The sequence below is a fragment of the Denticeps clupeoides genome, chromosome 3 (genome assembly GCF_900700375.1).
Source record: "Denticeps clupeoides chromosome 3, fDenClu1.1, whole genome shotgun sequence".
Classification (NCBI taxonomy): domain Eukaryota; kingdom Metazoa; phylum Chordata; class Actinopteri; order Clupeiformes; family Denticipitidae; genus Denticeps; species Denticeps clupeoides.
This window is the reverse complement of record NC_041709.1, coordinates 13,942,209-14,086,387: the sequence shown is the minus strand read 5'-3', so window position 1 is coordinate 14,086,387 and position 144,179 is coordinate 13,942,209. Positions and strand designations below refer to the sequence as shown.

The 144,179-nt window shown below is 42.6% G+C and overlaps 3 protein-coding genes and 1 long non-coding RNA gene across 12 annotated transcripts in view; 3 read left to right on the top strand and 1 right to left on the bottom strand.

The window, feature by feature from the left end:
- The window catches only part of LOC114785402 (probable E3 ubiquitin-protein ligase HERC1), a 53,611-nt gene extending 2,936 nt beyond the window's left edge, over positions 1-50,675 (bottom strand). The window contains exons 1-76 of one of the 6 annotated variants that reach the window (XM_028971636.1): positions 50,349-50,675; positions 41,266-42,287; positions 39,836-39,931; positions 39,144-39,326; positions 38,573-38,884; positions 37,796-37,892; positions 37,549-37,692; positions 37,332-37,459; positions 36,956-37,100; positions 36,675-36,846; positions 36,271-36,405; positions 35,541-35,706; positions 35,173-35,298; positions 34,801-35,010; positions 34,454-34,606; positions 34,010-34,142; positions 33,492-33,683; positions 32,828-33,040; positions 31,866-32,045; positions 31,670-31,784; positions 31,274-31,400; positions 30,987-31,158; positions 29,447-29,735; positions 28,596-28,665; positions 28,466-28,514; positions 28,107-28,345; positions 26,377-26,574; positions 26,027-26,147; positions 25,574-25,814; positions 25,319-25,479; positions 25,031-25,186; positions 24,848-24,945; positions 23,980-24,078; positions 23,734-23,901; positions 23,132-23,371; positions 22,907-22,990; positions 22,558-22,777; positions 22,091-22,376; positions 20,633-21,402; positions 19,769-19,970; positions 19,458-19,510; positions 18,067-18,150; positions 17,479-17,686; positions 15,818-15,945; positions 15,528-15,736; positions 14,402-14,670; positions 14,216-14,265; positions 13,911-14,108; positions 13,104-13,278; positions 12,735-12,975; positions 12,121-12,337; positions 11,333-11,586; positions 10,551-10,678; positions 10,325-10,449; positions 9,315-9,530; positions 9,082-9,209; positions 8,665-8,864; positions 8,440-8,545; positions 8,049-8,180; positions 7,823-7,924; positions 7,474-7,647; positions 6,951-7,241; positions 6,689-6,754; positions 6,192-6,317; positions 5,916-6,054; positions 4,756-4,937; positions 4,463-4,618; positions 4,102-4,224; positions 3,911-4,013; positions 3,650-3,819; positions 2,819-2,957; positions 1,997-2,166; positions 1,623-1,792; positions 1,174-1,339; positions 910-986; positions 1-229 (exon numbers count right to left, since the gene is read on the bottom strand). The exon at positions 1-229 is cut by the window's left edge and continues 24 nt beyond it. In XM_028971636.1, coding sequence (XP_028827469.1) covers positions 1-229; positions 910-986; positions 1,174-1,339; positions 1,623-1,792; positions 1,997-2,166; positions 2,819-2,957; positions 3,650-3,819; positions 3,911-4,013; positions 4,102-4,224; positions 4,463-4,618; positions 4,756-4,937; positions 5,916-6,054; positions 6,192-6,317; positions 6,689-6,754; positions 6,951-7,241; positions 7,474-7,647; positions 7,823-7,924; positions 8,049-8,180; positions 8,440-8,545; positions 8,665-8,864; positions 9,082-9,209; positions 9,315-9,530; positions 10,325-10,449; positions 10,551-10,678; positions 11,333-11,586; positions 12,121-12,337; positions 12,735-12,975; positions 13,104-13,278; positions 13,911-14,108; positions 14,216-14,265; positions 14,402-14,670; positions 15,528-15,736; positions 15,818-15,945; positions 17,479-17,686; positions 18,067-18,150; positions 19,458-19,510; positions 19,769-19,970; positions 20,633-21,402; positions 22,091-22,376; positions 22,558-22,777; positions 22,907-22,990; positions 23,132-23,371; positions 23,734-23,901; positions 23,980-24,078; positions 24,848-24,945; positions 25,031-25,186; positions 25,319-25,479; positions 25,574-25,814; positions 26,027-26,147; positions 26,377-26,574; positions 28,107-28,345; positions 28,466-28,514; positions 28,596-28,665; positions 29,447-29,735; positions 30,987-31,158; positions 31,274-31,400; positions 31,670-31,784; positions 31,866-32,045; positions 32,828-33,040; positions 33,492-33,683; positions 34,010-34,142; positions 34,454-34,606; positions 34,801-35,010; positions 35,173-35,298; positions 35,541-35,706; positions 36,271-36,405; positions 36,675-36,846; positions 36,956-37,100; positions 37,332-37,459; positions 37,549-37,692; positions 37,796-37,892; positions 38,573-38,884; positions 39,144-39,326; positions 39,836-39,931; positions 41,266-42,252 — 13,581 coding nt within the window. In that variant the 5' untranslated portion in view covers positions 42,253-42,287; positions 50,349-50,675. Of the gene's footprint in view, positions 230-909; positions 987-1,173; positions 1,340-1,622; positions 1,793-1,996; positions 2,167-2,818; positions 2,958-3,649; positions 3,820-3,910; positions 4,014-4,101; positions 4,225-4,462; positions 4,619-4,755; positions 4,938-5,915; positions 6,055-6,191; positions 6,318-6,688; positions 6,755-6,950; positions 7,242-7,473; positions 7,648-7,822; positions 7,925-8,048; positions 8,181-8,439; positions 8,546-8,664; positions 8,865-9,081; positions 9,210-9,314; positions 9,531-10,324; positions 10,450-10,550; positions 10,679-11,332; positions 11,587-12,120; positions 12,338-12,734; positions 12,976-13,103; positions 13,279-13,910; positions 14,109-14,215; positions 14,266-14,401; positions 14,671-15,527; positions 15,737-15,796; positions 15,946-17,478; positions 17,687-18,066; positions 18,151-18,996; positions 19,155-19,457; positions 19,511-19,768; positions 19,971-20,632; positions 21,403-22,090; positions 22,377-22,557; positions 22,778-22,906; positions 22,991-23,131; positions 23,372-23,733; positions 23,902-23,979; positions 24,079-24,847; positions 24,946-25,030; positions 25,187-25,318; positions 25,480-25,573; positions 25,815-26,026; positions 26,148-26,376; positions 26,575-28,106; positions 28,346-28,465; positions 28,515-28,595; positions 28,666-29,446; positions 29,736-30,986; positions 31,159-31,273; positions 31,401-31,669; positions 31,785-31,865; positions 32,046-32,827; positions 33,041-33,491; positions 33,684-34,009; positions 34,143-34,453; positions 34,607-34,800; positions 35,011-35,172; positions 35,299-35,540; positions 35,707-36,270; positions 36,406-36,674; positions 36,847-36,955; positions 37,101-37,331; positions 37,460-37,548; positions 37,693-37,795; positions 37,893-38,572; positions 38,885-39,143; positions 39,327-39,835; positions 39,932-41,265; positions 42,288-50,348 lie in introns of all 6 variants that reach the window. The other 5 variants (XM_028971632.1, XM_028971630.1, XM_028971634.1 and 2 more) reach the window with 5 other exon arrangements.
- Positions 49,827-51,233, top strand: LOC114785403 (uncharacterized). Its single transcript, XR_003749058.1, has 2 exons — positions 49,827-49,982; positions 50,333-51,233. It is a non-coding gene; the product is annotated as an uncharacterized LOC114785403 (long non-coding RNA).
- A 703-nt stretch (positions 51,234-51,936) lies between these two features.
- Positions 51,937-53,704, top strand: esm1 (endothelial cell-specific molecule 1). The gene is made up of 3 exons (XM_028974348.1): positions 51,937-52,583; positions 52,877-53,023; positions 53,106-53,704. Exons 1-3 carry the CDS (start codon positions 52,274-52,276, stop codon positions 53,195-53,197), a joined length of 549 nt encoding a protein of 182 aa, XP_028830181.1. The 5' UTR covers positions 51,937-52,273; the 3' UTR covers positions 53,198-53,704.
- An 11,685-nt stretch (positions 53,705-65,389) lies between these two features.
- arhgap24 (Rho GTPase activating protein 24) lies at positions 65,390-142,111 on the top strand. 4 transcript variants are annotated; one of them, XM_028973304.1, is made up of 10 exons: positions 65,390-65,529; positions 77,110-77,316; positions 93,325-93,412; positions 130,002-130,124; positions 135,024-135,231; positions 136,450-136,582; positions 137,445-137,518; positions 137,644-137,765; positions 138,920-140,030; positions 140,928-142,111. In XM_028973304.1, exons 2-10 carry the CDS (start codon positions 77,137-77,139, stop codon positions 141,169-141,171), a joined length of 2,283 nt encoding a protein of 760 aa, XP_028829137.1. In that variant the 5' UTR covers positions 65,390-65,529; positions 77,110-77,136; the 3' UTR covers positions 141,172-142,111. The 4 variants fall into 4 exon arrangements, with proteins under 4 accessions (XP_028829137.1, XP_028829139.1, XP_028829138.1 ...); XM_028973306.1 differs by lacking the exons at positions 65,390-65,529; positions 77,110-77,316; positions 93,325-93,412 and adding an exon at positions 111,771-111,877; XM_028973305.1 differs by lacking the exons at positions 65,390-65,529; positions 77,110-77,316; positions 93,325-93,412 and adding an exon at positions 121,680-121,842.
- Positions 142,112-144,179: the final 2,068 nt, after the last annotated feature.

Below are 144,179 nucleotides of genomic sequence, written 5' to 3'. Positions count from 1 at the left end.
GCTGCTGTTGTCCAGGTGCAAGATGCCCTGCAGGGAGCGGAAGGTCAGCAGGTCAATCTCCTCCAGGTCGGCCACGCTCAGAGGGATGGTGCACAGCTGCTTCCACACCCACGGCGCCAGGTGCAGGTCAAGGGGCTTCTTGGTTCGAATCGCCACTGCCATCAGGATACCCAAGAATCGGAACTGGCCCAGGTGCTCTTCAGAAACTGCTGCAGGGTTCAGCAGAAATCTGCCGGAGGCAATATCGTTTATGTTCTTCAATCAAGACTGACAACTTTATCATTCAAGCCAGATCTGATATTAGAATAATCTCTGTCCAGTAAAGAATCTATATACAGGACAAAACAATCTTAGAGCAATGGTTATGTTAGAGCAATGGTTATGCACCAAAATTGTACACTGTTCATCTAAAAATGCAAGTGCACAATAAGTGAAAAAACACACACACACACACACACACACACACACACACACACACACACACACACACACACACACACACACACACACACACACACACACACACAGGTTAACTAGATTAGATTTTTCTGTTGAACATTTAACATTTATTTAAATGTATTAACATTCTAGTTAACATTTATTTAAATTTATTACTCTACCTTTTTGACTATTTTGCACACTATTGCCAAAAATCATAAGCAGCTTCATGAGAGGATGTTAGATGAGCAGACTGTCTTAAGGTGGTTATCAGAAATCAAGGGTGTGAAATGATTTTATCACAGCACAAAGCTTTGAGGAGTGTCATATAGTTGATATGACATGGCCCCGTTTGAATGATTTGATCAGTGCCAAGTTAAAATACAGTAGTCATAGACGTATGGTCAGCCACAGATTATATTTTCAAACTCAGTTAGATTTCATCTCAACAAAGAAGGAGAACCTGCTTACCTGTCAGTGTTGCTGCCTACATCGGCGGCGCTGTTCGGTGTGTGTATAAGCAGGTCCACAACCCCTGACTGCAGCTCCTGCACACACATCAAATAGGAGAACAGGATGAGAGAAGACAGAACATCACACACACAGCTGCTGTGGAGAGCCCAGCCCTGCTGGCCCATAAGAGCTGCAGGTCAGAGGACCTAAACACCTGGACATCGGCCAGCCAAAAAGTGGCTTGGTTGTTGATGTTACTGCGTGTGAGAAGGTAACACCCACCTGGCACATCTCGGTGATGGTGTCGTCAAACACGCCCCCGGCGTCGTCTGCGCCCTCCCCCACCAACTTCACCTTCCAGGCACGAGAGGGCAGCCGGAGCTCCGTGGGGTTTAGGCTCACCACCTGCTTGGCTATCTGGACAAATATGGGCTTGCTTGAGCGCCCCCTGTTTTAACAATTGGAAACGGACAATTGTCAGATCTTGTTTTTGTCAACACACAGATTCATTTTGAAGGGGTAACATGATGCAAAATTTTGTGGGTGCAGAAACAGTTCGTATTTCTGTTTCTTTACTAGAATTTTTAAAATTAAATTTAGAGTACTATTTCCCAACATATTATGAAGACTGCATGAACTAACAAATAACTAAAATCTAAAAGCATTCATTATTCAATTATCTCTTACAGTCTCAGTCCTCAAATGAAAGACAGACCCACTAACAATGTCACCTGGTTGATATTCTCTTGACCGTGATTTGAGGCCCGTAGGTTTTGCCCTGGGTCATGGTCCTGGCGATGGAGCGCACCAGAGGCAGGGTGTTGACTTTAGGGGACAAGAGGCCCCTCAGCTGGCCCTGAACTATAGCTGCAGTCCCTGAACTGTAACGCGAGCCAGAAACCTACAGCAACAGTGACAATGAGACCTGCAGTGTCTGCATAATCAATACGTACATGAATTATGTATACGAACACACACTTGATCAGTGCTAAATGATGTATATTCATTTAAGTGCCCATCTGTTTTGAGCTTCCTTACTAGCACAAACTTTTCACCAATGAAATAAGAATATTTAACATCAGAAGAAGTTTGGAGACCCAGTTACCTGGTTGCGGGGATCTAGGTTGAGGAGTCTCCAGGACTTATACATGAGGTCAGAGAAGTGGTACAGAACCCTGAGGCGAGTGCTGAGGATGTCGGGGCTGCAGTCTTTCAGGGCATTGTACTGAGGGGGTACAGAGAGGGGTAGACCCAACTGCAGACCACCAGGACCACCTGGTATAATGAACAATAACAATGTTATTTGTAATAAGAATTGTATTATAACAAATTAGCAGATTGCATGTGTAAGTAGGGCTGGGTAAAAAACTTTCTGGTAAAGTCCCACATCTGACAACCAAACAGATCTAAACTCAGTGCTGATTGGCTGTCTAATATATCACGATCTCAACCCATATATAGAAAAATCACATGCAGGGCTCCAGACTGTGACCAAAATTGTGAGTGCATTTCAGGTGAATGTGCAAGTTCATCAATTTTCATGAGCTGTAGTGCAGGCAATCACATCAGAATGATTTTTTATATGATTTGTCCGCGTAGCTTAAATACTTTAAACCGCACCAGGCTCAGAGAAACCGGCACCCTGAGTCCATGTCACATATACTGTATGCTGGGTACTGTTAGTCAGTGTAGTGTCCACCTGGACAGCTTTAACAAGTGTTTAGTTACATGATGCATTTTACACAACGTTCTCAAGAGCCACTTAATCTGTAATGTTCATTAGTCACAGACAAGACTCTGCAATTAAAGAACTCAATTCATGTTTTTTTCCCCCCATAAGAGGTTCATTCTGGATTTGAAATAAAAAAAATATATAAAATTATACACAGCTGTATATCTGAGGGCAAGTATATGCTTGTGTGTGTACCTGAGGTTTTGGCAGATGGGGGTGGTGTAGTCCAGGCCGCACTGTGGCATCGTCCTGCAGAGATCTGCCGAATATTCTTTGCCCGTCCAGCAGTGACTAGTACGGGCTCCTTCACTGGGTTGGCATGACCCAGGCCCAGCTACAGAAAAACAGAATCTATTAACACAACTATATATCAACTTGTGAAACACCCCACATTACCCATGATATCTGAGCTCTTCTGGCCTCAGACCTCTCTCATGTTTAAAAACACTTTTGGGGCAAAAACTTTTTGTCCCCAAAACTTTTGACAGCATTGACTGTATTAAACATTTATCACAGCACTTTCAACTGGGTAAGGTGGGACACGTGCAGCTACAGAGTCAGCACTGCCAGTAAGACATCATCAGTCAAGCAAGTCGCCTCAGCAAAATAAATCAATAAGGCACCACCCATACTGACGGATCACAGATAGGCACAGATAAACTTAATTTCCCACCACGGCACACTGAAGTTGACAGGAACAACAGGAGAAGGGAATGAGAATCCCAACCTCTTTTACTCACTTCATACCACTTGCTAATATTAGCTGCTCACTTATAAAATATACAAATTAACCCCAAGAAGTAAAGGATCCAAAACATCTATCTTTATTAATAATCTTGGATCTAATTGTAATACATTTTCAGCATTTTTTATGTTACATTTCACAACTGTGTTTATAATATAGTTAATTTAAAATGCAGTGATAAATATTTATTCATAATATGAATTATAGGGGGCATCCTGGCATTTTGATTGTATCACATTTTATTAAACAAAGGCCAGTGCGCATGTGCTCTGTGTGTGTACCTGGGCCTCACAGTTGCAGCCCCAGGCGTAAATGTCCCCTGTGGAGGAGAGAGCAAGGACATGCTCACAACCCACAGCAATGTCATCCACAAACACGCCCTCCAGCGCTGGCACCACCTGCGGCCGGTTGTGGTGCTTTAGCATGGAGTCAGGGAGGCCAATTAAACGCTCTGTCAGGGTAGAGGTTGCACAAATAAAGACAAGAAAAACAACTGCTTATTTAACACCTTAACTGTGTGCATGCAGAGTCTCCTTTCCTACCTTGGCCAAACGTGTAGACGTGGCCGTCCTTAGTCAAAGCAACTGAAAAGTGAGTGCCACATGCTACCTTCTTCACTCCCTTATTACACAGCAGCTCCACTTTCTGTAGATGGGAAGAGACTGATGGGTATTCTTGGACAGTGCATGTTCATGGTTCATGATTGTGTTTTATTTTGTAGATTGCACTTTACCTGAGGATAGCACTTCACAGTGCAAGGCCCAGTTCCTAATTTCCCATAGTCCCCATCTCCAAATGCCCAAACAGTCAGACCGTCAGAGGACAGAACCAGTGTGTGATTGATACCACAGGAGACCTGCAGCAAAACAGATTAACATCTCATGTGTTCTGTGGCAACCTGAGGGTCCTGACCCTTTTTTATTTATTTATTATATATATATATGATCTGGTCACCCCCCAGAAAGGATCTCATGTTTAAATGGAGAAAAATAAGAAACGATGGGAATTTCTCAGTTGGATTTCCAGTGTTCTGTATCCACCTGAATGGGGAGCAGAAAACATCCTGCATACTTAAAGAGCCTATGGTTCCTTACCTGTCCAATGTGGTAGCCTTCCAGTGCTGCTACTCTTTCAGGAAGCATCTTGTTTGATGTTGACCTTTGACCCAATCGGCCAGAATCTCCACTACCGAAGGTGTAGAGTTTCCCATCAGCAGTGACCACAGCAGAATGCTTAAACCCACAAGCCAGCTAGGAGGACCGGAACAGCAAATTTTCATATAGACGGCTTCACTAAATATATAGTATTACCAGAATTTGGAGACATTTATTCCAGCATATAATGATATGATATTGTCAAGAGTTTGTGTGTTTTCTGTGCACTGTACCTGCACTACCTCCTCTCCTTGCAAGGCCTCAATCTGTTTTGGCCTTCTCTGACGTTCACTGTTCCCATGGCCCAATTTCCCATAATCCCCATCACCCCAGCTGAATACTTCTCCTGTCTCTGTCAGGGCAAGTGAGTGGCCATCCGATCCATAAGAGGTCACTAGCTGTGTGACCACATAACCTGTTTGGAAAAACCACAAGAACATTCCATAACAGAACAACTAGTAGAAAAACAACTGCGAATAACAAGAAAATGACAAAATTATAAAATGCACATGCAATATCAGATGATTGGGAGACTTTTTAATCTACATTCTCTTTTGTATTGTATCAGTTGAGAAACCAGTTAATATTACCTGTCAACTACATATAAAATTTAGGTTTCCTTTAAGCAAGCACTGCCCTCCTTTACATCTTTCTGGCTGCACTCTTTTCTGCTCTCTGTGCAACATCTTTTTGTAAAGAGAAAATTCTACACTTCAGGACAGTATGTATTTATACTCTTCTTTGGATTGTGTTGGCATCATTCAAATGCAGTCATGGCTTTTTCTTCAGCAATGCTGTCAAAGAAATTACCATGAGCAGTTGGAATGTCGTTTTCGACACCTGTATATAATTGGGGGGCACATCACTGGACATCATGGCAATGCAGTTTGTCCACAATTTGTCAAAATCAAAGCCCAAAGCTGAACAGTATTTAAATCATGAGGGGTTTGAATATGGTCTGAATGTGATTGTATTAATTACAACTGTAATTAAACTGTCATTTAAGAAAGCAGCACTAGACCGCACTACCTGAATATAAATGTGCAAACAAGATGTCAGATGAGCAAGAAGAATAAATAAGGGGTACTACATTAATTAAAAGTCAAAATGAATATAAATTGGTGCCCATTTGAAAATACTGATGCCTTAAAAACAATAATGTGCAAATTGTGAATGGATATTTCGATACAAAAATGTCAAATATGTCACATCATATTATATAATCACTAGTACAGTTACATAAATTGATATTTTCAGCATTTCATTTCATGAAAGAGGGAAAAATGCACAGTCCTATTGGAATTTGGGCATTGTTTCTTTCAAATTGTAATCATAATTACATTTTTACATTTTTCATAAAAATAAATTACTTCCTTAGGATGTTCCTCCTAACCTTGTAAAGCAGATATGATTGTCGGGGTGTAGAGGTCATCTGAGTTGCCCTGTCCAAGTCTTCCATAACTGCCTTCTCCAAAGGCCAGCACTGTGCCATTCGTCTGGACCAAGAATGTACAGTTCTGCCCACATACAACCTGACGAAACACCCAGAAATCTGTAAACTTCAATGTTCAATGTCAACGTACCCCTCACAAAACCTAAACATGATTAAAGCAAGGTATGGCTGAGAGCCTCAGGGCTTTTTCTTTTTTTAAACAATGCACAAGAGTACCTGCTGTGTCTGACAGAGTGACGGGGCCAGAGTTGGCACAGTGAGGTTTGTACCCGCATCAGCCAGCTGACCATGACGCCCGTTACCCCAAAGATAGACTTCACTCTTTCCTCCCTGCTGCCAATCCTGGCAAAACACACAGAGAGACACACACAGACATGTATAAGAGAACTGCACATTGTAATATAAATACAGACATACAGATAAATACTGTATCAATATTGTCATGAATTGTAATTACTTTGTGAAATATTATTATACATCTCAGATCTTGATGAGGAAAAAACATGTATTAGTTTATGGTCTGCGGCTATTCATTTCAAGGCAATCATGAGGATGTCTATTGAACTGTTGTCTACACATGGAGAGCACGTCATTAATAATGTTAAGGACACTGAGCCTGGCCTTGGGTGAGTATTGGGATCCCAGGGCTTCACAAGACTGAGATGTATGATTGAGGTGGAGAGACACGGCTGTGGGTAAGAAACAGGTCTCACCTCGGGACGGGTGGTGGCCCATGACATGAGCTGTTCGTCCATCATGAAGCTCCACTTGCTGTTGTCCTGTGAAAAAGGGCATTCGTTTGATTAAATACAGCAGCACACAGCCCATCAATCAAAGCTCTAATTCAGACCTTTAATTTTACAGTTAACAAGATATTTTCTAATACTAATATTTTAAATATTTACTTTGGGAGGGGTTCTGTAATAGAGTGACTTTTCAAAATCTGTAGCCATTAATATGACTTGATGACCTCACCAGAGGCTTATTGAGCTCTGTGACGCCAGGCTGATGGAATTCAGGCACCATGAAGGACTCTGGGAAAGCATTGCCCTTGGCGAAAGCCTCTGCACACTTGACGGTGGTAGAGAAGGTGGCAAGCCAGCTCCACTCCAATGGGCAGTGCTGTGCCTCAGCATCAGCCCCAGCATGATGAGGGGGCACAGGCAATCGGCACAAGAGCTGGTCCAGGGAAAGCCCTACGGCCAGGGAGGCCAGACTCTGCAGGAAGGCACTATGCACCAGCTGGTCCCCAGCCATCACGTGACTCTGTGGGGATCAATAGCAGCATCCAGATTGTGATTAATCTGCCCTATCAAAGGATAGGCTGACCTCTGAGCACTCAGAAACCTGGCCTCTGTACTCACATGTAGTTATTTAACCGCTGGCTTAAAAAGAAGCTTAGTGTTTTTGGCTAATTTCCCAGAACAGTGGAAATGTCCATGGGCACATAGCACATTATAACCTAAACGCTGAGGCTGCAGGAGGTCAAAGCATTTACCCTTTCATAGTTGTATTGCTCCTGCAGCAGAACGGGCAGCCGCTCCAACAAGACAGCCATGCATGGTGCCCGGTTGAGACCCAGAATGCCCTGACCTCGGAGTACGGAGCGACAGGATGCCAGCACGTGGTTCTGTAAGATCCAGTCTTGGGTACAGCGAATAAGCAAAACATCCTATAAGGGAGGTAAAAACACTGTATGCATACATATGACAGGAATTTGAATACAACTATTGCAACTACATATCACATCACGAACTCAAGTCTCTCAATTCATCAATCTATATAAAATACAATACAATTGAACAATAGAAAATGTTGATGCAATGACAATGTTAAACATTCTATACCTTTGATCTTCCAGAGCAAGCAGCAACCCCTACATTTGGAATCCAAGTGGTACAAATCACTGAACCAAGTCCTGTTATGATGGTCTGAAGGACTGATCCATCCTAGACAATGACAGGGATGACAGGAAAGAGGAAAAAAAAACATTTACTATTCTATTAATTGCCATGTTCTGAAATTAATTTAAAAAAGTACATTGTATCCTGACAATCAATTGAAAATACTAACTCTGAGCGACCAGATGTTGAGAAGACCTCCGATGCCTCCTGACACAAGTGCAGTTCCACTTGGGCAAAAACACAACGTCTTCACTGCTGTAATATGGCCGCTCAGTCTGAACACACACTTAGCACTGCCTCGCTGAGGATCATAAACACATATACATATTTATTATTTCTATAAAGGGGAACATCTGGAAGATGATCTGCTGGAAGCTATTTTGGTAAAATATCATAATCACGTAAAATCAATCAGTGTACAGCCTGTACACTGGTTTTCTTTATTTTACTTAAATTAAATTAAGAGATACATTTGTTATACATCATCATAATCAAAATATGCAAATATTGAGATAACATTTATACAGACTATTCTACCAAAACTTCAAATGTGAACAGACCTTGCCCTTTTCCAGGCATGAGGACGAGCTCATGAAATTAGGCAATGATACACTGGTGCCCCCCTGTGGTACAGTCCACACATACAGGAGACCATTTTGACATCCTCTGCAGGGAGGGGAAAACATAAAACTGTACAACGCCAAAGTCCATTGTCAACTACAAATACCAAGCTAGTAAAAAAAATCCTACCAAAGTGAGTCAGCTAACTATTAACAACTACTCACACAGCCAGCATGAGGCATGGTTCTGGACCTTTTCCAGGCAGCGAGCACCACTCAGCTGTGCTGACCGTGCCCGTGTGGAAGAGTGAGTGGAGAGTGCACCATGTCCCACTGACACGGCCCCAAACTTTCACCACTTCTGAGCGGCCCCATGACAACAGCAGGTGTCCAGTGGGGTCCCACTTTAGCCCACAGATCCCCTCCTGAACAAGCATACAAAAGACAGGAGGATTTTATAAAACATATACTGATGAGTTACAATAAAACAAATACTAAGTGTTTGGGTGTGATTGGTATTAATAAGTCTCTTAGTGTTTGTGCATGAAGTGTGTGGCTGTGTACAATGTCAGCACCAGGCTCTGTGGGCAGTCCAAGTGGACAGAGCTGCAGAGTTCCAGCTCCCCACGCTGCCTCACTTACAGAGAAAGCAGAGAGAAGTACAGGCTGTTCTGTCTCATGGCTTTGAGCTGTGGCCAGCAGAATCTTGCCATCAGGGTAACCCACAGCGAAGGGCTTATCTACACTGTGCCAGGCGATACACTGTGGACCTGCGTCACAGAGAGGGAAAGACACACACAGGGACATCACACTAACCTCACATGAACTAAATGCTTCAAAAAGGTCAGATGGGAGATTTTGAGCTAACAACTCACTCTCTTTCCGGTGGCAGCGAGGCAGCTCTGTGCTCTGCACACGGAGGTCCTCTGAGACCTCCAGCCAGCAGAGGGAGCCATTCAGACGGCCCACCAGCATGCTCTCGGCAGGTATGACCTGATTTGCGGCTTCTTGGCTGGTAAATGGAGTGGGAGTCTGAGCCCAAGAGAGAGCTGTCACCCACGAGGGCTGTGCCTCCACATGCCCCTGGGACCCTTGAAGTCATACAATCACAGCACTTTCAGTATGGCAATACATATGCTAAATCAATAGGATAAAGTGAAATTCATACAAATCCCAAAGCAATTAACACTGAACCAATTGACAATTAACAACCAATATTGGCCATTGTGGGACAACTTCATATAGGCACATTGCTTAATACTTTAGCAAACCTTTGCCTCAGACAGCTTAACTATGCATAAAATTAACCATATATCAACAAAAGTGCTGCAAATTCCTCTTGGCTCAGTCTCATCTGAGGTGGAAAGCAGCACAAAGGAATCACCCACTCAGCCTGGGGTGAAAGTAGTACCACTTCAACAAAAAAAAACCTGGAGGGTGCAGCATTATGTGAGTATAAAAACATTTTACAAGATTAAACCAATAATGTATTTTATTTTACAGTCAATTTAGAATAAATTACAATTAATAACTTTTTTGGAGGGTAAACTATGGTACTAAATGCTAGACGCATCAAACCAGTTTCATAATCAGCTTGGCTGAATAAAGACTGTTCTACAAGCAAAAATTTAAATGTGGAGCAGCAAACCCCCAGGCCAAGTTTCACACTTTAAACAAGGTAAAAAAAAAAAAAAAAAAAAAAAGAACTGTGGCATCTAAAAAAAAAAAATCATACTGTGTGTAGGTCATTAAAGCACAAAGGACCTAGTAGGAATCATCTCGATTACTGAATTTGTAAACACCATGCAGACCCTATGTGTGTGTGGGTGTGTGTGTTTTAGCTCATCACGGTGGTGCAGTACAGCCGTGTGGTGGTGGGACTGACCGTTGACTGTCCATATGCTGATGAGTTTGTTCTGGGATGCAGCCAGCAACGTAGCCCCAGGGCTCCAGAACACAGAGGAAAGCAGGTGGGTTCCCACAGAGCCTTCCAGACCCTGAGTGTCCTCGCTGCATAAACAAACCACACCCATCACACTCTTACAAACTCAGCGTATTAAATGAATGTCAGGAATAATTTGCACTGAATCACTGTAGTCTTGCTGCCTCACCTGGGGCTAAAGGTAAGTGTGCACTGCAGGTCAGCAGCGGTCTGAGAGACCTCCCAAAGCCGGATGGTCCCATCCTGAGAGCCAGTGGCCAGTAAACCCAAAGCATTGTTCCAGTTGCAGCTTGTTACCTACCAACACAAAATAAGGTTGTCTCAGAAAATACCACATTTTTATTAGACTTGCATAATGTACATTTTTATCCATTGCTATCACCAAATGATAAGTCAGATGATTTTCATAATTATTTTCATAATTTCTTATATGATCAGCCTTTAAAAAAAATCAGTTAATAATAGTTTTATCATTATTGGTGACATTAGTGACAACATACATTAAATATATGTGAATATATATATATATATATATATATATATATATATATATATATATAGAGAGAGAGAGAGAGAGAGAGAGAGAGAGAGAGAGAGAGAGAGAGAGAGAGTTATAGTAATATACAACATACAAATATAGCCCTCAGGTGATTGTCATTGTGATAAACAGTACTGTGATAACAGCAGCTGTGATAACAGCACACAGTGTACACAACAAAATGTGTCCTCTGCATTTAACCTATCACCCTTATTGAGCAGTGGGCAGCCAAGAAAGGCACCCGAAGAGCAGTGTGTGGGGACGGTGCTTTTTCAGTGGCACCTTGGTGGCAACCTTCCAATTACAGGTTCATTTCCTTACCCCCTTTGCCACCACTGTCTCTTTTAATGATCACAGAAAGACAGTTGGACTGGGTCTCTTTGTGTGTGTGTATGTGTATGCATGCCTCCTACCCGGTTTTGGTGCCCCTCCAACTTCTTCAGCAAACACTTCCGGAGATCTCCAGACATGTCGCTGTAGGTCTGTGGACGGACAGGGTTGTCTCGCTCTGAGGCTGCCATAGCCTGTACCAGCTGCTGGGCTGCCCACTGTCGATGCTTGCTAGTTAATCTGGCTGAGAGGGCACATGCTGCCAAAGCATTGGCTAGCTCTAGAGGGCCTACACGGATCCCCAGCTGGGCAGAGGACAGAGCAGGGCTCCCACCATCTAGAAGTTACAGTGTAGTTAATCTTCACAACCTATGCACACATACAGTACATGCCATTTGGACACACCTTCTCATTCAATGTGTTTTCTTTATGAATGAACACATGTGGAGTTATGTACTTAACAAAAAGTGGAGACCTGGCCTCATCAGTCAACAGACCTGAACCCAATTGAGATGGTTTGGGGTGAGCTGGACTGCAGAGTGAAGGCAAAGGGGCCAACAAGTGCTAAACACCTTGGGGAACTCCTTCAAGACCATTGACTACCTCTTAAAGCTCATCGAGAGAATGCCAAGAGTGTTCAAAGCAGTAATCAGAGCAAATGGTGGCTAGTTTGTTTTCAGTTATTTAATTTTGTTAAGTACATAACTCCACATGTGTTCATTCATAGTTTTGATGCCTTCAGTGAGAATCCACCGATGTAAATGGTCATGAAAATAAAGAAAACACATTGAATGAGAGGGTGTGTCCAAACTTTTGGCCTGTACTGTACATATTACATAGTATAGAGGAAACTGATAATTTTTTTTTAAACCTTTAGACTCCGAGTCATTTCGTTCTGCGGTGTATCTGTAGCGAATGCCCTTCTCTGTCAGGAGAGAAACGAGACTCTGTGTGACGAGGAACGTTGGATGTGTGACCAATGTGGCATCTCTCTCCTTCAAGAATGGGGGGCAGAAGCTCAGACGTGCCCTCTGCTGGGGGTCACTGATGGCCCCGATGTTCAGGCCAGTGGCGGCTGCCATTAGATCCTGTGTGACAGAAATGCAAATGGTTTTTTTTTTTTAAATAAAAATACAGAAAAAGAAAATACCACACGCAAACCCATCCACATCGAGTACAGTGATTACTCATAGTACAGCTGTTATTACTGATCAGTAGCAAACTGTAATTTTTTGGCTGCAAACATAATCATCATGGGCTTGCAAAGCACCTCTGCCTTTGCCAAACCCAAAATGGTTTGACTTTGCCAGGAGCGCAACCAGGCTGAGTGAGATAACATTGTGATTACAAGGCAGGCCTGCAAGAACAGAAGAATTTAAATGTCCACGAACACAGGCAGATGGGTGCTATGCAGAAATGCAGTAAAGTGAGGTGAACAGTAAGATACAAAATGTGACTATAGAGCAAAGTCTGTGTGAAAGTTACCTGTGTGCAGATGTCCACCAGCTCCCTGTAGGCTGCAGCACTGTGGGAGACCAGACAGCCAATAGCAGAGCTGAGGAATGAAAGGAAGGAGGAGCTGTCATAGACAGTGCCACGCCCACACAACCCTTCTGGCTCCACACCAGTGTGGACACGTCCAGCCGCAGCCAGACACATGAGCCGGACCAAAATACGAATGTCAGCCAACCCCAAAGCTTCAAGCCCACATGACTGGCTGCACGTGCTAAATAAAAGAGACACACAGACAAACGATTGGTTTAAAATACAAACACAAATACAAAAAGTAAAATAAGAAGGCAAATATTATTTAGTCAACACTGTGTATGGGAAGACATGAAGACTTGACGTTACCTTGATGTGCTCTGAGACAGGGTCCTCATTACCATGCTGTAGGCCAACAAGATCTGGGCAGTGGCAGTCACCCTCTTCAGGGCCTGAAGCCTCTCCTGTGGCTCCCGTAGTGATGCAGCCTGCTCACCAAGACTCAGTGGAGCACCAGAGCCCTTCTGATCAGCACTCACCAAGCCTAGTGGACAAACGGACACAATAAGTCCATTCACCCATCAGCCCTGGTTTCCTAAATAAATGTATTTTGTAAGCATTCATTATCTGTCAACTAGGACTTTGCCCTAGATGCAAGAAGCTGACACTCCCAAAATGTCAAGTCAGTGGATGGTGAACTATACTGGCATTTAACCAAATGGATCTTTCAAAATTAAGTAGATAAAACCACTTTTTCAGAGTTTATTTATAAAAGAAAAGAACCTGTCACATATTCAGACCAGTACAGTTTTTAAATATATCATGTTGCACACTTTAGAAATAGTCCGGATTTTTAACCCTGCCACTGGCTTCTCACCAGTATTTACTCATGGACTTGTCGCAGCATTAAATGAAGCTTTCAAAAATATACCACTACTCTTGCACATAACCACAGTAAAACACTACTGTTTCCGCTAGTAACGTGGCCTATCACCATACATGCCATAATAAGTCAAACTGTGGCACATTTAATTAGCTGTTTGATTAGTTAATTTTTGCTGTTCTACAGTTCGATATAAGTGATTTGCAACATATTTCCCCCAACTAGATCCCATTATTTTCTGAATAACATTTATAATATTGCTATAGCACCATCATGAAGAATGAGAACCCTACCTTTGTAGAGCTGTGTCTTATCACTGCTGAGGGAGCTGCAGATGAGAGACCCCAGTGGGTCAGGCTCGCTGAATGGAATAGGGTCTGGCACAAGCTTCTTCTCACTTAGCCCTAGAGGCCTGAGGAGCAAGCCAAAATCTTCAAGCCCCGTGAGCCTGTCTGAGTCACAGTCATCTTGGTGCCCAAGCTCCCACTCATCTGAGCCAAAAGACATGAGACCAAAGAGTCAGCACCCATACAGATATCCTACTGTAATACACTCTGTATGAAAAATGGTAATTATGGTGGTCAAAAAAAGCACACACCTTCAGACGTGCTATCCAATCTGCCAATTAAATCTGAAGCCAGGCCTTTCCTGTAGCCAAACGGACAGAAGAAATAGTAAAAAACATATTGCACATGTTTCTTGCTAATGATGTGTAACATAAATACATTATTAAAAAAAGAAAACAGTCTAGAGGTAGAGTGAGATAAGAGACAGGTCAGCTGACCTGTCCTGTTTTGAGCTGAGCTCTCCGAGGTTGGCAGCCAGATATTTTTCCCTGCAAGAGCTGCACAGCAGATAATACGGACTGCCTGAGCCGCACTCCCCACCAAACCAGCCGTCCACGTAGGCCCCATTACTGCGATAACCTCTACGACCAGCACTCTGGCCACAACCAGGATGATGGCGCTTCATGTGGTTGTTGAACTGAAGGGTCAGTGTGTTACACAGCTCACACTCCACCATCTCATGAGGTTCTGGGTGCTCCTCTCCACTCTGTAAATAGACAAACACACACAAAGTTGTGCAAAGAACAATAATTATAAGTATTTTGAATGAAGGTAAGTAACCCAATACAAAGACTTACCACTGTTCATTTGTTAAGGTAACAAAATGGTCAAACATTGATTTACCTAAATTGTATACTGCAGAATTTCCTTATTTTCATTAAAGAAAAACAATATATGTATAGAGAAATACACAAAAGTCTCCACAGTTTTGTTATCCTATTGTTCTCTGAGCAGCAACATAATATTGTTTTCTATCCAGATTTTTGCTTATAGATCATTCATTTGATGCCAATTTTCTCTAGATGGCAACAGTTTCTCAAACCACATTAATTTATTGCCACATTCACTTTTTAATTATTATAATTTATGTATTTTACAATACATAATCCTTTCCTGAACAATTTCAGAATTACTGTTGGGAAGATTGTATGTGCAGTACTATAAAATATGGAAGAAAAACATTGTTATATATATATAAAAAAAAAAGACAATAAAATGTAATGTTATGCAGAGTATAGTACTTTATACAGTATATTCAAAATCCATAACTGCTTATCTCTAAGCAGTGACACTAAGCAGAGCCCATATTAGGACATTATTAGGTGCAGGGCAGTGTCACCGACACTCATACCTATGGACAATTTAGAGCTGCCAATTCACCTAACATACATGCCTTTGGATGGCAGAAGGAAACGGGACAGCCCAATGGAAGCCCATGGAGAGCATGCAAACTCCACACACAAAGCCAGAGTCTGGATTCGAACTTGCAAACTTGGAGGTGTGGCCATGACTAACTGCTGTGCGTACAGTACACAGAAATAATTTTTCAGGCAAGTGCAGTACCTCCACCATCCACAAGGTGTCTCTCTCTGAAGTAATGAATTCAGGTGTAAGCAGTTCCTCATATGGCTCCTCCTGGTAAGGGTCATCCATGTAGCCTAGCTCTGACTCCTCCTCCGCTGCAAATGGATGAGTTTCCGCTCGCTCTGTCCATTCGGTCACACCAACCTCCTGCCTGTACAGTGCCGGGACTGGATTGGGCGAAGGAGAATCTACAGGACAAGTTGTTCAATAACTTTCAAACATGCTTTTTTGAAATAAGTAAGATCTACCCTGCATGAGTGCATTTCTACCAGCTCTCCTGAAGGAAGTCCTTTGGCCCAGGCCAGACCGCTGGCGTCGAGCTGGGGGAGGTCTGTTCCGTGTCAGATGCACATCCAGGAAGTTCTCTCTTTCTACGAGGTCAAGGCCAGCCAGCATACTAAAATACACACACAAACACATACTTAGAACTTACATCCTATTGTTTTAAATTTGTTTTGTGTGGTTGGGTGGTAGAAGGACATGAGAAGGGGTTTGACATATGCAATACCAGTAGCCTGATACCAGGCAAACATATATAGGCGCTGATGCCTCAAACCTATAACATGTGTAGTTATATTTGACACTGAATTTTATCTAGTAAGCATATTGAAAAAAAAAACCTTTTGGCCAGAAACTGCAGCAACTGTTGGCAGTGTGAAGGTAAAATGTCAGTGGTTTTGGTTTGGAAGTGGGAGTTGAATTATGTCAAAATAGGCAGGCAAAGGTGCTTATTACTGTGACAAGGCACAGTAGGCATCGCTCCACTTTCTCTGCTCACACCGGCCGCCACAGTTGTTGAATACCATCTTGAGTATCAAGATTAAGAGCATGAATGATACAATGCTCCCTTGCCTTCCCTGCATCGCAGAAATTCAAGTGCAGGCCAGGTAATATAAGATAAGATAAGAAAACCTTTATTTATCCCGAGGGAAATTCTTTTGTCAACAACATGCTCAATGCAGTAGGAGGAACAAGAGGAAAAAATTATATTTACAAATAAATTGTACAATAGAGCAAATATCAAAAATAGCTTAAGGCTCAATAACAATAATGATACTACTATATCCAGTGAAATGCCCGAGATAGTTCTAAGTGACATAATGATTATGCCATGGGTAAAAGTAAGAGGGAGTAGCGGCAGCAGCGTGTGTAGGGGCGTAAAACAAGCATTCAAAGACATACAGGTGAGTGGAATTGCACATATGAGTGAAAAAAACATTTGTGTTTGAATAGCCCTGAAAAAATGACCTACAGAGCAAGGACGAGTTATACAATATGATAGCTCTAGGTAGGAAGGATTTCCTGTTGCGGTCGGTTCTGCATTTAGCGGCTATGAGTCTTTTGCTTCTTGTGCTCCGATGGGCCATCATGGAGGCATGCATGGGGTGAGAGGGATTGTCCATGATACCGAGAAGCTTTTTCAGCATTCTCCTCTCATACACTTTCGGTACTCACCCAGGGTGTGGTGCCAGCCCACCGCAGGGCACACACACCACACACACACCATTTGCTCACAATTAAGGCCAATTTCCTCACCAATCCACCATGTGTGTACGCATTTGAGAACCCAGAAGAGACCCGCACCAATCCCGTACGATCATCTCAATGCGCATTCCGTTATTTACAAAATGTTAACGTGAGCATATGGTACGCTAAAATGGTACGACAGGTATGCATGTGATTCATGAATCACATGTACTTATATTGATAAACGAGGGCCATGAAGAGCATACAAACACACACACACACACACACACACACACACACACACACACACACACACACAAACAAGGCCAGAGCCTGCATTCAAACTCATGACCTTGGAGGAGATGTCCATTCACCATAATTGTGACTGCTTTGTAAAAAAAAAAAGTATTTGGTGACTGCCTGAGCAAGAGTGAAAGAACCAGAATTGAGTGAGACAGCACACCTTTCGTTTGGCTCTCTGTTCTCCTGTAAGGAAAGGGGCGCTGGGGATTCGGGACACTGCACTGTCTCTGGACCCTCTGAGGATGGAGTATCAGTGGCCCCACCTCCAGATGGTCCCTCTCCTGTCTGTGGTTCATCAGAGAGTGGGTGCTCCAGCATCCAGCTTGCCAGAATCTCAATGGTGCGGGAATCCACATCACCAGTCACCCCTAAAGAACACATGACAACACTGTCAAATTCACTGAACAACAACTGTAAAAGCATTCATTCCCAGCCAAAAGAGAAAAAAAAAACACATCCTCTATGGAACAGTAAAGCTCACGCAAATTACATTAAGTGTGAAGGGAGTTGAAATGAAAAAGGCATCAGGCAAAGTAACAGGACAGGAACAGTGAGACTCTCTTAAACAAACATTCAGTCAGCTAAGACCTGACTTTATTCTTATGTTGGCAAGAGCCGACAGAAGCCTTCTCCAATATTACCTTTAGCATAAAAAAAATCCACCAACTTTAGAAAGGGGGGGAAACACACAAAAACACAAGGAACCCCGTGAAGGAATTAGTTAAAAACCCGTGACCGACTGGAGTACCTGCTGCCTCCATGGCTCTGTAGATATGCCTCACTGAGAAGCCCATTTCTAGTAACCGAACGGGGACAAACATTTGAGGGTGCTCTGGAGTTGCAAGGGAGAACAAACAAACAAATTATTAAAAACAGAAATGAAAATAATGCAAAAGCTGAACCCTATCGATCATGGAGTCGACTGAGTCACCAGTCAACTGAGGTGAACATGATGCCTCTTTCACCCTGAAACTCTCTGGTTTTTCTATTGTCTGGTTTAGCCTTAATATACATTGAACTGCAGTTTACTTAGTCTAGATGGTCTCATCAACTGTTCAATGACAAACACATTCACTTGCATCGATAAAACAGAAAAGGGTGAGGTCAATGACTTCATACAAGGGAGTGATGACACAAATCACAATGACACCATGCATAAATTAATTTAAACAGAAAAGAAAAAAAACAAAACAAATTGAAATGAAGAGCTCTGCCAACCACAAGCATTTCACGTCCAGTCCCATGCTAGCACCAACTGTTGTGCTGGTCTGTGTAAAACATAAGGTTTTAGAAGTGGTCTGCAAAACCCAGCATCTCACACAGTGCATTCTGGGCATCAGACACTTTTATGCAGGCACAAAAGAACTGCATATACTGTCAAAGAAATTGCAAATTGGATTTTTCTAAATTGCTGCAGTTTTTTCCAATTAATTAATTAATTAATTAATCAATCAATCAATTATTTATTTATTTATTTGTGATTGTTTAGGCCCGTGCTCTAAACTATTCAGCTCCAGCTAGTTCTGTGCTTAGTGCTGTGTGCACCCAGAAGAAAGTGTTTGTCCAGCTGGCTTTGACACACCAGATATCAGGAGGTCAATGGCTCAACTATGTTCTGTCTTGTAAATACCATCTGCAATGTTCTCTCTCGGCTTCTCTCTCTGCCTGTCTGTCTTACCCACGTGGGTCCGGGTCTGTCCGCAGGGCTCCAGGAAGCTGGTCTGCTGCTCTGTGAAAGCCTCACAGGAAGCAGAGCTGGCCAGGCTGAAGCCCGGGGGCAGCACTGGGTTGTGGACCAGCCCCGCCAGCGTGGGGAAGCGCGCTAACACCATCCGCCTGCAAAAAGCCGAAACACAGGGGCTGGGCTAGCACTCAGCACACAGATACACCGAGAGAGAGAGAGAGAGAGAGAGAGAGAGGAGAGATGGAAAAGGAGGCTGGAGGATGAGGAGCGTCTGAGAAAGTACTGAATTGAGTGTGAACAGGTATTTGGAAGGCTTAGTCAACGTATGCCTGTCTGCCAGTTCATCTTCAGGTCACCGATGATCAGATCTTGATGCCAGTGGTTAGACGGTAAGCCAGCCCAAGCTGTGGAGTTAGTGCTCACAAAAACAGGCATACACCCACTCACACACTCACCTGGCCTCTGACTAACATTTGAAGTCTCTGCTGCACTGTTCTCTGACAGGGATCTGGAGTAAGAACATCCCATGGATGTCAGGACTTTGCATAATACCCCAGTATGTTTCACTGTAGAAGTGTATGTGTGTGTGTGAGGACAGATTCTTAAAAACATTATTTTGTTAGCTTTGGCATTAACGTATCCATAATCATCCAACACAGACACAGCCCTGTAAAAACCTATAGTGGCTTTCACTTGACTTCATCAGTATCCTCTCAGTGTCTCAGAGAGGTACTGGGTCTCTGTTCATTTTTATTCTACTACTCACTGCAGGAGGTTGACTGGCAGGAAAGGGTTAAAATTCTCCAGGCCATCTGCCTGCAGTGCAGTCAGCAGAGATGCCGCCAGGTCATTGGTTGAGGAGGAAGCTGACTGGCCAAACACAGCGGTGCCCTCAGAGCCGTTGCTGTACAGAGAGATGGAGCTAGAAGACTTGGATACAGGCTGAGAAGAGGAATGCAGTCCAGAATCTAGAACACCAGGAGCAATACAATCACAAAAATGATCTTGGCTTATGACAACATTACTTTGCAATTAGTCTCATTTTTCTGCAAAAATCACACTAGGGCTGAGATTAAGAAAAAAAATCACTACCAAATTGTAGAAAAGTGTTGCTAGTTTAACCAAATTTTAGGGATGGGAATTACAGATTGTATTATTTTTTTTATTATCGTGACACATCGCATATGATGGCAAAATTTGTCCTTGCATTCAGCTGATCAAGGTGGGCCCAGGAAGCAGGGTTTAGGGACAATACTGTACATTCTCTCTCTCTCTCTCTCTCTCTCTCTCTCTCTCTCTCTCTCTCTCTCTCTCTCTCTCTCTCTCTCTCTATATATATATATATATAATTAATTTTAATTAATTAATATTCAATAAATGGTTTAGGTTTTTGCATCTTAGTGGTTTAGTTTTGTATTGGTGTCTAAGACCTGTATTGTTACATCAAATTAATGTCACAACCCCACTGAATATCTAAAGCTTCTGGCAAGCTATTACCAAATGTGGTAAATGAATATTCTCCAAAGATTTCCAAAATTGAATTGTAGCGACCATTCTGGCCAATTAACTACATCCATTCTCTTTTTTCTTACTAATAATGGTGCACTGCAGAACAGTCAAGTGGGCATACCTGTGGGGTTTCTGGAACTGCCGTCCTGAGGCAGTCTGTTGAGAGCCCCCTTGAAGATCATAATCTGTGCCCTCTCCAGGTCAGCCAGAGAGACAGGCTGTTTGATGGGGCAGGGTCGAACAGCCCATTTCACCATATTTCTCACAACAAACTGCAACACAGAGCGCAGCTCAGCCTCTTGCTCTCCCCCAGCACCATGGGGCTTTGAGGGATCAGGGCTGGTCACTGCGGCTCCAGCATCTGACTTCGGAACCAGTAGCAGGTCACTGAACCGGCCGCAACCCAAGATGACTGTGAGGGACTTAAGGGCACCTAGTAGGAGGTAGGAGACATGGACAGCACGGAGCTCCAGACAGAACAGATCAGGTCTGGGATGCAGGGGTGTGGCAGAAGGGACAGGAACTCCATCTTGCTCCTCTCCAGGAACTTTGAAGATTTTACGGTCTGGGCCACCACCCTGGAGGCCACCTCCAACAACCTCATTCTCATCTTCCTCTTTTTCAGTCAGTCCTGAAGCAGCTTCCTCATTCAGCATGGCTCGAGCAATATCGTCATCCAACCGTCGCTCCAGGTCACTGTGCTGGCTGCCTTCAGGAGCTCTCTTCCGCAAAGAATGAGGCTCCTGCTCTTCCAAGATCCCTGTGAGAAAGATGAGGTCCACCAGCACAGAAGGCCGAAGACCTTGGAAGAGTGAGATGTCCAGCTGAGGCACGTCGCATGGTTCCAGAGAAGAGAGAGGTGTGTCGCTGGGTGACCAAGAATTCAGGAAGCTTTCGATTAGTCGGTGGAATCAGAGGTTGGAGACATGAAACATGGAAGTGATGGGAATGAAAGTGGGAAAAAAAAGGTAAAAAAGAAAAAAAAAAAAAAAAGAAAAAGTCAAACAAGAAAAAACAAATGGAATGATAAGAAAGTGGAAATTGGAAAATTGTTAAAGCAGAAGTGAATTGGAGGATAGATACGCAGATGATGATGAAGATATGGACAAAAAAGGAACAAAACCAAAAAAGGATTCCAGACAGACATTTGCTGAACACTTTCCAGGGGATATTTTGCAGGTGCTAAATAAGTCATTGTGCATGGGCAATGCTCACAAATCTTTGATTCAATAAAATAATAATGCGCTGATAAACTGTATGCATGTTTGTTTTTGACATGAACATGGTCCTGAGATGTCCAGTTAAGGCCCCATTGCCAAAGTGTATTACAAATAAAGGAAATGAAGTGAAATTGAGGAGGAAGAGGCACAACTGGACTTAATGCTATTGCTTGTCAATGATCACTAAAGTCTCCTCCTTGAAACTTTGTTAATTAAAATTGTTTGGCCTATGAGATTCACTGAACATTCACATCAATTGGACTTCACTCCAAACTGTAAAACAAGGCATTATTTTTATATATAAATATATATATACATTCACACGTTTTACACAAAATAATCCTGTGCATTTGTTGTACCTGACAGTGAGGTCTGCCTCCTCCCACTGGAGCTTGGCCAGTGGACTTCCCTCCTTCAGCACTCCAAGCAGGGTGGCCCTGCGGCCACTAGGTTTGTGCCGACATGTGCCCCCAGCCCGCAGACCACTGTCCACCCCACCAATCAGAGCTAGCACTGGCCACACCTCCGAGCAAAGGGCACTCAGTTGGACATCAGACAAGCCAGAGGGGCTGGTCACCAGCTCCAGAGCCTTTGCCACAGGCCCTCCACTCTCCCCATCTTCCTCTGGTGCTTTTGTGCTTTGGCCTGTGCAAGAAAGGGAACATTTTGCAGTTGCTGAGAGACCCAATAGTCCCAATAATTTCTAAACTCATTCAACTCTAAGCAGACTGCCAAAAATCCATTCAACAGCGTAAAACTGGTCTGACTGCTACCTATGTGGAGATATAGTTTGTTAAAATGTCATTTAAGGTTAAAAGCTACAGACCTTGCCTAGAAGAGGACGTGTCTCTCATGAGAGGGCCAATCAACTCCAGACGGGCTTGCATGTGCTGGTTGATGTGAGGTGTCCAGACCTCACAACGATGCAGGCGCCTGAGCAGCTGTACAGTTGTCTCCAGGAGCACCGTGGCCCGTGGACTACAGAGAGGCTCCCCGGCCTGAAGGTCGTTGGGCATCCCCCGCATCTGCAAGTCACACAATGCTACCTGGAAGGTGAAAAAGAGTTTTATTTCATTATTTATTTATGCAATATGAATTGATATTGGAATTTATTTGATTGATGTTATTTTCTTTCTAACACTGAATGAGATCTGTTGCAAAAATCATACAAACACCTTTTCTCCAGGGTTGCTGCTGTAGAACAGTACACAGGGGTACAGTTCTGTGGCATCAACTCCTTCAAAGGCCAGTTTGGGTTCCTGTTAATCAGGTACAGAACATTGAAATATTCCAAATTAATGCATAATTGTATTTCACTTGTGTTCATATGAAGACCAAAATCGTATTGCATTTTGTTATGCAACAAATGCTAAATGGAACTGGCCATTTGCACTGAGAACCTTATTATTCTTGGCAAAGGAGATGGTCCGGGCCTCCATGTCTAGAATGCAGGTAATGGTGTCTCCTTGGGTGAAGGAGGGCAGTGCTCTTCCCAGCTCCCCACCATGATACAGGCTCCCACTATATGCCCTGTACAGCCACATGTCTGTGGTGGTGCGGTGGTTGTAATCCCGAATGGGCCAGCGGGACACTCCAATACATGTCCCTTCATTGCCCTTATTTTCTTTTGTGATGTAGAACTAGACAAGTGAAGTGAAAAGAATATAATATAAATAATATAATATAATAATGAGCATAATAATTATATTAAACCAGGTTTAGCGTCTCTACACTGGCTACCAGTTGATTTTAAAATTAAAATTTACTCTTTGTCTTTAAAGCACTAAATGGCTAAGCTTCTGCATATATTGCTAACTTACACCAAAAAAAAAAAAAACATCCTCTTGATGTTAATTTTATCCTCACCCATCATTTTATTCAGTGTATTATTTCTTATAATTACAGCACTTTGGAGAATAACTTTCTGTTTTTGAAAATTTGCTTTATAATTAAATGTATTATTATTATTATTATTATTATTATTATAATCTTCTAAATGTACCTTCCAAATGAAGCAGCCTGATGTGATAACGGTGGTAGCGAGGCCGTATCCTTTACCACCTGAGCCGTGGGACAGCACATTCCCACTCTCCAAAGAGCAGCAGATGAGTTTGTGGGGGTCAAAGGAGAAATCACCAATGGGAATGCACTCATCTTCACGGTCACTTTCCTAAAAACACAACAGGTATTTAGAATTCATTGTCCAGCTCAAAAAATCAGTTGCATAAGTAATAAAAATGGGATTCACCATTTTATTGCTTTCAGAAATTACTTCAAGATTTTTTTTTATTGCCAGAGGCTCCTCCCACATAAAAGCAGACAGAAGTCCAAACAACTGACTGACAATCTGAAAAATAAAATATTTTTATATTGTGAAGCATTAATATGCTCTCAACAGGGGGATATTTTTGAGGCACTATGTTCACTACTATCACATCAACTTATGCAGATAATCTACAGTACAGGCCAAAAGTTTGGACACACCTTCTCATTCAATGTGTTTTCTTTATTTTCATGACCATGTACATTGGTAGATTCTCACTGAAGGCATCAAAACTATGAATGAACACATGTGGAGTTATATACTTAACAAAAAGTGGAGACCTGGCCTCCACAGTCACCGGACCTGAACCCAATCAAGATGGTTTGGGGTGAGCTGGACCACAGAGTGAAGGAAAAGGGGCCAACAAGTGCTAAACACCTCTGGAAACTCCTTCAAGACTGTTGGAAAACCATTTCATGTGACGACCTCTTGAAGCTCATCGAGAGAATGCCAAGAGTGTACAAAACAGTGATCAGAGCAAAAGGTGGCTATTTTGAGGAAACTAGAATATAAAACTTGTTTTCAGTTATTTCACCTTTTTTTTGTTAAGTACATAACTTCACATGTGTTCATTCATAGTTTTGATGCCTTCAGTGAGAATCTGCCAATGTAAATGGTCATGAAAATAAAGAAAACACATTGAATGAGAAGGTGTGTCCAAACTTTTGGCCTGTACAGTATATGTATGTAGTGTTTTTTTGTGAGATGTTCAGTGGAGATCATGATTTTTCTGACATTTGTGAAGTTCTGACACCTCCCCCAATCCGATAAATAGATAGATTAGCAATCTGACCTGTTTAATATGAGTGGAGTCTGAGCAGGCTGGTAATATAGCTTCTAAAATGTGGAAAGCAAGCAGCTTTGTTCTGAGGTTATGGAAACGTGGAGTACCTGGAAGGAAGAGAAACAAATAAACCTATAATTACAGAATCCAGATAGTGACGGGTCTGAAATGACAATGGTCTGGTGACATTACCCGCAGTGCACTTATAGGAGATGATTGTCATAAGAGGGTCAATCCACTTGATGAAGGCAGAAACTCTCATTGTCACTCGTAGTGACAAAATCCGCCTGAGGAAAACTAGGAAGTCTGCCAGCTGGGACTCCACCACTCTGCTACTGTGTGTCACTTCTATATTAGTACAACCAACAATGTGTTATATATACACTATAAAAAATTTAAGATTTAACCAAGAATAATAAAATCATAAATAACTAAAAATAAAATGACAAGATTTACACTTTTTTTTGTTGCACCACTCACTTTCAGGATTTTGATTCTTTCCGCTGCTCTCTGACTTCTCAGCAGTGCTGTTCTCCAGCATCTCCTGCTGGTGGACAGTGTGAAGGAGTCCCTGAAGCTGCTCACACATCACATCCATCAGTGCTTGTGACACCTCCAGGGGCAGAACCTCCTCACATGAGCTAAACATAAAAATAAATAAATAAATAAACACATTCATACATGAGCATGGTACAGTAAAAAAAATGTAAACACATATCTAAAAAATTTTTTTACCTGGCCGCAATGGCCAGTATCTGCAGCAGACGAGCACTGGCCAGCTTCACTGCTCCGCTCAGCAGCGTGTGGTCCGAAACAGAGGCTGCCAGCCAGCGTTGGTTCATCAGCACACATGTGTTGTCTGTAAGGCTGGAGAGAATTTCCAGGATGCCACATCTGATAATCACCAGCAGGTCCACCGGCCGATAATGGAAGTTCAGGGCAAACACTGTCGCCAGTAAGAGGTGCTGGTAAGCTCCTAAGATTAAATAAAAACATTATAAACTACTAAATCCCTTAAAAATGTATATTTTTAACATAATATATACATACATAATATATACATACACACATAAATATATACACAAATACAAAATATGTGTGTTTTACCTGAATTTCTAAAATAATTTATTACAACATGACCCACCTTCATTTTTTTAACTACAATGGTAGACAATGTCCTAAACCCACCCGTCTGTTCTCTCTCCAGGGCCACCTTCTGACGAAGCACGCGCACCACCTGCTGGTACAAAGTGTGTGCTGCAGCCTGCAGCTCTCTCTGAGAACTCATCTGAGCTGACTGGGTCCCAGACTAGACACAACATGCAAAGACACACCCAAAAAATCAATAAATACTTGCATAAATAAAGTTCATTGGCATGCAATAAATCTAAAGTCTTTTGATCAGATATTAATAGCTGAACACATATTTCCTTCCACCGTTCACTACAATCTGTATGATCAAAAATATTGAATAAAAAAATATAAATACAGCATTAAATAATAAAAGCAGTAGAAGACACGTAAATAGGATGTCTTACAGAATAATGGTACAGTTTGTCCATGGGGCTGGCTAGGATGCCCACTGTCAGCGTGCCAAGGCAAAAGCATCCTGAGAGGAACTGCAGCTGCACCGACTGAAGGAGACCAGGGAAGCGTGGTGGTGGTGTTGAGCCACTGCTCTTCTCCTCCATCTCAGACAGAAAAGATGAGATCTGGCAAAGAGCCTCCAGTCGTACCTAAATATGAATGATGGCTACTTACTTAAGATGCCATGTGCTAGTAAATCACTCATTAGGACGCCTTATTTAAAAAAAAAAAAAAAAAAAAAGAAACACTGAAGGAAGTTTTCTGGCAATTTTTAATATCTGGATACCATATGCTTATGCAAAAGTTGAATATAGAAAAAAAAAAAAAAAGGCTGCAGGGAAAACTACAGAACACTTAAGCCACAGATTTATGTGCATTGTTTGAATGTAACATGCAGATAATGCATGATACATTTAAACAAATGTAATGAACATTGATGTATACTGATGCCATCTGCCATCAGATAATCAGAGGATTATGAGATTCGCTTTTGGTCGACTACAGGATAGTATGGACATTTGCTAGCATGGACATTTGCTGAACCCAGACAACATGGGAGACAAGGACACTGTCTCACTCGCAGCAATGGTGGATGTGCCAGAAGACTGGGGTAGAGGATGCCCCTTTCTGCAACGCGATCTCAACCCAGTGGGGCGCCCCGTGCTCCTAGGCCAGATCCACTCTGCACAAGCTACTCCGCAGGGTAGAAGAAAGAAGTAGTCGGCCATTTTGTTATCCCAGTGCCATCATGCCTGTCAGGCATAATGCACTTGGTGCAGCAAAGCTTTGAGGGCTTTTTCAGCTGGTATGTCTTGGTTCTGAAAAAGGGTGGTGGCATTCACCCAATATTATATCTGAGAGCACTAAAAAGGTGACTTTGCACCCCAATCTGACATTAACCACAATTAACCATCAGTTGCTCTTTAGTAGATCTTGTAGATTTAGTAGATTTCACCTTCCTTGCTTCTCCTCATCAGAGCATCATCGGCTCAATATGTTCTACTCTGTTACATGCCCTGCTACTGCTATACATGAACTGGACTGTTTAGGAAAAGTGATCAGCTCAGGGTAAGAGATTGTACCACTGGTTATGCTATAGCCCCCCTCGCTTTTGTGGGCGCGCTCCACCAGAGGGATGGTAGCATCCCAAGCACTGTTTAGAGATGTGTCTGTAGTGAAGCATGTTCCTCATCTAGCAAGAAAGCCTTGACACTTTCTCAAGGTTATGACAGCACCTTCTTTGGCACATGCAGTCCTGGTGTGTCTTAATAGGAGTGCATTTCCATGTGCACGTGCCATTGGTCATTCCAGGTTACCGGGTCAGCAGTCGGAGCGCTTTCTATATCCCATAGTCAAGCAAGATAACCAGGGTTACAACTGTAACATTTAGTAATAATTGTTTTCATTGTGTCTGATAAAAAAAAAATGGTGAAACTAAATAAATGTCTGAATTTGATAACTTTGATGCCTGAATTTGATGGGTTTCTGTACAAAAAATGAAGGAACAAAAAAAATGAATGACTCTTTTGGGCCATGATTAATAACTTTAGTTTCTATTTTTGCATCCTCAAAACAATTACCCAAAGGTGAAAAATGTAAACCTCCTTCTAAAATCTAACTTACAACACACTTTTTGTGACAGGACACAGACCTGAATATCAAGTGTCCACTAGTCAATTACCTCAACTCTTTGCTGCTGTTGTGCCATTGCCAGGGTGATAGCTTTGGGGTCAGCCTGACTGCCAGCATCCTTCTCCACCAATGCAGAAGTGTGCAGAAGGCTACCACACAGGAAGCGGAAGACGTGGCTGAGAATTGCGGAGCCAACGCCGTCCTGGCACAGCGTAGTGGTGGGGCTGATGCACTGGCGCAAGCGCTCCCATGCATCTCTCATGATGCCCAAGGAGCACAGGGGCAATCCTGCAACAATGAATTGTAAAATAACAGGACTAAAATAACTTAATTCCTTAATTTTTGCCACTGGCTAAAGCCACGTGTCTTTCCCCCCATGAGTCAGAATATATCTGAATTTAGACTTACCCATTTTGTTCTTAAAGGAGACTGTAACTCCTTTTGAATGATCTGTGGGCTGATAAAACAGAGGTAATGAATGCCCATGTACCTGGCAGATTTGAAAGTTTTTATATTTTATGCAAAAAGCAATGCACACCTCTCTCTCCCCTTGCAACTTTGATTCCAATCTTAGAAAGGACTGTGCTTCAGTGGATGAAGAAGATCTCCTTTGGGGGAATCATTGTAATAAGTGATTTCAACTACAAAGTTAAACCAAAATATGGTCTTTTGTCCATGAAGAAAGATTTGAGCGAAAAATCTGAAACAAAACTTTCCTAATGAAATATAAAACAATTTTGAAAAAAAAAAAAAGGAATTTTGAAAGTGAAGCGATTGTCATTGTGAGACACTGCAACACAGTACACAGTGCACACAACAAAATATGTCCTCTGCTTTTAACCAATCACCCTTGGTGAGCAGTGGGCAGCCATAACAGGCACCCTTGGAGCATTGTGTGGGGACGGTGCTTTGCTCAGTGGCACCTCAGTGGCACCTTGGCGGATCAGGATTCAAAAGGGCAACCTTCTGATTACGGAGCTGCTTCCCTTCCTGAGATTTCCCGGTATTTTGAGTTACGTTCCTCTGAACTGGGTGGTAGTAGCCTAGTGGATAACACACTCGCCTATGAACCAGAAGACCCGGGTTCGAATCCCACTAACTACCATTGTGTCCCTGAGCAAGACACTTAACCCTAAGTTGCTCCAGGGAGACTGTCCCTGTAACTACTGATTGTAAGTCACTCTGGATAAGGGTGTCTGATAAATGCTGTAAATGTAAATGTGAATGGAAGCTAAAAAGGCTAAAATATAAGGCACTCTGAAAAGAGCCGAACTTCCCATCACTACTCTGCTGCGCACAGCAGTAACAGACATTTGTGATCATATATGGAATGAGAACCTTTTTGTTTCAAATTTTTGGCACAAATTTGATTCCATAACAAACACACACCTGGACAACTGAGACTGCACATCAATGAGCTCGCTCTGTTCCTGCCAGGCAGCTCGCACCCCCAGCAGGAGGAAGAGGCAGCGAGAAACAACCAGGTGGCAGGCAGCGGGGAAAGAAAGAATGGGGTCGGAGGTGCAGCGGTCCCACTGCCTGAGCAGGGGTTCTTTCTCAGGGGTGCCGGGGCTCTCAGCGCTGCTGGGAAGCGTGCTGGTGCCAGACGACTCATACACGGTTTCATTCTGCTGAAGCTGCATGGCCTCCCGGGTAGCCAGGAAACACTGAAGCACTTCTGTGAGGAGAAAAGGAACAATGTTTTCATCAAAACAGAGATTTTTTTTTATCATCAGCTGTGAATCCAGCAGACAGATGAAGAGAGGAAGTGGATGTTCAGAACCACTTAACATTCAGACAAAACAAGGATGTAATTGAAATGTTAAATTTTCTTTTTTCCCCACAGTCTATCTTCAGGAGCTGCTGACCCAGTTCTACGCTGCAGTCATTGAGTGTGTCCTGTACCCTCCATCCAGGACCTGTTACTCTCAAGAATCAGAAAATAGGCAGGGAAAAACATCACAGATCCCTCACACCCTGCACACAGACCTTTTGATCTGTTGCCCTCTGGCAGACAATTACAGAAGCCTGCAGACCAGGACAGGCAGACACAGGAACAGTTTTTTCCCCATCACCATCATCCTCCTATCATCACTGTTACCATTTCACACTTGCACTTTGTGTAAACCTGCATTATCTCAGTAATCTGTAATCTTATCTATGTTTGTGTATATAAGATTTGATTATATTATATAGTATTGTTGTTTAATACTGATGTGCTTGAGAGACACCATCTAAGGTGACTAAACTGATAAGTAGTATCAGTAAATTGAATATATGTAAGTACGCATAAAAACAATAATTTACATTTACATTTACAGAATTTATCAAACGCCCTTATCCGACTTACAATCAGTAGTTACAGGGACAGTCTCCCTGGAGCAACTTAGGGTTAAGTGTCTTGCTACAATGGTAGTAAGTGGGATTTGAACCTGGGTCTCCTGGTTCACGGGCAAGTGTCTTACCCACTAGGCAACTACCACCCTATCAGAAATCATTAACAAAGTGTATAAACAGTCAGTATGTTTAGTCAGTATGTTTACATGATGGAGATAATGAAATTTGATGTCAAGCTACTCCTTCATGTAAAATGTTCATGAGCACCCAAGCCTGCTCTATAATTTCACTCTAGGCTTCAACCTGAAAGATGCTTAATCAGACATTGACTACAAAAGCCAAACACATCCATATGAATTGAACAGATTTACAGCTCTGTATGTTTCACTACTCAACAGGACAATTCTAACAAGCTCAGGAGTAGCATTTTGCCACCTATCATGGTGGAGTCAAATGTATACCAGCCAAAAATTGAGTCAAAAATTGACTCACACTGTGAAAGGGCAGCAGCCACGTAGTAGTGAATAGAACTTTAATAGTGAATAGAAATGTACTGACTGTTGACCAAGGGTGTTTGTCTCTAAGGATTTACCCGGCAGGTACATACTGCTGATGGTGGGAGTCTCCTCCTCCGGCACACCCTGGTCCTGATTGTGCTCAGCAGCCAACGCCTGGTTGCCTGGGTGTCTCTCTCTCCCCGTCTGCTCTCCGGACGTGCTTGGCTCCAGCCTGTCTTCACTGGGGCTTTGAGATCCTAAAGAGCTCTGGAATGTTTGGATAGGGATAAGAAAGGCCCAGTTGTGATTTAGAGTCTTGTATACTGTTAAAAGATATACTAAGGAATGAACTTCTCTAAAATTAATAAAATCCTTTGCTCACCTGTTTGTTCGAAGAAGCTGTCTGGGTATTAGCTGCTCTTGCTGCAGTGTCTTTGTAGGACAACAGGGTACTACGGATCTTGAACACCATCTGATAGATCTCTATTAGCAACTCACAGGGCTCATATCTGCCACAAAGGGGAAAAATTATGCTTAATAATGCCTATCAATAAACCCACATGGCTCCTTCCCAGTCACAATGCTGACTGTTTAACTATAACTGGCATTACAGGTGAGACACAGTGTATCGCACTACTGTGTGTAAGCATGCGCGCGTGTGTGTGTGTGTGTGTGTGTGTGTGTGTGTGTGTGTGTGTGTGAAAAAACAGAAAGGGCGCTGAGGTAATGTTACTTCCTACTCCTCAGGGAGATAACTCAGCACGTCAGTGTCAATTACTTGTCTTGCCAATAGGCTTCATCCGGTAGGCCGGTGTGTTTCAACAGCGCAGCAAGACTGCAACGACAAGCCGTCTCCAGCAGAGAATCACCTGGCGGGCCTGCGCCATCCCAATCTACAAAGCACAGTCAAATTCACCCGACAGTTTGTGTAGAACTTCTCATGGATTCTATACACAAACAAGGTCTGTCCTCACCTCTGCTGGCAGCGTAGTCTTTCATCTTTCTCCACAGGCCGCTGGCAGGTTCCCTGGATGAGCCCAGTGCCAGCTCCACAAGCATGGTGCTTTCTTCACTCAGGCCAAGGTCATCCGAGCACAGTCTAGCATCAGAGCAGCCCAGCAGTACTGCCTCAGTCAGCCAGCCAGTGGCACATTCTAACCAAGCAAAAGGATTAACTCAACCCTTGTTCTAAGCATATAAACCATTTCAACGACTGTGCAGAACATTGTTACCCAAACAGTTGCTTCAACAGTTTCTCCATCTCAAAATATGTTGATCAATCACTTCAACAATTTAGTCAAATATAAAAAAGCTACTATGGCAATAAGTCAAAACACATGGATTTAATCTTGCTTTTTTGTTGATTGCGTCTTGTCACATGGGACTGTACACACTTAGGAAAATGCAAGCTAAATAAATAAACAAATAAATAAAATCTGCATTCAAAATGCACACACCATAAGCTTGTCATGTGAACTGGCCCAAGCAACATTCATTGCTCAGATTTTTTGTCTCCCTCCACCCACTTTGGGAACCTCTGTTACAATGGGTGGGTTGCACCATGATGCATCCCTGAGGCTTGAGAACATATGCAGCACTGAGAGAGGCACACTGCTACCTCAGATTTAAACTGGGTACTGCCTCCCACAGGCTCCTGTTGTGGAACACTATTACAGCAAGCCACTACATGGATGGAGGCATGGATGCAAAATGAGTGTACTCACATCTGGGGCTGCAAAGCCAAATTTAGCCTGGATTTTTAATCCTCTCAGGTAATTAATGATGACTGGACAGGCCTACAATTAGCCACGTCCAGTTCTCTACACTCTTATTTAAAAACGTGTGCTCAGGATGTTATTTGTTATAAATTCTGCATTATGAAATATAACTGTATATGGCACAATGCATAATAAGATGAGGTACCAGTACTCCATACCTAGCTGCTCCAAGTCCATCTCCAGGCCATTTCTTAGGAGAGGGTTACACAACCAGAATTCTTCTGTCTTTTCTTGTATTGAGGGGGGTGGTCCCTGCAGCATTCCTCCCAGACACCGGCCAATTGCCAGTGCCACAGTCCTCTCCAAATCTAGAAGCCACATCCAATCCCCGGCCTCTGTCGCTGTGGATGTGCCAGCCTCTTCTGTTGTCTCTGCGAACATAAAATCAGGTTTGGGGAAATTAGTATACTGTGACTTTCCATGTCCTCTACTGCAATTCTTTGAAAACACAACATTGCTACATCTAATTAGAGTTACTGTTAATTTAGGCCAGAAACAAATTACCATGTCATATTTTAACCTTAGTTCTTACATTGCCAACGAGCAGGCTAAAAACTGCCATTTAAATGCATCTGCTGGTTTGCTCCTAACCTTATTGTTTCTATACAAGTACAGCAGGATAAAGGCATCTATCTATCAACTCACACAGAGAAAGTGTCTGAATATATCCGGCCAAGGAACACAGACAGTGTTTGTGTGCTCTGTGAGCTCAAGATAAGCCCTTGTGTGGGTTCAAGTCACTCTCGGGTAGTCTCAAGACTGTAAAACACTGTTCTAACCCAGCTCTTCCTGTAGCTGTCTGAAGGCATAGGCAAGTCTCACCAGGCGAGGATCCCTCCAGCTCCAGTTCCTCCAGGAGACCAGTGACTGGCAAGAAGCAGTTGAGTTCATTGAGATGCTCCAGCAAAGACAGCAGATGGGGTAGTAAAGGCCTCACCACTGCCAGAGGCAGTAGCAGGAGCGAGTACATCACTTGACAGAGCAAGCTGCCGGCAACTGAGCCAAACAACACAGCTAGGAGGAAAAAAAGAGAGGGGGAAACCATTACCATTGTAAAGCTCCAATATATGCTTATATAAATTTTGTGTTCGCTCAATCCCATACTCTATATGAGAGCTATTTCAAATTGTGCTCTTAAAACTATGGGGTTACTAACAAATAAAAACAGTATCTCTTCTTTTAGCCACCATAACCCTTATGCAAAACCACAATGTACACTAGCATGACTACAGAGGAACATTAATTTCTCTACACATTTAACAAATGTGGCAGGGATAACAGTATGACAGGAAGTGACAAGCAGTGACAAGGCAGATTCCACATGCTGTGAGTTGACCTACTGTGCAGTTTCTGAATGACATGCTTGTCCAGAGAGCTCTCCTCCAGCAGTATTGTAGACCTCCTGAAGGTATCAGCTGCATATGGCAGCAGCAGGCGCAAGTGCTTATGGAGCAATGTCACACTGCTGTCATCCTGAAAAAACACACAAATTCTCAAATAAACACATCTACAACTGTTGGAATGATACAATTGAAGTGTTGATATTGTGAATATGCAGTGGGCCAACTGTGCAAAAGTTTTAGGCAACTCTTAAAAGTAGATACGATCTAAAACAAGGTATTTTGTTTAACAAGACCTGAAATTATATATTTTCACAATCTTACATTAGCAACAATATTAAGTTACATTAGTGCTTATTCTTTGGTATTTTTGGATGAGAATGACAACAAAAACACCAGAAGTAGTAGAATGCACCACTACAGACAAAGTCACAGAAAAAATACCTCTGAGGTGGTAAAGATGTAGCAGTGGGCAAATAGGTGCTTATGAAGTGCAGACAGTAGATGGTGGAAGTGTGATGGAGGCTCGGTTTGCCTCTGGGTCTGACTGTGCTGCTGCTTATCACTGTTCTTTTCCAACTCCCCAAAAGCACGTTCCTGCACACACAGCCATGCATTTCACATTACTCAGCAGTTAAGACACTAATGGGCTGAGAGCACAAAATAATACTGGTAGTGGTGAACTTAGCTTTAAACCCAAATATTTCTACCTAGAGCCACAATCACTTAAATAGAGTTCAATGATTGACATTGACATATGCTCATGTAATTAATTTCCCCATGATTCTTACCGTGTAGAAACCAATACTAAGCAGAAGGGTCTTCAGTAGAACCTCAGCAAGGTGGAGGTGTTCTGGAGCCTCACTGTTGGGAGTAAGGTGTTTGTGTACAGGGGCTGGAGAAAGGCCAGCAGTGAGTTCCCCTGGAGAACTGTAGCCCAGGAGAGAGGCCACATGAGATTGCTCCTGCAGACTGTTCAGTACCATGTCCAGCTGCAGACGCTGAAGAGGAGACACAGGCCTGATTAAGAAGCTGCCTTGTATTGTATTGTAAATTTATGTATTGTAAATGTGCTCAGATGAAAAATGTAATAAAAGGTTTGTGATCAAAAATAATTCTGAACTTCTCAGTACATGTAAATGCGGCACTGTGCGTGTGTGTACCTGGCCTTTAGAGAGGCTCTCCCAGCTCTCTGGGCCCTGAGGTAGGAGTGAGTGTAGGAGTTCGGTTCTCTCCCTGAGGGGAGGCAGAAGAAGAGACGCTCCGATGGAGAGTGTACTCATCACCGCCTAGGGAAAAAATTAAAAGAAAAAAGTAAAAAGAGAGATGAGAGAAGGGTTGAGAAAAATAAAAATTATGACATGACTAATATAACTTACATCAGAACACACACACGCCTGCTGTCTCTGTTTTTAATTGTAAGCTGATCTGATACAAAAATGATTGTACAATATAATTTGAACAAAACCATATTTGTATGTTTATAAGTTTATGATGTCAAATCTCATGCATTCTCATGCATCTGCTATACCTGTTGTATCGACTCTGGCACACTGGAGTCTATAAGCCTGAAGAGAAGGTTTCGCAGGGGTCTCCCTTGGGTTCCTAGTACTGTTGCCCCAGTGCCTCCCGCATGGGCAAGGGACAGGTGGATGGATAGCAACTTCATGCACAGCAAAACAAACTGATGATGCTCCCTGTAGTGTAGATAAAAAAACATTTCTAAATATAAAAAGGATGGATGTGCTGAGAGTGGACCTTCATGGATCCATGTTTTTCCTGTCCTTCCTGCCTGTAAGGACTATCCTTGAGTCCTTACTTACATTACTTCAGACTGGGAACATATTCATGGAGCCTGTAGTGTTTTTCCACTTTACTTTTGAGTGTGAGTCCAAATCCAGACCTCAATGGGTTGATTTGATTTCCATCGATAATTTAGTGTGAATTTGTTGTCAGTATTTAATAAGAATATTTCATTAATTCAGATCTAGGATGTCTTTGTGTTTGCTTTATTTTTTTGAGCAGTGTATATGTGAATTGAGCCTTAAGAATCTTTTACTTTTGTAACTACTATTTCATTGATTCTAGTCCAATGCATCGGCTGGCATTCATGCTGTCAACCTTGGAGTAGTGTTCAGAGAGTTTATTTGTACTTGAGTAATGATTAACTGTGTGTGTATCTGTGTCAGAGATCAGTGTAGTACTGTGTGGATATATATTTGTATTATTGTGTATATTTGCCCGTTGATGTGTTGTATCACCTCTTTGATGTGAAAGGTGGCGGTGGCGTGCTCTCACTGATACCATTGCAGTAGTGCTCCAGAAAGCTGCGCAGGTAGGTGAAGGTGCTCTCCTCAAGATCCACACAGAAAGGCCTGTGCCAAGCCACCAACTGCCTGCCAGCCAGGAGAAAGACAATCAAAAACCCGTACGTATGTGCATAGACACACAAGTTTTTCCTAAACTGCAAGACTGGTCAGACCCAATTAATTTTTGTCATACACACTCCTAGAGCAATGCCAAACTCTTCCATTTCACATATTAATTAACGATCAGGTGCTGGAGGTACTCTGACACAGCATTGGCAGAACTCAACAGTACTTGCCGCAGATTATTTATGTTTGGCCTTACATCTGGGAATGTGGATGGATAAACCAAAAACTACCTGTCTGTGGGAACTGCAGTCCATGCTAAGCTGTGGGAGGTGCCAGCAGTTATCTGCTGGATGGATATTCCCTCAAGGCCAATCACTTTCTTGGGTTTTGTGACAGGTGTTGAGGTGTGGCCCTGCCCACACTGCCCCATGGCATTGTTTCCCCATGCATAGACCTCGTTTTCTGAAGAGGAAAAACATATTGGGTGAGACAAAAATGTAAATATAAAACTGAGAGAACAGCATAATCAATGTAAAGGCAATAAGAGCCAGAGAGGTCTCAGTGTTCCCACCATGAGACAAAGCCAGACAGTGACTGTCTCCACAGGAGATGTCAATGATCTTAGTCACGCTCAACTCTTCGATTAGTCGAGGCCTGAGGGATGTTGTCTCAGAAGAGCCACAACCAAGACACGAACCACAGCCCCAAGCAAATACCTGTCCCAACAAGACACAGATTTGAGACTGACTATCAGGTACACACAGGTCTAGACATGAGTATTTATGTAACATTTTAGCATGCATAATATGTAAGTGAGAGCCAGAACTTTCAGGTCCTCATTAGGAATTAGGGAATTTATTAGGAATGTGTCAAACAGGTAATTATGCATATATAATTCTTATGTTATATAATTATTAACATGGTGCTCACAATGTGTGTGTATGTACCTGACCAGCAGAAGTCAAAGCCAAAGACGACTGGCTCCCTGCACACACTTTTCTGATAATGTAACCGTGCAATGCTTCCACGACCTTGGGTCGATATACACGGTTTGTGTCTCCGTGCCCCAGTTTACCTGTGAGGGTGGAACACAAACATAGAAAATAAATTCAACAGACTCAAGCTCACCTCATAAAAAGTAAAAAAAAATAAAATAAGTTCTACCATTGTCTCCCCCTCCAAATGACCAGACAATGCGTCCATCCTGAGCGACAACGATGGTGTGGGAGCTCCCACAGGCTGCCTGGCCAACACCACTGATGTCCTTTACCAAAGTGGGCACGTTGCGACTATGGCTGTCACTGTGACCTGTGGAGACATGGCAGAAAATAAGTAAACACTTCTCAGCACTTGAAAAAAAAACATACTGAAGGCTTGGACATAAATTGGATATTCCTGGGTGAATGTGTACCGAGTCGTCCAAAGTCTCCTTCCCCCCAAGTGTAGAGTTCACCATCATTTGTCACAGCTGCACTGTGCCTGTATCCCGCAGACACACACACCACAACCTGTCACAGCACAGAGAGGAAATAGGATGTAAGGAAATGTATCCGTGGCAAATCTGGAAGTATAAAGCATTTGAAAAAGATGTAACTCCACATTGCTGCCAATAACAAGAGTATCACAGTATTTCAGGCATGTCCCAAGCCTGGCCTAGGAACCACATTAGGTCTCGTTGCATAACATTTTAAAATTGGTAGGCCAACAGTTTGTGCCATGTGTAGTTTCAAGCCTTGGTCTAATTGGAACACGGAATTACTTGGGGCTGTCGGCCACATCTTGGTTGCGCTTCTTAGATAACATCCCTCATGATGACAAATGGAAGAGTTGTGCATCACTAAGAACTCTAGCAGAGACACACTGTCTCTTTGATATCTTTTATTTAATTTGGGTGAGTTGTTGCTTCTTGACTTTGATTAATTGACAAAATGATTACATTTTCTTACATTAAGTAATTATAGTATGAATATAACATTATTTAGTCACAGTGCTTTTGTTGGCCAAGTTGTTTGAAATTTTTAATTGGCTTCATTCAAAAACTCTCTCTAAAATCTCTACAATAATAATTAATCAAAAAGTGTTATATAAGTAAATAGTTTTTAAAAACAGTTTAATTATATTTTCAATAGTCATTAAGATTTTGAGAAATACATCACATATCACAGCTCACTTAATTTTTAATACCCACCTTTCCCAGCAGTGGACCCTGGATGATCTTGGGATATTTCTGGGTGGCACTGTTTCCATGTCCCAGTTTGCCATAGTCACCATCCCCCCAGCTGAAGACCTCTCCCTCAACTGTCACTGCCAGCGTGTGACCATCTGAGCCTTTTGATGACGACACTTTCCGCATACACCGTGGTGGGTCCAGCACCAGTTTCTTGGGCATGGACTGATTGTTGGAATCTCCCAGGCCCAGACGCCCATAACTACCCTTCCCACAAGCTTTCACCGAGCCATCAGCAGACACAGAGAATGTGCAATATTGCCCTGCTTCAATCTGACCACAAACACAAACAAAAGCTCATTAGTTTTGCCATTATAAACTGGAAGCCACATAAACTTCAAAAGCAACTAGTCTATCTCAATCCGTGTAATATCCTCTAAATGTGTGTGTGTCATGCCTTTCAAATAGCATTTCAATGTTGTATGGAAGAGGGAAAAAACAGTCATAACCTCGGACAGCCAAACAGAACAGGTTATCTGTTATTCTGGTGTATAATTAAACTTGTGGCGTACAAAATAGGTCATGTCCCCACCATCTGGGCATCGCTGAAGCCCTGAGCCAACTTGGGCTGGAGGATCTTCTCCAGGGTGCCCTCAGCCAGCTGGTGGCTACTGTTGCTGCCCCAAACGTACACCATGACAGAGTCACCCTCGTTGCCAGTGCTGGCAGCACCCGTGCTGCAGGAGCACAGACAGTTAGAGGCCAGGTTACAGATCTGTAGAAGATGAAGGGAAATTAAATCCAGGAATTAATCTTGTATCAGAGAAAGCATCCCAATGTACTGCAATGCAATGTAACATTAATGTGTAACCATGTGGAAATAATGAAATCTGACATTTTCACACATCTATTATATTAATAACCAAACATGAAGAAATACTTCTGAAGAATAATCACACATCAGAATAATTCACAGAACTGATGATAATGATCACATCATAAATTTCACATTAAGCAGTAATTCATTTTCTAGTAGTCTGATGCAGTGGATGTTCTTTTCACAATATCAAAATCTGATAAATTGTTGTTCTGTATCATCAGTGAGATGAAAAAGAAAACTTCTCGGCAAAGAACCAGTATAAAATGTTGGATGAATGCTGCAGCCTGCCTTTCATGGCATATTAATGCTGTACACATGCAAACAAGCAGCATTCACCATCTGACACTTTATTGTTGAGAAGCATTTTCACACAGCAGAAGGTGAGAGAACTCATGGGACCACACCTCCTCAAAGAGACACAGGGCGGAGTGGGAGAGGCTACACAGCCCATCCGCATCCTTCTTCAGCACCTGAGTGTTAGCAGAATCTCCACGGAAACCCTGAGGGAGGTAAACACATAGCTGTTACTAATCAGGTTTTTAAAGGTACACTAAAGGTGGACATGTGACTCTGAGAAAGAATAGGGGCAGTGGTGGCTTAGCGGTTAAGGAAGCAGCCCCGTTATCAGAAGGTTGGCGGTTCGAATCCTGATCCGCCAAGGTGCCACTGAGCAAAGCACTGTCCCCACACACTGCTCCCCAGGTGCCTGTCATGGCTGCCCACTGCTCACTAAGGGTGATGGGTTAAATGCAGAGGACAAATTTCACTGTGTGCACCATTTGCTGTGTATCACAATCACTTCACTTTGACTTTTTAGATGGGTGACCTTTTGACCTTTAGATGGGTGTCCAGACATAAAAAAAGCTTTTCACTCATTCTGATAGCTGCAAAACCTTTAATGGCTGTATGAAATATTGGCCAGAGCAAAACATTAGGTTCATGAAAAGCACAGTAGATGGATGCCAGCAGACAAATAATGTGTTGTGGAGTCCTTTATGGCATCATACATAAAAAGCTTCTGGTGGAACATCTCCCACAGATTAAGAGATGAGTAAATCATATAGACGCACTGAGCTGAACACTCAGGGGAGGGCAAGCAGCCAGAAGGCCTGTCAAATGAAAGGCAAAATGTGATTTAGTGCAAGGAGAAATGTTGCTGCTGCTGCTTGCTGCCTCACTCTCATCTCCGCTCTGACATTCATGGATATGAAGGGCAAGTGTTCTAAAAAGTGTAATAAGGACGCTTCTAATGCACAAGGGCTGAGTGTGAGGCGTGGGCCAAATCAGATGGAGAGCTTATCCTGAGCTTTTTACAACTGTACTGCTGCATTAAGCCAGAAATATGCTTGATGTGAGCTACATATGTGTATCCGTAAAGAGTTGCGTTGTTAACGATTGTGCTGATATAATTGCGTCCATACTGTGCGTACATACATACGTAGTTAGTTATTAGCAAGTATATTTCTGCCTTTAAGCTCATATAACTCAGCAGCAGCAGAAACTCTGCTCCAAAAAATGTCCAACTTACCTTTGTGATATATTTTGAAATATTTTTTTTCCTATATTTTTCCCACCCAAGTAAAACTATAACAATTTAATTAGTTTTTCATAATTAATAACTGTGTATGTTATGCATGGTACAATCAAAGTTATGCTTAATTATGTTAGATTGAGATCGTAAATATATTATATCATCAAGCAATTTATTTTTTATTAAATCAGTGGTTTTCTTTTTCTACATTGTTTCTGAATCTTAAGAGTTAAACAAGGCATTAAAAAAATATTATTTTCCATAGCTCTAATGACCAAACTGTTCCAATTAGAATAATCTTACCGAGTATTGCCTCATCTGAAAAAGAGTTTGATGGATGAGCTCATAGGCGATGCTTGCCCCATCTGAGCCTGAAGATGACGAAGAAGAGGCAGCCAGCGCTACCTCCACCCACTCCAGCAGGAAGCGCAGGGCACCCCTCTGTACGGCCAGCCCTAGCAGCAGCTCCAGAGCCAAGCGCCTGCCCACCAGGTCGGCCCCGGAGCCACTCACGGCAGTCTTCTTTAGGAAGTCGGCCACCTGCGCCAGGCAGTCCAGCCCCACACTGGGGATCTTGTTTTCGTTGGCCAAGGAGAGGGGGGGTAAGGAGGCCAGAACAGAGCAGGCTGTAGCCAGCACGTCATTGCAAAGTGCTGCACCCACGTCCAAACGTGCGCCCACTGCTTCCAACTGCCGCCCCTGCTGCCAGTTCTGCTGCAGTAGAGCAAAGAGGAGGCTCAGACCAGTCCGCACCCCCATCTCAATCAGCACGTCGGTGCCCGACTTAGAACGAGAAGCTCCACCGCCAGGCAACCAATGCTCCAGACCCACCACCCCAGCCCCTAACCCGAAGGAGGGCTCCAGGGCTCCACCTTCCCCTCCAGGTGCATGTTGAGGGACAGGAGGAGGAGTCCGGAAGCGATCGTGGTATTTACTGTGGATGGCGTAGAAGACACGCTGCAGCACCACTAATCTGTGATGGAGGGCCAGGGCGTAGGGGGTGCGGGCCAGCATGCGCTGGGCCAGACAGCGCTGGCTGTGCAGCAGGGCCAACAGGTACTCCTCCCGCTCCTCATCGGCGTTGCTCTCATACTGGAAGTCTGGCAGCCGGGGGCCAATCAGGTCCTGCACTGGCTGGGCCAGGCCCACCACCTCCTTGTTCTGCAGAAGCTTGTTGTAGAGGCAGGCTGCGCCGTGGCGGGTGGTGGTCTGCACGCTGTCCTCGGAGGCCCAGGCACTGTTCAGGTGCTCCTGCCATTTCAACATCACATGGGTCTGGGAAGGCACCATATCTGATCATTATCCACAGACACTGTGGGCAACAGCTGCAGGAGAGACAGGGAGAAAAAGAGAATAGCATCACATTGCAGATTCCCTTGACTACATACTAGTCCATTAAAAAATAAAAATAAAAAAAAAGAATAGGTAATATGACAACTCAACTGCTAAACTGTCAATGTAATCATCACCATTGCCAGATGGATTTTTTAATTCATTAAATGGGTGGTTCTCTGGAGATATGAAACATCATTTAATTTCAATGTATTTAAAAAATCTGAAACACTGTTCCCTCTCACATTGTAATTTTTTAAATAACTTCAGTAAATTCCTATTCAACGCACCATTTTAACTCGTAGTACTGGCTATCATATGTTAAACTTAACAGTTAAAAGAGCAGCTTTGAGACCAGTGACATTGTTGTCCCATGCATCACATCATCTTGGTTAAGTTGCATATATTGGTATTATATAAACATTATTTTATTAAAGTGTTGACACCCATTATACATTGACATATTTGGTGCAATAGTTTTGTCTGAATGCTTATTCACAGTTCACAGAATTTTATTGAGGACGATAATTTTAATGTGTGAGACTAGTTGTCTGTTTCCCGTGCATCACATGGCAAGTTTTCAAACTGCTTGTATGGATTTTGTGTACATTGAACAACCCAGTAGTAAGGCACGACAAGTACTACATACATGTGCAGAATGAATTATAAATTATAAATGGGATTGTGGGTGTCCACATTATAAAATAATACATAAATACATTAATTAATATACTTATATACTCAATATATATAAATATATAAACATTGTAAGTGGAATATTTTCCCACATAACACATATTAAGTTCAGAATCAGATTTATTGCCAGATATGTTTACACATATGAGGAATTTGTTTTAGTGTATTCATTCTTAACACTCTTGCACAGCAAAGAATGTTAAAAACTATGATTTTCTACTGTTCTACCCAAGATAGCAACTGCATGTCAAATCCGCTTAAAAGTTGAAATTTGGTTGTGAAACCCCTGCACAAAAGCATTACCCGTATGTACAGACTTACTTTCGAACCTTCATCATAACGTAATCCTTATGCAAATCGACTCACTATCATATGCTTTTTCCTGCTGTGTGGAGAATTTCCTGTGCGATAGCCACGCAGGAATGAATCAGCCACAGAAGCACTTGATTTTCCACCCAAGAGGGAAAGAAAAGACTATGATTTGCTTATTTCCCTCAAGGCCATTTTTAATTAATAGAAGGGTGCCACATTGCCTGTATCAAGGGTGGGGAACAAATTGGGTCAGCAGGCCTTGTACATTCAGGCATTGTGACGTGTTAATCAGCAGTGTTAACTAAATCTAATCTAGTGCATTATGTGTCAAAGTGATTAAACTGTAACTGGGCCATTCATGCCACCGCTTTGTGGTCATGGCGGCTGAAGGAGGAGCAGAGAGGAAAGCAGGTGGAACCAGTTTTAATTAGTTCATTGCTTAACTTCTTTTCGATACAGCTCACTACATGACTGGCATCAGTACTGATGCCAACTGTTATGGATAACAATACTGGCTATATAAACTGATATGTCACAGAATGTTGAAAATAATCAATTCCTTCCTGTACTTATTAAATTACACATATTATATTACACACATTTATGTTACTACTACACAGTATCACATTATATATTTTTGGAAAGTGTATACTAAATCTGATAAGCAAGCAAAATAACTTGTCTTGCAGTGGCATAATTTCGCGACACTTTCCGAGGCAGGGTCATGTCAAGGCTGTCCAGCACCTGTCACCCGCCACAGTCCAGCCCTCAAGAGACTGGAGCTCTAACATCAGACACATGGTCACATGCCCGTCCATCGCTTGCCACACACGCCTACAAATATCAGGTGACAGGCACAGAAATGCTGTACACCTACCCACATCTCCAAGCACATTTCTGTATACACAGGCCAGCTTTTCCAACCCCCTAATACTCAGTTCTGTCTCCTCAGTCCAAAACATCCAAAACGATGCAGATTCTAGATACATCTCCGGCAGGAATTAAAAAATACTTGAAAAATGTATTTGGTCTAAAATAGCACCACTGGTTGGATCCTGCTAATGAGCCGAGTCGCTAGCATTGTGCTAAAAATTGCTTTTGCAGCCCAGAGATTAAATTTAACTGCTGACACAGGCTGTGGAAAGAAGACACCAATGTGATGGTGAAACATATCGCACAGTCCTGGAAAAATTGTAATATTCCTTTTCTGATTTTCCCTGCAGATAACAACTATAGGTCATTTTCCTTTCCAGATTTTATTGTTTCCTGGGGTACACTGGGGTGATGATGAAAGGCTTCACAGTACATAGGACAGCCCTGACTGAGACTAAAAAAAAGCAGTGTGAATGTCAACCAGAGCCCTTCCTTGTGAGCGCAGCAGTCCAGACACAATCGGGCGGGGTTTGAGGAGGGCGTGACCAAGCAGAAGTGAACATTCTTTACATGAGCCACAGAATTATGCAAACACCTCCAGCTGCCAAGAGCTCAACACAGATCCCGATTAATTTATACCAGCAGCCAGGCCTATATGGTTTCCTACAAGTAAAAATAACAGGAAGCACCTCAAGGGCTACTACATCACTATAACGGGACACAAAGGGATCCAAACCAAGGGATGTAACTCAAGATGCCCAGACAAAACTGTTTGGAATGGTCGCTGATGTAACATATTGAAGGACGCAAGTAGTGTCTAAAAGTTCAAATGTCAGCTTCAACACATGGTTTTCTGTTCAAACATCCAAAGCTGTCAAGGCAGCTTGGTTATTTACAATTTGTCAATGCAAATGTAGGTGAGGATAAGCTTACATGTTGCTAAGTATAATCATGCACTACCAAGAAGCACATATAAAGTGAAGCCATAAGTCATTTTCTGAAGTGAAATCCCATACAGCATGAAAAGGTGACTTGAGATATCAACAGATTAATATAGTAATTATTTACGGTCAACCCAAAGATCGGGTTGACCGTAGCCTAGTGGGTAACACACTCGCCTATGAACCAGAAGACCCGGGTTCGAATCCCACTTACTACCATTGTGTCCCTGAGCAAGACACTTAACCCTAAATTGCTCCAGGGGGGACTGTCCCTGTAACTACTGATTGTAAGTCGCTCTGGATAAGGGCGTCTGATAAATGCTGTAAATGTAAATGTAAATCTGTGCTGCAAAGCTCTCTATAACTCTAATTTAATTGTTGTGGGATGGTGTAAACAGACATGTTTTCTGGGCAAAAGGAGTTTTATCAGAATATAACTGAAACTGAACTAGTAAACTGAGAGAGAGAGAGAGATTTTTTTCAGTTGGTTGTGTAGATAAAGACTTCTCTTTAATCCTGACGAAAAGAAATGGCTAAGAAGTTCATGAAGACTCAAAGCATGACCCAAACAACTTTGGCAGGGCCGCAGGAAAAAGAAACCGCAACTGCCGATCCAACTTCAAGACACCTTCAGGCAAGAGCTGCGCTTCATTCGTAATGATAGAGGAAATGATGAAAAAAGATCTTAAAATGGCATAGCGTGAAATGTCGACTATAATAACAGAGGTCAAGTCAGTGAGAGCAGATTTGAGATTGTGATCTCCACTGCTATGGCATCACAATACAATGCTGAATGGGACGATGATATAAAAAAAGAGGCTTATCGACATATATAGATGATGTAGTAACCCTTCAGAGAAAAATAAGATGGAATTATTACAGTATAACGTACAGGTAACGTTCTAGGAGGATCATCAAATCCAGACGAATACCAGCTGTTGAAAAAAGCACTAGGCTTAGAAGATGAGCTGATGTTGAACAGGGCACCTATATTATTAAAACCCCCTACTCTACCTGGAGAGCAGATGTGGGTCGTCATCGACCATCTACACTACCACCATGAATTAATCAACATCTTTGTGTCTTGCTAGGGAAAAACGCCACAATCTTAGTGGCTGCAATGACTCTCGGTCTTCCCTGATTACACTTCTTGAATGGTCAAAGCTACGGCAGAATATAATGGCATCAAAAAACAACTGGAGGTCGAGGGAGTATGTTTCGGTATCCTGTATCCAGCACGCCTGAAAGTCACCTAGAAAGGACACGAGCAACTCTTCTCAACTCCAACCAAAGCCCAAGAAAATGTAAACTACCTCATGCTGGCACAGAGATGTACAATAACCAATGTGAGGCATCTGTGCCCAGTCTTTCTTATCACTTTCATCAACAATCGACATTCCCCAACTAGTTATAGATCTAATGTTTTGGGTGGAACCAGGACCTAAGTTTTCATTCTTTTTCTTTTTTTTCTTCTTCTCTTTTGGTCTTTGTCCTTTGGTTAAATGTCAGTCCTTCAAGTAAAATCTCATGGTCATCTTTGATTGACAATTTCAGTGAAGCGTTGCTTACATGTCTAATAACATTAGCAGATAATGATGTGGACCCAGAATAACACTTCAAACTCCATTCATTTTGTGTCACATTATGAGAATGGTTGGATTGTTATAGCGTCTGGGACACTGTTTAACCACCAAGTAATTTTGAATCATCTTTATGGCCATAACTGGAATCATCCTGTTTCTTCGCAAACTTTATGTCATATATAAGAATTACCTTCATGAATATGTGTGGGTGATTTTAACTGTATACTAGACCCGGCCTTAGTCAGTAAAAATACTAAACAAAATGTCTCAACACCTTGAAAGGTTCATTTCTAATATAATACACCCCAATGAAAGACTGGGTTTATTCCACCACCTCTACTCAGCAAGCAGAAATTATTCTTTCACTCAATGTTGAGAAGGATTTTGACAGGGTGGATTAGGAATACCTGACTTTAACTATCGAAAAATCTGGATTTGGAGTGGCCGAAAACAAGGTTCTAGAGTGCAACCAATTTGCGACCACATGCGACCTAATTTCTCAACTGTGCGAGGTCGCTCCTGCGACTAGCCCTTCTGCGAAAAATGCCTCCATAAACTCCCTGTGGTTCAAGCAACAGAAACATATTAGAAACAAATCATATTCTAAACCAATCAGAGATTGTGAAGGGCACGGCCCGCCTATGTCCATGGTCCAGATATTCTTGTACATTTGAAAGCGCACATGCTGCAAACTTTGGAAAGTATTCACAGCACATCACTTTTTCCACATTTTGTTATGTTACAGCCTTATTCCAAAACTGATTAAATAAATTTTTCCCCTCAGAATTACACACGCAACAAGGACATTCACAGAGCTGTCCTGAAGGCATCTTGGCTGTGTGCTTAGGGCCGTCATCCAACTGAAAGATAAACTGTCGCCCCAGTCTGAGTTCAAGAGCACTCTGGAGCAGGTTTCCATCCAAGATGTCACCTCTATGCCTCTATCCTGACTAGTCTCCCAGTTCCTGCAGCTGAAAAACATGAAAAACATGACACCACCATGCTTCACTGTAGGGAAGCCTTCCATCTGGCCATTCTACCATACAGGCCTATATTGGTGGATTGCTGCAGGAGATTCTCCTCTGTCCACAGAGGACCTCTGTTGTTTTTATGTAGCTCTGACAGAGTGACCATCAGGTTTTCTTTAATAGTAGTGAAATGATTGTCATTGTGATACACTGCTGCTCTTAACCCATCATCCTTGGTGACCAGTGGGCAGCCATGACAGGTGACAGGGGAGCAGTGTACCTTGGCGGTTTGGGATTCGAACCGGCAACCTTCTGATCACGGGGCCACTGCTCGGTGACGTCCCTGACTAAGTCTGTGTTTGCCATATTGCCCCTTCAGAAGACATTGGTATGGTCAAATGGCTTTCTGTTATACCTGTATGTGTGTGTGTGTGTGTGTGTGTGTAAACTGGGGTGGTAGTAGCCTAGTGGGTAACACACTCGCCTATGAACCAAAAGACCCAAATCCCACTTAATACCATTGCGTCCCTGAGCAAGACTGCTGATTGTAAGTCGCTCTGGATAAGGGCGTCTGATAAATGCTGTAAATGTAAAATGTGTGTGTGTCTGTTTTCATATAGGCCTGAATTGAGGTTGTTTTGTTGTTATAAAGTTATTGTCAATTGCTTTACAAATAATGGCCTATTTTAGCATTGAGGTGGGATTGATAATGTGAAAGTGATTGCTTTTGTCATTGTGATACACAGCAAGCACAGTTTCTAGTGCAGTCTTACAGGACCTATGTACTTTGTTATAAATTCATGTGTCAATCTAATTTCAATGACTGTTCCATAACTTTATATGTTTATTTTGTATTCCAAAGCTTTTCAAGGCCTGGAAATTTATCTTTTTAAATTGCATGACTTTCCCAGGTTTTTAATGACCGTATGAACCCTGGCAGTGGGCGGCCACGAAAAGGTCCCAGGGAGCAGTATGTGAGGATGGTACTTTACACATGGGGACCTCAATAACACCTTGGCAGTTCAGGATTTGACCCTGCAACCCTTTGTTACAAGTCGACTTCCTTAGCCGCTAGGCCACCTCTGCCTCAATGTTGATGAAACATCGTAACTGGTATTTTAGCAGGAGGAACTGAAGACTATTAGAAAAATGTAATACAATTTATTACATGTATTACAATTTACTTAACAATTCTTCTTCTTCAGTTATACATAATTGCATCAGACAAAACTATCCTGCAATAACAGAATTGTTAGTATAGTTAAATCATAATTTACTGTTTCATGGGATTCTGATCCCAACCCACATCTAGACTTATCATCTTGATACTAAGATCATCATCAGCTGCTTCCCCAGCTATAATAACATTACATTACTTGTCACTTACATCACTATTGGTTTTGCACTCTCCTGGTTTTGCACTCTCCACCATGTGCCCTTATTTGTATATGGTGTTTTTAAAATTGTATATTGTGTTTTTTTTTTTTTTAATTGTATTTATACTTTGTATTCAATGTTACTGTTACTGTTTTTGTATTTAATGTTACTTGTATGGGTCAGAGAGTAACGTAATTTCAATTCTCTGCATGTCCTGTACATGTGGCAGAATTGACAATAAAGCTGACTTGACTTGACTTGATTATTAACTCTGCAAAACGCTTTATTACATATTACTTACAGGTAAAGAAAGATTGGGGAAGTTGATATTATATTACACAGCAGCCCATTAGTTCAGCTTTGCCTATTTCTATCAATCAACAATTAATTTAGACATTAATTATAAATAAACATAATTAATTTATATTTAACCTGATTATTTCCACTGCAAAAAAACAAAAAACAAAAACAAGACTTCTCAAAAGAATGACAGGTGCATTTCTAACTGGGAAATCCTGACTTCTTTTCTATTTAAACTCTGTAAGCAACACCAAAGACAACACAGTGCAATAACAACGAGCCACACAGATTTAACACCTTGTAGCAAATGCTTGGCAGCTGAATCAACTTTGCCCCGGCAGAATGCCGAGTCCAGTTTCATACTGGCACCGCCACAGCCCATACACCGACCATCCAAAGAGTAAGGTGGCGACACACTGACAAGTGCAGGTTCAAAAAGAGGTCTGGACGGCGACCAGGGCCTGTTCCTTCACCACCCAGAATGCTGGATATCCTAACCTGCTTTCTTCCACTGAAGCCAGCTCTTACTAAGAACAACATGCATGTACAGACTGGCATTAGTCGTGAACTATTTATGGTATTATCCCATAAACACTGCATCTGCAATCAGTGGATCTGCAATGTCTACACACATCTAGGTAAAATTCTGTTGTTGTTCTTGTTGTTTTTTATTACACGACTGACTGTTGTATTATCAATTACAAATGCAGTTACAATGACATTATTATTTATCCGAGTATTATTTTTTCGTATTTAGTGTTAACCTTGTGCCTGAAAATCCAGCAATATTACAGCATCCAGGCGGCAATACTGCAGGCTAGACTGTCAGCACACCCAGCTAACATTACAGCTATTTCAACACAGCGCCCGAATGTCAAATCATGTCTCGTGTAAGCGGGCGTGCAGAAATGGTCCCGCACCTTACCGGAGCTCCAACGTCGCTATTTATTACTAATCCCTGGTTTTCAATTGTATTTTTTTTTCAAAGGGTGAATCGGTCTTACCTCTCCGCCCTGTGGCTGTCATTCACAGCCCGCCTCACGCCGCTTCTCCACCCCCCCGCTAGCCACACGGCTACGAAGCTAGCGCTGCCACTGCCCCGCCGCAAAGCGCCTTTAATTCCGACAGGCGGAGAGAGCAGAGCGGCTCCGGCGAGCTGTCATGGCTGGAAAACACCTCCCCGCGGGCGGCGTGCTCGGACTGGCACGCCGTTTTAGGTTCGTGCGCCGTCTCCGAATGAATATCGCCGGCAAAGTGGCGCTTTCCGAATGGAAAGGGGAGAAAGGAGCCCGCTAGCTAGCTGGTTAGCGGCGGGACTGTTGCCATGAAAGACTCGGGCATAGACATTGGGTTTAAGGAGCGCGCAGACCGCCCACGGAAACGGGGGCGGAATCTAGACACTGTGCGTCTATGAAGCCCAGAAATCCTTGCGCGTTCCTACGCTCCAGACGTCACGTGGATCGCTGAGTCCCCGAGTTCCGAATTGGGTGCCTGTCACACCTGACCAGTTAAACGTTACTATTATATAATGTTCATATTTAATATATATAATATATAATGTTTCAGTACTGAACCATTTGTCGTTTTGCATAATTTTTAATAATGGCAAAATAACAAAAGACAACATGTCGAAAATGCATGGATATTCCTATAGATTCTTTGAAAAATTTACAAGAAGTTTGTATGTTCCATTTGTGCTATATTTTTATATTAGTGACCATATTAACATCTGGTACTTTTGACCCTTTTGCATGTTCCACGATTTTGTTTAAAGCTCTCGCGCAGTTTCAGAATGTCTGTTTCCCACTGGCACATATAAGGCCTGAAAATTTGATTAATCAACACGATAGAAATGTATTTATTAAAAAAAAAAAAAAAAGGCATCATCACTAATGAATGGTCTATTGGTTTATTTGTTTTGTGCGCCCCCTAGCGGGAAGTGGCCCGTCCTACGCCAAGACACGCTGCGGTGACAGTTCGGTGGCGAACGACGCCCAGTTTTCAAGCCCAGCACTGATGGCGCTTTAAATCAACCAGATCTCAGAATTAACAGAGTCGCACGGTGACTCCCTGAGGCTCCTTGTCATTTTCCCGGTCGACGCCGCGTGCGACCTGATCGCCGGTCGTTTCATCCCCGCAAAACCAGAGCGGTCATTCCCGGGGAACTGCGAGTGGAAAACTGGACAATGGGTGATAATTAGTGGGTGGTCATCCTAGCCAGCAAATAAAACAGACATATTTATAACTTATTCTGATTCAGGTCTCCCATAATTAGCAACAGTGTTGTTATCAGTGTTATCAGGGGCAGTGGTGGCCCGTAGTCAGAAGGTTGCTGGTTCGAATCCCGATCTGCCAAGGTACCACTGAGGTGCCACTGAGCAAAGCGCCGTCCCCACACACTGCTCCCCGGGCGCTTCTCACTCAGTGTGATGGGTTAAATGCAGAGGACAAATTTCACTGTGTGCACTGTGTGCTGTGCTGCTGTGTATCACATGTGACAATCACTTCACTTTCACTATTAAATGATCGTTATTGTTATAAGCGTTGAGTGGCCGACGTTGAGTGTCTTGTTGTGCTGTAACACTTCACCCCCGTCACCTTTGGCATGGCGATGGTGAAGGGGACGGTGTCGCTTCAAGGGGCCACGCAGGGAGCCAGGAGCCCGAGGTCAAGGGCCAGCCGGGCGCTCCGCTGCTTTCGCACGAAACGTCAACGTCCTAAACTTCCACTCCCATCTCGGAGGTGGGGTGGGGTCGGCGTGCGAGTGCGTGTGTGTGCGTGTGTGCTGGCCAACAGACAACAACCCTGACGAGGGGGGGCACGCCATGCGCGACACCAAAGTTGCCGAAAGCGGACGCGCGTAGCCAGTCGCCCGCTGCGGACCAGCCCGGATCACGTCTCCTCCTCCGCCGCCGCCGCCACCGCCGCCATGCGCGCCCTTCTCGTCGCCGCGCTGCTCGCGCTGGTGCCGCGGCAGGCGGACGCGGCGTGGGGCGCAGGCGCCAAGTACGCGGTGAGCTGCCCGGAGCGCTGCGACGCCGCGCTGTGCGGCTCCACGCGGCGCTGCGGCCGCACCGTGCTGGACGACTGCGGCTGCTGCCGGGTGTGCGCGGCGGCGAGGGGCGAGCACTGCTACCGCACCGTGTCCGGCGTGCACGGCGCCAAGTGCGGCCCGGGACTCTTCTGCGACTTCTACAAGGACGAGGACGACTACGGGGACGAGTACGGCGTGTGCAGAGGTAGGCGCGCGCGCGCGAGACGCGTCCTTACAATAAAGAAGCAGAAATAAAAAAAATCAAATATTAAGCACCGCCGATTTTTTTGCCTCATTGCATCCAATTCTAAATATGGGTTGCTTAGTTATGTGTCACGTGTGAGCATTTTACCCCCCCCCAAAAATGGGCCCATTAATCTGCCGATAATATATGCTGTTCTATTACCAGAGTACAGTTTCTTTTGTTCTTTTGGTGGATTCCCATGAATAACACCAGCATTAAATGCGTGACACAGCTCTTCCATCTCCCCTTCACAGACTGCACGTATGGGACGTACGGCGTAGAGTGCAGGAAAACGTGCAGCTGCAAGGCCGGTGGGATCTGCGACCGAGAAACCGGGGCTTGTCTCACCTTCAAGTTCTTCACGAAAATGGCAAACAAGGCGAAGACAGCGGGAACCACTGGTGAGTGCCGGAGGTCGAATGTTTTTTTTTTTTTCCTCTACAGACAGTTTGCAATTTACTGTGGCGATCCTTTACATTTCAGGGAATGAGATGGGCTCCGGGGATGGCGGCAGTCAAGGTGACGAGCGACACAGAGACAGATCCACGGCCCCCAAGAGGCACAATCCTCGCTGACAGGCTGCTGAGCGTAGTTCATTCAACCTGAATGTAGCACAAAATTAAATTAAAGGGTTAACAAAGGATATATTTTTTATTATGTTTGAACACTAAAATATTATTATGCAGAGGTTTTTATACAGTACTTCGGGAGGCGATAGGAGTGATGATAATCTTTTATACCAAAGGTTTCCTCGAAGCTTGCTTTGCAGATCAGTATCTGGATTCTCCAAGATGCAACGGACTCTTGTTTGAGAAATCCGCAATCAGCATGTGCATCTGAAGCAGCATAAATTATGCACATCATAGCCGGATGATTACATTACAGGGTTAATGCACATTTACTACAGTACTGTAATGTGTGGTATCATTTAGTCTTTATGCCCTCAGTGGAAAGTTTCTCTTGCTGCCTTCTATAAAAAAGCTGCTTTCCCCCACCCTTATCTGACTTTGTACTTCTGTATTTATGTTTATCTCCAGAATGTATATGGCTTCAGGAATAAAACAAATTGGCTTCATTTATCAGTTTGCTCGGCTTTTCTTTATTGACTTTGTAGATATATTCATCAGGTATTAGGTGGCTCACTTATGAGGAGTGGCGAATAAACCCCACTCAGTCGCACTAATTCATGTTGGACTTGTCCAACTAACGGTCCTCTTGAGAGTGTGCCCTGAAAAATAACCTAAAGTAAAAATAACCGCAGCGGCCCTCACCGCGCCGGGGTCCTTTGTATGCGCCTGTTGTCCAGCATCCAGCTTGTTTATTTCCTGCCTTTCCTGACACCTGTGAAAATGGCCCGTCTTCCTGTTGTTGTTGTGTCTGCCCGCGGGACAGGATTTCAAACCCTCTGGAATTTGTCAAGTGACACACGTCATCATCGGACACTCTCCGTAGCCTCCAAATGATGGCGTTTCCGACTCAGCTTAGTTGGAATTCTTTCTGAACGTGTACTTTAAATGCCAACATCATTCACCGTATCACTGCTCGCAGTGATATTTATACGCATACTTCCTATTATTTTGTTGCTTTATTGTGAGATTTCGGCATTTTGATGACAACTACCCTGTTTAAACCATCCCTTTGTTGATATATTTTACGCTAGTGCCTCTACGTCTCTAATAGTGAATGAGTCATGTTTCACAGAGATCTTTAATGGCAGAAATTCCCACAGCCCACCTTCCTGTCAGCACGTTGGACATTATTTTTTAGATAACTATTCTTAGGCTTTTCTTCCAGTATTTTCCTCCTATTCCGAAGTGATTTCCCCTACAGACTTCAAGGTCACACATACAATGTTTTGAATGGATTCTGTAGATATTTTGGCTTTCTGAATTAATTGCTACAATAAACCCAAATGATGTTGAGGAACTAATTATTAATACAAAACGGCATAACAGTATAATCATTGTCAATGTACCACACTAATTCTTTAACAAATATTAACATAATTTTAAATTATTCATAAAGTACATTAAAAATATTGTTTTATATGTTTTGCTCTAAATGTAGAAAAATAAGAAATTTTCGAAAATCTGATTGGATGATACTCATGATGACGATGATTGGATGTTCATATATATTTTATTTCCTAAAACATCTTTAAAATTCCAGAGTTGCTTTTTGTTCCACATTGTTCCCTGGTGCCTCCTCAGTGTCTAGCAGCAGAAGTTTCTGCTCAGTACACATCAGACATTAATTGTAAAGTCTTAATTTAAATGTCATCCACTATTTCACCATCATGAGGATCATAGCATTTGTTTAGTGTTTAGCTTTGGATACAATGATGCTGTCAGACCAACACTTGTTGGTGTACTTTTCTAATGACCTCTCTAACCTTTCTTGTGTGTCCACCAGGGGTCAATGCATGGTTCCACTATCTAAATGTTTTTATGATATTATGATAGCTGTTAACATCTCTTATTTATGCCCTTCCAATACAGTTCAGGAAATGTTTTATAAATGCACAAGAGATTTTATTGCTCAATGATTGATCTTTCATAGCTTATAATGCTTAATGGAGATTTAAAAAAAAAAGTTTGAAAAAGGTCCTCTTTAGCTGAAAAAAGTCCAAAAGGAAAATTAGTTTGGCAAGCAGTAGGACAGATAATTTTTTGTCTTTCAATTCTGCTCTACATTTACAGTTATGGAATTTAGGGGTCTATCAGGTAAGGAAACAGACCCGAAATCAGAGGGTTGCAGAAAGTGCCATTGAGGACACTTCTCCCCAGGCTCCTTTCCGTAAATGCAGGGGACTTGTAGTGTTGTGTCATGTAGCAGACGCTCTGATTAAATACAGGGAAATGGGTTTGAACTCACAAGACTTTGCGGTTCATAGGCAAGTGTGTAACCCACGAGGCTACAATCACCCATGTTTTTAGGTTAAGAGGTTCACAAGAAGCAGCCACATCCCTTGGTGGTCATCCTGGAACTTTTACACCCCACAATGACAGTGTTGACAACAATAACAACAATAAGGAAGTGGTTCAGTTCAGACGGGAGAAGATGTTTCCTGGAAAAGTATTTGCTGTTAACACCGCTGCTCAGATTCTTGGATCTGGACTCAATGGCGCAATCGAGGTCATATGGTCTGATGAGCTGGGCCATGAGGCGATGCACCCATCCTGTTAGGTTTGGGGTAAGCAACATTGTTTCTCCTGGTCTGACCTTTCATCCTAATCAGTTTTCCTGAGCACATGTGTATCACCAGTTGTGATGTGACTTTTTGTGTTTACTGTCAGTTATTCCCAACAGATTCCTCTAGTTTATTTCATTTTATGTATATACAGATTATTTTGATTCATTTGCCACCTCCACAGCCTCTGTTTTGTTCGGAAGGAGTGTCATTAAAGCTGCTTGTTTGGAAACCTCCGCCTTCAATTTTTTGTTGAAGGTTTTAAAATAACACACTGTGTGATCATCAGAGGTCCTAATGAGCCATAAGGCAATATGGAATAGTGAGCCAATAAACACATGTCTAAAGATGAACTTAGAGAGCATGTCCTCTTCAGAAGCAGTAAATGTTTCAGCTTTTTTGTCATTTTTCATTTTTATAGCATTTTTATCCCAGTTGATAGATTTATATTGGAGCCTCACTGAACTTTGCAATAGATAGGAACCGTGCAAAAGGCACCAGCGTCAGTGGTATCAGTGCTGTACTCTTGACCTGGTCTCAGCAAGTGTCCACTGAGCTGCCTCCGCATGTCCAGATAGGGAGTGGCCAAGTGCGATTAGATAGACCTGCCCAGGGAAGGTGTTGAAATGGCTCAGGCATTCAGGCATGCATGTTCTCGACATTCCCTTGAGAACTGAGGAGCAGGGAGTCCTCAGGCCAGACAAAGGGGCAGTAGAATAACAGGAAAATACTGGTGAGAAATGCTCTTTATCTAACTCCCCAAGCACGTCAGCATCAGCCAGCAGAAACAAAGGTGCGTGGACAGTGTAGTAAATAACCATGATTTATGGTAAAGGCCCTCCACCTGCATTTACAGTAAGCAAACCGCAACCCATTGGTTGTTGGGTTGGGCTAGCGTGTAAGATGAAAATCATCACACAAGTGACCTTTTGGGAAATTAAATGATTAAATAAAGTTCCCTGATAAAACAACAATGAATCGGAAATCTAATTCTGGGAATAAAGCAGGTTAGAAAAAAAAAGGCGAGAACTGATTAGGACATAGAATTTCATAGCTGTTAAGAGTTGGCTTGCACCCCCAATGTTTCTTGCATGCTCAAAAAGACATTCTTCAGCCACATTCTTGCACGCAGGCAGTTCTGACGTCTGGCTGCGTCCCAAGTGGCACCATTAGGTAAATGTTGCTTCCTTTATTTGGTCTGACATGTTTAAACCCACTGTTACCTAACACTGTGGTGCTTGTGAATTACTCTAAAGGAGCACTAATGTACTTGTTTGGCTGGAGCCTGACCTCCACTAATCTGAACTTTTGACCCTTGAACTTGTTATCCTTACATGACATTTCAAGTGATCACTCACTGTCCATAACAAGCTAATAGTGATTTGCTCTCAATTTGAGCTTTGTTTTCAGACATTTATTGCAAATTTCACAACTTGATATATTATAATACATTAAACATTATTTAAGTTAGCAATTTGAGTGAGAATCCAGAAATGTCGATGAACACATGAATGTACAAATGTATTAAAGTACAAACAAAAATCATACAGTAGCAGTAAATTTATGGCATTGCGGCACTACAACTTTTATTCACCAAAATGTGGCCAGTCTAAACCACTATTTCTCAATGGATTGTTCAGTGATCCAACCAAAAACATGCAACCTAAATGCAATGCAGGGGAGTAGTTCAGGGCATCAGCTAAGTCCTGGATGAGGGGAACCAGATTTGCAGAAAAAAAAAAAAAAAAGCCATTGAGATCTGTTTTCTCTGATTACTTTCGGCTATTGTACATTCTTCAGTCTCTGATGACAGAGAATTAAAAGAGTCTGTGACACCACACGACTATAACATGAGTGTCACATTTGTTTTCTAAGATATTTGGGATAAATAATTATTCAACTAGATCTTGCTTAGAAACCTAAAGACTGAGCACAATCACATTTTGTACAGTCAAACTTGTACTCATACAGTCGCACACTTGTTTCTTATTTAGCATGTTTTTATTTGAGTAATTGTTGAACATGTTTTTTCATGCAGTGAACATTCTTATCTTTCTTTCTTCCACCACTAGAGGGCTGCAGAGGGCAGTGGAACTTCACAAATCTACAATGAGCTTCTTTAATCAAACAGGACGAACTGGCATTTCAACCTGACATATTAAAAAAAATACAAATAGTGTGTAGATGTAGAACAAGTACTATAAACCATTCAGTGCACAAAGTCACAAAACACAAAAGCCGATCTAATTCCACAGTTTAGAATGACATTTTCAGCAATGATTCCCTAGTGTGAATAAGATGAGATAAGAACAGATAAGAGTTTGTGTGACATCTTACTGGGTGTGTATCATATTGTTTTATTGGCCAGTGGTGGCCTAGTGGATAAGGAAGCAAACTCTTAACCAAAAGGTTGAGGGCTCAAATCCAGCCATGTAAAGCATGTCCAGTCTTCTCCACACCTTTCTTTTTCTTGTTTCTGTCTTTTTCTTGTTTCTGTCTTATCCACACAGGCCCATTGTTTCACATCTAGGCGTTCTACTCAAGGATGTACGAAATACAGTTCAAGAGTAGAATTTAAGTCTAAATCCTGTTTTTGAACCATTTTAAAAACCTTTGTTTGAATGTAACCAAATGTCACTACATATGAAACAGTGTATGGATTTATTTATTTATGTATGGATTTACATGAATAAATAAAGAAAAATGAGAAAGAAACAGAATCGTCAAAGATGTATGAGCATGTGAAGTAGATGATGTACACTGGTTTATATATGTGTTAAACTCGGTTTAAGTGAAGTGATTGTCATTGTGAAGTCTGCTCGGTTCCTCTGTGTGATGGAAAAGTAAAGCTGCATCAAATACACGACTCTTACGCCTGGTCAGAGCTCCCTTTTAACACTATGTTTCACCAAGGGTGATGGTTAAAAGCAGAGGACACATTTCGTTGTGTCACCGTGTGCTCTGTCTCCAGCTCATGGACGTCACTGGTTCATGCTGGATGTTTTTAAGGCCTGACATACAGCTAACATTTTCAGACGCATATTTTGGAATTTTTCAGTGCTACACTAATTTGGGTCTATTTTTTGGGGTGGGGGATTTTTTTTTTTCAAAAGTTGCTTTTGACATTGAGGCTTAAAGCAAAAATGCGTGAAGGTGACATTTCAGAACATTTTGCATGTCAGGACAAGAGTCAACACATTGGTATGTATCCACAGGGAAATATCACCAAACATGCAGATACTCTCATTCTGTCCGCTGCTTCAGTAAACACATCCTCAATGGGCCTACGAGGTCCGCTCACATCACCTGCGTTTAAACATCATCCAGCAGGTCAACACTTTATACACAGCTTAATTCCAACATCCAGAATCACCTGAAGGCCGCAACATTCCTTACCTCCTCTGTACTTGTGTCTGCTGTACTGGCATTCTTTCTCTGCTCCCCAGGGCATTTAGCAGGCTCCACAGTACATGCTGAACTCATCTTTTCATCCAACTTGTAGCATTTCACTGTTTCTTTTGACCTTGGCTAACTGGGAGGTCATACAACACTTGGGTCACAGGTCCTTTGCATTCAGAAGCCATGGGAAAACAGAAGGATGAGGCTGAACTATCATCTAGTGATTCCTCTGAGGGTTGAACAAGCATGCATTCACATGAGAATGACCTCCAAGTTTATTTGGTTCATGATGATGTTATGCTGCTGTAGTAAGGTTCTTGTGACAGCCCATCATTTTATACATCATTACACCAGACCATGGCATAGCGGCTGAGATCAGTACTCAAGAACCATATAATGAACATTGATTTCACACACATTTTCATAATTCTCCACAGGACCCTGGATCAACTTACCATTGCTTGCAGCTACAGTGCAATGGGAGATGGGACGAGGCGTCTTTCACCACAGAGATTTATTTTTTCTTCCTCACTCTTGTTTCTTGGATTTATGCTCAATGATTATTATTTTGATGATGTTGTTATGAAGATATTTCTTAACCAATATTTCTTAATCAGTGTGCCAGCACTAGCAACACCAGGCTTTGACAGTGTGATTAAACAACAAGCACAAGGCAAACAACTGGAAACTTTCACAGATAGAGATGCCATTCAAGATGAATTCATTATGTTCTTCATTGAGCAATTTGTCATTTTTATTATGTAGTTAAGGAAATATGGAACAACTTGATTCAGTACTGAGACATAAAAGAACACAACATTTGGCACTTCATTATGGATAATGCAGAAATGATGGCAAATGAACTCTATGACATGTTAGCTATGGTGTCTGTCAGCAATAAGCATTGTGTGGTGGCTGTTTTGTATTGAATAATTTCATATTATTCTCACATCACATCAATAATACATCAATACCATCCCAAATACATCATGCTCACATTCAACATACACTGTATATTATATTTTCAGCAATATATACTGCCTTCACAGTACAACTCAAAAACACGTATACAGAGGCACATATAGAAAACAGTTTGATGTTAGCTTTTTACTAAATCAAAGTCAGTGTCACATGGTAACACAGTCGTGTTAATTATGTTCATTTACTTATACACCTTTTAACACAATCATTACAGGGGTCCCACAGGGAACAGTTCTGGCACCGTTCCTCTTCACCGTCTACACTAGAGACTTCACTCACAACTCCACCAAGTGCTTCCTACAGAAGTTCTCTGACGACTCTGCAATAGTTGGCCTCATCACTAATGGGGATGACAAGGAGTTGAGAGAACTGATCCGGGACTTTATCGACTGGTGCCAGCAGAACTACCTTTAGATCAGCACAGGAAAAACTAAGGAGCTGATGGTAGACGTCTTCAGGCACAAACATCCCCCACTGCAACCACTAAACATCCATGGTCTGGACATTGATAGCTACAGGTACCTTGGTGTTCATCTCAACAATAAAGTTGACTGGTCTCACAACTCAGATACTCTCTACAGAAAAGGGCAGAGCCTACACAGCACACTTTACTCTTACTCTTGAAGACCTTTTATGATTCTGTGGTGGCCTCAGCCATCTTTTACGGTGATGTCTGCAGGGGAGGCAGCATCTCTGCTGGGGACAGAAAGAGATTGAACAGGCTGGTCCAGAGGATGCCCTCTGGGGCAGTGGAGGTGGTGAGTGACAGGAGAATGGTGGCTAAGTTCTCATCCCTGTTACACAACATCTCCCACCCCATGAAGGAGACCCTGACAGCACCAAATAGCTCTTTTTGTGGTAGGCTAACAATCGATGTCAGACTCTACAACAGCTGACTAACAAATCACACACATCCAACACATATAGTGTCTTCTTATGTGCAGTATGTGTATATATCCACTCTGTACATATGTATATTTATGTGTACATATGTACACAAGCAGTGGAATCTTTGCCATGAAAATAAACGTAATCTCTGTTAACCATGGTTACCTGCAAGGAAACGCAGTCATCACTGCGTTGCATAAAAAGGGCTTCACAGGCAAGGATATTGCTGCTACTAAGACTGAGCCTAAATCAACCATTTATCGGATCATCAAAAACGTCAAGGATAGAGGTTCAAGTGTTGTGAAGAATGCTTCGGGGTGCCACCAGTGCAGAGCTTGCTTAGGAATGGAAGCAGTGTGAGTGCATCTGCACACACAGTGAGGTGAAGACTTTTGGAAGATGACCTGGTGTCAAGAAAGGCATCAAAGAAGCCACTTCTCTCCAAGAAAAACATCAAGGACAGACTGAAATTCTGCAAAAAGTACAGGGATTGGACTGCTGAGGACTGGGGTAAAGTCATTTTCTCTGATGAAGGCCCTTTCGGGTTGTTTGGGATATCTGAGACATCCACTACCATCAGTCCTGTCTCGTGCCAACAATAAGGCATCCTGAGACCATTCATGTGTTGGGCTGCTTCTCATCCAAGGGAGTGGGCTCACAATTTAGCCTAAAAACACAGCCATGTATAAAAAAATAAAACCTCCTCTGACAGCAACTTCTCCCAACCATCTAAGACCAATTTGGTGAAGAACAATGCCTTTTCCAGCATGACGGAGCACCGTCAGTGATAACTTAGTGGCTCAAGGAACAAAACATTGAAATTTTTGCTCCATGGCCAGGAAACTCCCCAGACCTTAATTAAATTATTTTAAAGGTCCCCTATTATGAAAAATTTCACTTTGCCAGATTATTTAACATTAATATGAGTTCCCCTAGCCTGTCTATGGTCCTGCAGTAGATTGAAATTGTGATGTGTATAAAGCGTGCTTTGGCCATTCTGGTTCGCCGTTCAGCGAGCTCACACAGTCGGATATGGAACGTCTCCCTTTATAACTGAAGAACCACTGAGTTAATTTAATAGATGTTATGTTGACGTCATTCCCGCGAATGCCCGCTCACTTCTATTGGCGCTTTCCTCCTCGTCCCATCTCTCTCCTCATTTGCATTTAAAGCTACACACACTTAAGTGGCGCATCCTGGGGAAATCTCCTTGTGTGACTGGATAAAAGTGGCTGGACTTCTGCAACATGGCTGATTTTTGGAAAAACTTTAAATATATTTTTAGGAGACCACTAAGACCTATATAAAAGCACATAATATGGGACCTTTAAAGTTAGGTTAATTAGCTACCCTAGTCAGCCACCAGTAATTAAAAATTAAAGTTATTTTTTGATAAGGATATCAGCTACCCTTTTTATACCTGAAAGCTAGAAATAGTCATTTCATGAAAAAGAACGAGTGGGTGGCACAGTAAACGGGTAAGATATTTTGATTTATAAAATAACTATTTTTATCTCACATTGAGAATAATGCACCATCAGCTTATTAAGACAATATTCTGCTGTTCTGTGCTGCTAAACATTTATTATTTTGTTTTGCAAATGTTTTACAATATATTTAGTGTCTGTTGTGCTCTGGCCTACTCATATTTGCAGTGCTGCTCAAATTGAGCAATGGGCTGTGTGACCTTGAGGACTGTAGGTGTCTGGCTCTCAGCAGCTGGGTCACAGTAGGCAGCCCATTCACATCGTCCAATGTGGATCTCCATGCTATAAGCACAGTAATTAATCTAAGTTTATTGTCATGGCACCGTCTTGGTCTTGGAAGCTGAAATGTAATGGAGGGGCAAGTTCCCATATGGTTGGCCGTGCAGGAAAAAGGTATTATGGCAGGTTAACTCAGCCATGCATCTGCATTGTGGCCATAGTTGCACATGACAAATGTATACCGGTAAAAATATACCAGCCCACATAAGTCCTCCAGGCCCAAATTCGTGCAAAATCTGGCCAGCAGATCCTGACCAGATGCTTCAAAGAATTACTTGCCAAAATAGCCCACGCAGTATTGGTCAAACCAGGGCAGTTTCGGGAAAGCACCCCGAAACTAAAAATTAACTGGGATTGGCAACATTTTTAAGTTTAGAAAGCAATCACTTTAGTTCAGCAAAATGAGAAATTTTGTCTGGACCATGGCAGTGCATTGAAAGCGAAGTAATTGTCATTTACAGCACAGCGTGACACAATGAAATGTGTCCTCTGTTTTAACCATCACCCTTGGTGAGCAGTCATGACAGGCGCTCGGGGAGCAGTGTGTGGGGACGGTACTTTGCTCAGTGGCACTTCGGCAGATTCGAACCATAAACCTTCTGATTACTAGGCCACTTTGTTAACTGATAGGCAATGACTGCCCCAAAATTTTTCAAACCCGGGCCACAGTGATGAAAACTCCGAATCCTGAGCACTAGACCACCAGGGAACTTCCCAGTGAAGACCACATTCACACAACTGAACATAAATGGTGGTTTAATAACACATTACGCATTAAAACAAAGCATAAAAGACAATGACAGCCCAGGAACATAACACAAATTGGATTTATAATTTATATTAATATTTACATCTAATAACAATCAATACATTTGTACAAGTGAACTCAAATGCACACAATCAGGAAATCAGGAAGACAACATCGACAACTCCGGACCAGACCATGGAGCCGTGCCGCCCTTCACTACCAGCACTGACAACCAATATTAGATTTTTTTTTTTGAGTTTCAGAGGACACATTATTTTTGTGTTCTTGTGTTATTCTTCCAGGAACAGTAATCCTGTTCAATTATCTCTATGTGTTGCAAAGACCCAATTGTATTTTACACTCTGTGGGGCAGTGGTTGCCTAGCGGGTAATGAAGCGGACCCGTAAACAAAAGTTGCGGGTTCAAATCCTGAAACGCCAAGTTGCCACTGAGGTCCCCTTGAGCAAGGTTCCCCACACACTGCTCCCCGAGCGCCTTTCATGGCTGCCCACCTTCACCAAGGCTGATGGGTTAAATCCATCAGCCATGGGCTTGATCAAAAATCACTTTCCTCGATCTGTGATCCTTAACAGGAAAAGTAGGACGGAGAATGAGCACAACATGTTATTTTACTACATGCATTGCTTTTGTCAAAAAAAAAAATTAATTGATGTAGAGGTTCTTCATTCAGCCTGTCAGGCAAGCATCTCCTGTCCCTCCCACCATCACTAAAACTCTTTCAACAGTGCCCTGTGAAATGGGCAACCGCCACTAAAAAAGGCGGCCAACAAACACTCGCGCGCACACACACACACACACACACACGTCCTATTGTGGCCGGTCCACTGTGTGCTCAGCTGGAGGAGCGACGGTGCCGAGGGGACCAGACCCTCCTGTTTGTCCAGGCAGTGACCTGTCATTCATGCCACCTTGAAGGGATTGTCATGCAGGCCATGCAGCGATGCCCTTCAGCCAATTCTGTGTTTAAGGTAACTACTGCAGCATAACTTTATTATGACAAACAATACCACATTTTCTCAGCTGATTTTGTTGGTCGTATGTGCACGGTCTACAGCTAGTGTGTAATCCTGAGTAACTGAAGAACACAAGCACAGACAGGTGTGAATACAGCAATCATGTGGTCTGTGCAAATATTTCTGCTCATGAGCAATCGGCATCGGACAGGGTGGAATGATCAGCGCTGCCGTATGTGAGATTGCTCTGTTTTTGTGTGCGTGTGTACCCGGCAGGTGTGTGGCAGTGCAGGGCAGGGTTTCTCTATAGATCTCAGGCTGGCGTGTGTTCGCTCCAGGATAATGCTTCTTATACAGAGACCTACATGAGAGCAAGAGAGACTACAGGAGAAGAAGAGTGAGTCAGATCAAATTACTCTTTTTGTGTAGGTTTCTGTGTGTGTGAGACAGTGAGACGTCTGCTGGTCCAGTGGAACGTGTTGTTCACACTTGCATTAACAAGCAATGTTGCCACAAAAGCACACACAGTGTTAGCCGTTTTCTCTTTTCCTCCTGTTCTCAATACACCACCTTGCTGGTGCTGAACTTGAGTCTATATGTGTAGGTGTGTGTGTGTGTGTGTGTATGTGTACTTGAGTCCCTGGCGGCTTTGCTCCACTGATCGTGGCTGCTCTCCCTCGAGAGACCCGCAGCATGCAGATGGTCTGAGCAGTCAAGAGAAAAGTTTATGACAGCCCTCGTCTATCCCTCCCTCCCTCCGTCCCTCCTTCTCTCTCTCTCTCTCTCTCTCTCTCTCTCTCTCTCCACTCAGCCACATGGAAGTGACTAACTCTCTGGATCTTCCCTCACTTGCTCGGGTTGTTTCTAGCTTGCCGGCTGCCGACGTGCCAGTGGATTTTATCATCTTTTTCTGAACGAAGGACAAGCTGTGAAACGAGGTTCTGGAGAGCAGCTCCTAAAGGTACGTCTCAAGGGCCGAGCTCCGTCCTGGACAGAGTTGTCTTTCTGTGTCTTGTCTGCATCTCTGTGCTGACACTGTACGTCAGATGACCCTTGTCTTTACTACCGCCGCAACGGCATCAGTGTTTCTTTCTTACTCAAGACTGTGTGCGTCTGTGTGTGTGTGTGCGTGTCCAAGCACATGCAAGTGTTTACATGTGCCTGCTTGCGTACGCTCCTGATAATCTTCAGAAGTCGTATCTCTCATTCCGGACGAGACCTTCTCATCTTGTCTCACTGGCAGTCACGGAGCAGAGCCTGGGTGTGTGTGTGTCTCAGAGATGAGTTGTCTGTGGCCCACTTTATCACATCAGTTAATCACGGTCTCCGGCAGCCTCTCCATCAGCGGGCGGACACTGTGTTCTCTTACTTGCGGTCTTGTTTTTCATTTGTCAGATGTGTGTGTGTTTTTTTTTTCTTGAAAGTCCCCTGCTATTTCGGCTCCAGTGTTATCCCCCCTCCCTCCCTTTTTGGTTCTATTTGCATCCAACCCCGTTGTTTTCGGGCTAGTTTCACTTCTCTAGTACACACTGCCAGTTGCAAGAGGGTAATTGGGTTTCATTTGTACAGGATCTGAGTCTAGATTAAATTCCTTGAATTTATTCTGCACTAAACTCAACTATTTGATTTGATTTGAATTTCAGTTTATTTCAGTTTCTTTAAATACTGAAGCGCATCAGTGCGCGTAAGAAATCTGCGATATTGAGCCAATCTCAAATATACAAAAAGCCAAACAAGAATGTATTGTTCTATTCTGTGTACAACCGTATGTCTGAGATTTTTTTGGTCAAGGACACAGAGGATCAGGGGTAATCTGAGATATACCCACCACACACACCCCCAGCACCACAGCCACACACATCAGAGCCCAACACATGTCCGATTTACAGACTGCAAATCTGTATCAGTGCATTCTAGTGGTGTATCAGGTGTCCTCACTGAGGAGTGTGTGTGTGTGTGTTTGTCCCTGCTACTGTCCCGCTGAGTGTTGTGTGTTTGCAGGAGGCATTTGAGGGAACTACAGAGGACTGGACTAGAGGAAAAGGAAAAAGAGAGAGGAGTCCAGTATTAATGGCTGGAGGGTGATGGGGGACGATGTCCTCGCATCAGACGGGGAAAAGATTGAAAAGGAAACAGGGAGACGTATATAGCGAGGGGGAGAGTGAGGGTGTGTAGCCATGCATCAGGAATGTGGCGCCCGAGCTTCACTGCAGATCCCTGAGATCAGGTTGCCGTCAGCTGCTGAGGGTGGCCAGGTTGGGGCTTTGTGATATCTCTATATTGGAGAAAAGAGGGCAGGGCCAGGAGGGCAGGGGTAGACTGGTTTATGGAATACTGGGAAAACAACTGGATGTTTTCCTCCAAATTAACATGAATTTCTTTAGCTGGTTACCTTAACCAGAGCTTAATAGGGGCTTGTCACTATGGTCCATCACAGGGTTTGTGTTGCCGTGATGATAACAAAGGCTATTACCTAGTGTGAAACTCAGTTTTTTTTTTTACGATTCCCTGGCTGGCATGTAGAAACAAGGCACATGGTAACACTGTCTCCATAAACGAGGCAGATTGACAATAATCAATTTTCATTAGACTATGTGTTGTAGCTCTAATGCATTTATTTCTTCTGGGCAGGTGTCTTACACTCTTGTTTTTTTAACAGTAGTTTATTTGTTAACTAGCAAAGTTAATAATGATAATAGCAATAAACAGTACATTTCTTAACTACATTTACATTTCTTAATTCATTCTGGCTGCAAGTGCCGACTAATACTGAAATAATAGTAGATGAACACAACAAGAAAGAAAACTTCTAGAGAGAGCAGGGGAAAAAAAAATCTTGGTTACTCTCAGGATGACCCGGCACATTATGAGTTTAATCATAAAAGATGAAGGAGGGGAGAAAGGAGGGAAAGAGATGAATGAAAGAAGAATGTCCCTGAGGATGGTGGTTTGCGTGTCTGTGTGATAATGAGAGGGTTTGGGTGTAATCTTGCAGTGGAACACAGTCTGTGAAGAGTGTCATTCTCTCTCTACATGATACTGATGTGTGTGTGTGTGTGTGTGTGTGTGTGTGTGTGGTCCAACAGATGTCGGATCAGTGGTGGTGAAACATACAGAATTTCGCTCAGCCTTGCACCAGACCTGGTTGGCCTTCAACACCTAGATTACTCTTCCACGCCTCTTCTCACTACCACACACTACTTAATTTAGCATGGCGGTAAGCAGCAAACCTTCTTTAGTGGTCATTTCAGAGCTGGACTCCAACCCCGGTGCTGACGTGAGACGTCACCTCACCCTTTACAAAGTCATCCTTTTGCTGACTGCAGCTCTTCCCTTTAACTCTAGAAGAGATCTTATGTAATGACTGTCCCTCTACACCAGACTCTGAGGAACTGGTGAGGATGAAGTAGGATGATTCAAAGACCACCGCTCAGTCACAGCCCTGTGAACCACTTCCTTCTCCAAAAAGCTAATTAAGGAAGTGTAGACTTCAGGGGAAAACTGGTTGACTTCTTGAGCAAAAGTTTTTTGATCTGGAAAAACCCTGTAAGAGCTTGTAGCATAACAAGAAGACCCTTATAGCCTGTGGGTGAAAGTTATGTCCATGAGAGATAAATGATGTCGAGCTCTGGAAGCCCTTTGGAGTTGAAAGAGAGATTTACGCGCAAATCCCTTTACACTTCAAACAAAACTTTGAAAAATCACAGGGAGACGTTAGACAACATTACATCTCGGGGCTTTTTTGCTGGGGGATGGTGACATTGACACCGCCACTCATTCCTATGTCCACCTTGTAGAGTCTGGTGCTGCTGGAGCTCTTGAACTCCTCTTGACCCCCTCAGCCCCCATCTACAAAAACCACACAGGAGGTGTCAGCCACCTCACACCCCACTGTAACCCTTACAGAGTCCTACATCCTCTCACCTCGCACACAAACCATGGACAGCATAGGAAATGTTGTTTTTGTATATGGTACAGCAATAAATACCAATTTATACAAACCATAAATAGACCTAATTTTAAACATAACTTAGCCCGTATGGGCTTGGCCTTCCTGGTGCTTCTGTTGTGGACAAGCTTTTCAGCCATATGTGGGGCCATAAGAGATCTCATTCAGACTGTCCTGGTAGCATGGAACTTTTTCCTGGGGATGTTCTAAGGTCGTCTCAGGGTGCCTGGACTTGTCAAGCTGGTCAAGATTTAAAGATTACCTTTACCTGCTAATGTTACCATGTTTGAAGAGATTAACTTCAAGAATTCCAATTTATTTGCAGTTCACAATTGTACAGTACATCCTGCTCAACAACATCATGGCTAATCTTTAGTTATGTTAAACTTTAAAATGAAATTCATGACATTGTAGATGTTCTTTGATTGTGATTTAGCTGTGGCACCACCGCTAAGCACCCCATCAACATAAATACAGAGACATGTGTGATCAGTTCGGCTGTAGCTGAGCTGGCTACAGCGTTGGTGTCTTCCGTCCATCTCTGAAACACCCTGCAGACGCAGTGGGGATGGCATTAGACCTGTCAAGTTCAATCTGAGTGTCCTGTTGCTCTCGTGCAGACCCAAAGCTTTTGTTGCACTCTTAAAAAACACACTGATTAATAAAAAAGGAGCAAAAATAAAGAATTCATGACTGTGGAGCAGCAGTGCACCATTAGAGGTCTTAAGTGCTGCAGCAGAAGGCAGATTAAGGAGATCATTAGCAAGCCACCCCTCTGTCACCGACTGACTTTATCTGCACTTCATACGCATTCCCTGTGCATTTTTTGCTCAAACACTAGGCAATAACCTGGAAAGGAAATCATATTTCTGTTCTGCTTCCATCAGGGGGTGGAAGTAATTAAGACATCAACGCTGGGCTGTTCACTTAATTACAGAGTTGCATAGCAAGCTTTCATGGGAGCAGAAAAATATAGTTTTGAAGCAATGGAATAAGACTGATCACCTCCCCACGAGTTCTATACAAAGAAGCGGCAAGCACAGAGGCAGACTTTTGTGTGCAGAGGTCCTTGTCACATTCACATGCTGAGAGCAAACACCCTGAGTAAGCACAGGAAGCCAGTACCCCGTGGACTCTGGCAAAGTCTCTGGCACCTTCATGTAAAAAAAATCATCTCCTTAGTTGTGAGCTCCAAGTGCTGGAAGAATGGAAATGGACTTACTTTCATTTACAGTACACTACAGCAGCCTGGTGCAGATAATAAAGGAACATTCATCCACGCCCGCAGTAATGTTATGTCCAAATAGGAGTTGAGTTCGAATACAAGTCAATACGTTTCAAGACCTCTTTTTATTTTTGGTCGATATGGTAGTTTTGTTTTGATGCTAAATGCTAAAGAGAGTAAAATGCATTTTTCTTAATGGATGGATCAAAATGCCACATTATCCATTTATGTATTTTTTTTTTTTGGAATGTGAAACACTGTCCAGTCTCATCACTGAGAAGCTCGCCCTGACCCTCAAACATCACCCTGGCCTTGCACATTCCCCGAGGAGACCTTCTGTAGTCATGGTAGCCCATTTATGGGGCAGTTGTCCCCATTATTACAGCAAACATGAAAGGATACATTTTTATGGTTTGTTCCAGAGTTTTATGAATTCTGCAGGACCCAGGAGATTCTTTATGTGTTTGACCATGTTTATAAGGTATTTTATGATCTCAGAATTACACTGGTGGCGTTGTAGACAGGTTGTAAATTAAGCTGGGCAATAACAGGTGAGCTCTCATTGTTTCTGATAGGCACAGAGTAAGAGACCTGGTTAGACATCAGCACTGCCAGTGCTGTTCTGCTTCATTATTTGTCCATCCTTTCTCTGCCCTCAGTGGTACAGTAAGGCACTGTCTGTTCCTTCTGGCACACAGTGAGGTAGGTTTTCAGTCACCCATGGGATAGTCTGTACTCTTTGGACCTCTGCTTTTTACTTGCTACAAAAGCGCTGTCCCAATATCACCCATCCTCCACAGCCACAGAGTAACGTGAAACAAAACAACAACAAGGAGATATGGCTCTTTATGAAAATCATTCTTCATACTTCTTCTCTTAAAGGGCTGTCCGCGTTCATAAAGGTTCGGTTTAGGTGGAATTTGTGTTCAAGGATTGTGATATGTGGAATTATTTCATTTGATGAATCACCAGTCAGTTTGCCGTATGTTCAAGATACATTTTTTTTAATATTATCAATGTTCAGCAGACTGCAGTGTACTTTCCGTAGTTGAGAGCCACATATCGGTATCCTTTCAAATCACTGTGGAAATCCAATTTTTTCCTCACTGCCCGTATCCAATTTTTCTGATGGACAAAAGTGACGTTATTATCTAACGTCTTACATCGTCCTGCACCAGTGATAAATCACACAGAAGAGTATGTTTTTAGAGGACCCATTGCCCGATAGTTATTTTCTTTAATGGACAGTAGTCTACAGTCTCTGTGTAATAGATAGATGAGATGTTTTAGTGGTTAAAGGAGAAATTTGATATCTGCCTGCATTAATGGGTGGGATTTGTTTTGGACAGTGCCAGAATGCCTATTTCAAATGGACATGTTGCACTAAGCTAAATTAAGCAAATGTCTGAGTCACAGTCCACAAGCCCCTGGGCTGAGGGAGTCAGGACTGAAGCTGATTGACAATACTGCTGCTCAGAGAGAAACAGATGGAGAAAAATGCATCTGGGAAATTGGCCACATTAGAGGTACTATGGGCTCTAAACAAACCCATATCTGAACCAGTATTCAAAAAAGTGCAAATGTCATTGTCAGACTATAAAAATCCCTTGTCTGATAGGGAAGTAACTTTTGGTAAAGCGGTTGGACATTGTTAGCTAATTCATTACTTTAAATACCTGGAATTCTCTGTTTAGTGGTGTCTCACATCCCTTAGTGTAGGCATATGGCCTACAGTATTTATTGTAAAGCATTACAACCTAACAATAATAGCTTACAACAAGATAAAACATTCAGTTAAGTCCAAAAAACCCATTAAGATGACACTTGAAAATACATTGGTACATGATTACACTTTCTAAATCCTAGAGATTAATAACAATCACAGTACAAGGCTTTGAATAAAAAAACTTAGTTTCATGATGTCCAAGTGTCTGGGTCCAAGCAACAGCAAACAGATTTTAAAAATGAGCCATTGTCATGAGCAACTGTTAACACTCATGATGTCAGAGGTGTACTGCTGACCGTTCCGTCTGTGGGAAGCGCTTGGAGGGTCTAATCGAATGAGTCGCCCTGTGAGCCAGTGCGCTGGGGAATTCGGGTCCATCCTGTTTACAAGCACAGAGTTTATGCCAGAAGGAGCCTCTGTGATCGTGAAGAGTGTCCTTCGCTCTGGACACATGTTTAGAGTGAAGGTCAGCCTCTTTTTTTCCCACCACGAGCAGCACTGAGACGAACGTTGTGAGAAAATTCCTCATGGAGGGAGACAAACAGGAGCTCTGATGCAATCACGTGACTGTTATAGAGAGACTGACTATTGACACATCATTACGTCTCAAAAGGACTGGAAATATGGCAAGGAAATAAACTAAATTCCATTTAAATGCCACCATTTTTGTGTGAGCGGTTTTGGTCTCCACTGAAAATGTGATTAATAATACAACATGCTTGCCCCAAGCCACCCCCAACTTATGCACCAGACTGAAGAGGATATTTTATTCATGAGGCTCATCAATAAGATCCTTTTAAGGCAGACAGAGTAGCAGTGTTGGAGAGGGACACCCCTCTCCCCTCCACCCCACCAGTACCCCCAGAAAGGCACGTGCCATGAGGCTCAGCATACGGCGTGGTGGCCAGCCATCCATGACACACACACACACACACACACAGAGACACACAGACATGCATTAATTCCAGCTCGTGTCTGGACAAATGATTTCCATGTCACTGAATAAGTTTGCATGTGAAAGGACATTGAAAATATGTCCAAGGTCCTTTGAATTTTAAATTTGTGATGTAAATAATGCAGCAGGCCCTTCCAAGACGGCAAAACTTTCTATGTTTTTTGGATGATTGCTTAAATGCTTTTGAGTGTGCTTTCACCCTGACCATTCGTCAGAATCATATTAAGGATCTCATGAATATTTGTTGGTGACAGCAGACACTACTGTCCTATATCAACCAACCTGAAAATTGTAGGGACACGTAGACATCATGTGTCCTGAATAAAACAATAAAAAAGAATCTTTTTATTTCAAGCTGTGAGCAATTTGTTATTGACATTGAATAATGATAGGCAATGTGCATGTACACCCATGGTTTCAACTGCAAATATTTGAGGAAAAAAAAAAAAAAACGATTTACAAAAAGACAAGTCCAAAGAAAATTGTCCAATTGATTTCAATGTCCCGGTTAGCTAACATGAGACCTGAAATCCTCTGTTGCAGCAGTACGTAGTGATGAGCTAATTGTGGCACAGGTCTCAGGGGTGCATTTTCTGGTTTGCTGTTGTTAAGACCATTGAAACTGCATTGCTTTGCAGTTTCAGTTTGGCCCATTTCTTTTCTTCTTCCCAGGAGTGCACCTGCAGGTAGTTAACTAAAGTAGCAGGGCAATGTAGAGAAGTCATATGATTCCTGTCACCGTGAGCAGCATTTGGTCTCCTCCAACTGATGCTTATGTGTAGAAAATATAATAATAACTAAGTAGCGTTGAACCAAATGATCAGATCAATTTCATTTTGTTCATCTATGGTATGTTTTTACTCAGTATTGATTCAAAATTAGGTCTCTCTCTCTCTCTCTGTCTGCCTCTCACTCTCTGAACTGGATGTGTGTGTTTCATTATAAACGAAAATGCAAATTATACATATAGCCACGGACTGGGACTCCTACCCTTTCATGTACATTTGCAAATTTTTTTAAGAATTTGCAAATGGTCTAGCATTGTCTAAAATGGGAACAACACAGGGAGCACAGAAGAAATAAGAGGGGCGAAGTCACCGACAGAGCAAGACAGAGAGGAATAGGAAATAAATTCTCCTCGCTCGTTACTGTCCAACTTTACGGCTCTGATTATCCCGATAACGACCTTGATGTATGTATGTTCTCACAGAGGTCCTCTGGAGGCTTCATCTTTACAGACAGGCACTGTGCGGGCCATCCGCCGAGCGACAGGCTCCGCCACCAGACAGGTCAGATAAATCACAGGGCCAGGATGGCTGGCACAGAGACAACAGTGTGGCACAAGACAGAAGAGACACACACAAACACACACACACACAGCTCAGATTTGTGGCATGTTGGCAATGTGTCAAAGCTGCGAGAAACACTTGCCAGTCGACAGATCCCCTGTGATTGTGTGTATATGTGTTTATGTGTGTGCGTGTGTCTGTTTTGAAATTTCAGGTCACACATGTATTCATAGGCCACAGCAAGGATGAGAAGAGAACATCTTTTCTCTCTACCTTCTTTGAACGCCTACAGAACTTTGTTTCAGCAACAGAGCTTGAACCAACTTCTCCAATGGGAAAACCAACACACTCTCACAAATACACAATCCCGTCATATTGAAGTGAGTTCACGTGGGCCGTTGGTGACAGAGGCAGAATGCTGACGAGTGCTAGAGTGGGATGGGGAATATTGCTGCGGCCCTGTGAGGCTTGGGGGGGTGTTTAGTGGCATGGCACCAGATCAGACAGCAGGAAGTCGAGGGTCTATGTTGCTCACCGCGACCCTGCACTTGTCAAGCAGATGATGATGACAGAACTGAACCTCACCACACATCTGGAGATCATCTGGGCCTCCTGCCCTCTCACTTCTCCCATTCTCTCACTCGGTCTCTCTCTCTCTCTCTCTCTGTTTCTCTGGTGACAACGTGGCAAAGACAAGAATCAGACAACTGTGCCTTTAACTCTCTCAGCTGCTCCCGCTATTTCATCTGGCATCAGTGCGGAGGAAAACAAGCGTTTGACTTTCATACGCCACATCATCAAAGCAAAGCTCCCTTCAGGGACCCCATGCTGATTATTTAAAGGCTTTAATTTACAACGGGAATGATGAAATGGACTGTTTTATGATACGGTGGTTGGCAGTGGTCATGGATAGATTTACAGGTCAGGTACTGTATGATGCGCCAGTTGGGCCATCTCTCAGGTAACTGGGTAACTGATAGCAGCAGCATAATGAGGATGAAGAATCCATTTTCATGTCTGTTCTGCAAAGTGGCGTTCTTGTCCAACAAAACATTCAAAACAGTATGAGGGGGACAGGCGGATATAGATAAAGAACATTGTTCTTTGATGCATCTAGCCATCTGTCTGGACTAGAGATGCTCATACAGATTCTTCAAAGTAAAGTCTAGTCCTGAGTTTCGGGGTCATTTCATTGCATTTCTCATGCACCCCCCCCCCTCCACTCAAAAAAAATAACGCTCACTTCGGCTGAGCACATTAGCAGGTGATTATAGTTACACAGAGATTTGCGTGTTTGTTGACACGTCAGATGAGCCAAGCGACACAATCCCGCAGTCTGAGGGAGGTTGGGGGGGGGGGGGGGGGTGTCTTTCAGATTATGGCAGTCAGATGATCACGATAATAAACAGCACGCTTCATTTTCACAGGTCCCATTGATTGGATTACTTCAGTGTCAACATAACGTTTTTTTCTTTGCCGTATTGCCCCTCTGCCTTGGCTCTGGAACTCAGGCTCTCGGGCCAATTTTGTCAGGCAGCTGATGGACTGAAACATGCTGGTGATTACAGCTTCTGGCTGTGGCTTTTGTAACCTTGCTTTTATTTTCCTGGAAGGCGCCTCTTTCTCCCCGGTGCTGTGAACTCATTTTAATCTTTTGAGCAGAGCGCTACACTTTAGTCCTCACACCTCCCCTGCACAAAATGCCAAGCTTGTTCCAGCAAAAACACCAACCTCCGGCCCTGACTCCCACCAGAATAAGAGCAGCGGGGCAACAGGTGCTGGAAGTGTCAGAACGTCTGGTTATCTGCTGCTGTAGGGAAGGTTCCTGCTGATATTGCAACAGCAGTGGTCCTTGTGTGACCAACTACATTGCGCATGAGATAGAAACCTTGGATGCGCTCCTAAATGTTTGTTCTAATCCTTTTGCGCTGCCTGCATTCCTGGAGCATTCTTAAAAAAAAGACATTGGCTAATTATTTCGGTATCATCAGATCACCAGATCATTGTCCTTGAAGAGTTGCAGTCAATAAGAGCTAGGTAGTGTGTGACTTTCTATTTGTCAATCAGTTTCATGGTTTGAAGACAAATATTATGCTCACAATAGATGGAAAAGCTTTAGAAAATATTTTTTAAGGACTACAGACTCACATCATCTCACAGACAAGTCATTGAGGTTTTAGTCACAGGCTTGGTTACCTTAATGTGACTCTTGCAGGATCACTTTATGTCTTGGTTGTTGACAATGTACATCATTGTTGCAATGAGCCAAGACTTAAAATACTTTATGTATTCAACATCTAGGAAAAGCCTCACTTAAATCATCTGACACCAAATGATGGAGATGACACCATAACTCCAGATGACACCATAACTCCTTTTGAAAATGATGTAGGGTAAGGCCGATATAAGGCGTCACTCCAGCATATCCCACAGGTATTCAGATGGGTTCTGGTGCCTGAAGATCACAGGATCTGGTGGTCATTTTCATACTTAAGAAGCATTCAGTGATGGTTGTGTGCAGCAACAAATGTTCACTGTTTGTTCGGATTCTATTACATTTTTCTCTAAGGAGCTGTATGTGAACCTTCATAAAAGACATCATTTTATTACAGTTTCCCTGCACCAAAGTGCTCCTGTTCTCTGTGAGCGGTTTTGCATTTAAATGGCTGTTCCACACTTATGGTCCCTTGTTTAGTTAAAAGGCGTTCTTCATGGCACCAAAATGACAGGTCTCTGCTATAAGAACAGAAATAGACCTACCCATAATCTCGTGTTAAACAGAACTTCTACCAGCCCTGGAACCTTTGAGGTTTGATCCAATTAGCAACCAAAATGGCTCTTTAGCCCTGGTAAGGTTGGAGAAGAGCAAATGTAAGCACATCAGGGTATGTGTGTGTGTGTGTGTGTGTGCGTGTGTGTGTAGGGTGGGAAGTGGGGTTTGGTTAGTTGAAAATAGAGAGGGAGAGTTTTTGGCCACGTTTGTTTATCCGGCCCGTGAATCAGTCCTCCCATGTGTGTTTCCACTGCCGCCCTCTATTCAGCCTGCGCACAGCTTGTGCCTCACGCCCCATAAAACATTTGCTTATCAAATTTTGGACTGTGACAGCGTAGAGAGAATGAAAGTACTGTGTTTGCATCTGTGTGTGTGCACACTTGCACATGTTTTAGGTCTGACCTACTGCCTCCTTCCTGTGGTGTTGGGCATGTGCATAGACGGTGTTACCTGTCCCAGTTTCTAGGCTGTGGAAAGTACATATTTTTTGCTCTGACTCTGCAGAAGAGGTGATGACTGAACGCACACATTCTCTGCGCGGGGGGAGGTGGGGGTGCCGCTGTTAATCCACATCGTCTGGTTAGAGCGCTTACTGAGCTCTCTCCACTTTTTGCTTTTCTCCAGCCTGCAGGTGAACCCGGCGGCCTGGCTATGGAGGTGCAGGACGTCCCCGGAGGCAGCCCCCGGCATGTCTGCGGCAGGCAGAACGTGGTGAGGTGTGGGTGGCTGAGAAAGCAGGGCGGCTTCGTGAAGACTTGGCACACTCGCTGGTTTGTGCTCCGGGGAGATCAGCTGTACTATTACAAAGATGAGGACGAGACAAAGGCCCTGGTAAGTTGAAACCTTCAGCCATCCTCCCCCATCCCCAAACCCCTTCCCTACACAGACTCGGATCTTGCTCGATTTCAAAGCCCCATGTTAGATTCTTGGCTGCGTGGTTGCATGCAGGGTGACCTCCGCCTTACCTTTAGTAGCCTCTCCCCTCTGTGCAGGCTTATTGCTGATTATCCGCTCACTGCAATATTTCATCAGATGACAGTTGGGTTCATTCACAATCACTTACAGCAACCTTCCTTATAGGTGTTGGGAAATTTTGAGATATACAGCAGAGGCCAAAAGTTTAGACACACCTTCTCATTCAATGTGTGTTCTTTATTTTCATGACCATGTGTTCATTTTCATAACTCCACATGTGTTCATTCATAGTTTTGATGCCTTCAGTGAGAATCTACCAACGTAAATGGTCATGAAAATAAAGAAAACACATTGAATGAGAAGGTGTGTCCAAAATGTTGGCCTGTACTGTATATTGTGTAATTTTACTACAGGCTGAACACATAATAAGCCACATTTTAAATTTAGATATTGTGCAAACTCATTGAAATTTAGTGGTAGCTTAATGATAAACCAATGACAGGACCTTTGTGGAGGGCAATGATCTGAGGAATTAAAGCAACATATTTAAGGTTAAGGTCAGCTCTTTTTAAAAAGAATGTGTTAGAGAAACAGCTCGATAAAATCATTTCATGAAAATTCATCATAACAAGACAATACAAACCACTTTCATGGAAGGTAATGTGGCGATGGTTGCCAAGCAGCACATCAACAAAAGCAAAAGCTCCTCTGCATTTATACAATGTCCATGCGTTATGTAATCAGGTACTAATTAGAAGCTAGAACCAGAACATTGTGTTAAAATGTAATGTTGTACAGCTGTTCAGCTGGGGCAGATCACAAAAAATGTAATTGCCATGAATTTTCATTATGACAATACGTCACAAAAAATGATAACTAAAAAATAAGATGGAGGAAACAGTGATATTGCACAGTAAAGTTCAGTGTTTACACTGTTAAGAACGTTATTTGCCATAATTAGGGTTCAGGGGAAAGTACGCATGTAGTCAGTATTTATGTGTGTGTGTGTGTGCCAGATGTAAGATAATTATCTTAGTGTACAATTAATAATTCCAAAGATCCCATAATGTACAATACTTTTACCCCTTCATTTTGTTCCATTAGCAGTCAGGGTACAGTTACCTAGCTGAAAAGACATACTTGGCTTGCAACCCATGGGTCACATCAGGCAACCGCAAGATCGTTGAATATAGATCTATTATTATGGGTCAGCAATATGAAGCACTGAAAAAACACAAGCTGCAGATCCCATAATGCAGTGCTTCAGTTGCCTTGCACTTCCTGTAATTAAAAGTTGCATTATACAAAATAATATGAACAGTCTATGTGTCATTGTGTTATAACACATTATGTGTTATTGAAGCAGATTTTATGGGCAACGTCAAAAGGCTAATTGTGTGTGTGTGATAATTTTTCTCAAAATATGATTATTTTTAGCTGCTGGTACCACACTTCAACGTTTAAGATCTGGCAACACTTGTTTAGTGACTGTGAACCCCTTAAGGCAGGGGTTGTGGGGGTTTGGGAAAGTAGCCATTCTATGTATCACACAAGAATCACGTTATTTGCTAAAAAGGCCAATTAATCCTGTGGCCGAGAGCTCATATGCGTGTGAATGAGTGGGAACAATGACAAGCTGCCTGCAACACTTTCCCCTGGAAAGAGGCAAACATATCCCTTAAATGTGGTTCCATGACAAAAAAACTGGAGAATTTATGTTCCTGGCTCTTCCCCTCCCTCTCCTTGGTTTGATGTTCCCCCAGTTTGTCTTTGAAGTTGCATGCTGTCTCTGAGTTTTAATTTACATGTTTAGCACGTTGTTAAAACTCATTTCCAGCCCATGGGCTGCTTTTAAAGCTAAGTATCAAATGACTACTGTAGACAACACCTCGGCCTGAACAAAAAAAAAAAACGACTCTTTTATCAAAGGACACTAAATATGTGTTTTAAAGAAGCAGAAAGTGTTTGAAGTCTTCTTGAGGCCTTAGCATTGGCAGTTTTATGCAGCTAATAGTATAGCTTCCATATAACTTCCATATAACGGGTGGCAGCCCGTCTCATCTTCAATCAGCCAAAATACACCCATGTCACGCCTCTTCTCACCTCTCTCCACTGGCTCCTTGTAGCTGCTCGCATTGAGTTGATGTTTGCCTACAGGGCTGTAAATGGAAGTGCACCCTCCTATATCAATACACTACAAGCTAGCTACACTCCTGCACGCCCTCTCAGATCTGCAAACGAAATGAGACTGAAAATTCCTCTTCACGGGGGTCTCCGATCCCAATCATCTCTGTTCTCCTCTGTTGTCCCTGGCTGGTGGAACAACTTGCCCTGCTCCATTCAACTATCCGAGACGACTACCATCTTTAAGAAGCAGTTGAAAACCCACTTGTTCAAAAAGTATTTCAGACAAATCTAACACTTACACAAGCACATGCACACACTGCACAAAATAAATTAACAATTTCCGAGCATGTTCTTTTTCTGACAAGTTAGGCCTTATCAGGGCTCTTAGTTTTGTAAACTCAAAATCTATAGAAATCAAACTAGAATTGCAGTTATCTTCCTCTGTAAGTCGCTTTGGATAAAAGCGTCTGCAAAATAAAGTAAAGTTTCTGTTTGGTCCCTATTTTCACATATGCCATAAACAGACAGATGACATTAAATTAAAATTCTCTGAATGAGTGATTGGAGAGGTAAGAGTCACTATAAATCAGTAAGTAATTACCGTTTTTTCCAGTGATGGGAGTGATCTCTGCCAAGATAACACAGAACACTAGCGTCACAGATCGGTCGTTGAGCACTAAAAAAGATGCAAAACGGAGGCTGTGAAATGTGTTGTTCCCTTATATACCGCAATATTTAGGTCTGTGAAGCTCAATATTAGCTCAAATGCAAAAGAAAAAAAAGAAACATTTCAAGAGACTGTTTTGACTGCATTCGAATACTTAGTAACCAAGGTCTGGTGGAAAGATCTGCTGTGTGCGTTTCGTACCCCTCCAATAAGGCAGACAATGACTCACCACACACACAAATAAAGCGGTTTCTGGAGCTCTGTATCCAGGCAGCCGTCGGCAGGCATGTGCAGGCAGCACCGTAACATAGTGGCCAGGCTGGATGGAAGCAGGAAGTGTGTGTGTCTGTGTGTGTGTGTGTGTTTGGGGGTGTGGCTGTGGTGTTCAACAGTAAAAATGCAACCACGTCCTGGGATGAGCTTCTGAGTAGAGATTCCTTTTCACTAACGGTTTGTTGGCCAGAAGTGACTTAAATTGGCATTTGGGTAATTCACATGGCTCCTAAAATCCTTCATAAGGTCTTTAAGAGTTTTGCAGGCATGTTGCTGAATTTTTTTAATTTATAGTAATTCACTGATTCGTTCCACCTACTACAAACATTGTTTTTTACTTTACAACACTAAGAAAACTATTTCTACTCTTTTTTACTTTTCTGAGATTGGTGTTTGAAAAAGATTGGTGTTTAAAATGAAAAAGATGATAAATATGATTCATTTTTTCAATCAGCTTCTGTATTGGATGCATTGACATGTTTGTTCTTACTGGTTAATTATATAATTTTATGGAGATACAAGGAATACATGCATCACTTTTTGCTCTTCTCTTGATCTTTTTTTAAATATAACAGCCTCCAGTAAAGATCAGATCTTGTTTTACAGAGGGGTCCATGCTGGATTTGCTATGCAATATAACAGCCATGAAATAAATACAGACATGCAAATTCATTTATAGCACATTATAATAATATCTTATCATCTTACACAATGACCTAGGGTCACTTTTGTGTGACAGCATAAAGAAATGTGTGATGCTGGAGTTCCCATGATCCCCATGTTGTCCACAGCAGCTGCAATTTCCAAGAGCTGTTAGTCCAGACCACCTCCTCTGCACTGGATGGCGTCCATACTGCCAAAAACAAGAGGTCAGGCCTCCAAAAGTCTGGAAGTGGGCGGCAAGCAGGCAGACAGGACCTCCAACGGTCCACAACGCAGTTGTTGTTCTCTGAATTATCCTGCCATCTGAAATATACTACAGTCCGGGACTACTAAACATGATATGGACAGACAAGAATAGTCCACTGCACAACCTGGAATAGCATGTACAGTGGGTATGTAGATTATAGAAGAACGTGGAGTGGGTACAGAAAGTATTTAGATCCCCTTAAATCTTTCACTCTTTGTTATACAGCAGCTTTTTGCTAAAATCATTTATGTTCATTTTATCCCTCATTAATATACACACAGCATCCCGTATTAACAGAAAAACATTGAATTGTTGACATTTTTTGCAGATTTATTAACAAAGAAAAACTGAAATTTCACATGTTTTCGGGTCCTTTGCTGTGACACTCATATATTTAACTGAGAGATCCTTGAGATTGTTCTACACCTTTGAGTCCAGTTGAGAGAGGTGAGAGAGGTAAAGAAGAACCCAAATATCACTGTGGCTGAGCTAAAGGGATGCAGTCAGGAAAAGTTGTAGAAATTCAACCCTCACTGCAGCCTTCAGAGGATCACCAAATCCACGTGTGAAAAACTTGTTGCATCTTTCCCCCAAAAACTCTGAACACTTAGGGCAAAGTTGTCAATTCTGTGTTTTCTGTCAATATGAGGTGCTGTGTGTACATTAATGAGAGAAAATTATATAAAATGTATATTAGCAAATGGCTGCAATATAACAAAGAGTGTAAAAATTTAAGGGGATCCGTACTGTATAGTGATAAATCAATTGAATTTAGATCATTTCTGAAAGCAAACCTGCTACCTTCTCATTTCATTTAAGGAACTAAATATAACATCTCCCTTATATTGAATTGACCACATTATATATATTCTTTCGTCCAACCTAAAAACAGACTGGCATTGCCATTATTATTATTTTTTTTTATTAGGTAGCTTGTGCTTGTTTTATGGGCCAACTTGAATAAAACTGGGGCAGACAAGCACACACAAAAAAAGAAAAATCACTGCCAACAAAGTCATCAGCCAACCAGCAGTAAAGTTACACAATCAGAAAAAGAATGGTTAGCATGGTGAAATTTTTTTCCCAAGCTGAATGCCCTGTGCAGCTCGGTCAGACTCCCAGAATCCATCAGTGCTCCTGTGGATACTGGCAGGGAGAGTAATTACTGTTTGCCTGGATTCAGGAGCCCGGATAACAAATAAAACCTAATGGAGTGTCAAGGCATGAGAGGCTATTAACTAGCTGTGCTATCCTTTTGTTACTCGAACAAGTTGCCTGATTATCATGAGTAACTCTAAGGTCCCCAGCTTTTCACCCTGCAACATTTTTTGCTCTGGCTTAAGCTTGACGTGAGAGTCATCCTTATCATCACTTTCTGTAATGGTCACAGCATGCAGGCTGTCTGTGTGTTTTGACAGCAGTCAACAGCCTGTGATGCATGGAATGTGTGGAATGGTCACAGAATGGGGTCGGAGGTCGTCCGTAGACGCATGCATAGCAGCAGACGTAGGCTGGGCATCAGTGTCTGTCCCCCGTTGTTCACAGCATGCGCAAGATCACACACATCATTTGCCAAAACAGTGGGCATTTGTATGGGATGGGGGTTGCATAATTATTGTATTCCAAACTGCAAATTGTCTTAATTCTACATTAATGAGCCTCGTTCAGCACGGTAGGATCTTCCAGTTGTGTAGTGATGGCTTCGATTTCTCATTTGCATATTTTAAAATGAATAAGCATTTACTAAAGTGCCGACTACAGACAGGAAGAACTTTCAAAGGCATTAGTTCATTGCTTAAATCCTTTTGCCCTTGGCATTTTCAATGCTTATTAAAACATCCATTTAAACTTTAATTATTCATAACTCAACATTGTTCGGTTCTGTGTTGTACGAGTGGAATTAGAAAGCAGATTCATTAGCATATCCAAAGGCCCTGAATGTAAAAACATCTGGGACTTTTGCTAAAATTTGCGGCTTGCAGGTAGCAGAGATACATGTTCAGATAACAAAAGATGAAGCACACCATGCTTCAGTCCACTTTACATTGTACAAGGCATTTATGGTTACTTGTTAGAGGAATACGGGATTATACAAACATTAATCTGCTTCAACCACTCCAATGCAGATGTGGATTACTGTCAGAGATAAATAAAATGTATGTTGTTGCAGTTATAAAAAATTATTGATAAACTCACCACCCAGAAGCAATGATACAGCTCAGAATTTTTTTACATGCATTTAAAAAATTTATTTTATTCTGAATGCATGTTTTTTTGGATTGTGTATATGGTAATATATTCATTATTCAGCCATTATTCCTTTTGAAAAACTGTTCCCCAACCCTGCTGGCCAAAAACATAATGTTCAATGCTCTGTGATTAGATTATGTTTCTAAGATTCTGATTACAGATCATCAAAAATTAAATTCTCTCAATAAAAACCACCCTCACTTAAGCACTTCTAGTTTGGACTAGCTACTATCTACAGGACTAGGACTTGCGGGCAGTGATGGCCTAGCAGTTAAGGAAGAGAATCCTAATCAGAAGGTTGCCGGTTCGAATCCCGATCCGCCAAGGTGCCACTGAGCAAAGCAGCGTCCCCACACACTGCTCCCCAGGCACCTGTCATGGCTGCCCGCTGCTCACCAAGGGTGATTAAAACCTCTGCTTTCGTTGTGTGCTGTGTTGCAGTGTATCACAATGACAATCACTTCACTTTTAATCAGTGTTTTTGCTGAACTGTGGCTCTCAGCAGAACAGTTACCTTTGTTCCTTTTTCTTAAAAAAGGGGAAAAAAATAGGCAGTCTGATTAACATGAATGCTAATTATATTCTGATTTGTTATATTATGAAAAATGCATGCCTTTTCTTTTCTCTTGCAAAAGGTAACCTTACCATTTTGGTTCAGTTCATTGTTGCTGATGGACTCTCTGTATTGTGATGTGATGTTGCTATCTGTCAGGGATCGGCGCAGGGCAGGAAAGAAAGGGTGCAAATTCAGGGGACATACTAGAACTGAAAAGAACTGAACCAACAACAACAACAACATTTATTTCTTATATAGCCCAAAATCACATACAGTATGTCTCAATGGGCTTCGACAGGTCCTACAGTTGACACCCCCACACTTGACCCTTCTGCACACAAGGAAAAACTCCACAGAAAAAAAACTCTAGGAGAGAGAAAAAGTGATACAAAGAGTGACCCCCTTCCAGGGTAGAGTGCGCCTGCAAATGGTGTCAGTGCAGGGCTGGTGATTATTTGTACAATATAATAAGTCCTACAGTTGTAGGGTTGGAGGAGTCCAGAATGTAGTCCAGTGTCATGGTCTAGATTACGTGTCCATAATGATACTACTGGTCCACTTGAAGATCCCTGAAGCTGTAGTTGTTACGGTTGTGGTGGCTGTGGTGACCCTCTGGTTTGTTTCATGGTATGTCCTCGTTTAGCAGTTGTCAGGAACCAGGATTTATTTGCTGGTCTCTTCACTGGGGTCTGCCAGTAGTCTGGGTGCTTGATTCCGTATCTCGGAGAAAAACAAACAGAAGCAGCGGCAGATGGTTGCACTGTACGACCGATACTGAAATATGTGGTTATAGTGGTATATTGGTGCTACAGTGGCCTGGTACCCTAACTAGGACAGCCTAACTAGGCTGAATTTAACTTTGTCTGTGTCTAACAGGGGGACTCTGTGATAAACTGGACTTTATCATTGACACTGTGTCAAAATGAAGTGAAATGAGTGTCTAGGACTTTAACAAAAAGCCAGAGAAAACAGAGATTGGATTTAAACACTGAGACTGTGTCTGAGTCTTGCACTGACAGGCAAGCCGTTCCACAACTGCGGTGCTCTAAAGGAGAAGGATCTGCTTCCAGCTGTGACCTTCTGTTCTTTTGGTACCAGTAGAGACCCTGCACCCATTGATCGAAGGGGGCGTGGCGGTTCGTAAAGAACCAAAATTTCACTCAGGTATTGCGGGGCGAGACCATTTAGAGCTTTATAGGTCAAAAGTAGGATTTTGTAGTCAATCCTAAATTTGATGGGTAGCCAGTGCAGTGATTGTAAGACTGGGGTGATGTGGTCAAATTTCCTGGTTCTAGTTAGAACTCTAGCATTCTGTACTAGCTGGAGTTTACTAGAGCATCCAGACAGTAATGCATTGCAGTAATCTAACCTTGATGTAATAAATGCGTGGGCCAACTTTTCTGCATCATGCATTGAAATGATATTTCTTATTTTCGCAATATTTCTAAGGTGACATTATCTACATGTGAATTGAATGAGAGACCTGCATCAATGATGACACCTAGATCCTTCACTTCAATACTTGGTGAAATAGAAAGGCTATCCAGGGTTATGGTGTAGTCAGCCAGCTTATACCTGGCTGCTTGAGGCCCAAGTACAAGAGCTTCTGTCTTGTCAGGGTTTAACAGGAGAAAGTTGGTGAGCAAGGGACCATGGGACCAGGGACCGTGTCGTGTTAAACATCAGCGACACATCAATTTACATTAATACACTTGAACACAGGTGCCAACAATCGAGTAATCGGGGCAACGCTGGACAAATATGGACCGGAATCCGGATCTGGAACACTCCACAGAGTCTTCTTTACTACACTATCGTACATCCATCACGCTTTTTTACATGCCGATGCACCGTGCAGGCCTACCTCATAACGTGTTATGTGATATTTCTGGCAGAATGATCAAGTATTATTGAACTGCTGAAACCAGCAGCTTTTATTTGACACTCTAAACAGTTGCAAAGCTATTTTTACCCAGGCAGGCATTATATAGAGGTTATCGACAGGTAGAATTTGAGTCACTGCTCTCTTGCTTCACCCCTGCACAATTTTTTTTGGCCCTGCTCAAATCAACCCAATTTCCACTTGCTGGCTAATCGTCAAGTCTTCCTCAAGCTGAGTGCAGTTGGAAAACACAGGCCTGAAGCATGACCTTGTGTGTCTACATGTCCTCCAAGAACCCACAGATCTGCCAGCGCTGCACTTTAATGAATGTAGGGGAGAATGACAGCACCCTCTGGAAACAGCTACTAAGAGTGCATAGGATATGGAAAATGTATGTTAATTGTTGTTTCAACCTTTCGGCAGAGCATTAGAATTCAGTGTGTCAGTACGTCATGTGATGTTTTTAAAATGCCTTTAGAGGGTTTTGGAGATCAGCTGCCATCACTGAGTTGACTTTACAACACCATTACAACAGCCAGGAAAGTTTTACCAGCAACCCGAGAGAGCGAGGAGTCACTTTCAACCAGAAAGTATGTCAATGAGTGAAATCATTTCTCATTAAAGATTTATGATTAAAGACCTTATTTTCCTTCCCACGTATGCACTGCAGTAACCTGCTTTTGTTCCTGGTTTCTATGTGACGGGTGAACCAAAGCAACACCTGAACAATGAACCTTTATGGACAAGCTATTTCTATTCATACATCCACTACACCAGGCCAATGGTCTTCATGGGCAACACAGCAGGATTCATTTGGCCAACAGACTAGTTAGATGTGAAAGCTCTCTCACTCTCTCTTCATCCATAACTGCTTGATGCTCATCAGGGTCTTGAATCCCGAAGCCCATCTTTGGATAATGCACCCAGGGTACGGCAACAGCCCACTGCAGGGCACACAGACCATTCACTCACACTCTCACACCAGTGGCCAATTTAGAGTCACAAATCCACCAATCTGCCTTTGGGTGGCAGGAGGTAATTGGCCAACTGAGCAAACTCTTGCCAGTACAGGCAGAGCAAAAAGAGATTAGGATTCGAATCCATGACCTTGGAGGTATGAGACCAACAAGGTTAACAAGGTGCAAATGTTTTTTTGCTGCAAAAATAAAACATAACATAAAACCATTACACTTAAATAATTTGAATAAGGAACAGGGGAGCATTTGATCTGAAATTTAAGTTGCTTTACAAATAACCTAAAATCTTCAAAGAAACAATGCACAGTGGGTTAGCAATATAAAATGTTTAGCCCATTTTATTTTTTTCCTGAGTATGTGTATAAAGGCATCTGCTTGGTTTCTGTTCATTTAAGCTTCCAGTCAGCAGTCGCAAAGGTTTTGTTCTCACAGCTATTTCTTTTTTGGGGGATGTTAAAATGCACTATGTGCAAGATCTAGGTGTGGGGAGCAGTAAATATTGTTTTGATTTACTGTTTTTTGGTGCATTTCCATATACTGTTAGGAGGGAGGGGGTTTCTCTGCTGAGATTCCATGAACACAATTGTCTTCTACATTCAAAAACATTTAAAAAAGCAATGCTTTGAATAAAAAAAAAGACAAAAACTCTTAAAATTGATAATTAAGTGCACACTATAGCCCCACTATTACTATGCCTACACTATTAAACCCCAACCCAATAGCAAGGATAAGCGTATTGCTCCTTAGTAACTTATAGATTTTTTAAGTGTTTTTTCAAGTACAGCAACGGATTTTTAAGAAGTTCCGGAGTCACTTATTATTTTAGTACAACTATTTCCACACTTTGATGTCTGATGTTTCAAATGGAGGCATATCACACATTTTAAAAGCCAGTGTGCAAAGACTTTTATTTCAGAATCAAAAGAACTAATGCCTTAACCTTTGGTCCCACTGTTGACGTATTATAGATCACACAGAATGAGGTTTATGACATTACAAAAGTTGTGCACCTGCTGAGACAATTATTACTTCAGGTATGGTAGTGGTAGTAGCGGGTAACACAGGCTGATGTACAGAGCAGGCTATAGTTTCCTCAATGGTCTGCTAGTCTGTGCAGAATCAGCAGTAGGTTTGCCCTTTGGTTAACCTCTCACTATCCCATTTTTGCAAAGACCCGGGTTTTCTGCGACCAATTCTGAAGTGTTTAAAAAAGAAGCCCAAGGCACAGACCAAGCTAATGACCAAGGATAAAGGCGCCGGGGCACAGAACAGTCAAAGAGCAGGGACTCTATTATGGGTCCGGACCTGTCTACGAAGGTGTACTAATCGAGCCTGTTAGGGCAATTGGAATTTTGCCATAAAAAGAGAAGAAGTGTCCCTCAACAAATGAGCTTCTTTGGTCTCATCTGTAAATGCTCATTCATGCACAAATTTGTGATCTTTCCAATCTAGGGACAACAAATATTTACAAGTGCATCAGCCATCTACAATGTAGGAAGAGTAATCTTTGACAGTATGAAGCCATGTGTCATTTCAGTAGTCCAACTGCTTCTTTTTTCCATTGTTGTAGAGAATTTGCACGAGGTAATGAAAACTCTACCAAGCACTTTCTTGGCTCAACTACTTAATGAATTTTTTTTTTAGCAGACCAGCCAGTCAGTGCCAAAGCCTGTAACAAGTGCAATAAAACAGCGCTGCAGGGGATGACAAGGTGCGGCGCCATGCTGAGATATGAACTGCTGCCTCTGAGCAACAGTCACGGCAAAGAGTGACTGATGGATGACCAACAGAGCCTTGATGCAGAGGTGAAAGCAGGCTGGATGTGCCTCGGTTAATGTGTAGCCTGTGGAGAGGGGTAGAATATGATTATGCTAAGTGCAATGCCACTGGCACAGGTCACAAAGATAAAATTAGCTCAATGCAAAAGTAGCCTGTGATTGAGTATTATTCAACCTGGACTAGGTGCTGTAGTGTAGTTTTGTGTTTTTAGTATGTACTGATACAGTATGAGCCTGCATGTGGTAATATCTGTAATATGTTTCAAATTGTTTGATTCTCCACAGTGTATATTTGTATTTTATGCAATAGGTTTATCTATTTTCATCTATTTTATTACAGTTATCTATGTGACAACTGTTAATATTCATAAATTAATAATAGTAATATTATTTTTATATTTTAATATACAGGAATACAATCATTCTGAGGACCCAATAGTAACAAACAACCACTCAAAACCATTCATTTATTACAATAGGATCGGGGTGTCATCTTAACTAATACCAGATAAATTTTGGGGTTTCAAGGAAAAACATGTAGTAAAAGTAAAAATATTAACAATTAATGTATTATGGGATGAGAAGTTCTCAAACTGTGGTACGGCAGTGGTACTCACACTCCATCTAGTGGTGTGCCAGGACTCTCTGATGTTCTTGCTAGAATTCACAGAATTTAAAATTACACACAGAAATTAGAATTTCCTGTTGAAATGCAGGGAAAATATTTTTCTTAAAACTACCAGATTAGTGCATTTAAAATCCTTACTTTCTGCATGTTTGCCTGTGGTATGGATGGCATTAAAAACATATTCATATTAAGAACCACTGGTTAAGACAAAATGCAAAAGGAAGCTTCAAATATTTACATGGTGACAGAAAATGTGTAACAAAAGCAAGGAAACTGTCAATTCGTGGAGCTTATTCGTTATTTGTGTCCAGGTACTCTGATACGGCTACTCTGTGTACCATGCTTCAGATTCCCAAGAGGAAAACTGCATGCTTTTACATAGTTTTATCCAATTCCATGGCAGTCTGATGAACCTGATTCAAAACAGTGGAACGATTGAAAATGTCCTGTTCAAACCTTCCTCCTTCTGTTTCTGTGGTTCCCGCTGGGCAGAAACCACAGACCACATCAAACACACCATCGCTGCCTCTTCCATTATCGAGCCGGTGGATGCCGTCTTTACAAGGCCTATTAATGCACTTCATGTGGGCTTCAGGTAGGGTTTTCACAGTCATGGCTCATTAAAAGCTTTTTCACAGCAGGAAGTAGCCCTCAGATCTCATTAATGTTTATGGGGCTCCAACTCAACAAGAGCCACTGCTGGACATCTTGCAAGAGTTACCATTCGAGCCAGAGACTAGATCAGAGGGCATATATTTTTCTTTTCATGCAGTTGAAATGGTCACCATTTTTCAGAGGTTTGGGGTAATTTTAAGAATGTCCATGGAAAATTAGTTTGGACAGAAGTTATTACAATGTTGATAAGAAATAGTCATTAACAAAAAAATAATGATTGAACCCACATTTTCTGAAGACCCAAATATGTAAACTAGTCTGAATAAAGCTAGTTGTGTAGCTTGTTTGAGGTATTCAAAACTGTATTCAGCTGTAGTAAGACCATTGAAGATGGGTTTAATTATCAAGTGACTTGCATTAGTGAACATCATTCCTTTCAAACGTAAGATAATGAGTCCTTCTACAGATATTCCATAGTTTGTCTCAACATGCATTGTGCTAATTTATTTGAGTATCACATATTCCTAAATTAATTGCATGTTAATGATTAACACTTCAGAAGTAAGCAATTGCAGCTAATAAACCTTGTATCATAAACAAAGAAACATTTACATTTACAGACACATTTGGTTGAAAAAGAGGGAAGTCCTAGAGCTGAAGAAGAGAAGTAAGATTGCAGGGGCACAAATAAAAATCAAAAAGTGGTCAAGACGACACGCAGATGCGGAACGGTGTCTATTACATAAGAATTTCAGTGTCTGTGTGAATTTTGCAAAGTTCTATTAATACCTGACTAGAGGAAATGGGAACCTGCTGATGCTGTGACTATTTAAAGCTTGCTGTAGATGTCCAAGACTCATCTGTTAGTTCAATAAGGCCCGGATGGCTAATGGGGGCTCTTTCTCAGTAACAGCAGCACTTTGTCAAGTTTAATAGCAGCTCAGCTCCGTCAAGCATACACCCCCTGGGATCCATACACACCCTGTAGGATGTCAGCCTGTTGGGACCCTTCTCTGGACCCTCTAATGAATGTCCCAGTGACAGACAGATTTCTCTGTGATGGCAATCATTCGACTGTTAAACACACTTAGGCCTGGTCTCAGTCAGGCAATTTTCTCATTTAATTGAGCTTTGTCCTAAAACTAATGCCAGACAATGTCAATGAGAGCTAGAAATTTGAGTTAGAAATTCAACTATATAATATAAAAGGCTTATTGAGCATCTGAAGTAAATTCTGCAATTACTAAAATAAAACATAACATCTATGTAAAAAAAATAGAAAGCCACCTCTCTACTGTTCTGTGAAATGGAAATGTCAAAGTATTCTTCCCAAAGAGCAAGGATCTCTGGGTTGCATGAAATCATTCTGATAATGTTCTGATAATGTCACCATACTAGTTTGAGCCAGTCCTGTGAGCAGGACCTCAGCCAAAAGGTCCAAAAGTATGAGAATAAAGCAATGATTCATCAGTACTTGCCTTTTCTCAGTCCAGCCTCTACATTGTTGGGCTGTATGCTGGATTAGGGCTGCATCTTGATCTTGTGAACATGCTTACATTTACAGCATTTATCAGACGCCCTTATCCAGAGTAACTTACAATCAGTAGTTACAGGGACAGTCTCCCTGGAGCAACTTAGGGTTAAGTGTGTTGCTCAGGGACACAATGGTACTAAGTGGGATTTGAACCTGGGTCTTCTGGTTCATATGCGAGTGTGTTACCCACTAGGCTACTACCACCCTGTGAAGATCACATCTTATCCCTTTTAGTATCCAAAATCACGCACATCATGTATCCAGCAGCTAAGCCCTCAAATACAGTATGCTATGCATATGGTGACTGTATCCAAATGAACCAAATGTGGGAAAATGTGGGTGTGTTTACATATACAAATGAGGCAATGAAACAATTAGGTACAGTGACTAATTGACAAACTGACAAAATAAATGTCATGTTAAGTTGAAATTATAGGTATTACTTTCTCTACAAAAAAAACAAAAAAAAAACTTGGGTGGAGTACAGTGGTCAACGGAAATCCACTTGCTGCGTGGAGGAAAAATGTTGCGGAGTTTCAAATTTAAGTTGGCAACCCTGTGCTGGCGAGTTTCAGATCCGAGCTTGCTGAGTTTAAATTAGACTGATGAGTCTGTGCTGGTGAGTTTCAGGTTTACATTTGTGACATCAACAAAATATGAAATTAATGTGACAGAAAGGGAAGGTACCCTCTACCAGGGTAGAGTGATTGTGCAGTAGGTGTCACATGGTGCATTGAAGACTGTATTTCATTATATCTTTATGTCTGGTTACGTTAACCCAGTGTCATGCAGGTGGCCCGGGTTCAACTATCAGTATGGGAACTCCACTTGGTGGTGGACTTTCAGTTAAGGAAGTGGTCCGTAATCAGAAGGTTGCCGGTTCGAATCCCAAGCAGCCAAGGTGCCACTGAGGTGCCACTGAGGTGCCACTGATCAAAGCACCATCCCTACACACTGCTCCCCGGGCGCCTGTCATGGTTGCCCACTGCTCACCAAGGGTGATTTAGTGGATTGAGAAATGATGCAGTGCAACCAATTCTTGACATTACAAATGCATGAATCAGTTTTATGCATCATAGCCAGGATTCTAGGTGTTCATCTTGGTTTTTGCAATATCCTGACGGATATTCAATCAGCATTATGGTTGGGGTATCATCAATATTGATTGAAAAGTGAAGTAGATATGACATAAAGAAAAAACAGACAGACAAATATACCATTCTATATAAAAAAGATAAATAGCACAAGTATAAATCATCACGTTGAATTGAGATCGTATTGCACATGTCCCCAGATTCTATTATAATACAGCAAACTCTAGATTATATTTCAAGGCTTTTCTGCACATCTTTCTTGCAGGCAAACTTTTGTATTCCAGGAAGCTACAGATACACTGACAGTCATCACAACCTCTAAACCCTCTCCTCTCAGTTACTGGTTGTCAGGGTAGGATGCTGATATGAGTGGCTGCACTGCATTTGTGTGAGGCAGGTTCTGGTTTTGAATAAGAATTAGTTCACAAAAGAAACAAATGGCCATTCAAAAAGTGGGACAGGAAGTGGGACACCTGGTCACCTCAGCTATGCATCTTTTGTCAGTCGTGTATTCAAATGGGAATTAAACTTTTCTGTTCCAAGATTTCTCAGTTGAGAGAATGTGGTAAAACCTCTGCTATTGTCAGTGTCATTTCATGTTGCCTGAACTCGCCACCCTTCTCTGTTCTGCAGGGGTCCATTTATCTACCCGGCAACAGAGTCATGGAGCACCCGAGCAACGGGGATGATGCTGGCAAGTTTCTCTTCGAGGTCATTCCAGGTACGGATACACCTGCGGTTTATTTTCCTAAAATGTTCCATGGAAGGGAACATCGGATGGATCACTTAGGACACACATGGTCAAAGATGTCTTTGGTAATGAAAGTCACAGTTTCATTTGTGCTCAATTTTAGAATAAACCAAAGCAGATGTGTGGTGTGGCTGCACTACTGCTCTTCATTACGTCAATGGATGTGTCCCCCTCTCAGGTGTGAGACGGAGGTGTCAAAGGTCAGGCCATTTCAGCCATCTGTGATGTAATTAACTGTCTCCTGCAGTGTGGTCTGTGAGGTCTTGCGTTTTTGGACCTTGTTGGGGGAAGAAGTGCTATGGGATCTGCTTTTTTATTTTTAGGCTGGCACAAATGCTCACCCCCGGAGCATGGGGGGACTCGGCATCCGCTATCAAGCGGACCCTGGCGCGTGTTGCCAGGCATGGGGGTAGTAAGAGGCAGGAAATTGGCAGACGCTGGAGCGGGTCTGCGCTGATGTCCCTCGCGTGCTGCCTGTAATGGCAGATGATGAATTGCGGAGGGCAGGGTTTTGCTGAGATGTCTGACTGGGGAACAATGAGGGCCTTTACCAGAACCGTCCTGTTCTGTAGCTGTTGGTCATGGGTGAGAGGACATGCCGTACTTGTTTGTACTTGAGAAGGACGGGCATATGAATAATCACGTCATTGCTATATTACATTTTTAATTAGTGGAGGCATAGCATACACTAAGCAGTGCTTTTTGATGTCAACTGACCAATAACATGAATGTGGAGATGTTGCGGAATAAGCCTCTGGGATGTTAAGGGACGTGTTGTGGTCTGATGTTTGTGAGGGAAGATCTGTGATGTATTTTTCACTGATCTCACTTTCTACTGCAATGCCACTTTAAGCCACTTTCATTGTGCATGTTGTTCTAAACTTTGCAATGTTTGAAGTGTCTAAGTCAGTTTGTTGCCAAGATGTTTTTTTTAATGCTAGAAAAAATATTTGTATAGGAAGTCAATAACTTTACTAATGTTCAATCACCTCAAAATTTTGACAACTCAAAATCTCCACCCAACTCAAAAAAAAAGTCCCAGCTCCAAATTGGTTGTATGCTCTCCCCATGTTGACACAGGTTTCTTCTGGGTTTTCCAGTTTCCTCCCACTGTCCAAAGGCATGAACACTAGTTGAATTGCCACCCTGAATTGTCCTTCAGTGTGAGAGTGTGTGAATAGTGTGTGTGTGTGTGTGTGTGTGTGTGTGTGGTCCCCACCCTCTGCCCAGTGTCTTGAGATGGGCTCTGGCAGCTATGACCCTGATTAGGAATAAGCCTGTATTGTTTATTTTGGGGGCGTTTTGCAGGTATTTTGGTACAGATTTATACTGCAGTCTGTTTTCATGATCATCATAATAACTCAGTTCCCTGCTATGATAACACGTTTTACATGAAACTCCATTAGTCACAGTCTCGCATAATTGAATTTACTATAAATGCTCCACTGGAGGCTTCCTATTGGCCATAGTTAAAATGGGTATTTTTTTCATCCCTGAGAGAGTAATGTAAGGAATGTAAATCCTGAGATATTATTTCAAAACTGGCCCACAGCTGTGAGGCCAAATCTATCAATTGACCAGCTATGATCTAAGCTTTCCCATGCAGTAAGCTCTTTCTCTCTCCTGCTCTCTGTCTCATATCACATGTCCTCATACTTACATGTGTGACAAGTCACTAGAAAGCGGTCTGCATTTCTCATAACCTGGGTAACAGTCTCCATGTCCTTCAGTATGATTGGACACATAAGCTAGGATGCTTTATGAAGTGCGACAATGCCATATTGTTTTGGCCTTGGGGGGTCACATTACCTGGTGTACTGGGATGAACTCAGCCGGGCCGTGGGCTTCTCTTGTGAAAGTCACAGTGCACTGTATCTTTGTCTCGGGGGCTATTTATGACCTTACAGGGCATCCTATGATTAGTTCTGCATTTGCAGTAAATTTTGCCACAGCCAAGGTGATTTCATGGCCACTTGATTCTCTGTCTTGTAACTTTTTTTTAATGCGGCTCTTATCTTGGAGCAAATAGGCTCCATTCACTGAGCTTTTATTGTGAGCCCATGACATCTTTGATAGGGTTTTCTGCTGCTATTGATTTATTGGCCCTTGTAAATGCCAGAGGACACAAATAAATCACGTTATTTCTGAGGACTTCATCAGTTGTCATGTCATCAAGTTCCTGTGAAAGGCTTCCTCACTCTTCACATTTTCTTGTTAAAAGGTCAGTGGTTTTGATCTGATCAAGTGTTGTCTGGAATCATCTTGGTATTTGTTCTTCCATGAAAAAATGAATCCCCATATTCCAAGAATACCCCATATTTCAAAGACCACCATTGTGAACCTTATGAATGGACTACTCAACTGATCAGAACGCTGTACTCCTCACACTACGCACCTTTCTGATTTGTGATTGTGTTGTTAAGGGTACCTGATTGATCGCTGACACCAAAACAACGTTCTGTCACAACATGAAAGAAGTGACCCTTTCATGAACCGAGACGTTTAAAAAAACGACTACTGACAGAATCCAATGTTTTAAAGCACAATGATTAGTTTAGTAGAAGCTGTGGAAAAAATACAGAGCCAGACAGCTTGTTGCATGAGCACGTTTCATTAGAACATCACTTTGTTGTTTCCTACTGTGGGAAATGTGACTGTGCAGCTAATGCCAGAGGCAAATAGAAAAAGGAAATCCTAGCATTTGGAGAGAGCAGAAATTGTTTGCATCACTCTGTCACCAGTTCTGAGCAATTGCTGCCATTGTTTTGCAGAGCGGGGTCTCATGGGAAATTCTCTGCATTTATGGATGTTAGATGAATTTGAAATGCTGTGCTTGTATTTGAAAAAGGAGTGTTCTCCTCTTAAAGGCTACTCTAAGCATAAATCTTTTTTAAAAGTCTTTATAATGAATAAAATTGTAGTTGCTTCTTAAAAAAAAATACTGACCCAGTTTAAAATATGAAACAAGCAGGCAGGCAACATGGGGGTTAGCATTTAAAAAAATAAGCTTTTAAAAATAGATATTCTCCACATTCCTCCTACATAGGCGGATTTGGAAAATGTTCTGCTTTTCAAACCTCAGATATTATTGATTTGCCTATGATTAACGATCATTTACACCATGGTTCACAATAAAGTGAAGTGATTGTCACATGTGATACACAGCAGCACAGCACACAGTGCACACAGTGAAATTTGTCCTCTGCACTTATCCCATCTGTTACGTCCCCGGTCTAGGGTCAGGGACATAACAAATGGGACATATGAGTATAAACTCCAAAACGACGCAACAACACTTAACGCTAATCTTTTATTACAACAAAGACATTTAAACAACAACAGAAACACAAAACAGGTCTGGGCAGTCTAAGTCCTATCTTCTCGTCCTAATACTTCACTTCACCAACAACAGTCTATCTTCACCAACAACAGTCTATCTTCCTCAAACACTCTCCTCCTCTTTTCACCAACTCTCTTCTCTTCACCAAAGCAGCCACCATTTTAAATCCTCTTCCCGATTACAGCCCACCAATCACAGCAGGAAGTGGGAGGAGTCCAATCAGGGGCTGATGAGGAGCCACCCTGCAACATTACACAGAAAGAAAGAGAGAGACACACACACAAACACAACAGAAAACACCCATAGTCTGCCACGGGACGTCACACATCACCTTGAGTGAGCAGTGGGCAGGCATGACAGGCGCCCGGGGAGCAGTGTGTGGGGACGGTGCTTTGCTCAGTGGCACCTCAGTGGCACCTCAGTGGCACCTTGGCGGATCGGGATTCGAACCAGCAACCTTCTGTTTACAGGGCCGCTTCCTTAACTGCTAGGCCACCACTGCCCCAATACTTATAATTTTTGATGGAAAACCAGCCTGAAATATCAATTAAATCCTGTCCAGATATTGTTTGTGTTGTAAATGACTATGGCGACTGAATATTTAATGAATAGATTATTAATAGTTAATGAATAGATGAATTAATGTAAAGGTGAGTTTTCTTGTTTTTTTTATAAAAAAAGAAAACAAGGACAATAAATGATATTGTATGTAAGATGCTAGTCTTGTGTGACATGTAATGGAATATGACAATGTGGTTATAAAAAAAAACCAAATTTTTTTCTTGCATTAAAAGAATTTTTAGTGCAATCAAACCCTGATTAATAGCAGACATAACTTGAATTTTGAGGATTTTATTTGAATTGAAGTGTCCAGTGCCTTGGCTGGACGTGCTGACAAAGCAGCAGAAGTCGGAATACAAACCGAAATGTTCCGAGAATAGCTGTGATTTATGTATGCAGACAACATGTCTGCGTATTGCATTCTTGGCCTTATTCTCAGTGGTCCAATGTGAGAAAGGTTGTTTATTTAGGAAGCTGAGGAGGTGCCAGAAGGTGTCTTAGGTGGAAGTGAAACAGTTTCTTTTTTTCCAGAGAAGCACCTGCAGAAACTTGGCTTACTTTTACTGAAAAGCTTTGCCCATTTGCACAGCTAGCCAGAGTAGCACAGCCTTGTTTCCTGTTAACTGAAAGGATCAGGACTCTTTAAGAATATGCTGGAATTGTGAAGTGTTTTTTGGGCATGGCAGGCTCCTACTGAGAGCTCGAGAGCTCGATACTGCTGTTACAGCTATGACCAACCTCCACAGTAGTCATTGCACAGAGGTCTCCCTGCAGGCATTTAACACCACAAAAGTCTTTTCTTCCAGCACTCCAATTTGAGTAGGGTGAAAAATCAGTGTCATCAATTAACAGGAATTAACCATAATTCAGGTAATCTTATTGAAATATATCCTCAGTCAACCGGTTTCATTGGCTGGCATTGCTCCGTGCATGAAAGGCTAAAAATGTACTTTCTGCTGCAAGCAATGAGAACAATTTAACTTGGCATTGAATGGATAACGACTTGTCCAATGCCTTGTGACTCCAGAGACCCTAATGGTTTACAATAGTGGCATCTTTTTCATGCTGTACAGATAAGTTTTTAGAGATGTAAATTAATTTAGAGCATAATTTTTTCCAGTTCATGATACTTTAGGGGCTCCAAGAGATCCAAATGTCCATTGTCTTCTATTCAAATCAAGGAATCATTACATAGCCATATTCATATCTTACCCAAGCTTACCCTGTCCCTGGTATAAGAGACCTAATATGAACACCTTTCTGGTACATCCCATCTCTTTCCCTTGATGAGGTCTTGCTGAGAGAATTGCTGAGAATATTATTTTCCATCAGGCCTTGTAACTATGACAAATCAGGGAGATTGTAAATGAGAAACATATGGATAATTTGATTAAAAAGACAACATTATTCATATTTAACAAGTAATAACACTTTACAGGAATGCACTTTTTTCTACAGTGGATCTGAGTAATATGGTGTCTATTCTAGCCCTAGTCTGATTTTGGTCTTGGTCTTGGTCTCGGTTTCGGTCTCGGTATCCTTCATCTCGCAATGTCTTGGTCTTTGCTTAGGCAGTCTTCACCACAACACTAGCGAGAAGTTAAGCACAAGTGAAACATAATTTTCAGTAAATATCCTGAACTTTATTGTATGCAAGCATTAATGAGCATTAGAGCAATGCAATCTAATTGAATACTGATCTCAGATTAATCAGTTGTGCTCTTGACATTAAGCAGGAGCATAAACTACACATGGATCCAGTACAGTGGCTCAAATTTTAATAGCCCTGTTCTCTGAGGCCGATGCGCAGCGCTATCATTTTTAGCTTTTATTAGTTACAGTGTAATTAGCATGCATGAGGGTGCGGCCATTATAATTCCAGTGGAAGCCCTAAATGACTCTTGGTGCTTGTTCAACACAGAGGTCACACTAGCCTGGCATTTATGATATTAGAACAATTTCAAGGGTTGATGTTTTACTGATTGCTCAGAGGGAAAAGAGAAAGAAACAAAGAGAAAAGAAGAGAGGGATGGAGGATGAAAAGAGGGTTGGAGAAGAGTTGCTGTAATTTGGAGTGGAAGTCAATGTCAAAGACAGGGGCCACTGCAGATCTGCTTTGAACTATGAGCCAACAAGACATTATTTTAATAAGCAGGGAATGTCAAGAAATGTGTCCTTCAAGCTGCTGTGAATAAATAGAAAGTCTACTTACTGATGCATGGACGTACCAAAAAGAAGACTGGTACTAAATTGACAGTCAGTCAAGAAAAACTGGATGTTCAAATGGATGTTGAAACTCCTCTTCTTGAATATTTTACTTCATTTTAGACAGATTTACACTTAAATGGCAAACATGCTGCATTTTAACAGCTAACTTTGGCGGATGGACTTGATTCTGCTCGGGACTCTACTCCAGCTTGGTGGTTATACTGTAACAACTAAACCATTGACATCCAGGTGGAACTCTCTTCTGGACTGGTTTGATGCCTGGTTCATGCATGTAAAGCTACAATGGTGAAGAAACGGCATTGGCTGGGTAGCTTGTGTTGTTATTATTGCCTTTTGTTTGCTTCATAAAACATTTATTAACATTTACAGATTTCCTCGCTGTAAGGCTTGCTGAACTGCAGCCTGCTAAGCGGTATTTAAGGTAGAACAGACAATTTGAATAAAGAGCTAACTTCAGCGTTGTGTTTTAATTTGTGAGATGGTTATAAGATGCTCCAGTCAGTCAGAGAATATCCTGAATAAAACATAACATGCTCTGTGTTAAATGTATCAAATTTCCAAATGATAAAAAACAATCATCATGCTGAAAAAGATTGTTGTTGTTGCAATTCAACAAATAATGGGCAAAGAATGGCTTCTACATACAACACAATGACATCAAATAAACTACTATATAACACCATTTGTTACTGCTGGGTTCCTTGTGCTCAGGCATGATGTAAATCAGAGGGAGCTCAGCATCGCTGCAACTGAGGCACACACACAAACATATCATCCAGACAGTTACTTGCAAATAGAACAGTTATGGATGCAAATTAATATGTCTGAACACCCTTGTAAAAGCTCACATAAAAAAACAAATGATCACAGACACAGACGTACACTCAGACGTTTACACTGATGAGTTTTTGAGAACAGGATCAGGATTCCGGGTCTGCGGGTCAGGCTTCTCCCACGCTCTCTTCCTGCTTCCTCCCTAACATCTGCCCCATCCTCATTCAGCATCCCCAACATGCAAGAAGCAATATCCTAATAATCCCAGAAACAAGATTTCTTATTTTTATGGGCATTTACATATTTAAGTTCAACAGTGAAAACTAATATTTCAACGGGCGACAGGGATATCTTAGAAGTCATGTTGGAGATCAGCTCTGCAGAATCCGGATCACACGGGGGTTTATGCAGGGTAGCAGATTAGACCAGGAAGGAGTTTCGACTTGGGATGGGAATGTGATGGCAAACCCACACCCCAGAAGTTCAAGTACCATGAGCAACATGACAGGCAGACACAGACACCTTAATACTCAAGGGAGGGGGTGGGGGAGCATGTCATGGGGGGTGGTTTTATTTAGTGGGGTTGAATTCATGGTCATCTTATATTCGGACCAAAACAGCGGCTTTCTTTTATTGTATTTGACCATTCACTCATCATCTTCCCATAAGCACTTATGGGAAGTGCTGGGCTACATTGGTCAAATCCAGTATAAGGTGCGCAGGGTGGGGACTCACCTCCCACACACCATCCCACAACAGGGTGCAGACATTCACTCACATACTCGTATGCACTGACATGTCTTTTGATGGAGGTTCGAGGCCACATCCTTAAACACTGCCGTCCCCACCATTGTACAGTATTCTTGAATTTGGAATGTCAAGTAAAATTGTTGCACAATCGTCCTTCCACTCGTTTATTGGTCATCCATATGAGCATGAGCATCAGATTATTACACAAAGTCTATTTACAACTCTAAACGAAGGAACATTTTAGTCCATTTCCCCCGAAGGATGTGGGAAATCTATTACAGATTTTCCATGGCAACCCATCTCTTCTGGGTTCCAGAAAAATGGATAACAAAGGGCTTTAAAATTTCCAGTGAAAAAAGAACCCAAAGAGAACCACCCCAAAAACGGAATAGTGAACTATCGAAAGAATGGGAGAAAAAAATGCCACAAACAAATTCTGTGCTGCTAAATGTGGCCTCAGAGCATAAGCGCGCATAATTGTAATGGTCGCCCCATCTGGGCTCTTAGGCCTGTGTCACAATGAGGAGAGGAAGGCTGAGAACAGAGTTCCTCATTGTTTCCAGCGCTTCAGATACAGCCTGGACTCCAGCCCGTTTGGCCGGGGAAACCTGGGTCTACTGTACGAGTGCAAAACAAGCTGGGAGGCATACTGGCAACCACTTACTTCTCAGCTTTGGTTTCTGCTAAAAGATGCTTGTCAGAATGGAAATTGCTTCGTGTTGTTAGCCGAAGGAAATGATCCATGGGGTTAATTACTTTTTTATTTTTTTGTTCTGGGAAGAGTATCGTTCCTTCGATATTTACACCATTATCCTCTGGAATTGTGCTGCTGGTTTATGGAGACAAAAAGCCAGTCACAGAGGTGTTGAAGCTTGATAACAAGCTCTTCTGCATGCAGGTACTGCACAGCTCTACTAACAGGCGCAGGCCAGACACGTCACTGGCAGTGTTTGGATGGCAGATCTGACACTGAGATGGATGAGTCTCTGTCGGTAGTTCCTGTGCGCTTTGCTTTCCTACGCATTTCCACTCATGAGGAACTGTCATAATTATCTCTGACAGTTGGAAGGAATCCATATAGGAGGTGAAACTGGGATGTTTGTTCCTATGAGCATCCTGCGTGGCTGCATGGTTGGCAGACCACCCGTAACAACGGGGCCCACTGAAGAAGTCAGCACTACCATCTCAGCATGAAGATACTTCTCCCTTTCGCACTGTTCCTGCAGTCCAAAACCATGCAGGTCAGTCCATTGTGCGAATGTGGTAACCCTGTGACAGACTGGGGCCCTTTTTACCTGCGTGTCAACGTGCGAGTTAGGGGACGCACTTGCAGACATGTTTGGAGCGGGGGGGCAAGTCGTCGTACGGGAAGTGGACACTGGAAGAGCTGGGGAGGATGACCAGAGGCGCTTGATCTGTGAGAGGGAGGCCGAAGGTGAGTGGGAACAGTAGGGGAGCAGTGAACGTGCCGCAGCCCGGCAGGGGGGAGGAGAGGGGAAGAGACTGGGGTGGACCGGGGCAGAGGAGAACAGGAAGACGGCTGGCTTGAGGACGGTCCAGGAGCAAACTTAAGGTCGAGGGCAGGCAAATGTCCCCCCCTGGCCACCTGACTTTTATACTGGGCGCTGCCCGTTCTCTCTTCCGCTTCCACAACGCTGTCTCCCCGGCTGATCTTGCTCCCTCTGGTGGGCTGGAGGTGGTACGTTGGCCGTGACTCTGCGGTACCCTCCATGGACATGAACATTGATGGGATGGACTACAGCTTTCCTGTATCTCTAACTTGGATATGTGTGTTAAGAAAGTGACGTGCTGTAGGATACATCACTGCTGTTTCAGCTGTAGCTTGCTGATGGAGATGTTTGGTGATGAAAAATGAGTGTGTGATGTTGATCACCTTGACTACTCAGTCTCATGTAAGATCTGTATGTGAATACCGGAGACGTACTCTGGCAAACCGCAGGGCAAAGCAGATGTCCATTATACAAAAGCAACCAGTGGCCTGCTTGTTCGCCAGCATTTTGATGCTTTAGGCGTGTAACATGTAAATGGAGGCTAGAGCTGCCAATCAAAGCTCAGTCTGAGCTGCCAATCAAAACTCTTCCAATGTAAACAGCAGGCATTCATTCCTTGCTGAAAACACAGAGCTCAATAGCTTGTAAGGTACAAGACATGATCATTCTGACAATCCAATACCAAGTGTGTTTTTTTTTAATACAATGGCCTTTGGCTCTGCTATGTCAGGCTAAATAACCCTCTCAAATAATTATTGCAATGTGTTTTAATGGTTGGCTATGTTGGATGTTGTAATTTTATATTCTGGATGGATTTGGAATTAAATAGCAACATTTTAATTTACCCAAGGACTCCGGAACTGATGAAAACAATGCTGTATTGCCCCCGTGTGGTCAAAGACAAGACTGCCCGTTCATGAAGGAATTCAAGGAAATGCATTATATGTGCACTTTTTATCTCACTGAATTGGTTCATGAGGAAGGTTTTTATCCGTATATAATCCATTAAAGGTCCAGGAGATTGATTTATTATGTCTATATTGACTTTTTAGATTAGTGATGAGGCACTGATTACTCTAATTACTGCTCCCAGTACTATGGCCAGTTCTGGAAATGGTTAAATGTAATGCATTTTAATATATAAGTCAGCTACACACAGTGTTAGGTATATTATGGCATTTTCTTTTACACTGACAAACAAAAATAATAAAACACTGATATGAAGCTGTGTTGCATCTTGGTGCATGTTCAGACTAATGACATGTAAGTGTGTTTGTGTGTGTGTGTTGTGTGTGTGTGTGTGTGTGTGTTCTGGTTTGAAGCACCATGTGCTACTCTGAAAAGACAGTAGCAGAGCTTGATGCTGGCATGCAATTTCCATGAAACTACAGATGATGTAAGAGATGAAATGCCTACAGATTTAATTTCAGTGATATGACTCATATATTTTATATTATTATATTATTCATTATATTATTCATTTTTCATATGACTCAAAATGTTCAATAGTATGTCAGCTTGATAAGGAAGCCATACCAAACCATTAAAAAATTCCAATATTCATGTACATTTCATGTACACTCCCATTCATGTCAACCATGACTCAAACATTATTGATGTCAGTAGTACATTTTTTCAGTAGTACACTGAGAGAGATTCTGGGAATCACTGAAGATAAACAGATTACTATTGGTAAGCAAAAGACAAATTCATCCCACTGTTCCTGAACCACGAACATGAGTAATTCTTGCTGTAATAAGTTTCAATTGAGAAACATGATTATTTGGAAATGTGATTATGTGCACAGCCTTGCATTGATCTCATCCCCATTAAAAAAGCTTGTGTGTGTGTGTGTGTGTGTGTGAACCATTCAGGCAAGCATTAAATCCCACTCTCAAACTACAGAAACTATACAACTGTAAAAAAAATAAATAAAAAATTAAGCAAATTCAGCAAAAACTTGGAAATATTGTGTGCTATAAGTGTTAGGGCAAGGTTAGATTTAATGATTTTCTCTTATTAACGATACATAATTCTTGGAAACATTGCAGAACTAACAATTTTTGTATGAGGGACTAAAAGTGAACTAGCATCATTAGTCTGTTTTATTTATGATGCATAAATAAATCTGCAAATCTGTTTTTTTCTTTCCATTTGCTTTAAGGATTTTCCATTTGCACTGCCTACAATTGTGCCAATGGCTGCATCATTTTGCAGTGCTGTGTGCTGTTTACTCGCCCTGGTGAGCATCTCTGCTCTCATTCTCTTCAAATGGAGTCTGAACCCTCCAACCCAGCATCCTATAGCAGCCAGATGCATTTTGCAAATGACTTCATCTCACCAAACATTCGGCAAATAGTAAATGTGTTGGATCGAGTTACCTCCACCTGCCTCTTGCTTTCACAGAGTCTGATCTCCACATGCCCAGGCGATGCCTCCCAGCCAATTAGAGAAATTAAAGCCAACTGGAGTGCCGTGTGTTTTTGTTGTCTTTTCCCACTATGATCTATGATATATGTACCCTGACAATGTAGTTATACATTAGAAGTATAACTACTTACATTTTCGAAGACCTATAGGCTTATTGAATAGACCTATCTATTAGTGCTGCCAATCAATTCATAAATTTAATTATTTGGCAGATTTATCATGATTAAGTCTTTTTTAAAAACATGGCTTAAACTCCTCCCACTGTCCATCTCCATCTCCATACGTGTGTGTGTGTGTGTGTGTGTGTGTCAGAGAGAGAGTATGTGTGTGTATGGAGATGCTGATAGTATAAATTATAGTATAAATATTAATAAGCAATAAGATCATTATGATCTTGCTTCTACTTGTCACATTCATGCAGGGAACTGTTATGAACATTTTATTGAGGATTTATGGGGGTGGTTGACACTGATTGAGATCTCAGAAGCATAATTAGATTTTCCAGTTTTGAAATAGACTACCCAACGCAAACACACAAGTGCTCTGCATAACAAACAGCAAGGAAACAGCTCTGGTGACATAAAAGGGCCTACACCCTCTGGCCTGAAGAACATTACTTGCAAAAGTAAACAAGGCTTTAATTAATCAAGAACTCATACAGTTGGTATTATGCGGTGTGACAAGCTTTATTATGTGGTTATGGTCAGCCGACATTGCAGTGTTCCTGTCTCTCTGATGACCCTCTGAATTAAAAGGCATACATCATAGTTACTAGAGCCATAATATGAGCTGCCACAAGCATAACGTCGGTGTCCATTGTTTACATGAATTTACTGGTGGTGTTTGCCAAAGCAATAAAAGTTTTCCATCTGATATCTCTTAAACAATTGAATTTACAAAATTACCCCGTTAGGTCTGTATACAGTAGTCGTAGTCTTACGTGGTCAGTAAATGGTCATTTAAAAGTGTTACCTAAATGTTGAGTAGATAAAATACATTCACAATACTGCAGAATCTATTGTAGTCATTGTCTTTGGTTCCCAGTAATACAAATGTGTGTATGAATGTTCTATTTCTATAGCATATGACTGAGACCAAATTATTTATGTAAATAAATAAGGTAAAATCTTGTAAGGTAATTAGTTTAAAATCTTGGATAGGTGGTAGACAAAGTATTACTCAGAAAAGTTTTACGGAGGGGTACGATTGGGAGTTGAAAATAGACTGGTCTCCATTTTATATTATTTTGTATAGTCATCCTCCTCAGTTTCAAGAAATACGAAAGTATGTATGTGTGCTTAGATTAAACTTGATTTTCAATCTAGGTTTTCAATGAGGAGTGAAGATCTGGATGTACATGTTCCACAAGTAGCCAGTGAGCTCCATCCAAAGCTGCTCTGTAACATAGCATTCACCAGAGGTGAATGGTAACGTGGGGGTCACCAGCTCAGCTTCATCTTCATTTATCACCCTCACTTCAATAATGTAAATGAAGTCTGCTGGATACCATGCGATCTACACCCTTTTGGCCATTTAATTTTCTCTGCTGTCATGAGTGGAACATATTTTTCCCCGCATCGAGCTGCTGGTTTATTGCTTTTCTGTTGACAAACTGCAACAGCACTTGTGCCTGAGTCCACACCGATGTGTCTCAGATTGAACATGTCCTAATGTTTTGCCCACACTGTCTGTTATGGTGTTGTATTCTTTTTGGCTGCCTCACATCTATTTGGGTCCAGTCTGCAGCACCAGCATGCAGGCTTTGGACATTAACACCATTGCAGGACCTTGTCCTGATGAAATATCATCAGCGATTAAAATAATTGGTTTCCTGCTGCAGCCCCTCCGGAGTGAATCGTAAATTCACCACCTCTTCCTCATCATACCCCTTTTTTATATTCTTCTCATGAGGAGCTAGATGTCATCCACAACCTCTTTTTTCCCTCTCTGTTTTACCCACGATGCGTTCTGTGACTCTCAGTGCTGACGTGGGCTTTTCAGATTTGTGTCTCTGGGGCCAGAGCTGATGGATTTGTAGAAAGGAGATGTTTATCCGAGACGCAGCAAGGTGGCGGGTCTGTTTAATCGGTGCGCATAAAGAGAGAGATGGTGAGTGATGGGGCCTCCTGAGGGTTCATCCCGAGATCCCGACCTCATGCAAAATGTTCCCATATCAGTGTGTGTGTGAGCGTTTGTGGGTGTGTTTTATTTAGGACACCCCTCCCCTGGCATGATTTTTCATGCATTGCACTCAGTGAGGGTTGGCTGGTATATTTTGAAGGCACCATGACAGTATGGTGCATCATTAAATGTACACTCACACACGTTGCACAATGCTCTATTTCAGTGTTTTCACTGAGCTAAAAAGAGGAAAACTGCTAAGGCCAGAATGTAATAAAGAATGTAAAGAACTTTTTACAGGCCAGCAGCTGTAGGTGGAAAAGACATCTTTTAGTAAGAAAATCCAAATGAATATCCCATTGGCATGTACTTTACAGTTAATTTTAATTGGAAACACAAAACTACATCTCTGGAGGTCTGCCACCTATAAATTCCGATTATTTGCTTAAAAGGTGTCACCTTGTATCAATAATGGAACAATAATGGAACAATAAAGGAAACTAAGAAAACTAGGAAATGCAGTCAGCACACTAAATAGAAGAACCCTTAAAATTAAAAGAATACCTTAATAAGAACATTAAAACAGATTTTGTTTTTGTAGATGCGTTGTATTTCAAAAAGCAGCTGTGTTTGTGAAACTGCCTCTCTTCACTATGATGCAAAAATGCAGCATCTTTATCATGGGGGTCCTCTGCCACTAGGGGTCGATAAAGAAAGCAGAACTTTGTCATTGTTTGTTGTGTTTGGTCTTTCCCACCTGTGCTTCATCCTTGAATATGTCCATGCATTTGCTGCACATAAAACCAAAATATGAACTATTGCACTGCATTCATTAAAGGCTCTAAGAAGGAATAACGGATTTACATCAAACCCTATTAGGGGTCACCACAGCAGATCAACCTGGTTCAGTCTGGTTCTCTGCATAATTGATTTGGCAAAGGTTTTACCCCAGTTGCCCTTCCTGATGCAACACTCCCCATTCATGGCTGGCACCAACAAATGCTTGGTCACATGTGTCCCCAGTTGCTGGGTTGTGTATTATTTAGATATTAAACATGCCATGAATTTATTGTATTATATGGAGTCATTAAAATGTTGTCCAGTGTGCATTTTAATGAACATTGAAAAGAGAGATTGTGATCTACGTTTCTTCTCTCAGTGCAGGGAGAAACCCATCGTTTCAAGAAATATTTCCTTCAGCATGTACTCCGACACATTTGTCAATTTTCTGATTAGTTCAACACTGTTGGTGTTAGAAATTTATAAGATTAGCAACAGTAAATGCTATTTTAATTCTTCACAGAATATTCACTTGACTGTTCACAAGGGGAAGAGCTTTGGAGAATTTGTCACAAAGAGGATCATGACATCAGGTAGAAAAAATGTCTCTGCTTCACAAAAAAAAAAAAATCAAAGTAACAAAACTGGAACGGAAAGCCATCATGCCTCCTATGACCAGGGGAAAATCAATGTCTATTTCTTCACTTGAAAGCTCTTTCCAACACCTCAATTAATTCTCCCCATCACGTTGGAATGTAGCCACAGAGGATATATATATATTTTTTGTCCTTCATTTTTCATAGTCTTTGAGGGGGTTCTCTGAACCGAGAGTGGGGTTTTGCTCCAAGGAACGGTTTGATTAAAGTTTTTGAAATTGAATATGGCCTCCTGAGTCAAATGCGAGCTTGGATAAAAAAAATGTTTACCTCAAGCACTTCTCAATGAACAACTGGTATTTTATCTTCCTTGCTCTGCCGGGACACCTGCCTCCTGTGCTACTTTATGGGCCAGAATGTCAGACAGAGTGGCAAGACGGCTGGGACATAATCGCATTATAGCTCTGGCAGCAAAAGTAAATGCTGATTAAACCAAAGGTAATGTACTGCATTCATTGAAATGTCTAAGTGGGAATAAGTGTTTTCATTTGGGAAATCAGTATGTCTGTAATTATCTTAAATTTTACTTAGATACCAGTGAATCAACATATGATGAAGTGAACATATGATGAAGTGGCACTGAGGTGCCACTGAGAAAGCACCATCCCCATACACTGCTTCCCGGTGATAGGTTAAAAGCAGAGGACACATTTCGTTGTATGGCACTGTGTGCTGGGCTGTGTATCACAATGACAATCACTTCACTTTCATGGTGTCAATGATTTAGATTTTTTGTGGTTGTGATTTCCCCATTGTCTGTACATGACGTTCAGGTCATTATTATTGGATTTGGGTATGTGAGTTTGAGGGTATTGCCCCTGTGATGGACTGGACCCCCTCTCCAGGGGTTTTTACAGTCTTTAACTTTTACAGTCTTTAACTTTGGATCGCTACTGTTAACACCCACGGCATCTGCAAAAAGCCTTGGAGTTTGGATAGATGACAAACTGAGTTTGAACCATCATGTTGCTGCGATCTCCAGATCCTGCAGGTTCACTCTCTACAACATTCGCAAGATTCGGCCTTTTCTCTCACAACAGGCTACACAGCTCCTCGTCCATTCAATGGTCATCTCCAAACTCGACTACTGTAACTCTCTCCTGGCTGGAGCCTCTGCAGTCACCATAAAACCCCTCCAGATGATCCAAAATATGGCAGCCTGTCTCATTTTCAATCAGCCAAAATACACCCATGTTACACCTCTTCTTACCTCCCTCCACTGGCTCCTTGTAGCTGCTCGCATTGAGTTCAAATCCTTAATGCTTGCCTACAGGGCTGTACATGGAACTGCGCCCTCCTACATCAACACACTACTACCTAGCTACACTCCTGCACGCTCTCTCAGATCTGCAAACGAAAGGAGACTAAAAATTCCTTCTTCACGGGGTCTCCGATTCCAATCATCTCTGTTCTCCGTTGTTGTCCCTGGCTGGTGGAACAACCTGCCCTCCTCCACACGACTAGCCGAGACTATCACCACTTTTAAGAAGCAGGTGAAAACCCTCTTGTTCAAAAAATATTACAGACAAATCTAACACTTACACACGCACATGCATACACATTGCACAAACAATACAAAAATGTATAAATACATCATAATTTTTCTTCGTCTAGCACCTAACAATCTCTGAGCATGCTCTTCATTGACAAGTCTGAGCCTTATCAGGGCTCTTAGTTTGTAAACTCAATATTCTATAGAAATCAAACGAGAATTGCTGGTGTCTTCCTCTTGTAAGTCGCTTTGGATAAAAGCGTCTGCAAAATAAAGTAAAGTAAAGTAAAGTAACTCAAACACTCCATCAAAAATAAAAATGCTGTGGTTATCCAGAATTGTAATAGATTTCTCTGCTTTAGTCTGATCTGCACTTGCCCAAGCAGATCAGGTGCGTGCCAAGTAAGAGCGGCGCACATGTGAGAGTTTACAGCAGTGCACTCAGTGACCCCTCCCTCCCAGGTTCACCGCAAGGCCGATTAGTCAGCACTCGGCCGGAGCTACCACTCTGTGGCTCTTCTGAAGACTGGGGCTGAAGACGTTGACAAGACTCAGAGTGGCAGCAGTGCCTGATTACATGAGACAAAAGGGATTTAAAGCAAAATCCAGTGGCAGAGGGAGAGGTTTTTGTTGGAATTTTGAAAGATCTCCTAAAATGCATAACCTCTTATGTGATGTATGTAGTTGAGTCTATTACCTAATGTAGTTATGTATACTTTTGTTTTGACTTATAAAGCTTTGTAAGTTCTGCATTATTTTTTTCAAAACCTTGCTTTGTATTGTTGTTAATATTTTGCCTCCCTCGCCCCACAAACCGTAATTAAAATTTTGTAATGTAAAGTATGCTGTGACTTTTCTAGTTCAACCCATTATAATGAAAAGGTTGGACAGCCTTTCATAATAACCCATCTCATATAAAGAAGCTTTATAGGAATTGGCTGTGAGTTTACTATAAATTGCCTCTTGTGAGTGTGAGCACGATGTGTATGTGCTTGTGTAAAAAGATCCTATCCCTCACATGCACTCAACAGCGCAGTACAAACACGTTGAGCCCTTGTCTCATGTAGTCCAGAGCTCTGTGGTCTCTTAATGGCCACTAATGATGTTTGACTTGCTTGTTTGTCTGAGCAAGATTAAGACGTCACACAGAAAGACTGTTAAAGTGAATGAATTTACCCCAGGTAGAAGAAGCAGACCGTGCATGCCTTCGGTAGTCAAGCGGTATTTATAGAACTCCAGAGGGGTGCACAATTTGGCAGCGAGCCCACTCTTCGATCGTCAGATGTACAGGACACCCTCCCTTTCTTCCAAGACCCCCAGGAGGCCCTGGAGTGCTGATTTACGGCCAGCTCTTCCTGTGCTTCCTGCAGACACTACACCCTCTCTGGCCCCATCTGAGGTTCTCATGCATACGGCAGCGCTGTTGCCTCTCTCTCTCTCGCTCTCTCTCTCTTTCCCTCTCCCCCCTGGAGGGCTAGACCAAACAGATAGTGGATTGCAGCCTAAGCCCTGACCTTGTCGTACGGCAGCGCCGTAACTCTGCCCTGACTAGGTTTGCCAGCTGTGATAGGGGAGAGAGAGAGAAGGAGCAGAGTGAGAAAGAGAGAGAGAGAGAGAGAGAGAGAGAGAAGCTCGGATCTGGGAAGAGAGTGCTGGCTGGAGGAAGAGGGGGCTCACTGATAGGGACATGTGAAAATCTTTAGCCTGGTGGACTGTACTGTGCCACTCGCTGTCTCACAGCACCGTAGAGCGAAGCCTCACCCCCGAACATGGATCTGAACTGGAACCCAGGTGGGTGGCACAGAGGGATCCATGCTTCTCTCCATTCATGCTCCCTGTTGAAAAGAGGTGTGAGGTCTGTGGGGAGCTGGTGAAGGGGGCTAAAGGGACTTCTCATTGGATAGATTGCTATAATTGTTTGTTGAAAATGTTTTAAATGCATTGTAAGATGAAATGGCGTGAAATGGCATGAAATTTAAGCTGTGATGCTAGGTTGTGAAAAGTGACATTTGGCCTGGTGATGGTGCTGGAGTAATGGTTGCACAGGGACTGGTTTCAAGCAGGCCTTCTGTTGCCCACCCAAAATCCACAGAAACTGAGCAAAGGCTTCTCAGTTCGAGCAAGATCCACAACACTGCACACTTTTTTTTCTGTACGGTTGTTCAATTGAAACGTTTAGCAAATCATTTTACTCTGCTTGGGTGCACTTTGATCTGAGTTGGGATGTAGACACCAGTGGCAGAAGGCTTGTCTGTATTTGGCTGACTCTATGCATAGGTTGTATCTTTGTGTGCTTGTGTGTCAGCATCTCTCTACCAATCCCAGAAGCCCGTAAAGAGCAAATGAAATGCTCAATGTGCAGTTTTCACAGTCTGAACCATTGTAACCTGTAGTTATAGTCCTGAGAAGCTGCATTAGTCGCTTTTACCTTAATGAAGACAATCATATCTAGCTACTAACAGATGCTTAGTTATATAATAAAAGACTAGTAACATTTTATGACCTTTTACTATGTGCAAGAAATTAGTCTTCGATTACTTAGCCAGCTGTGGGCACATCTGGATGCATCAAACTTTGAACAAAAAAGCCCTAGTTAACTCTGTCAGAGTGCACATGAGAGTGGCATTTTCAGACGAAAACCCGAGTTCCCGAGATCTGCCTCTGCATCATAATCTCTCCAGTGCAGAACGGTGGAGGCATCGTCATGTTGCTTGTGCTGCTTTCGGTAGGGGCAGGGAATATTGCTAAAGCTACAACAGACATGGATGAAACAAGGCAACAAACAGGTTTCTGCATAATCATAATCTCATGAATATTATGTACAATACCATGCTGTTAAAATCCACAGTTATGTTTGCAGTGAAACTCTGACGAAAATCAGGAATCTCTGTATCTTTTCAGATTAATTTATTTCTAATGTTTTTATCAGAAGAAGAAAAAGAGTGTGTGTGTCTGTGGTTCCCGTGGCTTTCTCTCTGTTGTTATCCAGAAGAACGAAAACAGGGATTTGTAGCGGAGCTGGCGCTATGGGGGATCACCACTGGGGTTTTTCCAGTCCAGATCAGATTTGCAGATGACATGAATATCATATCACATAGGACTGTCCAGTACCTCCTGACACTTTCTTTCGACATAGGTCCAACTGCCAATCCCCGAATGTCTGCTGATCCTCGTTTTCACACTCACACCACCAATCATACTACATGTATGATTTACTGTACAGAATGATTATTCCAAACCATAGTATGCATCATAATTCATTCCCTGTATACTAGTATTATCTCAGGTAATTCTCTCATGTATTATCTTATTTTACTGAACCAGACCTGCAGCTCATCTAGGAGGTTTCCATAGCTACAGACATTGTGTTGCTACCTTTGGAGTGTCATGCATTCATTCATTATTTACTTGACTTCACTGAATATACTCTAATATTAGGGGGCTTTTGCATTTGCCTGAAGACTGCAATGCTAATATGCTTATGAACTTTTTGACATAAGGTTCACATTAATATATAATGAAAAGTCAGGCCCTTCGCACAGACAATGTTAATGAGTGTGTATTGTAGATGAATGATTCATTTTTATCTTCTGCTGTGACATTTGTGAATTTAGTGATTCAGCACATTTTTATGCTTTGCTACTTTTTCACCTGCACAAACAGACCTGAAACCCTTTCAGCTGGAAGGAAATGTGCTTTGTAAGGCTGCCTTTTTCATGTCTGGGTCTAATTTTACCATGCCAGGGCAGGGTTCCCACAAGCCGCTTAAATGACGGTTACACCATAGCTTCCGGGGCCCCTGTAAACCTATACCAGTGGGCAGTTACTGGGAAGGAATCTGACTGCGGGAGAAGCGGGTTTCTCTTTCTCCTTTTGTCAAAACCTCAGACGACGAGCAGCACAGTCACATGTGAAAAGTCAAAAGGTCAAAGAGGAGCTGGACACAGCGTGTTGTTTTCTTCACAGCGGCTAATGTGCTACCACGCTGACGTAATGCTGATGCCATGGGATCCCTTGGCTGCACTTTTCCACATCGGCAGATCTTAAAAGCCTGCCTCCCACAGGGAGAGGAGGGCCTAAATGTGCATTTACCACATGAATAGTGTTCAAGTAGCCCATGTAGAGTTAGTGTGTGTGTGTGTCTTTTTTTTTTGTGGGTGCTTCTCCTTAAAGAAACATGTTCTTCCTTAAATTGCACGAAGCTGAGTGCTTAGTTTGCACAGTTGTACCTGGCACGGTTCCTTAATGTTGCAAATCTGTGCAGCCTGGGAGGTCCTTGCTCAGTTAAACAGATGTGTTGCTGGTCATCTGGGTGAAATATATTGCTGGCTCAGTATCACTGCTGCCCAGACTGATATTTGAAACAGGACCTCAATGGCTCGTGCTTTTTCCTGGTTTGTTGCTTTGAACACCTTAACTGCTGCTCCCTTGCAGTGATGGAAAGATGTGTCAGTCATGCTTACAACAAATATGATTTGACAAATCTGAAACACTCGTTCATAGTAAAATGCCCAATCGATGATCCATTGTGTTGTGATGCATGGCTCCAAATAGCATCTACTTTATATTCGAAGAATATAATGAAAATGGTAGTATAAATAGGAAATGGTGAATGACAGAAATGTAGCAGATGGTGAATTGCACTCGACGTGTGACGGGATGCCTTGAACAAAAGTGCAGCCCAGCTGTTACATTGGAGTCTGTGTAAACAGACAGTGTTGCAAAAGATTTGCAACAAGGTAATGACATGGAACGTCGACAATTCCAGTTGTACAAAATTTGGCGTTGAGGAAAGCAGGTCAGTTATGATGAAGCAGGTGCCTGATGGGGCAAAATGGACAGTAAACTGTGTGATATCATCGCAATGGTGCCAGTTCAGTCAAGTGAATACAAAAGGGTGAAGAGAACATTACATCATCCGTTGTGTTGTGGTCCATCAGCACTTTCTCATCACTCTCATTAGATCCCCCGGCCCACACGGACCCCTCCCCCCCTCCGCTCCCTGGCTCTCCGCAGTAGCCATGCAGGCAGGGGTGCTGCGCACAGCAGCTTCGTCAGAATAAAATAAAAAAAAACAACAACGCAGATGCAGCATGGCATGATGGATCAACACACTTATCAAGGCCATTTAGGGGCCAAGGTAGAAGGGGCGCAAACAGGGGTTGGAACATAGTTAGAGGTCGAATGGGCAACAGGTTAAGGGGTTATAGGCCTGATATGGCTTGAGATCAGGCCCACTGAAATATTACATTGCCACTCTGGCAAGTACTCTGTACTACCTACCTTAGTGCTTCATTACATTCATAAATGTAATATTATACACAAACTTAAGAGTGGCCTAGCAGGTAAGGAAGCAGACCTGTAATTGGAAGGTTGCCGGTTCAAATCCCGAACCGCCAAGGTGCCACTGAGGTGCAACAAAGCACACTGCTCACCGGGCACCTGTCATTGCTGCCCACTGCTCACCAAGGGTGATGGGTTAAAAGTTGTGTCCACCGTGTGCTGTGATGCAGTGTTTCACAATGACAATCACTTCACTTTCGCTTTATAATTGAATACATACTAGAACTACTGAGTTGTAAGCAGCTGTTCATTCTCCATTATACAGTATCAGTGTGAACACATAAGAATGAGAGCCTTCACAGGCTGTGCCACGCGTAAAAAAAACAGCGTGTGTTAGCGAGTCGGTCGCTTTTTATTGTGTTTCAGCTGTTCGCCTCGCTGTCTCTTGTATTTCCCAAGCTCGTTTACATGCCATGCAGTGCCAATGGTCCTGCTGACTGATGCTGGTGCCCTGGCAGCTTGTTTCTCAGGACGCAACGTGCCTGGTCTGTCAGCGATGTCAGAAATGAAAATGCTTTAAAAAGCTACCTGTATGAGTACCAACATTTCTCTGGATCTGTCACTCCTGTTCCGGTCTCCCAGCTTACATGTTAGACATGTATGTAGAACAAAAATACATTAGCCTGGAGGATGAAGAATGGCCAGTTTCAAGGCTGGTTTCATAATCAATACTATTTCAAATGTTGTGATTGTGCAGGAGAGTTTTAATTGGCAAACATTCTCTTTCACATGAAAATAATGCTAAAATTAAATGAACAATTCTGTTTTTCTCTATCAGTGAAAGCGTGAGAACTTTTACTGTGGCTGCTCATGTCAATTGGCAGTAAACACCATCTCAGGCTCTGGTAAGCTGTTCGTGGGACTGAAGGCCTGCTTGGCTCAGAGACTATGCTTCATGATTATGCGTGTGAGGGAACAGGTGGACGCTTCAGTCTACTGTCACTCCCTGATATGAGGTTTCGGCACAAATGGCCTCTCTGCACTGAGGCCTCCGAGAGGGCAGGGCTTTAGGGCATAAACTGTGAAACTGCTTCCTTTCTTTTTTTACAGATGTTGATCATACTGTGGAGGCATTGTGAGCCTTCCCAACACGGTAATCTAAATGTCCATGTCAGGAAGAACAGATTCTGTTTCTTAAAGACATGTTCAGGGCTAGAAGAGACTGAACACATAGCACTCCTTACCTTTTAATTGAAATGGTAATTCAAGATTTTTATATTATTTATATATTATTTATATATATATTTTTTTTGTTAAGCAGTGCTAACTAAATGTATTTATAAACATATTACACATGTTAGCATGTTTATGTGTGAATATTATTAAAATTACTTTTGTATAAATAAGTAATCTTTGTCTGGGAAAGACTACATTATGAGTTGTTACTGTATTCAGATGTGGCATGGTCTTCCATAACTTCGCCATGGAAGTTTGGCTGTTCCCCACTGTGTTTTAAACCCCCTGCACAGTTAATCAGTTAATTGCTGTCTTTCAACATATATTATATTGAAATAAATGAAAATGTCACCTGTTTAGTATAATTAATTGATCATACATACATCCTACAAAATATGAAGTAATGGCAAAGGCTAGAAAGACAAAATAATGATTTATATTATAAAGCATTCTTAGTTCACAGCATTTCCCCCTCTGCCTACATTTCTGCACAGTATTTTTACATAAATACACTGTGTGGATTGGTATGTCTATCCTAATTATTTCTTAATATATACAACAAACAATGGATATTCCTGGTTTCTCCCCATGTATGGCCCTGCATTGTGTGCATCTTAAAACCTTTCCTGGCAACAACAAATTTTCCATCTATTGTCAACAGCCTATTGTAACTCAATTCCCACTCAGTATCAGTGGGAGAAGTCCTGGAATTGCTGAATAACCTGCAGAACATGCTGCCAGCAGACTTTGCCAGGATCTATAGAGCAGGTGGTCTGCAGTCACTTTAATGCAGTCAAATCATTATTCTTGCTTTTAGTCGGCCAAATGCATCGCTGCTTAACTTATACACATAAATTTGTCTTGCTTTTGTTAAAACAGCAGTAGGATTTTCCCGGCCTGCTGCTTGAACAAATGTGAAGAAACCGTTCATTTCTTTATACAGATATACAGAACTCTTCTTTGCCTGACACCTTATATATTCCTCTTATGTATTGATATACTCCCTTTTTTTGCAGTTAAACTTGCATTTGCCCCCATTTTGTTGTTAGCATGTCACAATCCGTATTTTAGATGAGTTTCTTAGTAAATAGCTGCCGCATGACTACGAGTGGACAGATGTGGCAGGAAATGTCTTTCCACCTGAATTTAATACGTCATTGGGAGAGGAGCCAGATAGGACTGGATATATTCTTTGGCTCACAGATTATGTTCAATTACCTGTTCCCTGCCACATGGGAGATTTACAGAGGGCAGCTGAGCTCCTCCAGTGATGTGTCACCTCATCGAGCCAGTGACAGCAGTGGCTCCATGGGGTTTGTGCCAGAATACCTACGAGTGTTATGTTTATGAGGTCAAATGAAGGATGTGGTCAAATAAAGCTCAAGGGTTACAGAGACACCTCAAACTCTATTTCATGTGCCTGACCATACAAAACAAGAGAGCAGATATCTACGTGATTCCAGTCAAGTATCAGGATTATTTCAAATGTTCATGGTGTTCCTTGGAGTTTACACTAATCCTTTCAAATCTGAGGTGAAAATAATTCAGATCAAATATTAATCAGATAACAGCCAGTTTGAAGACATTCGTGGTGCTCTGTCCAGGAAAATGTCAAGTCCCGGCTTTAGTGGCCCTCTGCTACTAGTGGTCACTACTGGTGCTACTGGGCATTTTTTAAAATCAGACTTTAAACCAGTAGTTACAGGAACAGTCCCCTTGGAGAAACTCAGGTTTAAGAGTCTTGCGCAGGTACACAATGGTAGTAAGTGAACCTGGGTCTTTGTGGTTATCTGGTTCAAGTGTGTGTGTGTCCCTAGGCTACAACCACCCTAAATAGAAAGACAAATGCTGGGCAACAGCAGACTTGACAAAGACCAACAAGTGTTGCAAAAAAGCAGGATTGAAGCAGGGACCTTTAGATCTTCAGTCTAACACTCTCCCAACTGAGATATTTTGGCACTTCACATGTGTTTAATGTGGTGTCGTCGTGTTTGTTACCCACAACTGTGTCTTATTTACTTGCTGCCTTTTATATTTAGCCTAGCTCTTATTCAAGGCATTCTGTCTTTCTTTTAGATTATTATTTAAAAGAAGTTTTCTTTCCATTGCAGCATCATCCAGCTCGATGAAAAGGGACAGGTTGTTCCTTTTTGGGCACTGCTGAAGTCGGCTGACGAATCAGGGTTTAGTTAATGGAGGTACACACTGCAGTCATCTGTTGTATAAAAAGGAGCATAGGGCATTAATTGATTTACTTTCTCTTCGTTTATTAACCCCCCAAAAGCGTCCAAAGCGTCTCTGGATAAGAGACAACAGCTGCCTGTTGTTGATGTCAGTGGTTCATTTTTTCCAATGGATGCAGCTGTCAGACGCTGACTTACCAACTGCACCAAGTCATAGGTGCAAGAACAAATGGGGGAAAGTTTTTTTTTTTTTTTGCAGATATTACAAATATAAAAATTACATTCACAATCAGCACCTATGCTCTAGGGACCCAAACAACCTGACAAAATGTCTATGCTTGTTTCATGTGTAGAATGCACTAGAGACCTTGGTCCACGGCTCTGTGATTAATAGACTTATTAAGGTTTATTCCTGCAGAGCCAGTTGTCATTCATTTATTATAAAACCATCTAGTTCCACTGGAAACTGTGATAAAATTGTGAGTAACCTCACACCCCTGACGCTCACATCGCTTCCACATTCAACAAGAGTTGCTTTTATATTGCTTCTGATATGTAACTGTATTACAGGGATTCAAGGTGTGGGAGCTGTTTGAGACATAATGTTACTGTAACAAATTAATTAATTTAGTTTTATTATAATAATATGGATTCAGATTAGTCTCTATGTTTACACAATAACAGAAGTGAATGCTGTTACCATGCAAAAGTATATATTGCAGCCACAAACCAATTTTCTTGCTCAAACACACACACACACACACACACACACACACACAGTAGTGATCTACAAGATTTTCTTGTCATTGTTCACTTTGGGTGTAATGGCCTTTCCCCAACGGGCTCTCGTACCCAGGTGGGCTGGTATAGGTATAACAGCTCACATAACCCCTCACCTCTGACCTGAGATCACTGCTATTCATTCAGCTTGGGTGGAAATTGAGTAGCCATTATGGCTCCTTCCATTACAGGAGCCAGGCTCAGGAGCACAATGGCTGCTTGGAGCCAGTAGAGGCTCCGGCATGTGGTGTCTCCATGTTTGCTGTGTCTGTTGACATGGACCTGCACGCTTGATTGTCTCTCGGATAAACCTGATCTGCTCCATAGACCACCGGCCCACAGAAGGTAGCAGTGTAACCTACCACTCCCGTCATACAGGAGACTAACCGTTTGAGAGACAGAAAACTGGAGGTCTTATCTCCATCTGATAGAACAGGAATGTTCTCCATCATGCTCATTCCCAAGGTCTCTCCTCAAATATTGGTGCTGAGAGGGGAAGGACAATGCTATCTGATTCTGAGGCCTTGCTGGCACGTTCTCTCCTTTCTGCACTTATAATCTGTAGTACTATGAGGACAACGAGTGAACTCTGCCTCAGATTCATTCATCAAAAGGTATAAAGTTCTGCTCAGACTTCAAAATATTTTGTAAAATAAACAAACATACCGGCATTCAGTACAATTTAGTTGCCAACCCTTACGCAAGCAAGTGCCTATACCGACACCGGTGACTGCTGAAATACAAACAGAGCAAGCTGCTTTTTGTTGCTGATCACCCCAGCAGAAGATCCATCGGATGGTCCACGAAGCAGAAGTAACAGCAGAACAATCGCCTCACGTTCATGGGCCTGACATTTTACCTGCGTCAGCACAATTACTAGACTTCACCCAGAAGCTAGCTGTATTCTGTCACTGCATAAATGTCGGCCATCAGTGCCACCCTGCCACTGCTTATTAACACAAATGCTTGACAAAAAAATGGAGTTCAAATCTGAATTTGTTTCCGAGTCAACAGTGGACAAAAAATAACAAGTTTAATAATGAGTTCACTGCCCATCTGTACCTATATGGGTACAGATGCTTGAAGCTGGGGAAGTACCCTTCTGAAGAGCTATAATGTACCCATCCTCACATGTACTTTTTTGTACCCTAGTCATATGTACAATTAGCTATCATGACTGGAAATTAAAATTACATTTACATATAAGTATGATGTAGTGGTTTGCAAAGGGCAGCACACTTGTGGTGTTGTTGTGTTGCCCAGGGAGCTGGGGGTTAAAGACATTGCATAAGGGGAGGCTGGGCTCAAAACGGCAACCTTCAACTAACACAGTCACAGTCTTAGTCCACTGAGCTATACACTGCTGTGTCTGTCTGTCTGTGTTTTTTTTTTTCGGTCATTGATGTATTTTCATGTATATTCCTTTTGTCCTTTGTTGTGTTATGCTGCTGTGAAAAATATACTTTTACAAACAAGAACATCAGCCACTTTTGGAAAAATTGGTCAAATCTACTAGCCATTCCATTACTATTGTGCAGCTGAAATCTGGTAATTTACAAGCATTTTTGTTGGTACAATGGGTTAATTGGAATCATTTCCATGTGGTGCAGGTTCATGGGTACAACTATGTACTTTACCCAATTCAGGTAAAACATGGTGTCACAAAGGACCTGTCCTGTACTTTTTTACAGTCAACTGAAAGGAACAGTTTTGTACCTGGAGGTTTAATATTGTACCCTGTGTGTACCTTCATTTCTCTGTGTGTAGTTATTCAAGGTTCAGAGTTCTATTCTGTCATTTGTAGACCGTGTTGACTGATGCTGTGACTGGCTACTGTGTATGGCGTCTCATTATAAACATTGTGCTGCAAGACGTTCATTTAATTGCTTGGCTAGACTTATTTTGCATATGTTTTCATATGGTGAGAATCTGTGTTTGTCCAGCAGCCAGCCTTGCCTCAGTTCACCCAAGTCATTGAAAGTGTGCCTGTGGGCTGAGTGTGATCTCCCCATTGTTTTCTGACTGAAGCTATTTAGAGGGGTGGGTGTGGGCCTGCCCCCTCCTCTCTTTTCTTTTTGCTCTCAGCTCAGTTGTTCCGGGGCATTTGATCACTTATACAGCCTGCAGGCCCACAGTCTTCAGCCACTGCCACTCCTCATGCGCCCTGTGGGAGCAGGCTGGTGGGGTGAGAGATCTTGGACATGGAGGTGGTGCAACAGACCATGTGTTCTCTAGCACAGTTTGGATTAGCAGACATTTCAAGATCTACTGCAGGTAAAGCTGTAATTTATTATTGTTTGGGTTGCTGGCACTTGGCTGTTAGATATGTTCCTAGTACTGCGGGTTCTTTCTGCCATATTCTCTGAATATGACAGATCACACTCATAGATTATAAATACTGTTTTCCAGTCAGAAAAGTTAAGATAAACAGATTTTATTAGTGGCACAGTATGATACTCATCCTGTCTTTTATATAGTTTAGTGCTGTTGAGATAAAGGCTTTCATGATTTTTTATGTAAGTGTATAGAAATGTATATACATAGATATATGTGTATTACTTAGTTAGTGTTTTGATGTCTGAACGTCTGCACAGAAATTTATGGTGGCTCCGGAGAAATTCCCAGACTGTCATTACTGTCAGCCTGTGATCGCCTGTCTCTGCATGCTCCTCTGTTCTCTGTCCCACCAGGTGTCTGAAATACAAGTGTCTATGGGTGTCTCCAAAGCCGACCAGGAAGCAAGACATGTGTTTTGTCTATTCCAGGCAAACAATGCTAAGCGGCAAGTAATTGTCTGCTTTCCTGTCAAAAGCTGCTGCTTCCTCTGAAAGTGGCAAACATAGTCTGGAACGGCGAATGTGGATCTCCCTGCTGTTGCTGTTACTGGTTACTACAGTAATGCAATGGCATTACTGGGCATTCGTTTTACTAAGTCGACATGGGAGTATGTGTTGTTGATAGTGGCCCATGTTGACAGAGGTCGTACGCTTCACGCCAAAAAGGACTGTAGAAAAGACAGCTCTGGTATTAGCACTCAATTATAGCACAGGGCAGCTCATTGTTGGGTTCCACCTGGATGGAGCTTTAGTAGTGGCCTGGTCACTTATTAAGCACCCTGGAACACATACCTCAGGAGCCATCTGATTTCTGACGTATGGAAAGAGAGGGGGAGGGATGGAGGAGTGGCGAGCGAGAGATTGCTGCCTGAGGCCATCTGCTTCAAAGAAGTGTCGGTGCGTATCACAGAACAGCGGGCTCAAGCCGTTTCCATGTGCTTTTCCCAGGAACGGCTCCGATAGTGTTGTTGCATCTGGCGTTATTACAGGATTACAAAGATCTCAAAACCCTTATAAAAGGGGACAAAATAAAGTGCACAGTCCTCGGTGCAGCCGAATCAACGGGCCTGACTTGCTGAGGTCCTGGTAGAAGTTCATTTTTTACTTTGAAGAGTAGAGCGGCCTTCTCGTTTTGAGCAGAGCAGAACAATGCGACTGCCTGACATATCGTCAAACTAGATATCCACGTTGTGCACTTTGGATTGTCTTGTTACCCAGTGTGTGGATGAATTGTTGGTCATTGTATAGCATGCATCTCCCATTGATGTCTGTCTGCGCAATGAAACGTGATTGGAGTTTGGCAGGAGGGCCTTTGTGTGTTTGAGCCGTGTGTCCTCTACGGAAAAAACACTCACAGCAACAGTCAGCCGAAAAATAGAGACTCCTTTACCTTAGCTGACCCACGTTTAAACACTGGCCAGGCCGTTGTCTTTGAGTGTGATATAGGGCAGTGCTTGCTGGTAATTTGCTTTACTTTTTCATGCATATCAGTCAGTAATCACTCCGCATTGTTCTTGGCCTTTTAGGGAGTTTTTTTTCTTTGATTAAAGTATGCTGTGGGTGTGTGAGTGTGTGTTTTAAACATATGGTCCTAATACATAAAGACAACTCCATTAAATAACTGCAGGAGCAAATAGACAGCATATCCATCACTTTCCAGGCAATTTAATAACATATTAATCATAATCCTCCCTCTGTAATTCAAACATTGCTCAGTGTAGCAAGGAAGAATCCTGGTTCTGTAAGCTTGGCTAAGTGCTCCAATCCATGTCTTATTAGAATGAAGTTTAGAAAGCATTTTACTGCGACTGTGTATGTAATTAATTCCCGAAGCTGTCTGTGTCCAGCCTGCACTGCATTTATCAGTCGTTTTTGTCATTAAAAACAAACTTTTCAAATGGCCCTGGTGAGCTTTTAATCTGTTCTTTATGGAAACATTACATATGGGAGTAGTGCAACGTGCGGCGCCTTGCCCAAGTGTAGTTTTACATGAAACAAAGTTTGCTTTGTGGACATTGGGAGCTCTTTTGACAGTGCTGCAATATTAGATGTCATCCCTACTTGCATCCAGGCAGAAGAAAGACCTGCATTGTGTGCCCTCCGTATCTTTTGGGGGATCAGTGTTCCATACTGCTTGGAATAATATGGTGCATTTTTGGCCTTATGCATTAGGAACAGTATCTTGTGTGAATTTACACCAACATACAAAATACGTTTTATGGTGAATGTTGCCAGATTGGGTGGTTTTGAATTTGAGATTTTAGGAAAAATTGCTTGCCAATAACAGATATTGAGGAACTTTATTGAGATGTGACTTTTTGGTCTTCGGGTGTCTTACACACTAGGCCACTACAACACTCGTTTATAATAATAGGTTTATAGGTTTATAGGTTTCTCTTAAGGGCTGGGTGGCTTGTTGGTTCATCTTCGCTGAATGCAGAAAATGAGGAAACTTGTCCAGCTCGTATCTGTTTATTTACGTAAATTCTAAAGACATGCTTGATGCGACATTATTGAACATTGTCCAAGTCCATTACTCTGATTTGAAAACAGCGACCTTAATGTCCATCCACAATATTCGTTAATGTGGTCAAAAACCGTCTCCAGTTTGTGAAAGAAGGGACAGGGACATCCATCATTCCAGTCACACGTTCAGCACACACCGCAGCAGAACTGCACGTTCCGATGGGGAACTGTTTTGGGCGCCTGGTGAGTGACAGGGCGAGATTATGTTTACCGTAAACACCTCCCGCCATGGCAACAGCGGCATCGCACAGCAGGGCTCCCCGCGAACAGACGAGGAGGAGAAAAAAAAAAAGCGAGCCGAGCGTCTCCCGTCCCTACATACCTATTTAAATCCACAAACGTCCCCCTCGCAATCACGCTTCATTTGCTGCCGTTCTGTTCGTCCCCGATGCAGCCTGCAGAAGGGAGACGGGACCAGGGGACATGCAATATCTGCTAGTGGCTTTTTTTATGAATGAAGGGCACCCTGTGTTTACAGCCATGGCCAGTTTTCCCAAGCATGTCCGGCTTCTGTGTTTGCAGTGTTCCGTATTTATAGTGTGGCAGGAAATAAAACACAGCAAGTGTGTGTGTGTGTGTGTGTGTGTGTGTGTGTGTGTGTGTGTTTGAGCTCTGCACACTGTCTGAAGCAAACAGGAAGACACCAGTACACAAGCGAGGGAGCTTTGTCAGGCTGCACTGTGGGGTTTCTATAAAGACGGAGCACCGAGGGGAACCTCAGAGGAATCACCGGACGTTTGCATGACAATCTGTGCGCACAATGCAGCCGGGAGAGGAGTGGAGAAGCTGCCGCATCTGCCGCGCAAACAAGACAAATCGAAACGTCACATTAATAAAGTTGATCACAGACAAGCGCTTGTCCTGGCAAGTGTCACTTTCAGTGCGGGAAGCACGCGTCAGTGAGTCAGGCGTTCCTGAATGCGAAGGCCGGAGTCCGTGACAGGTCTCCCCTACACCAGTTGATACATCGCACCGCAAGTGCAAGGAGGCTGACGGAGGCCCGTGTCTTGGCGGATGAGTGAGACGGGAAGCGGTCAAGAGGCCAGTTGTCCAGGACGTCCAGTGGAAGCGAATGACTGGCAGTCATGGGCACGCAGACAACAGGACGTGAGCAGTCAGGAGGCCAAGTCATTCTGGTGATTCAGAGGGGGCTGAAAAGTGTGAAAGGCGTTTGTCTCTGGATTCCACTTGGGGAATTGAATACGGGGCTGGACGGATGGAGAATCTCATTGTGCCTCTATCGGCAGCTGAGGGGGGGGGGGGGGGGGGTAGAGAGAGAGAGAGGGAGAGAAGAAGAGAGAGGGGAGAGAGAGAAGTAGAGAGAGGGAAAGAGAGAGAGGGGTGGTAGTAGCCTAGTGGGTAACACACTCGCCTGTAAACCAGGAGACCCAGGTTCAAATCCCACTTACTACCATTGTGTCCCTGAGCAAGACACTAAACCCTGAGTGTCTCCAGTGGGGGACTGTCCCTGTAACTACTGATTGTAAGTCGATCTGTATAATGGCGTCTGATAAATGCTGTAAATGTAAGTAGAGAGAGAAAGAAGTAGAGAAAAGAGGGAGAGGTAGAGAGAGAGAAGTAGAGAGTGATAGAGAGAAGTAGAGAGGGAGAGTAGAGAAAAAGAGGGAGAGAGATAGAGAGAGAGAAGTAGAGAAAAAGAGGGAGAGAGGTGAGTAGAGAGAGAGAGTGAGAGAGAGAAAAGAGGGAGAGAGAAGTAGAGAGGGAGAGAGAGAGAGAAGTAGAGAGAGAGAGAGAAAGGGAGAGAGAGAGAGAGAGAGAGCGAGAGAAGTAGAGGGAGAGAGGTAGAGAGAAGTAGAGGGAGAGGGAGAGAGAAGTGGAGAGAGAGAGGGAGAGAGGTAGAGAGAGAGAGCGAGAGAAGTAGAGAGTGAGAGAGAGAGGAGAGAGAGAGAGAGAGAGGTAGAGAGAGAGAGAGTAGAGAGGGAGAGAGAGGTAGAGAGGGAGAGAGGGGAGAGAAGAGAAGAGAGAGAGAGGGAGAGAGGTAGAGAGTGAGAGAGAGAGGTGTGGGGAGGAGGAGCGAGAGGTGCCGTCTTGGGCGCGCGGTCGCGCGGTGCGGCTAGGGCGCGCGGTGGTGAGGGCGTCGGCGCGTTGAGCGAGGAGCGGTAAGAGCCGCGAAAGCGGGCGCGCGCAAGGAGATGTGGGAGAGTAGGTAGAGGATGTAGGGGAGGGGCGGGCGTAGAGAGGAGCGAGGAAGGGGGGTAGGGGGCGGCGGTGTGCGCGAGGAGCGAGAGAGAGGCGTGAGAGGTAGAGAGAGAGGGGGGGAGAGAGAGACAGCCAGGACAGCGGGCAGCAGCGTGGACGCTCTCTCTGTTTTCTGCTCCGTCCGCCGCCAGCGTCCCACGTGACAGCACCGAGCGGTCGGGCTACGCGGGGCGGCGATCGGGGTTCTGCGCCGCGGAGGTAAGACGCCGCCACCGCCACCGCCGTTGAAAACCAATGATAGTTACTTACGTGGCCATTATTAAGAAGTGACCCGTACCCGCGCGTTTATGTCCGGGTGAATAAAGGCGTGTGCGAGAACTCCTCGCCTGAGGAATGTGTTTACATGCACGCCGAACTCAGCTCGGCCGCAAGCCGCGGTGTTTAGAGCCGAACTTCAGCTTCTTTAAACCGCGCCGAGCAGAGACTTGTGTGAGGGGACGAAGAAAGTCACAAGCGCACTGCATCCTGGACGGAGGGCTGTGAACGAATGAATGAATGAATGAATGAATGAATGAATGACTTGTGGAGGCTTGTCTTTGAGAAGATGGCAGGTTAATGGCAGGGCGCCTGCCAGCCTCCTTGGGATCGGATCAATCGCTGCTCTTTGAGAGGTGGTCAGCTCATTGTGTTATCACTCCTGACTTAATGACTTGACAGAAGACGTTTAAAGGCACTGGAGATCAAGGGCGGGTGTCAAGAGAGAGACAAGAGGGAGAAGACGAAGAGTTTCAGGACCTTTTTTTTAGAGAAGGCGCATCAATGTTGGGAAGGAAGTGAACACACATGATCATTATTACTTCATCTCACGATCAGGGTGTCTGTAAATGACACGGTGGGAGTTAGGAGAGGTGCTTCCAGCGATTTATTTGTTTTAATGCTGGATTTAAGGTGGTCCCCTGGGTTATTAGTGGGTGGGGGGACCTGAGAGAGCGCAGTCAAAATATCGTCTAGACTTGTGATCCTCATCTTTTCATCACAGCGGCCAGGCAGCAGCCCTCCCCTCTGGGGCGGAGGAATGATGTGATGAGCACGGAGCTGGGCCTAATGACAGGCTGCTGATAGCAGCCATCAGACCTGTCGTGTTGGGATGACATGTCCTCCGTGTAGAACAGATTCCTCGTTATGGAGGGCAGAGGACCGGCCTCGTTCAGCAGGGTTAGGTCATGACCAGCCGGACGGCTTTGCATAGACACATCGTTGTGCCGGCTCGGTTGACATCAGCCCATTACTTTGATAAAGGAGACTGGACATGATTTGTGTTCAGTTCAGCGGTCTGAAGTCATCTTACAAACACCTCGGCCTGTCAGCTCTCAGAATCTCTCTAGTTTGCTCCTGCTTGAGACAGGACAGTGGACATTGCGAAGCATTGTGCTCTCATAACTCTTATTTTTACTGATAATTAACCCAAAATGTTAAAAACAACAACTCTATTTTATCCATATACACAGAAACACACACACACCAACTGCTGCCAAGACTTAACGTACTAGCTGGCTAATTGTCCATGCATGAGGATGTTGTCTGGTGAAGAAGTGAGGGTGTATTACTGTACTTGGAAGTACATTTTGTAGGTATTAACAGACCCTTTTATGCATATTTTATAAGTATGTAAATTGATTTAATATTGGTTTTGTCATTGTGATACAATGTGTCCGAAATGTGTCCTCTGCTTTTAACCGTCACCCTTGGTGAGCAGTGGGCAGCCATGACAGGCGCCCTGGGAGCAGTGTGTGGGGACCTTGCTCAGTGGCATCTCAGTGGTACCTTGGCGGATCGTGATTCGAACCGGCAACCTTCCGGTTTCGGGTCCACTTCCTTGCATGCTTACCTTCCTTACCCATCACTGCCCCGTTAAAATTAGAAGTAACAAACTCAGTAGGAATCTGATTATCACTCCCTGCTCTCCCTATTACAGCCTGTTTTGGCAGCTACTAACCAGAGTGATATTTATCACGGTACAATGTTCATGGTGCGTTTACCGCTTGCCATTTAATAACAGAATAGCAGGATAATCATGTACAGGACACAGCTTTGTTGTACAATCGTTGTGACATAAATATACAGATACACATTTGTGGGCATTTCAGAGAGAGAAGAGGATAAGATGAAAGAGACAAAGTGAAAGAAAGAGAGAGCAGATGGCCTGTAAACACTCTTCCGGCCAGACCCCATGGTGTGTATATTAGCCAGAAATCTCTCCTCAGCCCTGGCCCTGCAACATTTTAGTGTCTGAACGCTGATCTTGACCGTAAAAGAGACACCACACACCCAGTAGCTGCCGAGTGGGTTTGAGATTAAGCTGGGCTTCCTCCCGCACACGCAATGTGCAGCTTTTTTTTTTTTTTTTTTTTGCTGTGCCGGTCGACTGACTTGTCGTAGAATTTAGAATGTAGACGGTCCTGGTTGCACACTGTCTGTCACAAGCGTTCTCCTAAACTCAATCAAGCCAAGTCCAGTTGATCACAATAATAGACTGTGTTTAATAATCATGACTATTCAATTTGATTGTATTTATGTGGACAGGGCAGAGTTGTCCATAGTGACCTCTGCAAGCTTTTTTAAATACTATTTGCTGTTAATGGATGGCTCCTCTGCCATTTAGATCGCCCAAAAATATCAGATGGGATTACGGGAGGAAATTTATTTTATATGGAAGGGAGGGATGAGTTTTGTGCAAACATGATTTATTTTTTTATGTTGACCGAATCAGTCCAAAAGAATAGATTAGGTTTTCACAACCTGCATCTTTCATGATCCATTCTGGACTATAAATACATCTTTGACGGCCGACATGCCGATGTGAATAAAAATCAATCAAGAAACGGCGAGAATCCTCCCAGGAAGGGACTGCAGCAGGGCAGGGCCGCATGAATAATTGAATCTGTCTCAGCGTCCATCATCCTGCTAACTGTTGCCTTGCCCCACCTCCTCACCATGCCTTTACCGACGGCGCACAACATGCGGTATCCTCAACGCACAAATCCAAACCACCCACACGTGCTGATGAGAGGTGCGGGCCCTGCACCAGACAGATTGGGCCATGTGATAATCTCGGGCCCCTGCAGCAGCGCGGGGAATCGGATTCGACTCTGAACGGGGATGTAAATTGCTACTGTGCTGCAGCGTAATTACAGCTGGCAGGGCCACCCCGAGCTTTTATGGCACGACAGCATTTATTGCCCCTGACCTTGTTATTACAACAGCCTAATTGGCTGATGACATGTGGGCCTGGTGTGGTGCGGGCTCAAGGTCTGAAGGGGGCTGAAACGCTCCGTGCCACTGGCTGCCGAAGCTTTACTGAGGATTTACTGTCCTCTCCAGGTGCGTTTCACCGTTCTCTTTCTTCCACAGGGGGCGACAGGGAGCGAATGACAGCCAATCATGAGACCTACCTGCTTATGGCCAGCACACAAAATGACATGGAGGACTGGGTGAAGACCATCCGCAGGGTCATATGGGCGCCTTTTGGTGGAGGTGAGATACCTGATGTTACCTGATGAGTATTTTAAGGCCATTTTTTGCTCCATGAATATACAACATCTCCACTCTTTGGATGTATTTGAGCCCATATGAAAATTAAACCCCTTTAGTGAAATAAAATCAGTAATTAAGTAATGAGTGAGTGGGTCATTAGATGCTGCCAGTGGGAACTTTTCTCATTTTCCACTTACAATTTGCTAAATATACTGTTAATATGAGCAAGGTTATTACCACTGTATCCATCATTTGTATATGTGGCATAAATAGAGAACAATTACTGTGCATCTCAATTGTCTGCATGTAAATGATTTATGTATTGAATTTACTCTGGACTCCAGTTAAGTGTTAATTCGTTTAATGGCATCCACAGTGTGCAGATCACCGTGGTCTTTGTTTTTTTTTTACCGTTTTGGCAAACAGAATGTAGATGTTTGCATTTGCATTTATGGCATTCATCAGACGCCCTTATCCAGAGTGACTTACGATCAGTAGTGACAGGGACTGTGGACAGCAACTCAGGAAGACACCAAGTGTGGTTTGAGCCTGTGATGTTGTGGTTTACTGGTATGTGAGTGAGTGTGTTACCCCCTAGACTACTACTACCAGATGTTAAAGAACAATGTGGCCAAAGAGTTTTGTGGAGGAACCTGTTTGATGGCTGTTACAGTTGACTGCATTTCAAAAGACAACATGTGATGCAGGGTTGGCACTGAAAGGGGTCCCCTGTTAATAGTTCTTCACTTTCTTTCTTCACTTTCTTTCTTCCTTTCTTTCGTGTTATAGCTGTTACAGATGGCCAAGCTATCTTGTCCTTCAGGTTTAGATTAAAGTCCTAGGTAAGAAGCTCTGTGGTAAAAGCCCCAGACTTGTTCATGGACAGCCTGACCACTGCTTTCATCACAGACCTCAGTTCGGGGACTTCTTTTCTGACACAGTAATATCAGCTGCGGTAGTCTATTTCTTTACTAAGTAGCAAGAAAAAGCTGCTGCTTGGGGTCATGAGATTATCAAGATGGAGAATAGATATAAAGATGAGAAGTGTTATTGAACTATGAGTTAATGCCATAATTAATTCTTAACCTTTGGTAGTTGAGTGAACCATTCCATATTTTTGTTCCATTACTCACTGATCCCTCTTTTTTGCCCATGAAACAGTATTTTCCCTGATAAAAAAAATTACCTGTAGCACAACAATCTTTATTGAACCCCTAAACAGATTGCTCTCTAGCACCATCTACTGGATCACCATCTACTGTGAAACATTGCAGCACAGCACACGGTGACACAACGAAATGTGTCCTCTACTTTTAACCATCACCCTTTGGTGAGCAGTGGGCTGACAGTGTGTGGGGACGGTGCTTTGCTCTTGAACCTGCCATCACCATTGTTGGGATAGGCTTTTGTTATTTGTACAAAAAATCAATACACATCAAACCAGAAGACCCAGGTTCAAAGACACAAGACACTTAACCCTAAGTTGCTCCGGGGGGGGGACTGTGCCTGTAACTACTTTACATTTTACAGCATTTATCAGACGGCCCTTATCCAGAGCGACGTACAATCAGTAGTTACAGGGACAGTCCCCCTGGAGCAACTTAGGGTTAAGTGTCTTGCTCAGGGACACAATGGTAGTAAGTGGGATTTGAACCTGGGTCTTCTGGTTCATAGGCGAGTGTGTTACCTACTAGTCAACTACCACCCTACTGATTGTAAGTCGCTCTGCGACACATATAATAATTTATTAATAAATGTAATAAATGGTCTTTTGCAACTTGGTGTACAGTTTTAATGCCCGGCTTGCCTTCTCATCCAAATGTCACACTCTGTATCTTTAACCACTTAATACATATGAGGGTTGTGGATGCTGGAGCCCATCTCGGAAAATTGGCACCTTAGGGATGCGCACATTCACCATTCACGCCATTCACTCAGCCTCCACTCTCACAAGTCATTTAGTCACTGACCCACCTTTGGGTGTGGGGAGGAAACCAGAGAACCTGGAGGAAACCTGTGCCCACACAGGGAGAGCATGCCAGGCCTCGGGGTTCAATCTCCACGACCTTGAGGTTTTGATGCCACAGTGCTACCCGCTGTGCCTCATCCAAGCAGAAAATGCTTCCGTGTTGGTATGAGCCGTTAATGTTGTTAATTAGGGAGGCTATTTATACACAGAAGCACAGTTGAAACGAATCACGTATATAAATATAGATTCGGAAATGTTGGAGCACACTGTTATTCTTACCATCTGAGGAGTGTTGCACATGCACAGGCGTTTGGGGTAACCACCCCAACAAATAGCTTCAACATGCGCTCAGGAGTTATAGCCACATCAAATGCTAACTCGGATCAAGGCTTAAGGGCTTTTCCAGTGAAGGGGTCGCCCCCCCCAGGAGCGGTGGGGCTGGGACTGGTTTAGTCATAACACGAGTACAGCACCGTAGGGCCAACTGCTGCTGCTGAGCCCTCCCGCTTCTTCTTCTTCTTCTTCTTAAAAAAAAATCATTCTGCATGCCAGGATGGACGAATATCAACCGTACCTTTAGTCTTCCTGCTGCCTCTGCTTTGGCTTTAGACCGTCCACTTTCCCACAGGCGCTCAGAGGGCGTTCAGGGAGTTTTTATGCATGGAGTATGCCGAGAGAACCCGCCTTTGGACCGCCTGCTAATGCTGTCTCCATGCGTCCGGAACAGAGGAAAGGAGAACAGAGGAACTCTCTGAGGGAGAGAAGCGGGGTTCAGAGTCTGCAGATAACACAGATAGGCTGTGAAGGCTGAAGGGGTCCGATAATTACCTGGTGAGAGGCTGCCGCTCGGACAGCGGGGGCAAAGGCAAGTGAAAGTCAGAGAGGCAGAGAAGAAGAGAGGGGCCAGGGGCACTTTTCTAGTCTCTTCAAAGTATCCTGCTCAGAATAAAGAAGAACTGAGAGTCCGCTTCAGAGCAAACCATCAGATGACATAACCCAAGGGGAAGTCGAAGCTCAGCTAGGGTCACTCTCAGCCTTGAGACCGACTGATATCCATGAAATCTTTCAAAGGACAAGGATTCTGCAACATTTCCATTCAAGTGATTTTTTTGTGCTTGTTATCATACTGAATTTGGTGTTTTTTGATGATGATTAGAATCGAGATTAAGGACAGGAATGCAACCCGTCTGTCTTCTCTGTAGGGGCTTGTATGAATTTTTGTCATTCGGCTTGGAGAGAAACATTTCAACAGATAAAACAGGAATGAAAGGCCATCAGCGTGAAGCGATAAACGTTACGAGCAACCAGGATCAGTGCCACGCTCATGAAAGCCTCGCCCGTCAAACTTTCCCTTGGACGTCTCTGCGCTGTCGCATAAACGGATAGGTTCTCCCGCCCCGGCGGAACTGCACCTGTCATCTCTGCTCTTCAGATCCGACAGCCTCCGCTCTCTTACCTGTGATGTATCGCGGTGTTGACTGACACCGCCTCTCTAACATGCCAGAGCAGAGAGACTTCAGTAGCAGCGTTTCTGCAGCATGGGCATACAAGAATTTTATTAAAAGAAGCATCTACCACAAAATCAGAAGCTGTGTCAGCTTCAGGAGGGGTGAGTGTCAAACAAAGAGGTTTTTTTATCGAATTGCTTGCAAAAATAAAAATGACATTATTTATGATCAGGTCAAACGATTTGACAGCACAACCACTGACTGGTGGGTTGTGTGCACTGTTTTTCTTCTTTTCTGCATTTATTCTAGTCGCTGTATCCTATAACAGGTAATTGTTAGAAAGGTTAAGAGATTAAATTATAAATCATTGAGCCATGATAATCCATTTTGGCCTGGTGGCCTAGTAATATACATTCTATTAATGTAACAGACAATTTAATACCAGAACTAGTTCTGATCCTCTGATTTCACTCTGCCACATATATTTAAATCAATGATCCTCAAAATTAATTAAAAATGAATAAGTGTGTCTGAGTACTAAAGGGTAAACTGTGGTAAAATGTAATTAATATACTCAAGGTCATGTGAGAAATATGATGTCCTACTTCCTCTCATGTGTGTATATCTTGTCTGTATATACCCGCACATTTTTATATTATATATATGCATATATTTTATATTCTCTCTCTATAATCTAGAGATTATATTTAATATTTTAAATATTTTCTTTTATCATAATCCTGATTTATATAATTGGGAAACAATGAAGAAATGCATACGGTCAGTGACAAACGTGCTTCTGTATAGACAGGTTCTCATTTCACATAGAAGCCAAGGTTTTAAGTCAGGCCATTGCATCGGCCCATTTGTTTTCGTACCATACCGTACCACATGTCTGCCGTTTGTCTGTGTCTGGAGACCGGAAAGTTATGCAGATCCAAAGCTTCCAGGAAAGGCTGCTTTAATCTCCTCATGTACGCTGGCCACATGAGCCCCCCCTCCCAAAATGCGAATCAGACTTTGCTTTTTTTTTTTTTTTTTTTTTTCTTCGCCCTTTTCTTTCTCTGCATGGAGTGACAGACAAAAGGCCAGGGGGAGACAGAGTGAGAAGGCTGTGGAGGAAGATTTTTTGGGGGGGCGGGGTGGTGGGGGGACATGTAGATGAGTGCGCTGAATCATGGCCGACCACAAGAGATGGGGAAAGGCTGCTGGATTAAGATCTGAAAGTAAGCCCTCCTTATCCTCACTCTGCCCTCTTTGATGTAGCTCTGTGTCATCTTTCGTACAGGGAACACTTTTTTCCCCCCCAGTGGCCTTTTTTTCCCCACATATTCACACTAATACAAAAGTCCACTGATAAAATAGCATCAGTGATGAATTGTGCTGAAAGTAACATGGAGTGAATTTGCATTGTGGGGTTATGTTGTTAAAAAAAAATAAAGACACAGACTTGTCATGTCATCGTTTCCTCCGTGTTTTCAGGCATCTTCGGCCAGAAGTTGGAGGAGACGGTGCGATATGAGAAGCGCTTTGGGACCAAGATGGCACCCATGCTGGTGGAGCAGTGTGTGGATTTCATCCGGCAGTGGGGGCTACAGGAGGAGGGCCTGTTCCGGCTGCCAGGACAGGCCAACCTGGTCAAGGAGCTCCAGGACGCCTTTGACTGTGGGGAGAAGCCATCTTTTGACTGGTACCGCATCCCACTGTGCTTCATCCGTTTACACAAGATAAATTCTATCCAAACTCCTATCAGATGAAGTCATAACTTCTCATCCTAATCCTACTGGGGTGTAAATCATCACTAAATCCAGGATGTAATTCTTTGCTTTTCAGTAGAATAAGGATAACTGTAAGAGGGAGGACAGCTTAAGTGCCAGAACGTGACAAAAGCCTTGCTTGATGACCTCGCTTGCCTCTGAATAACTGCTTATTCACTGTCCGGATAACTGACATGGCAGAAGTTTTACGCCGGATGCCCTTCCTTACCAACTTGCACCAAGAAACACACAGTCACATGCATCCCCAGTGGCTGGCTTATAATGTGTCATTTCAAAAAAGAAGAATATAATTTAATTTAAAATTGCAAACCATCATAGTATTTTAGTATTTTGTTGTTTATGATTATGGCTTACTGCTTATGATTCATTATCTCAAATTGTTAGACTAATGCCTACTAATGCCTAAATTCACAATACATAGATGTCCAACTTCTATAAAGAAGGTTTATATTTTTACTCAATTTTTGTAATTAATGTAGTGTATTAATTAAAAAGGTCCTTACACTTCAGTACATCAATGAAAGGGACAATTTGACTATAAGTGCTTGCACATGACATTCTTCTTTCCAGAGCGATATTAGCAGTCTTCCCTGTAGCGGAGAACATGCTGCATATTCACTAATTACACAGTGCATATTTAGCTCCGCATCTACTCAGACTTTCAGTGGATTTGACTCCAGACTGAACTCTTTAACAGTTCAACAGATGGCTTTTCTTGTTAACTTGCATTTATGCAAAACTCATAAAACCTAAACCTAAACAGTGAAATAAAGAGGGTGGGAAATGCAGAGCTCACATTGTTAGTGCTACTAGTTACTGTGCATATCGGAGACATCTTTTATAACTTACCAGTGACATGGTGAACTGTGAAAGATGCCATCCACGCCTCCTACTCCTCCCCCAAGAAAAATAGTTGCCCATAAATCCCGCCTGTCAAGAGGTATCAGGACCCCAGCCTATTCATCACAGCCTCACAGGGCAGCACAGTGACATGTGATCACATATTTGTTAAGCTGATTTAGTATCTGGTGGCATCATGCCTGCTGTCCACACTCTCCAACACCCACACCTGAGAGTCTCATCTTGTTGGATGAGAGTCTTCATCTGAAGATTCCTCTTTGTCTCTGTAGTAATACAGATGTGCACACAGTGGCTTCTCTGCTGAAACTGTATCTGAGGGAGCTGCCCGAGCCGGTCATCCCGTTCTCCAAATACGACGACTTCCTGGCCTGCACCAAACTCCTCAACAAAGACCAGGATTCTGTGAGTGTGGTAGTGTTGTGCTCTATTAATCAATGACAATGATATTAGCAGCTGAGAAATGCTCAAAAAATATCAGAGATTGCTCCACTGCTCCTCTTATCATAACTGTCTGTAGGTTGGCCATCAGATCTCAGTAAATAGAAGCAGGGAGCATAGATTAAGTAGATCGAGTCTGTCTAAGGCCTTGTTCACACAGACTTCTGAACCTGGCATCTTTCTGGTATTTGTGACATCACGTGAGCGTGGACTGAATGCAATAGTTGGAGCAAATCAAAGTGTGCGCACAGGCGTTCAGCACGAGCGTTTTGTTGGCTGTGCCTTCAAATAAACAATTGCTCCCAAAATCCAGCCAAATACAAGGAAAATGTCACTATTGCCTTTCCATACCATTAGGACATTACCATGTCCTGTTGGACTGAATAGGTCCCGTAATTCTATATTATGGAACTATATTATGGCAACATATCAGGAAGCAATGCAAATGGTTTGCATTCAGGATGCAAACCATCAACCTTCTGATTACGGGTCCACTTCCTTACCTTGAAACCTGAATAAAATGGCTTTCAGATGAATTTTGCAGAGATAAAATTGAACGTGGGAGGCCAGCAGGGAAGGACCTTATTGACAAAAAGAGAAGTCTGCAGCCTAAAACAGATTAAAGGGAGTGAGACAATTAAGATCAGATTAAAATTGATTATGGTATTACACATTAAATTAACATTTGGTAATTTAACATGTAGATTCTGTTAAATAAATTGATCAGGTCATTTTAAAGATAATTTATAGTGGTTTAAAAGCAAGACACAGTAACTTTGCATTTATCTGAAACATTTAAATATATGAAATTTCTCTTTCCGTCTAGGGAATGAAGGAGTTGAAAAAACAAGTTGAAAGTCTACCTCCTGTAAACTACAACCTGCTGAAGTACATATGCAGGTATTCAAGAGTGCATTTGAACAATGCAAAAACACATGTAATGACTCTTACATACCTCATAGTGGATAACTAAAATTAATCTCAGAATTTCTCACTGCCTCATCATCTGCTTTTGTCTTCAACAGGTTTCTTGATGAAGTGCAGTCCAATTCTGGGGTGAATAAAATGAGTGTGCAAAACCTGGCAACAGTCTTTGGACCAAATATTTTAAGGCCAAAGATTGAGGACCCTGTAGCAATCATGGAAGGTACGTAATGGTCTGTAATTTGGAAAGGTTTACTCTTTAAAACATTTTTCGGACTGCCAAAACTTTTACTCAAGATAAAACTTTTAACTAAAAAAATCTAGACCAGTGTTTTTCAATATAGATCCTGGATCAATCCAGGTAGTTTTTGGTCAAACCCAGACTCACCTGAGGCTCTTTCTTCTAACTGCAGTGAGTGAAAACATTCTGGCACTTGACCGAGAATCACATGTCTAGACAAAAAAAAAAACTGTACTGGTAGATGGCAACAAATACAATATTTTGTATCAAGTGTTATAATTTGTTTTCAAAAAGTGGTTCCTCTGAAATCTGAAGTTGGGTATAATATTGTAATTATATTGTCACCACACCCACCATTCCTCTTTTTCTCTCTTTTGACATTATTCTTTGTTCTTTCATGAAATATCAGCCATTTCATTTATAATACTTAACTTATCCTTGAAGCAGAAAGGTTCAGATTTGAAATGTGGGGTAAGCCTTCCATTTTGTGAAGTGATTGTCACTTGTGATACACAGCAGCACAGCGCACGGTGCATACAGTGAAATTTGTCCTCTACATTTAACCCATCACCCTGAGTGAGCAGTGGGCAGCCATGACAGGCGCCCGGGGAGCAGTGTGTGGGGACACACTGCAGCACATCCAGCAGCCTTTCCCCATCTCTTGTGGTCAGCCATGATTCAGCGCACTCATCTACATGTCTCCCCCACCCCACCCCCCCAAAAATGGCCCCCTCCTCCACAGCCTTCTCACTCTGCCTTCCCTGGCCTTTTGTCTGTCACTCCATCCAGAAAAAGAAAAGAGCGAAGAAAATGTGGCCAGCGTACATGAGGAGATTAAAGCAGCCTTTCCTGGAAGCTTTGGATCTGCATAACTTTCCGGTGCTTTGCTCAGTGGCACCTCAGTGGCACCTTGGCGGATCGGGATTTGAACCGGCAACCTCCTGATTATGGGGCCGCTTCCTTAACCGCTAGGCCACCACTGCCCCTATTTGGTGGAAATGTAACGATCTGTACTGTAGTCTGTAAAATAAGGTGGTTGGCCATGGCCTTCTCAGAGCTGGTGGTCTGTACGGTCATAAAATCAACCTTATTTATTATTGTTCAAGAGCTTATGTTTAATTTTTTTTGTGATGCAGGTACGGTGCTGGTTCAGCAGCTGATGTCAATGCTGATTGGCAAACACGATGTTGTCTTCCCACAAGACGAGGAGGACAGTCCCAATGCTCTGGAGCTGTGCAACAACAACAACAATGAGGTGAAGGTGCCCACCTCTGGCCAGCTGCAGAACAAAGAGAACAACAACCCCACCAGCTCCATCAGGCAGTGTGCCTGGGAGGCTCCTGAGTCACCCCAGCGAGTGCCTGTGGACAATGGCTCGCCTCGCTCTGGCAGCCCTCGCAACGGCCCCACGGGGAGGTTCGAGGTGACCCGCAGCCCGCCACTGACAATGAAGAAGAACCCAGCATTCATCAAGGGCAGTGGCATCGTCACCAACGGCTCCTTCAGTCCCTCATCCTCCTCAGCTGAGACCAACCAAGACAAGAGCCAGACATTGCCTGGCGTCAACCTCCAGACCTGGCGCACCAGTGCCATCAAGACCTCTGCCACCAAGATGGGTACCATTGGTGTGCCCAATGGTGGTGGCAGTGGAAGTGGGGTACGACTGGGTGTCTCCAGCAGCGATGTTGTGAATGGGACACTGAATGCCCGCAATGGACTGTGGATGCCCAACGGGTATGTGACAATGCGCGAGGGCAAACCTCGCGACTGCGAGCAGGCCAGCCACCAGCAGAACCGGCTGTCGACCTACGACAACGTGCAGCTGCAGCCATTGATGCAGACCTGCCTGGGCAGCAGCTGCGAGGACAAGCAGAGCGTAGACAGTGCCACCTGGTCGACCTCCTCCTGCGAGATCTCGCTGCCCACCTCCTGCCGCTCCTCCACCACCACCTGTCCTGAGCCAGATTTCTACGGGGGCCAGTTCGAGGATGCTGTCCTGGACGGCGTTCCCGAGGATGAAGGGCAGGGGGAGTTTGAGGGGAATGGGGAGCAGCAGAACAGCAGAAGTGGAAGTGGGAGCAGCAACGGGAATGGAAGAGGCAGTCGAGGCACAAGTGGCAGCGATACCAGCGAGACCTTTGCACTGAGCAATGGGACCAGCAGCCACAGTGCGCTGCACAGCCTGGTGGTCGGGCTCAAGCAGGAGATGATGAAGCAGAAGACAGAGTACGAGACCAGGATAAAAAGGTAGGGGCAACACAAAGCAGTTGCATGTGTTTAGGTGCAATACTGCAACATTCACTGAAGGCATAATAATTAGCGAAATGTACTTATTTCTGTTATGCACATTTCTAAACATGTACAGATTTTTTCTACCAAAATTATTGCTGTTTGTTGGGAGCAGTGCATATATCATGTTACCCGCTGAAACCCCACCCTTAATACAATCATCATGAAATCTAGATCTAGAAACAATAGCAGCAGAGATGCACATTACCTAGATAGCTAAATTAACTATTTGGTAAAGTGATAAAATATGTTTTATTCTGTTAATTATTGTTCGGTTATGCTAATCAGTAATACATGTTGCTGAAATAAATAGCAGACTGAGAGGAACAAGGTTGATTTTCATTATTCTCTGGCACCAAATTTATATTGGGCTCTAACATTAAAATAGCAAGACCACATAAGCTGGTAGCATAAGGTTGAAAACCCTTAAACTAATAGTGAAAATGATTTAATTACAGCATCCAGTTTTCATCTAAGATAGCTGCTAGACAGAGCATCCATTTTGCAGATCATTGATAATAGATCATTTAACAATTGATAAAGGGGTGTGGTTTTAGAATCTTCCGCAGCATTTCAGCTCCGAAAATACTGCAGTTTTTTTTAGATATACATAGATTTTGATATCAATCAAACAACACATTTATTTATGGTGTAATAGACCCTGAACAATTCTTAATGCTTTACATGGACTTTAAATGTTATTATTATCACTGCCGTGTCAAAAACAACGTTCCAACTATTTCCAGTGTTGCTAGGCAGCATAAGTCAGCTGATGTTACTTTAAATTGTCACCATTAAATAATTTAATGTAATCACACACTCACTTCCTCTCATTCTCTTATTCCTATATTCAAGTCTGGAGCATCGTAACCTGGAGCTGGAATCTGAGATGGTCAACCTTCACGAAGAGTTGGACCAAGAAAGGAAGAAATACACCATGGTTGAGATCAAGCTCCGTAATGCTGAGCGCGCTAAAGACGATGCAGAGAAGAGAAATGAGATGCTGCAGAAGGAGATGGAGCAGTTCTTCTCCACCTTTGGTGATCTGACGTCCGACCCTCGGCGGCCAGACCGCGCCAATACTATTTGGATCCAGTGAAGAGGGGTCCTGTACTGTTGGCCTGAATCATATAAATGTGAGAAAAAGGACTAATGGGTAAATCATGAAGATGTCAGGATAAAGACAGTGTAGTCTAGGGTTCTGATTGAGGGGACAGACAGGATGTCGAAAGCCGGTCTCCTACCTGACTGAGACGACTGTGAGCCTTATTTTATAGACAGACTCTAGGGACACTCTGAAGGAACATTTTATCAGCATATGTCTTTATGATCCAACCAAAACAAAATGTCCTAAAACCCTGTTACTGTCAAGTGTTACATTTTGTCTGCCTTTCAGACTGTGTATATAAAGTAAACAACGTCAAGAGAAATATGTCTGTAAAAAAAAAGTAATATTTTAAATGTCTGCTATTTAAACTGAAATTGTCAACTTTTACTTTTTGTACCAAGCCTTTTTCTTTGCACTTAATTATTATGATTTTATTTTTATTGTTCCTCCACAAGGTACATGCAAGGTACATACATTGGTTGCTGTTTTCCTATTCCTTCTGGAATGTTGCAAAGCCCAAGGCCCATCCAGTGACCAAAACCTGACAACATAAAATTGTACATATTTTATATCCAACAAGGCAGACGTGTAGTGCTTCTTCCTGCTCCATGCTGACAGATTTTCAGCTACACTTGCTGTAAGCGAACTTTACGTCAGTGACAGTTTGTCTGAAATGCAGTGTGTGTGTGTGTGTGTGTGTGTGTTTACCAGGAGTCTGCTGATGTTTAGTGCCAATTCGCTGTTTTTGCTGAATCATCTGAATCCCATATATTTGACATTAAGTGGAATATGTATAAATATATAAATGTGTTTGGGGTTGGATGTGCTTTAAGGAATGGTGCTATTTCTCCATCTTGACCACTTGAGTCTGCTGTAGCGAGAGGCATCTATGTGCAATGTTAATTAAATCATGTGATATTTTGCAATATTATGGGTTTCATGAAATTTCTGAACCATATGCTCTAGTTTGATGGGGCCCCCAATCTTCCATATCAAACATAAAAAATGCTTTCCCCTCAAAATAGTGATAGTCATAAAAAAAAAATATTTGCTAAAGTGAACATTTGAAAAATGTTTCCAATCTGCACAAATGTATTACTAGTAGGCATAGTAGCCACTATAGGAACATTATTCTGCTTTGGTGAGACATATCCTGTGAACAGAAACTTTCCTCAAATTACCAATGGGACAGATATCAAGATTGCAAGATGCTCATCCATTAATTATTGAGATTTTGGGCTTAATTAATTTTTCAGAAAACAGAAGCAGGTTCTGAATATCTGAAGTTTTAAGAAAGTCCCAGTCCTCTAATGATGAAAACATCACAAATATGGTCAAATGTGAACAGTGTCAGTGTCTACATAAAATACAAGTTCTTGATTTGTGTATGCTGACTATTTCCAAGATGCTGTCACGACTCTGGGCTCAAGGGGAAAGCAGGAGCAGAATCTGGAATTTTATTATAACACAAACCAAACGTCATGAGGCCAAAAGGAACAGAACTGAGCTGAAACCAATCCTAAGGTGTGTGATATGAAATCAGGGACATACACCACCAAACGTGCGGTCAATGTCCACATAAATGCAGCAGCATTGTTCTGCTGCCATCTCCTTCGTTATAACAGGGTCCTAATCATGGCCGCCTAATCAGCGGCACTCAGCCACAATAGACTGACTTACATTTACAGCATTTATCAGACGCCCTTATCCAGAGCGACTTACAATCAGTAGTTACAGGGACAGTCCCCCTGGAGCAACTTAAGGTTAAGTGTCTTGCTCAGGGACACATTGGTAGTAAGTGGGATTTGAACCCGGGTCTTCTGGTTCACAGGCGAGTGTCTTACCCACTAGGCTACTACCACCTTACTTTGTTTTAAGCATTTTGCTCGCTCCTTTTGGCTGTCCTCAACAAACTCTGGTGTCATCGGTGTGATTAGAGGGCCATGTTTAAACACAACACAATACAGCATACCAGCAGGCAATATCTATCAATTATATAACCATTTAAGCTGCATTATTATGATAATGTTATGACTAAGTCCATAAAAACATTAGTATTCCAGGTTAGCTCTATACATTTGTCAAATACTAGTACAGCAGCTTTCAGGTGAAGGTGTGTGCCCGCTGCTGAGAATTTTCTTGAATGTGTCCATGAATCAGAACTGAGGCAGAGGTTTATATGGATTTGGAAGAATGTTGAGGAAGTGAGATGGTCCATCAGGAAGTGATGGAAGTGAGGCTACCTGCTGCAGCATCAGTTTATAAAAGAGGGGAGCCACAGAGGAACGTCTGTCATGGTCCTACAGCAGGCCATGGAAATGTATGTGTGTGTATGCATGTGTGTGTCATTCTGCACCTTTTACTAGGTGTAATATGATTAAAAGTAAGCAAACATGTTTTTCGTGAAGCTGTGAATTCCATATTGCAGTGCAGATTTTATGGGGAGGGAATGGAGGAACGCATTTCAGTGCTGAACTTCTCATAAATGCGGGTGTGTGTTTCCCTCTAAATGGGACCTCTGAGACTTGTTTTTGTTTTCCTATTGGGTCATGGTCATCTTTTTCAGAAGAATATAAACTGCCATTAAGAAATATGTATCTGAAAAAATGAAATGGTCATGTGTTCATGCAGATCTTCCCAGCATTTAAGAGTGCTTGTTTGATCATGTGATCCTGAAAATTGTTGGATATTAAAATGTTTTGTGATTTTATTATGTGTGTGTTTGGGGTAAATTCACAGACTGCTGCAGCATCATTAGAGCCCTGAACTGACGTTAAACTTTAGTCTTAGGGGCAGATATGATGCTGGTCATATAATTAGAATATCTTCAATAAGTTGATTTATTTCACAAATTCCATTCAGTGAAACATGTAAAATGTATACATTCATTCCACACAGACTGATATATATCAACTGTTTATTTTTTTCATTTTAATGATTATGAAGACCCCCAAGTATCTCAGAATATTATAATATTAATTAAGACCAATACAAAGAAA

Excerpts from the sequence above, each read along its gene's own strand:
- esm1 (XM_028974348.1), top strand. The coding sequence starts at position 52,274 with ATGCGCGCCCTTCTCGTCGCCGCGCTGCTCGCGCTGGTGCCGCGGCAG. Across the intron at positions 52,584-52,876 it reads CGAGTACGGCGTGTGCAGAG|ACTGCACGTATGGGACGTAC; the intron begins GTAGGCGCGCGC and ends TCCCCTTCACAG. Across the intron at positions 53,024-53,105 it reads GAAGACAGCGGGAACCACTG|GGAATGAGATGGGCTCCGGG; the intron begins GTGAGTGCCGGA and ends TTTACATTTCAG.
- arhgap24 (XM_028973304.1), top strand. The coding sequence starts at position 77,137 with ATGGAGGTGCAGGACGTCCCCGGAGGCAGCCCCCGGCATGTCTGCGGC. Across the intron at positions 77,317-93,324 it reads AGGACGAGACAAAGGCCCTG|GGGTCCATTTATCTACCCGG; the intron begins GTAAGTTGAAAC and ends TCTGTTCTGCAG. Across the intron at positions 137,519-137,643 it reads CTGCTGAAGTACATATGCAG|GTTTCTTGATGAAGTGCAGT; the intron begins GTATTCAAGAGT and ends TGTCTTCAACAG.